Source organism: Lethenteron reissneri, chromosome 44 (assembly GCF_015708825.2).
Source record: "Lethenteron reissneri isolate LAM-NWPU_2019-01 chromosome 44, ASM1570882v1, whole genome shotgun sequence".
Lineage (NCBI taxonomy): Eukaryota > Metazoa > Chordata > Hyperoartia > Petromyzontiformes > Petromyzontidae > Lethenteron > Lethenteron reissneri.
The window spans coordinates 13349208-13465668 of record NC_083822.1 but is presented as its reverse complement, the minus strand read 5'-3'; the positions used below and the strand labels follow the sequence as shown (position 1 = coordinate 13465668).

General features: G+C 53.8%; 4 protein-coding genes across 4 annotated transcripts; all 4 read left to right on the top strand.

Moving 5' to 3' along the window:
- The first annotated feature begins 16693 nt into the window (after positions 1-16693).
- Positions 16694-24314, top strand: RASD1 (ras related dexamethasone induced 1). The gene is made up of 2 exons (XM_061569903.1): positions 16694-17310; positions 20389-24314. The coding sequence occupies exons 1-2, from the start codon at positions 17040-17042 to the stop codon at positions 21078-21080; spliced, it is 963 nt and encodes a 320-aa protein (XP_061425887.1). The 5' UTR covers positions 16694-17039; the 3' UTR covers positions 21081-24314.
- A 4787-nt stretch (positions 24315-29101) lies between these two features.
- MPRIP (myosin phosphatase Rho interacting protein) lies at positions 29102-71233 on the top strand. Its single transcript, XM_061569724.1, has 26 exons — positions 29102-30516; positions 39049-39126; positions 42055-42120; positions 43945-44096; positions 45014-45095; positions 46822-46969; positions 49158-49269; positions 50562-50676; positions 53194-53280; positions 54357-54413; positions 55465-55533; positions 56157-56246; positions 57141-57250; positions 57727-58058; positions 58265-58566; positions 59175-59915; positions 60565-60621; positions 60709-61416; positions 62764-62911; positions 63217-63319; positions 63860-64019; positions 65239-65346; positions 66400-66486; positions 67222-67399; positions 68639-68709; positions 69335-71233. Exons 1-26 carry the CDS (start codon positions 30391-30393, stop codon positions 69386-69388), a joined length of 4341 nt encoding a protein of 1446 aa, XP_061425708.1. The 5' UTR covers positions 29102-30390; the 3' UTR covers positions 69389-71233.
- Positions 71234-73381: 2148 nt separating this feature from the next.
- Positions 73382-102275, top strand: LOC133353481 (ubiquitin carboxyl-terminal hydrolase 22-like). The gene is made up of 13 exons (XM_061569766.1): positions 73382-75215; positions 84833-84965; positions 88871-88984; positions 89550-89651; positions 91481-91650; positions 92005-92152; positions 92361-92466; positions 93123-93293; positions 94303-94429; positions 94876-94967; positions 95779-95841; positions 97268-97417; positions 98230-102275. Exons 1-13 carry the CDS (start codon positions 75087-75089, stop codon positions 98270-98272), a joined length of 1548 nt encoding a protein of 515 aa, XP_061425750.1. The 5' UTR covers positions 73382-75086; the 3' UTR covers positions 98273-102275.
- Positions 102276-105043: 2768 nt separating this feature from the next.
- LOC133353475 (uncharacterized) lies at positions 105044-114413 on the top strand. Its single transcript, XM_061569753.1, has 6 exons — positions 105044-105138; positions 106504-107767; positions 109779-110007; positions 110569-110728; positions 111293-111460; positions 112052-114413. Exons 3-6 carry the CDS (start codon positions 109994-109996, stop codon positions 112739-112741), a joined length of 1032 nt encoding a protein of 343 aa, XP_061425737.1. The 5' UTR covers positions 105044-105138; positions 106504-107767; positions 109779-109993; the 3' UTR covers positions 112742-114413.
- Positions 114414-116461: the final 2048 nt, after the last annotated feature.

Here is a 116461-nt window from a genome sequence, read left to right as displayed (position 1 = left end):
TCATTGCCTGTCTCTTTCATTCATTGCCTGCCTCTTTTATTCATTGCCTGCCTCATTCATTCATTGCCCGTCTCTTTCATTCCTTGCCTGCCTCTTTCATTCATTGCCTGTCTCTTTCATTCATTGACTTCTCTTTCATTCCTTGCCTGCCTCATTCATTCATTGCCTGTCTCTTTCATTCATTGCCTGCCTTTTTATTCATTGCCTGCCTCATTCATTCATTGCCTGCCTCATTCATTCATTGCCTGCCTCTTTCATTCATTGCCTGTCTCTTTCATTCCTTGCCTGCATCATTCATTCCTTGCCTGCATCTTTCATTCATTGCCTGTCTCTTTCATTCTGTCTCATTCACTCGCGCAACTATTCACGCCCGTGTCGTGTTCATTCACCCATTGATTCAGTGCATGTGGCTCACTCGTTCTCTCCAATTATAATTCATTGCCAACGTCATTCGCTGATCCATTAATATCTCATCATTCACTCTTCACCGATTTCATTCACTCATCGCCTGTCTTATTCGCTTCTCATTCAATAATTCATTCTTTGCCTCTCATGCACTCATTCATCGCCATGTCTCATTCTCCCATCCGTCTGTCTCAATCATTCGCTCACGAATGCATTCCGTGCACACCTCGAATGAATGAATAAATGCATTCATTCCGTGCCTGTTCTCATTGACTAATGTGTGCATCATTCATTCGTTCAAATCCTGCCTATTTCATTCACTTGTTCATTGCGTGTCGGTGTCTCATTCACTGCTCATGCCCGCATCCTGTCTGTGTCTGTGCGACCTGTAGCCACTCATTCTTGATTTGAAGCTTGAAGCTGCCGCCACTCATTCGCGTCGTCCTGAGCACCGCTGCTCATTATCTTTCCGCAGGGGCGGTGCGTCATTCATTCTTTAAGGTCGCGCGTTCATTCAGAGTCTTTCCCATTCATAGTTTTAAATGGAACAATAAACTCTCTACTACTTCTTCATCAGCACCAACCCTGCCGATGTTACGACACTGCCGCTCCACCCACACCACCCATCCCGTTCCAAACACGCGTCCTGCCAAAATATTCAATTCCCTTCAGAGGTCAATGCAATGCCTCTGCAAATGCGCGTCTGTGTGTTCTCTTGTTCTCTTGATCCGCGTGTCTCTCTGTTCTGGGTAACGCAAATCGCGCTCAGTGCTTTCATCCTCGCTTCCTGCCCGTTTCAATGCTTCCGATCCATTTCATGGCAGCTAATATGTCACGCAGTGTCAATGTTTTTAGCCTCACAAGGGACATTGCCTTTCATTACAACATTCATCTTTCGTCACGTTGGTGATGCCAGTCCGCCTTCGATAATTGCTTTAAACATAAAGTTGCGTCCGTCTAACAGCTATTGTCTCTGTTATAATTAGCAAACGTGGAGATTACGTCTCTTCCTGTCATGCGTCTTCATCCAGACCCACCCAGCCTCCTTCAAGTTGTAGAAATAATTCAACGTCGTTCATTTCCCCTGCCATCACCACGACTGCCCTCAGCAAATCTGAGTTGGATAATTATTTATTCATTTGTGTCCGTGACCTCATTTCTCACGTCTTTAAGTCGTCTCTGTGAGCAAGTGCGCTGCGATCACTCGGCACTACTCGGTCCGAGTTATGGAGCAGCACGCGCTTACCCGCAGTGGTTTATTATTCACACATTTCTCGGGTCGCTCATCAACAAACCCGGCAGCCTCCACACGTCAGAGCTTCATTCAAGCAAATAATAAAATAATAAAAATAACCCAATAAAATAATTCTCAAGACGTTTCGGCCACAACGCAAGCAGCCGTTCTCAGGTCTGTCGAGAAGACAGAGTCATTCAGACTCTGTCTTCTCGACAGACCTGTTCTTCACCTGAGGACGACTGCTTGCCGAAACGTCGTGAGAATTATTTTATTATGTTTTATTTTTATTATTTTATTATTTCCATTCTACGTGACTTTACCGAAAGAACCAAGGAAAATGAATCCCTGCAGTCACGAAAGCTTTAAATAGAAATTCAAGCAACTCTGCGAAAAGCGCGCGTCCGAGTTGTAGCGGGCAGTGAAGGGCAGCAGCTCCCCTGCACTGCCCTGCACTGCCGTGCACTCGAGGCCAACCCAACATCATCGTTCACTGCGCAAACATTCAGCCAAACGCTGAGACGGCAGATCAACATTCAGCCACATTACACGGAACAGAAGGGGACTCTTTTGAGTCCGGTCTTAGAAGCACGGCTGTGGTACGATGTTGACTAACCTCGCCCGGTATACAGGAGGTCGTGGGTTCGATCCCGACCCTGACGATGCCTGCTGCTGCCGCTGTATATTTGGAGTTTACATGTCCTCCCCGTCCTCCCCGTGGTCGCGTGGACTTTTTCTCGGGTTTCCCCCTCTACATTTAGAATCAACGTCACGCGTTTAGAGTGTTTGTCTGCTAGACATTGCCACTACGATGATGATGATGAGCCGCTTGGTTGAACTGTCATTAGTGACCAGGTCGTGAAGTGAAGGCATACTTCATCACCCAGTTGAGATCGGGACGTGTGCGTGCCTTATCATGCACAGCGGGCATTGACAAAGTGGGATGCTTGGTTCAGTCGAACTCAAATGTTGTTGTGATCACGTTTGTTTACCCAGGGAAGTCTCAACGAGACTCTTTTCAAGAGGGTCCTGCCAAGTTCTAGCAGTAGGGGGCGCGATGTTGCGACGTGTAATCTCAATTGAGAACAGGGGGAGAACATACAAACAAACATACAGAACAGGGGGAGATAAAGACAAAGATCCCCCGTATAGCCTTAACAGACTGTAGGGGCAAGTGTTGTTAGCGAGCACCTATAAAGACTGGCACGGCACACGAGGGGGTGGGTGGCCCCCACGCCCGGCCGCCTTTGTCTTCCCAGTGGAAATGTTTACACATCGCACCAGGTACTCATTTGAGGCTGAGTCGACCTAGGGGAGGCCCAGAACCGGTTCAAATAATCGTCACTTGTGTTTGCCGTGAGCAGGAATCGAACCCGGGTCGCCAGGTTCGTAGCGCAGCGCAGCGCTGACCGCTACACGATCGCTCCCCACTGAGGCCCGAGTGTGGCGAGCACGCCACCATGCACAGCTGCATCTTCAAGACACGCAGCCGCTCCCATGGATTCTGCCTTAAAATTACCTTCGCACAATGTCTATTTTAATAAAGAATAATTCAATTGCCTTGACCTATATATTAGGAGATTTTTGTCTATAAGAACTTGTGTTTATAGAACGTCCCATGCAATGACGTCGAGATGCGCTGGATATTTTACACATTGAAATTGCTTTTTTTCATGTATATATTGAATTGGAATCACAATAAAACTGATTTTTCTCTAACTGGTGTGCAACGGCATAGTTTATACAGCTCGTTGGAATGGGTGGTCACGTGACGATTACAACATCAGCCCTCCTCATCAACGCGGCCACAATTGCTATCCCCATTGTCAGCGAAATGAGTTTCTGTCGCATTAAAGCCGTCAATGCGACTGATTCACGCAGCGCGGACAACCCAAGGTTGTCTGCCACTTGAAGAGCGGGAATCTGGGGCGATGTGTGGAAGTGGGTTAAGTGCGCAGTGCCGTCTCACTCTTGGCCATTGATAAAAAAAAACACATTCGACGAATGATTGTGCGCGGTGCCTTTTGCATGGCCGCAGGCAGGGAGATGAAGAGAGACGGAGAGAGGGGGGGAGAGTTTGCGCGTTTTGAGGAGGTCTGGGAGCTTTGTTCCAAAGGTGGTTCGGAAGAGCGATGGGACTTACCCACGACTTAATCCGCTTCAGAGCCATCTGAACATCCACTCCATACTCGACACACTTCATTCCATCCAAGCATTGATTCGCCCTCCGCTGAGCCAGCAGTCGCGTTACCCGCGGTCTGGGCTCCGTCTCTCCGTGGGGCATTCTCCCCTCTCGGCGGTGACGTCGCCCACAGGCGTGGCGCGTTGGTCCGCTCGTTGCTGAGGTTCAACGTTTCGAATCCAGCAGGCCCCCCCCCCCCCCCCCCATTGGTTAATACTGCGTTGGGTGCAATAACCACACACACACAAGATGAACCAATGTAAAACGTGTATTATCCATTAAGCCATCCAGATATATAAACACATAGACAATTTAAACCAAGAAGATGGGTATAAGCTGAGCAATCATTGGAAGGACGTCATTAACCAAGCAAAGCCGTCACTTGCTGTGGTGCTTCCATTCTTCCCTGCCGTTTGGCTGTTGTCTCCGACTCTCTGAGTTGCATTGCCCTGTTGGTTGCCTCTACATTAACGAGCTGGGGTCTCACTAACATGGCCACCTCTGCTCCCTTAGCCTCGATGTATCGATGGTTCTGGCTGCTGTGTGATGGGCTTTGTGTTTCACTGGCGCGACCACCGTTGCGGTGGTTCCCTTGCGTGGACGCGCTCGCAGTTGGCAGCGCCGCAGCTTGTGTTACACACAGACGTGACATTAACTTGCTAATCCCCCTAATCTCTCTGCCTAATCTCTCCTATCAACATAGTGATAATCTCCCATCAACACAGTGCTAATCTCCCACTAACACTGCTGCTGTGCGCATATGCGGGAACGATACTCATATGCGGCGACGGAAGCTCATTTCATGCTAATCTCTCTCCCTAATCTCTCTCTCTCATCTCCCCATTAACACAACTGACGTGCTTGCGTGCGGGGATGGAATTCCTTTCCAGCTCAGACCCCGCCTGCTTGCACTTCGCCAACATATATAATAACATCTTGTTGTTGTAACAGCTCTCTCGCTGTGTTTCTTCCTCCTGAGGACGACCGTTTGTGTTGCGATCGAAACGTCGTGATATATTATGTTCTATTTTATTTGTCTACCTACGTGACTTTACCGAAATAACCAAAGAGTACGTATTATCTACTGGAGAACAATGTGTATTTATGTAGGTCAGCTTTACAAAACGGGCTAGTTGGATTCTGAAATTAGGGCAAATTTCCATTCAAAGCAGCACGTAGCGCATTTGTATTCAAGGCTGTTAAACCCCATCAGAAAGGAGCTTTATTAATATGTTTTAGTTCTGGCTCCCATATAAAAACATTGAATATGCTGCCAGTGAATCATTGTGTTTCTCGGGGATATCACTTCCATCAGCGTAGCTCACTCGACATCATCAACACCCACGAGTCCCATTTCCCGTACTTATTCAGTAATGCCAGTCTCGCCACGATTAGCGAGGATTAAAATGTTTTCTGTTGATTTTATAACTGAGGCGCATGTCTCCTCCTCTCACGATGGGACCGACCTGCAGGGCCCGCCTGAGGCGGTCGCAACTGTCCATGGTGCTAGTCCTTGGTCAGGCTGCCCTCTCGCCGTGTGAGCGTGGCCGCAGCCACGCTGGTGGTAGACGCCAAGCCGGACCTGAGCCGTGACTGCGACGTTAACAACCTCCCCTGGTGTACTGGAGGCGGTGGGTTCAATAACGACCCTGACGCCTGCTGCTGTATTTGTGGAGTCTGCGTGTCTCTCTCCCCGTGGCCGTGTTGATTTTCCTCTGGGTCCGGCCGTCTTTCCCTCCACATTTAGAAGCAACATCATGCGTATTCGTTGTGTCTTTCGGTAAAGCCACGTAGATAGAAAATTTAATAAAAATAATAGCAATATCACGACGTTTCGATCGCAACACAAGCAATCGTCCCCTTATCCTCCCATACCCCGTGCGTTCTTCGCGGAGTAAATAAGGAACGCGAATGGAGCGGTTTAAGTAAATAAAAACACAATTAGTTTAATTAGCCCCGGCGAAGCCGTCAAGCAATAAATACAAATCACGACACGTGCTCCCGTTCTGTTGAACACGAGGGCAGTAAAGGGCCACGCTTAATCACGAATGACAACCGAATGATTACCGGTCAGTGCTGCCCGGCGTCTTTCGCGGGGGGCGAAAGAGCGGCCTGCGGGTGGCGAGACTCCATCCCGCGCGCGCTGCGTGCAAAGGGGACAATCTCGGAGCGGAAGGATCCAGCTGCCTTGTTTTTATAGCCTTGTAAGTAATGTCCAGCTTTGCAATCGGAGGGGTTTTGAATTTCCGATCGAACAGCAAAGCAACTTGTTCCGTGCAAATAATAGATGCAGGAGGTCGTGGGTTCGACCCCGACCTTCACGCCTGCTGTATGTTTGGAGTTTGCGGTGTCTCTCTCTCTCTCGCCGTGGTCGCGTGGATTTCTCTCCCGGCCCTCGGGGTTTCCCTCCACATGTAGAATGAATATCGCGCGTTTCGAGTGTCTGGCTGCTATACATTTCCACGCGATCAGCCACTTCGTTGAGCGATCATTTGTGATAGCCAAGTCGCTTCTGAAAAAAAAGCTATTCAGCTCAGTGGGCCTTACCTGGTAGCATAAAAATAGATTAGTTTTATTTTAGTTGTAGGGACTGTGTGCTTTTGTCATGGTGTGGTCTGGGACTGTTGTTATTGTACTGCCTTGTCCCAAGCTTGCAATGAGCGTATACATCGGTAGGAAATTCGGTAGGAAATTAAATTAGGCACTTATTCAAATTGTTCTTTATAATACCCTGTCCGTGACTTTGTTGCGTCTTCTATATGTGACACCCTTATTGTTGTTGTTTTATCTGACCACGTGTCCCCACTGAACATCTGTGCATAAAAGAGCTCATACAACTCTTCCTCCTCCAGGCTAAACATGCTCATTTTGCTGTGAACGTAATCTTGAACGCAACATTACATGGCGGCTGCACAAATCCAATCGTTACATCTTTATATTTGTAGCCGTTGGCTTGGACTAAGCAATGCCATGTTTCGTACCAAACCCCATTATTTGGAGAAATATTTTTTTGAAAACCTCCCAATTGAAAGGACAAATGTTGATATTCATCATGGCTCACCGGTGCAAATACGGCTGGTGGGTGAATGGGGGTTAGCGGTTCATCAGCGGAGCAGCCCGCCCGGTCGCCCCACGCGTATGCAGAGGGACGTCGAGCGAAGCGTGCGAGGAGGAAGAGGCGCGTGCGTGTGGCCACTGTTGCACTAGAACTGTTCTTAGTGTTCTACCAGGTAAGAGGTGCGTGTGTGTGTGTTGCCACTGTTACACTAGAACTGTTCTTAGTGTTCTACCAGGTAAGAGGCGCGTGTGTGTGTTGCCACTGTTGCACTAGAACTGTTCTTAGTGTTCTACCAGGTAAGAGGTGTGTGTGTGTGTGTGTTGCCACTGTTACACTAGAACTGTTCTTAGTGTTCTACCAGGTAAGAGGCGCGTGTGTGTGTGGCCACTGTTGCACTAGAACTGTTCTTAGTGTTCTACCAGGTAAGAGGTGTGTGTGTGTGTGGCCACTGTTGCACTAGAACTGTTCTTAGTGTTCTACCAGGTAAGAGGCGCGTGTGTGTGTGTGGCCACTGTTACACTAGAACTGTTCTTAGTGTTCTACCATGTAAGAGGTGCGTGTGTGGCCACTGTTCCACTAGAACTGTTCTTAGTGTTCTACCAGGTCAGGCCCACGGAGATGTAGCAGCTCTTTGTTCAGAAGCGACCTGGCCGCAAATTAGAGCTCAACAAAGTGGCGTATCGTCGTCATCGTCACGTGGACGTTAATAAGCAGCTTAATACTCAAAACGCGCGTTTCTAAATGTGGAGGGGGAGGACCCGGAGAAAAATCCACGAGGAGAGAGACACGCAGACTCCAAATTTACAGCAGCAGGCATCGTCAGGGTCTAGGATCGACCCCGCGACCTCCTGCGTACCAGGCGAGGTAGTTGACATCTCCTAGCCACCGTGATGATGTTGATGAGAGACACGCAGACTCCAAATTTACAACAGCAGACATCGTCAGGGTCTAGGATCGACCCCGCGACCTCCTGCGTACCAGGCGAGGTAGTTGACATTTCCTAGCCACCGTGATGATGATGATGAGAGACACGCAGACTCCAAATTTACAGCAGCAGGCATCGTCAGGGTCTAGGATCGACCCCGCGACCTCCTGCGTACCAGGCGAGGTAGTTGACATCTCCTCGTCACCGTGGGGCCCGCTCGCGATGCGGAGCCACCTTTCCTGTCGCCAAATGCGTGCGGGAGCCGCGCGAGGTTTGGGCGTTCGTAAATTTTCAGACTTTTTGCGCGAATCTGCCTCGGGCGGACCCACGTGGGCGGTGTTGCTGCGGCGACACCCGGGTTCGATTCCAGCTCATGGTCAACAACAACAACATAACGATTATTTGAACCGGGTACTGGGCCTCCCCTAGGTCGACTCAGCCTCAAATGAGTACCCGGTGCGGTGCGTCGTAAACATGGCCAAGTGGGAGACAAAGGCGGCCGGGCGTGGTGTTGGCCACCCCCCCCCCCTCGACGACCACTGGAGTTCCCGTGGTGGTGGTTTACGCTCCTTGACGAACAGCAGCTTCCGCACTCTCCACAGTGATTGCACGCGGCGCATTGTGGTGCAGGGATGTATCCAACCGCTCGTAGCATCCAGCCGGGGCACCGTGCCCCGACGCGCCGGCGGCGCGAGACACGAGGGAGAAGGGAGCCTGGGCACGCGCTTCGTGTCTTACAATGAAACGATGGGGGATTGGTGGCAGTCGGCCCGCCACGTGGGCGAGCGTCCAGCGCTGTCAAAATGAGAGCGATGGAAGAAGCCGCGGGGGGCTCGGAGGTGGGCAGGGGGCCGCGTGGATGAGAGCAGAGAGGCAGCAGCGGAACGAGCGTGGGGGGGGGGGCCTTACCCCCCCCCCCCCGTGGCCAAAGCTACGAGTTGGGGCCCTCCTGGACACCAACAACAACAGGGTCAGAGAACGGCGACTTATTTGAAAGGGGGTTTAATTTTTTCATCAAAATGCTTTCATTTACGTTCCTCGTCTTATTTTAATTGAGGCAGTAACTTGATCTTGCAAAGAGGTCACTACGACGGAGCTGCAGTGGCTGCATTTTGCGAAGACGGAGCGGCCCCTGCAGCGTTAGATGTTCGATACCGTGAGCGACGATGTGGTTCGGGCTAGAGATGGCCGCGATATAGAACAGCCCCTGGGTGCCACCGTGCCAGGCGAATGGAACGTTGGGGCCCCAGCAGACCCCGGGCTGATGAAGTCGCCACGACGCCACTGAGCAGAGGGGTCCTGCGTGGTCCGCGAGTCCCTGGGGGTCAAGGTCGGCGTCTGGTGACGCGGGCTCACTCAGCAGTGTGCTGATTGTGTGTGTGTCCTGTGTGTGTGTCCTGTGTGTGTGTCCTGTGTGTGTGTCATGTGTGTGTGTGAACACTTGCCCCAACAGTCTGTCAAGGCTCTACGGGGGATCTTTGTCTTTGTTGTCCCCTGGGAAGCGGCAGCGTGCTGGTGGTGGTGAGCGCGCTGCGCTACCAACCCGGCGAGCTGATTCCGAATCCCGCTCACGGCCATCAACACCGGTGGCGATTATTTGAACCGGTTATGGGTCTCCCACAGGTCGACTCAGCCTAAAATGAGTACCCCGTGCAGTGAGTAGGAAACATCGCCACGGGGGAGACAAAGGCGGTCGGGCGTGGTGCTGGCCACCCACTCCCTCGTGTACCGTGCCGGCCTTCATGGGTGCGCCTCGCTATCAGCACTTGCCCCAACAGTCTGCTGCGGCTATGGGGTGGATCTTTGTCTTCGTCAAGTGTACATGGAGGAGGCTGCTGGGCAGTTGGAGGCAGTCGTCCTCCAACAACAGCAGCGGAGAGCAGCGGAGCGACGCTCACGACAATGAGGTTGTTTGGGTTAGAAGCCCGCGTGTTGGTGGGTGGCCAGCACCACGCCCGGCCGCCTTTGTCTTTTACACACCGCACCAGGTACTCATTTGAGCCACCAGGTACTCATTCGAGCTAGGGGATGCCCAGAACTAGTTCAGATAATCGTCACTGGTGTTGGTGGCCGTGAGCGTTAACCGAACCCGGGTCTCCCACACTCACACACACAGACACACACACACAGACACACACACAGACACACACACACAGAGACAGACAGACACACACACAGGCACACGCACACACTCACACACACACAGACACACACAGACACACACACACAGACACACACAGACACACACAGACACAGACACACACACACAGACACACACAGACACAGACACACACACAGACACACACAGACACACACAGAGACAGACACACACACACAGACACACACAGACACACACACACACAGACACACACACAGACACACACACACAGAGACAGACACTCACGCACACACAGACACACACACAGACACACACACACAGACACACCCACACAGACACACACACACACACAGACACACACACAGACACACAGACACACACACACAGACACACACAGACACACACACAGACACACACATACACACACACAGACACACACACGCGCGCGTGTGTAAATGTCACGCGGAGAACAATCAGCACGGGACTGGGCAGAGTGGCACTCATCATTGAGAGAACACAAGACACAGACAGCACGTCCTGCTGCACGTCCTGCTGCAACACTTTCTACTGCATTTTCTACTACACATTCTGCTGCACATTCTGCTGCACATCCTGCTGCACGTCCTGCTGAAACACTTTCTACTGCACATTCTGCTGCACATTCTACTGCACAGCCTCGTGACTGGCGGCTGGGGTGGGCGCTTGAGTGAGGGCTGGGCCGCTGTGTGCAATGTTCACCACTGAAATCAAAAAGCCCTCGGTGGAGATCGGCACAGCCGACCGTTCAAGGGCCGCATTCCCCGCCGTGACTGGGCTCTGGCTCCTGCCGCTAACGCGACTCAGCCATGGTTTGGCTCGGGCTCCCAGGGGAGTGCATCTGCCGGTCATCTCAGTCAGTCAACCCACGGCACCTGCAGGCTCTATTTGGTGACCCCCTGCCAGCAGCGGGCCTTCGACACTTCGCGTGGCATCGGAGTGCACCTAGCCTGGCACAAGCGCCCTGGTGACGTCACCGCCACATAGTTGTTGTTGTTGTCGTTGTTGCGAAGCCACCTCGACCACGCCACTGAAGTCTCCGGCAATGTTGTCGCTTCCACAGTTGCGTCGTTCAGAGCAGGCGGAAAACGAGCGCGGCTATCGCGCGCAGTTGGTCGCACGCGAATTGCCAAGCGTGCAGTGTGGACTTGGACGCACGACATCAAAACCAACACATTCGGTCCGCCCCTTCGACTCGTACACGCGCTCTGCCGGGCATCGAGACGCAGTGCAGGGATTCGCCGATTTGCGTAATTACCATCGAGCACAATAATGATGTAGAAGTCATAACGCGCGCGGTTTTCGTTCACTCTGCGACAGAGAGCGAGAGAATGATTCACGAATACTCGTTCAGAGGAGCCGGGGAGTTCAGCCCCCACTGGTGCGCCAACAATTTCCCAAGCTCTCTGACCCTATATTTGGAATGTTTGTCCCATCTCCATCAACGAGTGTGGTGTATCCACACAAACATCAATGTCTAGCACCTCGTGTGTGTGGTGCATTCGCCGTACATGTTTTTGTTGAACAGCTGATGCGGGATTCTCATCGACTGCATTGTTGATGGAAAAAAAAGCAAAAGCTAATTAACTCTTTGCGGCAATCAGGGGGTGTTCAGACGTTCAAACAGCAAGCAGACGCCGATGGCAGGGCGCCAAGTCTGCATTCACCACACATCACCCTTGTGGTAAAACATGCAAATACGCGTGCTTTGATAATAATAGTAGTGTGAGCATTGTCTCTGAACCCGATTGGCTTACACCAGAGACAGCCTCCTTTGTGGAGTTGTCTCGCCGCCGGTGTTCGGCCAGAGAACAACGCCAGCAAGCGAACAGCCCAAAGGGCAACACGAATACCAAAGCCTCCGTAGCTCGAGGCGAGCAGTTCTTATAGCTATGGCACCCTTTTTGCCGGTATCAAGACGATGGCAATAACAGCCTTGACCCTCTGCGGCAATAACACTGCAGGAAGATGTGACGGTGTTGAAACACCAAATAGACACCGATTGTAAGGCATCGTGAAGTCTGCGTTAACCACACATCATGCGTGGAACCCAGGCCGTGGCGAGCACAGCTATTGTTTGTGATGTTGTTGTTGTGATGATGATGGCTTTAGCGGAATAACGTCTCCCTCTGTCTCTGCAGTGAGTGGCTGCTCTGGAGTGTGTGTATGGAGAGGGAGAGGAGAGGAGAGAGAAAGGCGTGTGTCACGCAGACCTCCTGGCCTTACCTCGACAACTTTATTTCGCACAATCCCCCACTTTAATTATGTTATAGTTGGTTTCATAATGACTCTTTTCTTTGTTTTCATTTAGATTTTGAGTTCCTTTGTTCCTCGAAATATTTTTCAGTTTTGTGTGGTTCCACGTGAACACACACGTGTTAGCATTGTACCACACACGTGTTAGCACTGTACCACACGAGTCGGTGTGAGTGCAGTGAATCACCTTTAGACCCCCCCCCCCCTTGTTTTGTCCTGTGAGCCTGTTCACGTTATTATCGTTTTGTTGGTGTGTTTTTTTTACATTTTCTGTTTTCTTCTCTTTTTGTAAAATACCGAGAACTTAAATAATTTTACCCTCTCTCCAGGGGAGCTTTGAGTGAACAGCAGTAATAGTATTAAGAGATGGTGGTCATAACACAGGATTGACCATCTTTATATAATAATTTTTATTTATTTTTGTTAAATATTTTCCTGGCTTTAGAAAATAGAGAGGTTTGCTTTAGTAGTTGTGTGTCACATCTCACACACGTGAAGATGTCCACCCGACCCGCAACAACGTACGCGAAAGCTACCGCGCCTACACAAGGCCGTCTCTGGGGCTTGCAAGGCGCCCGCAGCAGCAGCCGGCGCCTCCACGCGAGGCTGGGATCCGCTGGCCGACTTCTACCGATGTCCCGCTCGAAGTCTACGTGGAAGCGCTGGGCGCCATCGTGACTGGAGGCTCAATAAAGTACGCCTCCAAGTTGAGCGGAAGGGTGGTTTTGATCGCATCCACCTCGTGGCACCGCTTCTTTTCCCTCACCCCACCCGCATACCTCATAGCAAAACTTCACATAGGAAGCACCGTGTGGCTGCTGGCATCTTGGCCTTGCCACTGCGGGAGGGCGGGCAAGGTCTTGTGTGTGTACGGAGCCAGCTCTCTACGTTTCGTCTACAAGCCGTACAGAGGTTTCTCTACACGGCCCCATCACCCACGTGGTGTTCCACGGCATCTTTTTCCCTAAATAACCTCGGGGGCCTTCAGTGCAGCAAGCAGCTCCTCTTTATGGACATTACGGGCATTCCACTCGCACAGATTCCCCACTTCTATAGGAGTATCCTACATACCTGGAGTTTCCTTGTCACCGCCCGACTGAATACACCTCGGTCAGCATCGGAATTCGCTCACGAGCCGCTGTTACGGAACCCCAACATGGCACTACTCTCTCTTGTGGGCCCTGCCGTGGAGGAACGCATGGTGGATGCACGTCTCACGAGGGTGGGCGATTTGGTGAGACCAGGCACGGAGGGGCAGTGGCTTCTCCCTACCGAGATAGCTGCAATGGCCGGAATGCACTCGGTGAGACTCGCCGCAAAACTTGTGAATTAAGTGTGAAGGTCTTTCTCCGCAGCAGTGGGGAGCAGCGCGCCTGCCGTGAGTGTTGGTGACGAGTCAGCCGGCGGTGGCCCAGTGCCACCAACACTGAATGTCGTCCCAGCAAGGAAACACACTCAACTCTCTTCTTCACAGCAGCACTGGGGGCACACCTCGGGGAATGACCAGGAGGGGTGCTTCTCAGATGTAGACCGGAAAAACCTGTACGCCCAAATGGTCAATTTCCACCATCAACAAATAATAACGTCACGCAAAGGCTACGCTTGGAGGGAGACGATGCCCTGCAGTGATCACGTGAGGCCTCATTGGGAGCTGTTTTACTCAAATCCATCGTACAAGCGCCACGGTGATGTGAGCTGGAGCATTGCCCATGGGACTGTGACCAGGAACACATTTCTGGCACTTTTCACAGACACAAATCCGGAATGTGTATTTTCTGTGGTGAGCTCGAAACAGTGGCGCGTCAATACGTTCACTGCAAAAGCCTAGACTCACTCTATAAGCTGTTACGAAATATTCTACTGAAATTCAATCTTCATTTCTCCCCCACAATTCTTATTTTTGGATATAGAGGGAACGAGGGTACCAAAGATAGAGGGGTTGACGAACTTCATCATGAACGACGCCAAACTGGCCTGTATCTACAGGGCCAGGAAATGCGCAATTGAAGGAAGCGGCTTACCCAGCCACTGTCGCATCTTCAAGACCCTGCCTGCTTTCTGACAGAATTTGGCTGGAATTTCGGTACGCTCAGTTGACGGGGAGTGTCGCATCTTTCTTGACGCTCTTGATTTGAAGCTTTTGTGACTGCAGGAGTCCATACTCTTTGGTTCTTTCGGTAAAGTCACGTAGGTAGAATTATGTATTGACACCTTGGACGACCGAGGGTGCTTTGTGTAATGTGACGAAAGCAGGGGATCAGGTGATGGGTTTTTGAGGGAGAATGTTCTTGTGGTGTCTATGGGATTTATATTACACGCGAAAACCGTTATATCTTTGATTTAAAAAGGGGGGCACAAAAGCAAAAAAATAACTCAACAAAAAACCGACGATGATGAACGAAGAAAAGTGCCGAAAAACCGAACATCTTCCTGTTCTGATCGTGAAAAAAATTAGGGAAGGAGGGGGAGGGACGTGGTTCGTGTGGCCGGGCCCGGGAGCTCTCCCAGTCACGACTCGCAGGATGGAGAAGGCGTTTGTGGAATTTCAATGCGATTACCATCACAGCAACAACAATACAACCAATATTAACCCGTGCACAGTTATCAGAATATATTTTTTTCTGTGAATGTTCACGAATGTCATAGCGCAGAGCGACGTGATGATTACACGTGAACAACTGCACACGCATTCATAATTATAACAAGACTGTCGCCATGATCACAAGAGGTTAAACGGAGGAATCTGACAATTCGTGGGACGTGGCGCGGAGCTGTGCACGCGACTCCGCATAAGCAGAGTCGTCGCTTATCGCCAGCAGAGCGAGACACGACGCGGACACATCGTGACTCGTGCACACCTCCGTGGGCTGGGAGCCTGAGAAGCGTTCGTGCGACGTGAACCAAACACGTGAAGCTGATGCCGCCACGGGTTCGCTGCTGACTTCAAAGGTTACTTTTCACGGCGAGGGGGGGAGGGGCATCTTCAACAAGACTCCCACCTCCTCCGGTAAACACCGCACGAGAACCCGCTCCCGACACCGCTGACGATGATCTGAAACGGTCCTGGGCCTCCCCTAGGTCGACTTCGCCTCAAATGAGTACCTGGTTGTGATGTGTAAACATCGCCACTGGGGAGACAAAGGCGGCCAGGCGTGGTGCTGGCCCACACACCACCACCTCGTCTGCCGTGCCGCCATTCACAGGTGCTACTACTCGCTGACAGCACTTGCCCCAATAATCTGTTCGAGGCTATACGGGGGATATTTGTCTGTGTATACGCACGTGCACTGCGGATGTAATGGGGCAGGCACGGGGGTACACCACATCTGTAGAGTAAACGGTGGACTCTGTGTGTGTGTGTTGTGTGTTTTATTTGATCAGGTAAGGTCAACTGAGCTGCGATGTCGCTCTTTTTCAGAAGCGACCTGGAAGTGGCTTATCATCATCATCACGTGGAAGTTTTCAGCAGCAGCAGCAGCAGCCAAATACTCTAGAGGCATGATATTGATTGTAAATGTGTAGGGGAAAACCGGAGGACCCGGAGAGAAAAATGCACGCAACCACGAGGAGAAAGACATGCATGCAAACTCCAAATACACAGCAGCAGCAGGCGTCAGGGTCGGGATCGAACCCACGACCTCCTGTGTACCTGGCGAGGGAGTTAACATCTCCTAGCCACCGTGATGATGATGAGAGACACGCAAACTCCAAATACACAGCAGCAGCAGGCGTCAGGGTCGGGATCGAACCCACGACCTCCTGTGTACCTGGCGAGGGAGTTAACATCTCCTAGCCACCGCAGCGCCCCTGAATCAACGCTCGCCTCGTTCGTTCCACATCACTTCTCAATGTGCTCGCGAACACGCGAATCACCACGTGATGTCAAACAACCGCGCACACGACTGACAGAATTGACGGATTGTCACGGGCATTGTTGCACGAGCCGTATTACTCCAACTTGCGTAGTATACACACCGTGTGTGTGTGTGAAGGCGAGAAGGTAAGGATGTGTCTGTGCCAACAGCATCGACTGGAGAGTTCTATCCAGCATCGCGTTCATCCGCAAGCGCCGGGATCGTCGCTCCATCCTCCCTGGGATGAGCGCTGCGCTCTGAGAGAGACGCAGCTGCGCCATCTCTCCCTCTCTCTCTCCATCTTCCTCTCTCCACCTCTATCCATCTTCCTCACTCTCCCTCCCTCCCTCCTCGCCCGCCACGCGCGTCACTCGACGACAAAAAAAACGACGACGACGAAAAGAGTCGTGCAGCCTCCCAGCAGCGCCCCCTCCCCCTCCCCCCGAAGGGGCGGTCGCTGTCTGAGCGCCACGCTCCACTCAGCCCGCCGCGGTACATCACCCGCCCCACCACCCAACAACAACCACCACCACCCCCTTCTCCACCCACCCACCCCGCCTCTCGCGACCGCCTCCTCCGGCTATAAAAGGGAGGCGAGTGGCCGCTGGGCACGCAGCGAGATTTCATCGAGACCTCAAGTCACTCTCACAGAGAGACAGAGAGAGAGCCAGTAGCGGTGTGTGCACGCACGCCGACGGGAGGTCCACGCACGAGAGATCGCGCACACGCATTACTCCACTCGCCCCACTCACCAAACCAGCCTCTCTCTCTCCGTGTCTCACTGCGCCACCCCCCACTCACTCGCCCCACTCGCCAACCCACCTCTCTCTCTCTGCGTGTCTCACTGCGCCGCCGCCCCCCACTCCTACGTCCCAGAGTCACCCTGGGGGGGCTTCCCGAGTCGCCAGCGCCGCTCGCAGACGGCAACTCGCGCGTCGTCCCACGCGACTCCCACGCCACGTTGCCCGCGATGGCTCCCAGAGAGCAACAGCAGCAGCAGCAGTACGTCGTCCCGACCAAGAACTGCCACCGCATGGTGGTGCTGGGCTCCTCCAAGGTGGGCAAGACGGCCCTGGTGTCCCGCTTCCTCACGGGTCGCTACGAGGACGCCTACACGCCGACCATCGAGGACTTCCACCGCAAGTTGTACCGCATCCGGGGAGACCTCTACCAGCTGGACGTCCTCGACACGTCGGGGAATCACCCCTTCCCGGCCATGCGGCGCCTCTCCATCCTGACCGGTGAGCGGCCGAGCGCACGGCGGTGTCCTCGTGGGAGCCGCGACACTTTGACATCGTCAGCATTCACAGACTCCTTCCTCCACGACTTCAGTTCGTTGCACCCCCCCCCCCCGCACATCGGATTAGTACGGCGCGAAAGAAGTGCAACATGCATGCAGTGCATAGAGGTGTGAGGAACCTCGCCTGGTACGCAGGAGGTCGTGGGTTCGATCCCGGACCATGGCGATGCCTGCTGTATATTTGGAGTCTGCGTGTTCTCTCTCTCACCGTGGTCCCGTGGACATTTCTCTCCAGGTCCTCTGGGGGTTTTTCTCCACAGTGTTGAGAGTGTTTGGCTGCTGTGAATGTTCACGTGGTAAGCTATCGTTCGTGGCCAGGTCGCTTCTGACTCAAAAGAGCTAGACAGCTCAGTGGGCTTTACCTGGTGAAACTAAAACAGTCTATAGTTTAAACCCGTGGAGTCTGCGCAACGGATGAGTTCACCAATCCGTGAAGCTCTCTCGTCGTAGCGAGCAGACCTCGCTCGACATTGCCAATTATCTCCTGAGCCATCGTGATGCTGCTGTAGCTGCTGTAGCTGCTGTAGCTGCAGCAGCTGTAGCTGCTGTAGCTACAGCAGCTACAGCTACAGCAGCAGCTGTAGCTGCTGCTATCACGCGCAATAGAAGAGCATGATTGGAGGATGCGCGAGATTGCGAATGCTGCAACGTTGCAATCTGCTCCACGTATTCTCGTGTCTGCGGCGCGAAGCAGATTCTATTCACTCGCGAATGTCACTTCTCTGCTCGGAGATGCTGGCAGGCGAGATGCCGCTGCCTCTCGCGTCCGCTCAGAGGCAGCGGCATCTAACGTGGTATTCCGCTTGTGCCGCTGACATGCCTGGTAATGCCACGTGCTGGGTAGCGTGCATATACAGTCGTTTCAAACAACGCTTCACAAATACCGAATCGATGGGCGTCAAGGTCCGACAGGACATCCCGATGGGTCTAGCGCAGTGACAACCACGCGGCACGACCGCTGCAGCCCGCGGCTCGTGGGTCCGCTTCACTCGCACAGCGGCAGCAGTAGCGGCGGCGGTGGCGGTGGTAGCGGTGGTGGCGGTGGTGGTGGCGGTGGCGGTGGTGGTGGTGGCGGTGGTAGCGGTGGCGGCGGTGGCGGCGGTGGTGGTGGTGGCGGTGGTAGCGGTGGTGGCGGTGGTGGTGGCGGTGGCGGCGGTGGTGGTAGCGGCGGTGGTGGTAGCGGTGGTGGCGGTGGTGGCGGCGGTGGTGGTGGTGGCGGTGGTAGCGGTGGTGGCGGTGGTAGTGGCGGTGGTGGTAGCGGTGGTGGTGGCTGCTGCTGCTGCTGCGAGTGAAGCCGCCGCTTGGCTGAGCGCTCCCCGCTACCCCACGACGAATTCCTAAGCGCTGAGCAACGACTCCGTGGGACGTCACTCCCTGCATTGTCGCGGCGTTAACGCAAAGACGATCTGTGTGCACTCTGTGTGCACTGTGTGTACTCTGTGTGTACTCTGTGCGCTCTGTGTGTATTCTGTGTGCACTCTGTGTGTATTCTGTGTGCGCCCTGTGTGTATTCTGTGTGCGCCCTGTGTGTACTCTGTGTGTATTCTGTGTGTACTCTGTGTCTACTCTGTGTGTATTCTGTGTGTACTCTGTGTGTACTCTGTGTGTATTCTGTGTGTACTCTGTGTGTACTCTGTGTGCGCCCTGTGTGTATTCTGTGTGTATTCTGTGTGCGCTCTGTGTGTATTCTGTGTGTACTCTGTGTGTATTCTGTGTGTACTCTGTGTGTATTCTGTGTGTACTCTGTGTGTATTCTGTGTGCGCTCTGTGTGTATTCGGCTGTTTGCACAGAGAGGGGGGGGAGGCGGCTCTGTTTGTATCCAGCGGGCCAGGCTGTGTCTGCGTAGCCACGAGAGACGAAGCAACGCGGGCACCTCGCGCCTCGCGTCTCGCACCTCGCGACGCGAACTGCCCCCCCCCCCGCTCCTCATTGTCCCAGCGGCGTGGCCACGCGGGGTGCTCACACGAGTGGGGGAAGTGCAGCTCAATGGAAGCGTCGTCGTCTTTTCAGTCGTCGGGTTTGCTCTAATAATAATGAGAACCATGACGACGAGAATCATTTGCGAGCTCCTATTAAGTCACCGGTTACTCACCCCGCAGCGACTGACGACCCACACGGGACCCGCGTCCTGTCACGAGTTCCACAAACACGAAGTGTGCGAAGCGTGTTGATGGGGAAACACGCGAAGAGGGTTGACGTCCTTGCTGGCACTACAACGCCAACATAGAAATGTACCTTTTACAAGGCAACACGACTGCATTCACCACACACGCTACTTGTGGGGGAAACGCAAACACCTCCTGTTTTATTGCCACGAAGGTTAAAACCCAATCTTATTTAGTTTTTATAAAACGCGCTCAGCGTGACGACAATACAACTCTTCCAGCAATGCTTGTACTGCATGTGGAACTTCTTTGCCACCGTACGTAGCCAACCGCGCTCTCGCCGGAGGGATGGGGAAAGGACAGCGACACGAAACACAACATGAACACGTTTTTGTTGACGACATATTTGCTATTATTCAGTTTGATTGAATCTGTCATTGTGGAGCGCTTTGATGCTGTCTAGCCGGCTGAGTCGCCCTCGCAAACAAAACACAAAGAGCCACTTCGCTCAGTGGGGGGGGGGGGATAATCCTGGCGACTTCGAACTCCTCACGGCATCTCCACAAACCGCGATTGCTGCGCGACGCCACGTGACCCGCTGCGCGATCAGCCGTACACCCACCACCCAGCCACCACTCAGCCACCACTCAGCCACCCACCCACCACCCACCCACCACCACTCAGCCACCCACCCACCACCCACCACCCAGCCACCACTCAGCCACCCACCACCCACCACCACTCAGCCACCACTCAGCCACCCACCCACCACCCACCACCCACCACCACTCACCCACCCACCCACCACCCACCCACCACCCACCACCACTCAGCCACCACTCAGCCACCCACACCCGATCTCCCCCGTAGGCTGACGCGTGTCTCTCTCTCTGTGTCCGTGTGTGTGCCACAGGCGACATCTTCGTGCTGGTATTCAGCCTGGACAGCCGCGAGTCCCTGCTCGAGGCGTGCCGCCTGCGCGAGCAGATCCTGCAGACCAAGGCGTGCCTGCGCAACCGCCCGACGCACTCGCTGCACGACGTGCCCATCGTCATCTGCGCCAACAAGGCGGAGCCGGCGTCGCAGCAGCAGCAGCAGCAGCTGCCCCCCGGGGCGGCCGCCGCCGCGGTGGGGGGGGGCGGCCCCGAGGGCGCCGATCCCTCGCAGGCCCCGGCGGCGGCGCTGTCCCGGGACGAGGTGGTGGCCGCGCTGGGGGCCGGCGCGCCCTACTTCGAGGTGAGCGCCAAGCGCAACCACGGCGTGGACGAGATGTTCCGCGCGCTCTTCACGCTGGCGGGGCTGCCCCGAGAGATGAGCCCTGCCCTGCACCGACGCGTCTCGGCGCTGTCCTGCCCGGGAAGGGGCGGAGGAGGAGCGGGGGGGGAAGGGGACGGCGACTGCGACGGGCGGCCTGGCGGGCACGGCAGGGGCGGCCTGTGGGGGGGGGGCTCGGGCGCTTCGAAGGCGATGGACGACGCGTGCGGGCTGGTGGCCACGTGCGCGCGCAGGCCCAGCGTGCACAGCGACTTGCTGTACGTGCGCCAGAAGGCGCTGCTGTGTCGCTCGCAGAGCAAAGAGCGCTCGGACAAGTGCTGCATCATGTGATCAAGTGCTGCATCATGTGATCAAGTGCTGCATCATGTGATCAAGTGCTGCATCATGTGATCAAGTGCTGCATCTTGTGGTCAAGTGCTGCATCTTGTGGTCAAGTGCTGCATCGTGATGTGAAGGAGAGCTGCATCACCTGAATTCGTGCTGCATCGTGAGGTGAAAAAGTGCAGAAGAAGAAGAAGGGGAGGGAGGCAAGGAGGTGCTGCAAGGATCGTCGCTGACTTTGAGCATCGGACACTTTGTTCTTTAGATTTGTGATCGACCTGAGATAGGGGACCTTGACTGCGCGTGAACGCACGGCGTGAAGGACGTCATCACCACAGTGCCTGTGTTGGGCTTGCGGTGGTTTACACACCCGCACGCACACACACACATTCACACACACACATTCACATACACACATTCACACACACGCACACACACGCACAAAAGACAAAGATTTCCCCGTATAGCCTTTAACAGGCTGTATGGGCAAATGCTGTTAGCGAGCAGCACCTATGAAGGCCGGCACAGCACACGAGGGGGTGGGTGGCCAGCATCACGCCCGGCCGCCTTTGTCTCCCGAGTGGCGATGTTTACACCCCGTACTAGGTACTCCTTTTTTAAGCTGAGTCGACCTAGGGGAGGCCCAGGATCGGTTCGGATAATCGTCACTGGTGTCGGTGGCCGTAAGCGGGAATCAAACTCGGGTGGCCGGGTTCGGAGAGCAGCGTAGCGCTCACCGCTGCGCCACCGCTCCCCATACACGTGCAGACATGGAGATGCTGAATTGTTCACTACGTATGAACAGTCTAAAATTCAATATAAGATATTAAAACATATCGCTAAATAAAACTAAAGTTACAATGTCTACATTTCAAGTGAAAGGGAACTTTTAACATATACACTGTACAGAAGATATTTAATATTTTGAAGTTGTATAACTCTTTAGACATATCGAGCGTACACACATCGTCAACTTCATTACGGTGCCACGGTTTACATTGATGTGAGCATTTGTATTTAACGAATGTGAAAAGTCAACACTTACCTTGACACATTGAAGCTTTGTGGAGCCGAACAGTTTTCGCTGCGCTTTCTGCACTCACGTGGCTCGTTTGTGTTTAACGACACGGGCCTTGGGCCTGCAGCCAGACGCACGCGCACGCACGAGGGAGAGACACAGAGCAAGGGAACGGGATGTAACTTCCAGCTGAACACCTCCGAGTGCCCGGCAGGAGAGTGATTGAGGCGGGGCACAGACACGCGGCGTTGCATTGCGCCGTTTGGCCCCACTGGGGACCCGACAGGGATTTTAAGCAAAGATCGAGGGAGCTGTGTGCGTGTGCAGTTCGGCCAATAAGCTGTTGGTGCAATTTCTAAATGGCTGCTTGCCTCTTGTTATCCTGTTGTGTTGAGAATCAATTCCAGGCGGCGTTCAGTCGCATTAGTTCTGTGTCGTGATGAGGGTCGCCGTCGTCTTACGGACTTTGATTGAGGACGCCGATAACGCGACACGCCCACCTCTTGTTTCGCGTGCCGACTGCGAGACGTCACCTTGTGAATTGTGCACGCGCGAAAGCCCCGTTACGTTTCGCAGCGGCACTAAGCGCTGCACGGTGCACGTGGCGACATTCTAGCGGTGGAGACCACGAGATTCGCGTCGACGGAATAATCCGAAGGCAGTCTCGGGTATGAGGCGTCGTCTTGTGACGAGCTCGGCGTGGGTGACAATGCGCGTGGGTGAGCTTGGAGCGCGCGCTCGTGACACGCGCGGCAGGGAGAGTTGCGGAGTGGCGCCACGTGGCACGTGTCACGTGGCACGGCCCCTGCCAAGTTGAGAGTCGTCTCCTCGTCGCCTCTTGCACGATCTCTTAAGCGGTTGCTAAACACCACGCGGCAAATGTCTTTCTTTGTAAGTCCGCAACGAGACGTCGACGGCGGTGGGGGAGGGGGGGCGGTTTACGCGGTGCCCCCCTTTCGACTCCACTGCTTTAACCGAGATAGTTTTACGTGGCGCCGTGACGCAGACAGCCGTGGGCGATTCTCGCGATGTCGAGGCCAGGGGCTGTGTCGGCTTGCTGCCGTGTCTGCCTCCCATCTCCAATCCGGGCACCGCGGTGGCCAGGAGATGTGAACTCCCTCGCCCGGTATACAGGAGCGCGTGGGTTCCATCCCGAACCCGAGGCCTGCTGCTGTATATTTGGAGTTTGCGCGTCTCTCTCTCCCCGTCTACCCGTGGATTTTTCTCCGGGTCCCCCGGGTTTTCCATCCACGTTTAACATTAACACGCGTTTACAGCATTTGGCTCCTGCTTTACACATTTCCACGCGATGACGATACGCCGCTCTGTTCAGCTCTCATTTGTGACGGCCAGGTCGCTTATGAAATAAAACAGAGCTCAAAGTGTATTCGTCTAATCGCAGCCCCGCGTGTGCCAACACACTGAGTCAGAATATTTATTTATAATTGGAGGAAGAATCCGATGAGCTTTCAAGCTTTTTTCAACAGGTCATTGCTCGGCAATGTTCTCCTGCACTAAGGAGGCCTGCCAAGTGGAGCAGTTGGCGCGGAGACGCGGGTGATCCATTCACGCGATGGATGTAATTTATTTGCAAGGTGTGTGTGTGTGTAGGGGTGCAGCGGTTGTTACTAGCGTCTGACGCACGCACGTGCGGTTTCTCGAAATGCGCTCTGCCCAGAACCAACGGTGGATTTTAGACGTAAAGCCTCCGCATCACTCCAAATTACTTCACCAAAAACTTCGGTCGATTGGCTTGCCGCGTGTCCTCGAGTAACGAACGCAACGGGGCTGCGTTCACGTGGCCGCAACATCGAGTGGCGTGTTTCTTGTCGCTACCCCCCCCCCCGCACCCCTTCCCCTCTCGAGGTGCCGCTGCACCCTCGGCCAGAAGTGTTCTTATCGATCGCTGGGGAGACTCAAAAGCTCGCGCAGATGTTTGTGTTTTGCACAAACAAATAACAACAGACGCTCGCTCGCTCTTGTACAGCAGTGGCTTTTTTTACTTGAATATTTGATGAACTTGTGACAATTGCACTTGCCTTTCGGTGTGCACGGGTCGTAGGCGACGTTTAGCTGCAAACTAATTTTCGTTGGGAGCTGTGAACCATCGTCGGTCGGACTTGAACCGTTGGTCGGAAGGATTTTGTACAATGTGTAGAGGTGTGCATTCAGTTTTCTACGGTCGACTGCGTCCACGATACAAAATAAACATGAAGTACTCTTTACACACGCCTGCTTGACTTCCTTCTGTGGCATGCACTCACGGGTTATGTATAATTAGACCTTGCTCAATCCGCTGCTGGAGGAATGGCCTCGTCTCGAGAACGCTCTTCCTACAGAGCCCTTCTGAGAGGATTTTAATAATGAATCATGATGTAATGTTGTATTGCGTCATTCATGCTAATTGCATCCCACCACGCTGTACATGAATTAAAATTGAGGGCCAAATCCTATATACAGCTACTGCCAAGCAAAATAATCATTCAAGAAATGTCACCAAAAGAAGCACAAACAACAAACAATGACAGATGAAGTTGTCGTTCGTGACAACAACCCAGAGCCCAGGCCTACTGATGGTATCATAGGCCTTGACCAGGTCAATAAAGCAGAGATGTAGGTCTTGTGGGAATTCCCTACACCTCTGCTGTAGCAGACGGACAGAAAATATGGCATCTGTGCAGGACCGCCCTTTCCTGAAACCGCATTGGGGCTCCGCAAGCCTCTCTTCAGCGTGCCTAGCAAGGCGATGTTGAATAATCCTTGCCAGGACCTGGCACACTGAGGAGTGAGATGCCCCTGTAGTTGTTACAGTCTGTGCGGTCCTCCTTCTTAAAGAGGGGAACCATCAGGGCATCCTTCCAATCCTGCGGAACCCATCCAGTGGTCCAGACTGTTGTTATGATGTCATATAGGGCAGTCTGTGCACAAATGCCACCCTCCCTCAGCATTTCGCTTGGGAGATCATCTCTGCCCGGTGCCTTTCCTGGTCTCAGACTCCGGATCTCCTTCAGTACTTCCTCAACAGATGGCACCTCAGCCAGCCACTCACAGGGGGTGACCTCTTCCAATATTTGAGGCACCGCAGCCTCAGCAGGGTTATCCCCACTTTGTGCCATGATGTTTTCCTGGCTGAGGGATTTCCCCTCCCCCAGGACCTCACAAAAATGCTCAGCAAATCTGCAAACCTGTTCCTGGGGGTCGGAGATTGGATCACCGTTTTTTCCCCTAATGATGGTAATAGGTGTGGCGCTGCAGGTTACTTTTTGATGGAGTTAAATAGTGATTTGTGATCGCGGGCCACTGAGGCAGACTCCATCTCCTCAGCAACCCGCGACCACCACCCATCCTTGCAGCGCCTTACGGCTCTCCGAACCTCCGAGTGAAGGCTGCGGTAAACCTCCTCATTCTCTGACGTGGGATGCTGTAGCCGATGAGAGTGGGCCTGTCGCTTTTTCTCAACTAACCTGAGCACCTCCTCTGTCAACCAGGGTTTCTGGGGAGGTCTGGACTGCGTACCCAAAGCAGCCATTGCAGCTACATGAGTCACAGTCCTAAACCCTCGACATCAGGAGGAGTGGGGGACGATGCCAACCCGAGCTGCAAGCGATGATGAAATTCTCGCTTGCAACTTTCATCAGCTAACTGAGACCAGGCCACTTTTGGTTGGAATGGGGTCCTGGGTGTACACCCACCACCGGAGTGGAAGAATGGCAGGCGCATCTTACAGATGACTAGTCGGTGATCAGAGGGCAGATCAGCTCCACGGTAGGTCCTGGTGTCAAGGACATGGGTTCGCATCCGCTGGTCCGTCACTATGTAGTCCAGCAGATGTTCTTGCTTGGACCCGGCATGCATCCATGATGTTGTGTGGATGCGCCGATGCCGGAAGAGCGTGTTGGTAATTACAAGCCCATGGGCTGCACAAAAATCTAGCAGCCTCCTACCGTTGTTATTGAGCTGATCTGGCCCATGCCTTCCAATCACTCCAGACCAGGTGCCAGCATCATGACCAACTCGGGCATTGAAGTCACCCAATAAGACGACTCTGTCCCGAGTGGCCACTTTAGCCAGCACCTGTGACAGGAGGTCATAGAAGGTATCTGACTCATCGGCTTTGCCTGCATCCCTCCACGGATGTTCGTCTTCGGTGGGGGCATAAGTAACCACGACCACCACTCCTCGCCTCACACCTACATAGACACACCTACACAGACACACCTACAGAGACATTCCTACAGAGACATTCCTACAGAGACACACCCACAGAGACATGCCTACAGAGACACACCTACAGAGACACACCCACACAGACACACCTACACACACACACCTACACAGACACCCACACAGACACACCTACACAGACACACCTACAGAGACATTCCTACAGAGACACACCCACAGAGACATGCCTACAGAGACACACCTACAGAGACACACCCACACAGACACACCTACACAGACACACCTACACAGACACACCCACACAGACACACCTACAGAGATGCCTACACACGTACGGTGCGAAAGAAGTGCAACATACACACATAGCACGGCTGGCTACGTACGGTGCGAAAGAAGTGCAACATACAGTGCATAGAATCCACATCAGGGCCGCGCTGATGAGGCCATAAACCCATCACCGTGGTCCAGCAAGTGTCAACATGTTTCGCTTTTCATTCTCAACAGCGACGCGAATGACACCGCTACGGGATGCTACTGGCATGAATGACGCGATATAAAATGAAAGTGTCATCATTATTATTGATGAGGACTTTGTGTTGTGAATTATAGAATGTTGCCTCGAACCAGAACCCATACTATCAAACAGAAAGTGGACTTGTCTGCACAGTGCACACATCCGGCAGTCCACCAGCATTGATTCAAGCAAGCGTGCCAAGCGTGCTGATGAGGCACTGAATGTTGAAACCGGCCCACAGTTCGCCTGTGGTGAACCAAATGCTTTGTGCACTCGCAGGAGAAGGCCGATGTGGACCAAAACATTCGCTTTGTACAGGTGGAAGAACAGCTGTGGAAAGGTGCATTGCCTCCGGAATTACCTCGCGATTTTTCGTACGATATGAGGGTTATCGTGATATAATATCCAGGTAGACTGTGTTTAAATGAAATTAATTATTAATACCGGTTTTTTTGGGGGGTTAAATCGCGTAAATATTTAAATGTGCACGCTATCTAACCCCAAAAGACGCCTGTATTACGGATGATATTGGTCGCGAAAGCCTACGTGTTAAGCCTAATTAAATTACGTTAACGTCATTGTAACTGTAGTAACCAATTGGCACGTTCTGTTTACGTGACAAACCTTACTTAATTGGCTGTGTTGGGTGGTGGCGGGTTTAACGACACATTTATATGCACGCGATCAAACCCAAAGAAACACACCTTTATTATGGAGAAAACATTGGACGCGAAAGCCTACTGCGTGTTCAACTGTTTTATGCAATATCATAAAAATAATACTATCTTGTGTATTTTAAGGCCACGGGGGTGACTCGACAGGCCGCGAGATCGCGGCGATGCACTGCCACTCAGTGGCCGTAGAACGCAGCGCAGAGGCCGCATGCCGGCCTACGTGGTGACGCTGGTGGCGATGGTGGTGATGATGGTGGTGGTGCCATCTCTCTCTCTCTCTGTGCCTCTCTCGGCCCATGTGATGATGGTGATGATGGTGATGGTGGTGGTGGTGCCATCTCTCTCTCTCTCTGTGCCTCTCTCGGCCCATGTGATGATGGTGATGGTGGTGATGATGGTGCCTCTCTCGGCCCATGTGATGATGGTGATGCCCTCTCTCTCTGTGCCTCTCTCAGCCCATGTGATGGTGGTGATGGTGGTGATGGTGGTGATGGTGGTGATGGTGGTGATGGTGGTGATGGTGGTGATGCCCTCTCTCTCTCTCGGCCTCTCTCGGCCCATGTGATGATGGTGATAATTGTGATGGTGGTGATGCCATCTCTTTGTGCCTCTCTCGGCCCATGTGATGATGGTGGTGATGGTGATGGTGGTGGTAGTGATGCCATCTCTCTGTGCCTCTCTCGGCCCATGTGATGATGGTGGTGATGGTGATGGTGGTGATGGTGATGCCATCTCTCTGTGCCTCTCTCGGCCCATGTGATGATGGTGGTGATGGTGGTGATGCCATCTCTCTGTGCCTCACTCGGCCCATGTGATGATGGTGGTGATGGTGGTGATGCTGCCGCTGCTGCTGTTGCTGCTGCTGCAGCAAGGAGCAGCAGCAGCAGGAGTAACAGCAGTAGGAGCAGCAACAACAAGCGGCAGCAGCAGCCCCAGCAGCAGCAGTAGCAGCAGCAACAGCTGCAGAGCAGCAGCAGCGGCTGTTACTCCTGCTGCTGCTGCAGCTCGCCAGGTCCACAGAGGGCGCTCGGGATCCACGGGACCCCGATGCCGGCCACACACCAAAGACAAAGACCCCCCGTATAGTCTCAACAGACTGTTAGGGCAAGTGCTGTTCGCGAGCAGGACCTTTTGCACGCACGGCGCACGAGGGGGTGGGGTTTCCAGCACCACGCCCGGCCGCCTTTGTATCCCGAGTGGCGATGTTTACACAAAGCAACCAGGTACCAGTTTTGAGGCTGAGTCGACCTAGGGGTGGGCCCAGGACCGGTTCATAAAATCGTCACTGGTGTCGGTGGCCGTGAGCGGGAATCGAACTCGGGTGGCCGGGTTCGTAGCGCGGCGCGCTAACCGCTGCGCCACCGCTCCATCACCGCTGCCCCAGGGGCTCGAGACGGAGTGAGCCCGGGGGGCGGCAGAGACGTCGCCGGCGGCGTCTGGACACCGCCACGCGGCGGGAGAGGGACGCAGTGCCGAGTGCTGAGTGTTGCTGCCCGCCTGCTGTCTGTGTCTGTCTGGTGTGTGTGTGTGTCTGTGTGTGTGTGTGTCTGTGTGTCTGTGTCTGTCTGTGTGCCTGTCTGTGTGTGTGTCTGTCTGTGTGTGTGTCTGTGTGTGTGTGTGTCTGTGTGTGTGTCTGTGTGTGTGTGTGTCTGTGTGTGTGTCTGTGTGTGTGTGTGTCTGTGTGTCTGTGTCTGTCTGTGTGCCTGTCTGTGTGTGTGTCTGTCTGTGTGTGTGTCTGTGTGTGTGTCTGTCTGTGTCTGTCTGGTGGTGTGGCATGTTGCTGCCCACCCCCCCTCCTCGTGTGCCGTGCCGGCCTTCCATCGCTGCTGGCTAACAGCACTTGCCCCTACAGTCTGTTAAAGGCTACACGGGGCATCTTTGTCTCTACGCGTGTGTGTGTGTGTCCGTGTGTGCACTGCAGTGACGCGGCGAGCAGCGGCCACCGGCCTGCCGGCGAGCGCGCCGCGGATCCTCTTACCGCACTCCGCCGGTCCTATTCGGGGCTCTTACGCACTCACTCACTCACACACTCTCTCTCACACACACTCGCTCTCTCGCACACTCACTCACTCACACACTCTCTCTCACACACACTCGCTCGCACACTCTCTCTCTCTCACACTCGCTCGCTCGCACCCAAGTGTCGTCCTCGCCTTTAAGACGCAGCCACAGCGGGAGGCAGACGGGGAGAGAGAGGAGAGAGAGGGGAGAGAGCTGGAGAGCTGTGATGTGATGTGATCTGCTGCTGCTGCTGCCGCAGTGCACGTGGCGTGACGCGCGCCTGTCAAGCCGCTGTCCCCGCTGCGTGACTGCTGCTGCTGCTGCTGTCCCCGTGACTGCTGCTGCTGCTTCTGCTGCACCGTGACTGCTGCTGCTCTGTGACTGCTGCTGCTGCTCCTCGCTGCGGCGATGCCAGGATGAGGGGCTGGAGGCGGGGGTCGTGACTACGGCGGGAGCGTGTGAGCGGCCAGTGACAAACAGCACTATGTCCAAGTTGTGACAATTGAGAGACGGGCAGACGGGTGATGGGGAGTGCAGAGGCACCGTAGCGCGCGTCTGGAACTCGTGCGTGCCACCATCATCATCATCACCACCACCATCACCAAAACCACCACCATCACCATCACCACCACCATCACCACCATCACCACCACCATCACCACCACCACCGCGCCGCTGACGACACAGGCGGGCAGCGTGCTGTGTTCCACACTAGCAGCCGCACCACCACCACCATCTCACTACCACCAGCTCCTCACCACCACCTCACCACCAGCTCCTCACTACCACCGATTCCTCACCATCACCACCTCTTCACTCACCACCACCATCTACTCACCATCTCCTCACCACCACCTCTTCACTCCCTCACCACCACCTCACCCACCATCTCCCGCTGAAGCACTTCTCTCGCGGCTTGCTGCCGCCATGCTCGCGGGCAAGGAGGTCGCCTCGTGCCTCAAGTTCCGAGCGAACATCTTCAACAAGAGCAAGTGCCAGGACTGCTTCCGGGCCCGCGACTCGCACCCGGCCCTGGACGAGGAGCTGACTCAGGTGCGTGGTGGTGGTGGTGATGGTTGTGGTGATGGTGGTGGTGGTCACCTGGGGGAGCTGGTTCAGGTGGTGGTGGTGGTGGTCACATGGGGGAGCTGGTTGAGGTGCGTGGTGGTGGTGGTCACCTGGGGGAGCTGACTCAGGTGCGTGGTGGTGGTGGTGATGGTTGTGGTGATGGTGGTGGTGGTCACCTGGGGGAGCTGGTTCAGGTGCGTGGTGGTGGTCACCTGGGGGAGCTGACTCAGGTGCGTGGTGGTGATGATGGTGGTGGTGGTGGTCACCTGGGGGAGCTGACTCAGGTGCGTGGTGGTGGTGATGGTGGTGGTGGTCACCTGGGGGAGCTGACTCAGGTGCGTGGTGGTGGTGGCGGTGGTGGTGGTGGTGGTCACCTGGGGGAGCTGACTCAGGTGCGTGGTGGTGATGATGGTGGTGGTGGTCACCTGGAGGAGCTGACTCAGGTGCGTGGTGGTGGTGATGGTGGTGGTGGTGGTCACCTGGGGGGAGCTGGTTCAGGTGCGTGGTGGTGGTGATGATGGTGGTGGTGGTCACCTGGGGGAGCTGGTTCAGGTGCGTGGTGGTGGTGGTGACCTGGGGGAGCTGGTTCAGGTGCGTGGTGGTGGTGGTGGTCACCTGGGGGAGCTGGTTCAGGTGCGTGGTGGTGGTGGTGGTGGTCACCTGGGGGAGCTGACTCAGGTGCGTGGTGGTGGTGGTCACCTGGGGGAGCTGGTTCAGGTGCGTGGTGGTGGTGATGGTGGTGGTCACCTGGGGGAAGCTGGTTCAGGTGCGTGGTGGTGGTGGTGGTGGTCACCTGGGGGAGCTGGTTCAGGTGCGTGGTGGTGGTGGTGGTGGTCACCTGGGGGAGCTGGTTCAGGTGCGTGGTGGTGGTGATGGTGGTGGTCACCTGGGGGAAGCTGGTTCAGGTGCGTGGTGGTGGTGGTCACCTGGGGGAGCTGGTTCAGGTGCGTGGTGGTGGTGGTGGTGGTCACCTGGGGGAGCTGGTTCAGGTGCGTGGTGGTGGTGATGGTGGTGGTGGTGGTCACCTGGGGGAAGCTGGTTCAGGTGCGTGGTGGTGGTGGTGGTCACCTGGGGGAGCTGGTTCAGGTGCGTGGTGGTGGTGATGGTGGTGGTGGTCACCTGGGGGAGCTGGTTCAGGTGCGTGGTGGTGGTGGTGGTGGTCACCTGGGGGAGCTGGTTCAGGTGCGTGGTGGTGGTGGTGGTCACCTGGGGGAGCTGACTCAGGTGCGTGGTGGTGGTGGTGGTCACCTGGGGGAGCTGGTTCAGGTGCGTGGTGGTGGTGGTGGTGGTCACCTGGGGGAGCTGGTTCAAGTGCGTGGTGGTGGTGGTGGTCACCTGGGGGAGCTGGTTCAGGTGCGTGGTGGTGGTGGTGGTCACCTGGGGGAGCTGGTTCAGGTGCGTGGTGGTGGTGGTGGTGGTCACCTGGGGGAGCTGGTTCAGGTGTGTGGTGGTGGTGGTGGTGGTCACCTGGGGGAGCTGGTTCAGGTGCGTGGTGGTGGTGGTCACCTGGGGGAGCTGGTTCAGGTGCGTGGTGGTGGTGGTGGTCACCTGGGGGAGCTGGTTCAGGTGCGTGGGTGGTGGTGGTCACCTGGGGGAGCTGGTTCAGGTGCGTGGTGGTGGTGGTCACCTGGGGGAGCTGACTCAGGTGCGTGGTGGTGGTGGTCACCTGGGGGAGCTGGTTCAGGTGCGTGGTGGTCACCTGGGGGAGCTGGTTCAGGTGCGTGGTGGTGGTGGTGGTGATCACCTGGGGGAGCTGGTTCAGGTGCGTGGTGGTAGTGGTGGTGGTGGTGGTCACCTGGGGGAGCTGGTTCAGGTGCGTGGTGGTAGTGGTGGTGGTGGTGGTCACCTGGGGGAGAGACAGCGCAGCAGCGGCAGCGGGGCGTCGACTCTCGTGCCAGCTCGATGAGCTGCTCTCTACAACAGCTCTTGTTGTTGTTGTGTTTATTCTTCTTGTTGTTGTGTTTATTGTTGTGTTTCTTCTTCTTGTTGTGTTTATTGTTGTTGTTGTGTTTATTCTTGTTGTTGTGTTTCTTCTTCTTGTTGTGTTTATTCTTGTTGTTGTGTTTATTCTTGTTGTTGTGTTTCTTGTTGTTGTGTTTATTCTTCTTGTTGTTGTTGTGTTTATTCTTGTTGTTGTTGTGTTTATTCTTCTTCTTGTTGTGTTTCTTCTTCTTCTTCTTCCAAGAAGCGACCTGGCTATCACGAATGGCTGACATCATCACGATCATCCTCGTCGTTTGGGCATTTATAGCAGCGGCCAAATACAATACTCTAAACGCGTGATGCTGATTCTAAATGTGGAGGGGATAACCGGAGGACCCGGAGAGAGACACGCAGACTCCAAATACACAGCAGCAGGCATCGTCAAGAGTCAGGATCGAACCCACGACCTCCTGTACACCAGGCGAGGTAGTCACTGTGATGGTGAGAGAGAGAGGCTTGTAAACCCACGACCTCCTGTACACCAGGCGAGGAAGTCGATTTTTCTGACAGATATTGCGATTTGATTTGCGATAAAAATTAAAGTCCAGCTTCAGTTCAATATTCACTGTGTAATAGATTTAAAACATGTGATGGAGCATTACCACGTGATACCATCAAAATATGAACAGCTCTATATATTCTAATGCAAGGATGAGAACTTAAAAGATATGAATTGCTTCCAACATGTATTTATTAAAATGCTTTAATTGAAATAGAACAATCAAACATAGAACAATTGTTAAGTTAAATAATTAAAGTTATAATAATAATAAAATAAAACAATTCCATTAAGAAAGTAATCGGACTTTTCAAATCGCAAAAATCGCAGCCTTTGCGATTTGCTAAACGCATTGTTTCAAATTGCGATTTCGATTTGAAATCGATTAATCGTTCAGCCCTACGGCAGGGTCGGGATCGAACCCGCGCCCTCCTGTACACCAGGCGAGGTAGTCACTGTGATGATGAGAGAGAGAGGCTTGTAAACCCACGACCTCCTGTACACCAGGCGAGCTAGTGAACATCTCCTCGCCACCGCTCCCCGTGCGTTGAGAACGAACGGCGCCACTTGGCTGGTAATGAAGAGCGCCCACGAGTGGGGGGCTCGGGGCTTGCTTTGTGGACTGAGCAAACACGGGGGGGGGCAGGGGGGGCAGGGGGGGCAACACCGCTAGTCGCTCGCTCGCTCACTCCCTCACTAACTCGCTCGCTTACTAACTCGCTCGCTCACTTACTCACTCACTTACTCACTCGCTTACTTACTCACTTACTCGCTCGCCCACTCACTCGCTCACTTACTCGCTCACTTACTCGCTCACTTGCTCACTCACTTAATCACTCACTCGCTCACTCACTCGCTCACTCACTCACTTACTCGCTCACTTAATCACTCACTCACTTGCTCACTCACTTACTCGCTCGCTCGCCCACTCACTCACTCACTCGCTTACTCGCTCACTTAATCACTTACTCACTCGCTCGCTCACTCGCTCACGTACTCACTCACTCGCTCACTCACTCGCTCGCTTTCTTTTGAGCCTAGTCTCAAATCGGTGTTTGACCAGACGAGGCTCAAAAGAAAGCTGTCTCTGGTGTGGACCAATCCGTTTCAAAGACAATGCATATATTATCAGAGTATGTGTTTTGTTTGCATTCTGACCACAAGTATTGTGGTTAATTCAGACATGATTCCTTGTAAAAGGTTACAGTTTGGTGTTTTAACATCTCAGCACCTGTTTTGTTGCCAGAAAAAAGGGCAAAACCAACTCTCACAACTCCTATTGTATTGCCAGAAAGGATAAAACCTCTTCTTATTATTTCAAACTTTGACTCTGGAAAAAACGGTCTCATGTTGTAGGTGGGGGGGGTTCGAACTCGTTTGTGTGCGTCGTGGTGTGCAAAGGGGGGCGCGATACACACAATATCCGTCGTACACAAAAAGTCTTCACCTCTGTGCGGCCTGATGCCGCTGGCGTGAGCGGCGTGGGTGGTGCGTGCACGGGGGGGGGGGGGGGGGAGCCCGGGTGGTAGCGTCACGAGTAGCGGAGTGGCGAAGTCGTGAGTCTTCAGCGAAAGTTGGATGCACAAGTGAAAGGCGACTGTATTAGCAGTTCTGAGTACTGTGCTGCCAGTTGGAAGCTACTGCTTCACAGCTCTATGCATATCTGAATGAAAGCGATGATACACCCCATGATTATTGTCTGTTGTGCCAACTTCACCGGCCACTCGTGAATCGTCGCTGAGACGACGCTGATGATGAAGCCCCCTTCTCCTCCGTGGTGCCTGTGACCCCGACGCCGAGTCTGTTCCACGTTCCACGGATGGTGGAAGTTCAAGGCGTGTTGAACTTCTTTCGCACCGTACGTAGCCAACCGTGCTACTCGGAGGTGCGGGGGGAAGGACAACAAACTAAAACACAAAGAAGTTCTAAATAAATTAGTTTTCAATCGAGATGATGCAAAGGTGCATATCTCACAGCGACTTCCTCATATCAGACGGAAGAGCGTTCCAGACGGCCGCAGAAGCGCGCGATACAGTGGCCGTCTTTTTTCGATGGCCAGCAGCCAAAAGCCGCCGCTGCTGCTGCTGCTGCTCTGAGGATGACTGGAGTTTGCGTGATGGTGGTTGAGGCTTCTTGACGAGATCGGCAGCAAGGTATTGTGCTTCGTTCTGTGTACAACGCCCAATACCAGCAAACGCCATTCGCCACTAAGTGACGTCGACGTCACCACGGCGCCTGTGGCAGGCCACGTGCACTTTGAGGCCACGTGCACTTTGAGGCCACGTGAAGTGTCGAAGGCTCGTTGACAGGAGGTCGCGGGACAGACCCACGTGTCGTTATTATGCCGACGGACCCACATGGGTTGACTGACAGACGACTGGCAGATACACCAGATGTGCCCCCCTACCGTGCCAACTTGCTCTCATTTTATCCGCCCGGCGCTTCGCTCGTTGTTGTGAGCGTCGCTCCTCTGGCGTCCGTTGTTGTTGTTGTTGTTGGAGGGCGACTGCCTCCAACTGCCCAGGAGCAGCGTCCTTCATGAGTCTCCATCACACACACACACACATGCCGATGGACATAGTGTTGTTGTCCACCGTGAGCTCGTGGTGACTCCCATCTCCGTCTGGAGGGCCGCTGTCGCCTCGTGTGTTCATGACCAGAGAGGGGAGATCCGGTAACGACATTGACAATATAAGAGCCACTTAGATTTGATTCTGTTGTTGGTCAAATTAGGTAGACAAACGAAGGGAAAAAACCCCCACAAATCAATATTTCAAGAGGCCGTGGACGGTGCGATGTGGTGAGTGCGAGCAAGACGGTGGTGCTCGTCAACAAACTCACCAAGTGGTGAGTGCGAGCAAGACGGTGGTGCTCGTCAACAAACTCACCAAGTGGTGAGTGCGAGCAAGACGGTGGTAGTCGTCAACAAACTCACCAAGTGGTGAGTGCGAGCAAGACGGTGGTAGTCGTCAACAAACTCACCAAGTGGTGAGTGCGAGCAAGACGGTGGTGCTCGTCAACAAACTCACCATGTGGTGAGTGCGAGCAAGACGGTGGTAGTCGTCAACAAACTCACCAAGTGGTGAGTGCAAGCAAGACGGTGGTAGTCGTCAACAAACTCACCAAGTGGTGAGTGCGAGCAAGACGGTGGTAGTCGTCAACAAACTCACCAAGTGGTGAGTGCAAGCAAGACGGTGGTAGTCGTCAACAAACTCACCAAGTGGTGAGTGCAAGCAAGACGGTGGTAGTCGTCAACACACTCACCAAGTGGTAAGTGCGAGCAAGACGGTGGTAGTCGTCAACAAACTCACCAAGTGGTGAGTGCGAGCAAGACGGTGGTAGTCGTCAACAAACTCACCAAGTGGTGAGTGCGAGCAAGACGGTGGTAGTCGTCAACAAACTCACCAAGTGGTGAGTGCAAGCAAGACGGTGGTAGTCGTCAACAAACTCACCAAGTGGTGAGTGCAAGCAAGACGGTGGTAGTCGTCAACACACTCACCAAGTGGTAAGTGCGAGCAAGACGGTGGTAGTCGTCAACAAACTCACCAAGTGGTGAGTGCAAGCAAGACGGTGGTAGTCGTCAACAAACTCACCAAGTGGTGAGTGCGAGCAAGACGGTGGTAGTCGTCAACAAACTCACCAAGTGGTGAGTGCGAGCAAGACGGTGGTGCTCGTCAACAAACTCACCATGTGGTGAGTGCAAGCAAGACGGTGGTAGTCGTCAACAAACTCACCATGTGGTGAGTGCGAGCAAGACGGTGGTAGTCGTCAACAAACTCACCAAGTGGTGAGTGCGAGCAAGACGGTGGTAGTCGTCAACAAACTCACCAAGTGGTGAGTGCGAGCAAGACGGTGGTAGTCGTCAACAAACTCACCAACTCCCGCACGTGGCCGTGCCCTGCTCTCGAAGTCGAAGGCCACGTGATGCCCGTCACCACGACCCCTTCTCAATCTCGCTTCGTTTGCTCTGTTCTTCCACGTGTTAATTGTACTTTCGACTTAATTACCCTCGTTCAATGTTCGTCTCAACCTTAATTTAATCTCGTGTTCGAGTCTGTTGTACTTTGTAATGTTTGTATTATTGTCATATTACATTTTGAGTACTTTTAATAGTGTCTCTAATGTGTTATGTTCGTGTGTGAACCTGTTTGACCCAGGTCTCCGTTGAGTAGGAGGAGACTTTGTCTCAATAGGCTCCCTGGTGCCAGTTCACTCTGTAGGGGGGTTGACCATGACTACTGTGTTATCGTTAGAATGCCACTTAGTTACCCAGTGACAGCCTCACTAAGTGTCTCACAACTCTTTTTCAAGAGAGTCCTGCCGAGTTGTAGCAGGAGACGATGCTGCTGCTGCTGTGTGATCCCAATTGAGAAATGTGTGGATAATATCACTCACTCCGTAGTACAGGGGGATATCATACAAACTCCACTCACTCACTCCGTAGAACAGGGGGAGATCATACAAACTCCACTCACTCACTCCGTAGTACAGGGGGAGATCATACAAACTCCACTCACTCACTCCGTAGTACAGGGGGAGATCATACAAACTACACTCACTCACTCCGTAGAACAGGGGGAGATCATACAAACTCCACTCACTCACTCTGTAGGACAGGGGGAGATCATACAAACTCCACTCACTCACTCTGTAGGACAGGGGGAGATCATACAAACTCCACTCACTCACTCTGTAGGACAGGGGGAGATCATACAAACTACACTCACTCACTCACTCCGTAGAACAGGGGGAGATCATACAAACTCCACTCACTCACTCTGTAGGACAGGGGGAGATCATACAAACTCCACTCACTCACTCTGTAGGACAGGGGGAGATCATACAAACTCCACTCACTCACTCACTCTGTAGGACAGGGGGAGATCATACAAACTCCACTCACTCACTCACTCTGTAGGACAGGGGGAGATCATACAAACTCCACTCACTCTTTAGGACAGGGGGAGATCATACAAACTCCACTCACTCTTTAGGACAGGGGGAGATCATACAAACTCCACTCACTCACTCACTCCGTAGGACAGGGGGAGATCATACAAACTCCACTCACTCACTCACTCTGTAGGACAGGGGGAGATCATACAAACTCCACTCACTCACTCTTTGGGACAGGAGGAGATCATACAAACTCCACTCACTCTGTAGGACAGGGGGAGATCATACAAACTCCACTCATTCTTTAGTACAGGGGGAGATCATACAAACTCCACTCACTCTTTAGGACAGGGGGAGATCATACAAACTCCACTCACTCACTCTGTAGGACAGGGGGAGATCATACAAACTCCACTCACTCTTTGGGACAGGGGGAGATCATACAAACTCCACTCACTCATCTGTAGGACAGGGGGAGATCATACAAACTCCACTCGCTCTTTAGGACAGGGGGAAATCATACAAACTCCACTCACTCACTCTGTAGGACAGGGGGAGATCATACAAACTCCACTCACTCTTTAGGACAGGGGGAGATCATACAAACTCCACTCACTCTTTAGGACAGGGGGAGATCATACAAACTCCACTCACTCTTTAGGACAGGGGGAGATCATACAAACTCCACTCACTCACTCTGTAGGACAGGGGGAGATCATACAAACTCCACTCACTCTTTAGGACAGGGGGAGATCATACAAACTCCACTCACTCTTTAGGACAGGGGGAGATCATACAAACTCCACTCACTCACTCTGTAGGACAGGGGGAGATCATGCAAACTCCACTCACTCTTTGGGACAGGGGGAGATCATACAAACTCCACTCACTCACTCTGTAGGACAGGGGGAGATCATGCAAACTCCACTCACTCTTTGGGACAGGGGGAGATCATACAAACTCCACTCTCTCTGAAGAAGAGGAGGGAAGGGGGATTGAGAGAACGCACAAACCCCACACACACACAGAGATGGGCGCCCGAGTCTGGTGTCGAGCTCACGCGGCTCTGCTCGCGAGCGTCACCGCTCTGCCCTGTGACCCCCGCATGACCCCGCGCTCTCGTCCCCTGCCGTGTGCAGGCCAAGCCGCTCTACGGCGGGTGGCTGTGCCTCGCCCCAGAGGGGACCGACTTCGGGAACTCTCTGCAGAGGTCGAGGGTAAGTTCAGCGACAGGTCTCCTGCCCTTTAACATTCATTCGTCGCATCTTATTTATTATTGATATATATAGAGAGAGAAAGTGAGCGCCTTAGCTCAAGGCGCGCTCTCTCTCTCTAACGTTTTAAAAGCGGTAACAAAAATAGTGGTTTAGATGGCAGTGTTGAGTCTATGGGTAGCAATGCTGAGTCTATGGGTAGCAGTGCTGAGTCTATGAGTAGCAGTGCTGAGTCTATGGGTAGCAGTGCTGAGTCTATGGGTAGCAGTGCTGAGTCTATGGGTAGCAGTGCTGAGTCTATGGGTCAGAGGTGGGACAAAGTCATTGTTATGCAAGTCCAAGTCGAGTCTGAAGTCATCAAATTCATGACTCGAGTCTGACTCGAGTCCAAGTCACATGACTCGAGTCCACACCTCTGCTATGGGTAGCAGTGCTGAGTCTATGGGTAGCAGTGCTGAGTCTATGGTGCAGTGCTGAGTCTATGGTTAGCAGTGCTGAGTCTATGGGTAGCAGTGTTGAGTCTATGGGTAGCAGTGTTGAGTCTATGGTGCAGTGTTGAGTCTATGGGCAGTGCTGAGTCTATGGGTAGCAGTGCTGAGTCTATGGGCAGTGTTGAGTCTATGGGCAGTGCTGAGTCTATGGGCAGTGTTGAGTCTATGGGTAGCAGTGTTGAGTCTATGGTGCAGTGTTGAGTCTATGGGCAGTGCTGAGTCTATGGGTAGCAGTGCTGAGTCTATGGGCAGTGCTGAGTCTATGGGTAGCAGTGCTGAGTCTATGGGCAGTGTTGAGTCTATGGGCAGTGCTGAGTCTATGGGTAGCAGTGCTGAGTCTATGGGCAGTGCTGAGTCTATGGGCAGTGCTGAGTCTATGGGCAGTGTTGAGTCTATGGGTAGCAGTGCTGAGTCTATGGGTATTAGTGTTGAGTCTATGGTGCAGTGCTGAGTCTATGGGTAGCAGTGCTGAGTCTATGGGCAGTGCTGAGTCTATGGGTAACAGTGCTGAGTCTATGGGCAGTGCTGAGTCTATGGGTGACAGTGCTGAGTCTATGGTGCAGTGCTGAGTCTATGGGTAGCAGTGCTGAGTCTATGGGTAGCAGTGCTGAGTCTATGGTGCAGTGCTGAGTCTATGGGTAGCAGTGCTGAGTCTATGGGTAGCAGTGTTGAGTCTATGGGTAGCAGTGTTGAGTCTATGGTGCAGTGTTGAGTCTATGGGCAGTGCTGAGTCTATGGGTAGCAGTGCTGAGTCTATGGGCAGTGCTGAGTCTATGGGTAGCAGTGCTGAGTCTATGGGCAGTGTTGAGTCTATGGGCAGTGCTGAGTCTATGGGTAGCAGTGCTGAGTCTATGGGCAGTGCTGAGTCTATGGGTAGCAGTGCTGAGTCTATGGGTAGCAGTGCTGAGTCTATGGTGCAGTGCTGAGTCTATGGGTAGCAGTGCTGAGTCTATGGGTAGCAGTGTTGAGTCTATGGGTAGCAGTGTTGAGTCTATGGTGCAGTGTTGAGTCTATGGGCAGTGCTGAGTCTATGGGTAGCAGTGCTGAGTCTATGGGCAGTGTTGAGTCTATGGGCAGTGCTGAGTCTTTGGGCAGTGTTGAGTCTATGGGTAGCAGTGTTGAGTCTATGGTGCAGTGTTGAGTCTATGGGCAGTGCTGAGTCTATGGGTAGCAGTGCTGAGTCTATGGGCAGTGCTGAGTCTATGGGTAGCAGTGCTGAGTCTATGGGCAGTGTTGAGTCTATGGGCAGTGCTGAGTCTATGGGCAGTGCTGAGTCTATGGGCAGTGCTTAGTCTATGGGCAGTGCTGAGTCTATGGGCAGTGTTGAGTCTATGGGTAGCAGTGCTGAGTCTATGGGTATTAGTGTTGAGTCTATGGTGCAGTGCTGAGTCTATGGGTAGCAGTGCTGAGTCTATGGGCAGTGCTGAGTCTATGGGTAACAGTGCTGAGTCTATGGGCAGTGCTGAGTCTATGGGTGACAGTGCTGAGTCTATGGTGCAGTGCTGAGTCTATGGGTAGCAGTGCTGATTCTATGGGTAGCAGTGCTGAGTCTATGGGTAGCAGTGCTGAGTCTATGGTGCAGTGCTGAGTCTATGGGTAGCAGTGCTGAGTCTATGGGTAGCAGTGCTGAGTCTATGGGTAGCAGTGCTGAGTCTATGGTGCAGTGCTGAGTCTATGGGTAGCAGTGCTGAGTCTATGGGTAGCAGTGCTGAGTCTATGGGTAGCAGTGCTGAGTCTATGGTGCAGTGCTGAGTCTATGGGTAGCAGTGCTGAGTCTATGGGTAGCAGTGCTGAGTCTATGGGTAGCAGTGCTGAGTCTATGGTGCAGTGCTGAGTCTATGGGTAGCAGTGCTGAGTCTATGGGTAGCAGTGCTGAGTCTATGGGTAGCAGTGCTGAGTCTATGGTGCAGTGCTGAGTCTATGGGTAGCAGTGCTGAGTCTATGGGTAGCAGTGCTGAGTCTATGGGTAGCAGTGCTGAGTCTATGGTGCAGTGCTGAGTCTATGGTGCAGTGCTGAGTCTATGGGTAGCAGTGCTGAGTCTATGGGTAGCAGTGCTGAGTCTATGGGTAGCAGTGCTGAGTCTATGGTGCAGTGCTGAGTCTATGGGTAGCAGTGCTGAGTCTATGGGTAGCAGTGCTGAGTCTATGGGTAGCAGTGCTGAGTCTATGGTGCAGTGCTGAGTCTATGGTGCAGTGCTGAGTCTATGGGTAGCAGTGCTGCTCAATGTGCAGGGGAAGTTGATTCCAGTGGAGGGCTGCAAGGAGGGAGAAGGACCGAACAGGGAGGAGGAGGAGGGACGGAGAGAAGATTGGATACGAAGAGGACGAGACACGGAGGAGACACGGAGGGAGATGAGAGAGGCGAGATGAGGTGGGGAGTGGCTGCAGGAGGAGGAGATGTAACTCGTCTGTCCCGTGACTTGCTCTCTCGTCGTCACAGAAATGGCAGAGGCGCTTTTTCCTGCTCTACGAGCACGGGGAGCTGCGCTACGCCCTGGACGCCGTGGTAAGGCCGTGGTGGTGGTAAGGCCGCCGTGGTGGTAAGGCCGCGATGGTAAGGCCGCCGTGGTGGTAAGGCCGCGGTGGTAAGGCCGCCGTGGTGGTAAGGCCGTGGTGGTAAGGCCATAGTGATAAGGCCGCCGTGGTAAGGCCGCCGTGGTAAGGCCGCCGTGGTAAGGCCGCCGTGGTAAGGCCCTCTGTGGCAGCCTCCGTCGTGTGACCCGGCTGCTCCGCAGCGCTACCGCCCTGGGGTTGTGTGCCACGTCGATGTTGCAGAAGACTTGTGGTGGTGGTGGTGATGTTGGTAGTGGTGATGGTGGTGGTGATGGTGGTGGACCTCAGGGCCGTATTGTCCAATAGGCCACAGGAGGCACTGTGCCTACGAAAACTAAAAAGGGCCTAACCAAAAAAATGTTGACCATTTTTGTTGTTGTTTGTATGATACAAAACAATTTAACCAAGATATCTTGCATAGATATATTTACATAGCAAGGATAGTCACAGTGTACATACAAAGAGGCAGAGTCATTCAGTGTCAATGTTTTTTTATGAGGTGAGAGAGAAACTAACACCGGAGGTGAACGTTTTTAAAAAAAATTAATTGCAAACCTCGCAATAACATCTTCAAATGGTGCTTTTCGTACAATCTCATTATCAATAGAGAGCAGCGCAAGGGAAGGACGAGGCGTTATCACTGAAGGCCTATAAACAGAAGTGCCTTGGGTCTACAAGAACCTGAATCCGGCCCTGGTGGTGGTGATGATGACGATAATTAACTTTTGTAAAGTGACGCCTTTTATTCCGTGAATCGCCACCAATGCACCACCACTGCGTATGGAAAGCCGGGGGATAGACAGCACGTGCAGGGTACACGGCCAGAACTACAGGCAGGGGCTGACTGCCAGCTCGCAGGGGAGAGGTGTCGAGACAGACTTGAATATATCTGAAGGATTATCTCATTGTCTTGCTGGCATAGAGCAACAAAAGGTTGATCCAAAGCCTGGGAGTTGCACAGTGGCACAAGCCCGAGACGTGAAGGGACAGGGCCTTGACTTGATGATGTTATTGTTGATGATGTTGATATTGATGTAGACTCCAGCTTGTTCAGAATGCAGCTACTAGGGTGCTTACACCACGTACACACATTACACATCACACCAGTCCTCATGTCCCTTCATTGGCTACCGGTAAAATCCGAGTGGATTTTAAGATGCTGCTCTGTGCTCACCCCACATTACTTACAGGAACTAACACATTTATATATTCCATCAAGGTCCTTAAGATCTTGTGATCTCCAACTGCTCAGCACTCCCAGGTCTACAGGCTGTGCTCTTTTGGCGATCGGGCTTTTGTTAGCGTGGCACCCAAGCTATGGAACGCCTCGCCACTTGAAATCAGGCAATCAGAGTCAGAGATATATTGAAGTCTGCTTTGAAACCCATCTCTTTAAAGTGGCCTCCCTCTTCAGTTTGGTCGGTTGGCCGTGCTGGTTCCCTTTTTGTTTCCTGCTTTCCATGCATTGCGCCGTGGAATCCTAGGGTGGAATGCGCATTAAACATTTTCATTATTATTAATGTAGATGCTATTGATGTTAATGTTATTGTTGATGTAGATGTTGTTGATGTTGTTGATGTCGTTGTTAATGTTGTTGGTGATGTTGTTGATGTCGTTGTCGATGTTGAAGTTGTTGATGATATTATTGATGTCGATGTTCTTGTTGATGTTGTTGATATTGTTGTTGATGATGTTGACGTTGTGGATGTTGTCGATGTTGACGTTGTGGATGTTGTCGAGAAGTTCTTGTCGATGATGTCGTTGTCGTCGAGTGCAGCCGAGCACGTTGCCGCAGGGCGTCGTGAGCATGTCGGAGGTGGTGGAGGTGGTGGAGGCTGAGAGCCGCACAGGCCAGAGGAACTCGCTGTGCATCTCCACGCCACAGCGACACTTCTTCGTCCGCGGAGAAACCCGGGAGGACATTGGCGGGTCGGTCTCCAGCAGCAGCAGCAGAAACCATTTCACTGCCTCCTGTTGTTGTTGTTATTATGATAATGAATACAATAAGGATAGGATTTACCCTTCCTGGCAAGGATACAGGAGGTGTTAAGATGTTCAAACACCAAATAGACACCTTTTACAGGAAAGGTTTTAGCCTGTTAATTTTAATCAGTTTGATATCGGCAAAATGGCTCCCATTGATAACACTGCTCGGCCCGAGGCGCTGACACTTTGATATTTGCACTGCCTCTGTGCTGTTTGCCTGCTGGCGTTGTTCTCTGGCCTCACTGGTGGTGAGACGAGGCCAGACACGAGGCTCCTCTGGTGTAGGCCAATAGGTTTCAGAGACAGAGGCATCATCAAGTCACAATTAACCACCGTATACGCGGCAAAAAATGCCAACACACGTGCCCTGGTAACAATGTACCCATTGTATTTGAGACTGACAGCAGCCTTCGTTATGGCCTTGTCTCAACCACCAGTGTTAGGCCAGAGAACAGTGCCACAAGTCGAACAGTACAAAGGCAACGCAAGTATTGAAGTATTCACAGCTCGGGTTGAGCAGTTAGAGCTATGGGACCTTTTTGGCAGCATCAAAACGATGAAACAATTCTAAATATTACGATGATCTCTGTTGTTAATATCGCCCGAGCCAAACCACCCATCGTCTATCTGGGTCAAGCCTCGGTAGGGAGGTGGCAACACGGGTGTCCACTCGGGTGCAGAATCAGACTGGAGGAGGAATCCGAAGAGCTACAAAGCTCTTTTTCACAGCTGTCCAGTCGGGGCGGGCAGTGCCTGCGAGGTGAGAGGCGTCCCCCTGCACCACCTCGCTCCGTTTGCCGCTCCGGCGTGAAACTCAAAGCGCTGACACGGCCCCCCCCCCGACCCCCCATCCCACACAGCTGGCAGGAGGTGCTGGGCCCCTACGTGCTCGTCAACAAACAGACGCTGAAGAAGCGGAACGCTGGGAAGTCTCTCCAGCAGGTACACGGAGCTCGCCCCAGCCAGACAGCCAGACCCACTCGCCGCCATAGCTGCACTCACGACGCACGCACACAGCCATGACGTCGCTGCAAACAGAGCACGTGGCACACAAAACAATACTTGTAATATAGTAAAACATATTTGAGCCCCCCACCAAAAGTAATGTTCCCGCACTGTCTGCGCTGGTAACACAATCTCTGTCTGACGGCGTCACGGTCGGCCCGCCGTTCATCATCCCACTGCATTGCTTCGACTCCGTGCTGTGTCGGTGGCCAGCCGTGTCGCTGGCCAGCTGTCTCCCGATTTGGGTCGAGGCTTTTCCGACAGCTCATCGCTGTTTTTAACCCTCTCGGTCCGACGCGGCCACAGCCTCACGGCACCAAGCACCCTGGGTTCGATTCCCGACTCGGGGGGCGCCCTCGCTCTGCGGAGTTTGTACATTCTGTGCGTTACGTACATAGGTGTGCCTGTTGAACTTTGTTTCTCACCGTACGTAGCCAAGCGAGTCTCCCCCGGGTTTCTCTGGTTTCCTCTCATCTCTAAAAAAAAAGTCTCACGCAGTGTGACTGGTATCGGCCAAACATCCCGATGTTGAAACCTCATTACTTGCGTTCTAGATTTGAAGCTTTCGTGACTGCAAGGATTCATACTCGTAGGATTTTTTGGTAAAGTCACGTAGGAAAAAATAATAATAAAATAAAATAATAATAAACTGATTAATTTTCATTTATAATTCTTTTATTTTATTATAATTTTTTACCTACGTGACTTTACCGAAAAAAACTAAGAGTATCATTACTTGAAAATAACTCCATTGGGGCTGACACAGCAGCAGCAGCAGCAGGGGTAGAGTCGCAGCTTCCTGTGAACAATTGGCACAACCCTCTTTGAAAATACTCTTGCGACTCTGCGAGGCTTTCGAAGATTGACTGATGGAATTGAAGGAGCGGAAATTCGATCGGCGGTTGGCGTCGAGAAGCCGGTGTATTTCGATTGTTATTTGAACAGGTAAGGCCCACTGAGCTGTATGGCTCTGACATGCCAATCTTCTCACGCCAATCACAATGTGAGACGGCTCCCGCTACATTGACATGCTGATCTCTCATCTCTAGCAATACAATGGCCGCCTCTTCAGGACCATAGTCGTGAAGTTTCTCAGACTCTCCAATCTTACATGTACATGCAAATTACACCTCTAGCCCCCCCCCCCCCACTTACCCTTGGCTTGCACCCATCTCAAACCTCAATAACCTCTTGCTGCTGCAGCAGCTCTCCCGATATCTTTCTCCTGCCTCTGCAGTCCGCCTGCTGTATTTTTTCACCTGAAGACGATTGCTTGTGTTGTGATCTAAACGTCGTGATTTTGTATTATTTGTCTATCTACGTGACTTTACCGAAAGACCCAAAGAGTGTATAAAGCTCTTACCTCAGAAGCGACCTGGCCACAAATGATAGCTCAACAAAGTGGCTTATCACGTGCAAATGTATCGCAGCCAAACAAAGTAATCTAAACGCACGTTGATTCTAATCGTGGAGGGTAAACCCGGAGGACGTGGAAAAATATCCAAGCGACAACGGGGAGAGAGAGAGACACACGCAAACTCCAAATATACAACGGGCATCACCAGCGTCAGGATCGAACCGACGACCTCTTGCATACCAGGCGAGGGAGATGACATCTCCTAGCCACTGAGCGGACAATTTATTGGAGTGATTTTTTTGGCAGGAGCCGAGCCCACCCAAGGCGACCTCGGGTCACGATGCCACGGACGAGCCCGGAGCCACGGACGCCGCCTTCCCGCAGTGTCGGCCTGGAGACCACTCCAGCTGCCCGACGTTCATGCAGCAGATGCACCATCGCTCACGGACACGCGGTACCCCCAAAGACAAAGACACCCCCATATAGCCGTAACAGAGTGTGGGGGCAAGTGCTGTTAGAGTATTTGGCCGCTATAAGTGTCCACATTAGGATGAGCCACTTCGTTGGGCAATCACTTGTGGCCAGGTCACTTCTGAAAAAGAGCCACATGGCTCAGCGGGCCTTACCTGGTAAAATAAAAACTGCTTCGTTTTTACTTTTATGCTCCGACGGCGGAGCGAGCGGCTCGCGTTCAGAAAGGTCGCGAGTTCAAATCCACGGCGGGCGAGTTGACTCGACCCACCGTCCCTGAGCCGCACTTCACGCCCAACTCGACAGTCCAACCCAAGCCCTCTGCGAGGGTTGTGAGGTGCGGGTGGCACCGCTACGCCACCCTCGCCTCACGCTCCTCATCCCAATCTCTGTCCACGCTCCCTGACCGGTTAAAGCCGTGGGGGGGGGGGGGGGGTGATGCGTCGGATGCCGACGCTACCACCCCCTCCCCGCCGCCTTCATCTCCCCAGAGATGACCATTCACACACTTTGCCATTTATTTATTTTCAGCCGAGTTAATTTAGGGCATGTCCGCACTACGTTCCGATTCCAAAATAAGTGGTGCACTTAATGAGGACGCCGCTTGGATTTCTATCACAGCCGTGATCGCAGAGCGCTCGCTAATGACCGCAACCCAACAAAGACAAAGATCCCCCGTGTAGCCTTTAAAAGACTGTAGGGGCAAGTGCTGTTAGCGAGCAGCACCGATGAAGGCCGGCACTGTGGCACACGATGAGGTGGGTGGCCAGCACCTCGCCCGGCCACCTTTGTCTCCCAGTGGCGATGTTTACACCACCGCGCCAGGTACTAGTTTGAGGCCGAGTCGACCTAGGGGAGGCCCAGGACCGGTTCAAATAATTCTCACCGCTGTTGGGGGAATCGAACTCGGTTCGACCGGGTTTGTTGCACAGCGCGCTAACCGCTGCGCCACCGCTCCCTAACACACACACAGAAAAAACCTGCTCTGTAAACAAACATTCTCCAAATAAATAATGAAAGACGACAAATTATTAAACGGTTATATTAATGACGCATATTCCACATTCATGTTTATTTACAACTTGTCATAGTTAGAATGCGTAATAATAGAGCCTGTTGCCACTGCTAGGATCATAACAGGAAGGAAACAGAATTCGATGCCCATATAACTTGATCAACACGCCCGAGAGCCTTGGCCCACATGCGTGGACGTCCACTCACGTAATAAAGAGAGACGTTGCAGTCCTAGTCATTCTGCTGAGACACAAGGAGAGTATCCGGCCGGCCGGTAGAGGGAGTGGCTCACAATCGGAAAGGTTGTGAGTTCACATCCTGGTTGGAGGGGAGGGGGTTGACTCGGCCCATCATCATCATCATGGATCCGGGGGTTGATAAAATCAGTATCACTTTTTGTGGAAGTCACCAGAAATTGTCTGACGTCCACCTCCTGCTCTGGGCTGCGAACGGGAGATAAGCACCAACAGAATCAGGAGCTTTACTTCGACTGGAGGAGGGATCCGATGAGCTATGAAGTTCGCACGGAATCAGACAGTTACAACAACGACGAACAATACAGACACTGATATGAGTGTAAAGTATCGGATAGCTCTAAGCAAGGCACTAAATATTAATTAAAATAAATAAAGGCTATGAGTCCAAATTGCATAAGTACATCAATACCTGCCAATTTATCAACACCAAATGCAATCTTGGGCAAGGCAGCAAAAAACAACAACAACAACAATAGTCTCAGACCACCCCTAGACAACTACAGTCTCAGACCACACCAAGACAACAACAACAACATCATCATCATCACCATCAACGTCACGATCCGTGGGCAGGTAGCCCCGTAGGTGTCCCCTGCAACGTCTCGCCGCGTGTTGCCACTTTCCTCTTCCGTCTTGTGCCAATAAACTCAAGTAGTGCCACCTCCGTCTGGCACCGATCTCTACCCGATGTCGTCGAGTGTCGGCATGAGAGATCGGTGCCAAGACGACACGCAGGCCCCTCAATGTAATTGCCGATGCATTTCAGTCGCAGTGTTTCAGTCGCAGTGTTTCAGTTGCAGTGTTTCAGTCGCAGTGTTTCAGCCGCAGTGTTTCAGCCGCAGACTCTGAGTGTGCACAGTAACCCGCGGCTGGACGGTGATTGGCGGTGACGGCCCGCAGGTGGACTCCCCAGATCTGCCTCGGCCTGCTCGCTAAGCCGGGACGATGTCTGTGAAGGCCGCACGTTGGAGGGGGCGGCCCGCGCAGGCCCCCCCGGAGGCCCGGCCTGCAGGTGAGGAGACGTACACCACAACACTGCCCATTGTCAGACGTGAGAGGTAAACTCTTGTCAAGATAAACCTTTTCACTGTAACAAACAATTCACTTGTTTTTCAGATGTGAGAAGGAGGCAGATTGTCTGCTGGTCTATTCCGTTACTTAGTTTCTCCACAGCGACACTCGCGATTATTTTGTGTTGTGTATTATAGAGTTTTGCGTTGGCTAAAACTATTAACTTGTTAAACTAAATATTCTTGATTCTTTCGGTAAAGTCATGTAGATAGAAAACAAAAAACCCACGACGTTTCGATCGCAACACAAGCGGTCTTCTTCAGGCGGAGAGATGATGAAGACCGCTCGTGTTGCGATCGCAACACGAGCTTTTAAGTCTAAATTGTTAAACTAAACTTGTAGTATTTTACCAGGTAAGTCACCACTGAGCTATGTAGCTCTTTTTGAGAAGTCACCTGGCCACAAATGATTGCTAGACGAAGTGGCTTATCACGTGGAAATCTAAGCAGCCAAATACTCTAAACACGTGAATGTTGCTTCTAAATATGGAGGGAAAAACCGAAGGACCCGAAGAAAAATCCATGCGACCACGGGGAGAGAGACACGCACACTCCAAATATCCAGCAGGCGTCATTGTCGTGATCGTACCCACCACCTCTTTCATACCAGGAGAGGGAGTTAACATTTTGTTACCGTGGCAGTCGCCACCGTGACTTAGGGACCCACATATATATAAAGAGATGGGTCCTACCCAAGAGACATCTGGCAAGTTCACCAGAATTTGGTTGAAAGCAAATCTGACTTTGCTGATGGCTTGCTGAAAGTCTTCTCTCCCAGGAGGTGGTGTTGCCGATGAGCCGCGTAAATAAATGGTTTTAAGTTTTCATGTGGAGCGACACAGCTCTTCCTACTTGTCTGCTGATTCATTTTCCAGAGCCGTCCCAAGGCTATATGGTAAATCGGGGCGACTGCCCCAGGCCCCGTGGAATGTAGCCGGTTAACGTGTTGCGCTACGAACCCGGCGACCCGAGTTCGATTCCTGCTCACGATCACCAACACCGGTGACGATTATCTGAACCGGTCCTGGGCCTCCCCTAGGTCGACTCGGCTACAAATGGGTACCCGGTGCGGTGTGTAAACACCGCCACTGGGGAGACAAAGGCGACCGGGCGCGGTGCTGTCCACCCCACCCTCTCGTGTGCCGTTCCAGCTGACAGCACATGCCCCAACAGTCTGTTAAGGCTATACCGGAGCGGCGGGGGTGGGGGATCTTTGTCTTTGTGTGGCGCGCAGGCTGAGTGTTGGCGATGGGGCGCAGGCGGTGGCCACTGGGAATGGCGACGTGAAAGGGCCCGGCCAGACACAGCAGCGATGTCCACCACAGGGGGAAGCAGCGCCGGTGACGAAGGTGCGGTGGCATCTACCGGGCGGCGCGCCCAAGTCACCTCGGCCTGGCAAATGCCCCGTGCGGCAAAACACGGCAGCCCAGCCAGGCCATGAAAGTCATTTAGATCTTCTTCTCCGTTGGTGCGGCTGCTGCTGATGTCAGTGCAGAGCGACGGCTGCAATGCCACGTGCAGCTGGTCAAGCCCAGGCAGCCGCGTCAGGAGCAGCAGCAGAGTCGTGAATCGTCGCTGTGGTGTCCCCTTCGGATTTGCGGATCGGGGCGTTGCGTCGTTACACGTTGCACGGTCTCTGTTCTGGATGACCACGGTCGCACGCTTCTACTGCTGGAGGGTTTTAATTTCCCATTTGTGCATCATCAGGCAACCCGCATCTACTGCCATGGTTTGTGCAGTGGATGCGGTTTAGGGGTTGACCACGAGCTTCGTGGAAGATCAAACGCAGGAATCTTCTGCGTTGGGTCTTTCACAACAAGGTGGTGTTTGTTTGTGACTTCTTTTGAACTCACCACAGCCCGCCATGACTTCTCTCCTGTGCCAGGTCCTGTCGGCACTCACCTGCTCAGTCTTTCACTATCTGGCTTCAGGCCTTTACTGCCCCTGCCACAGAAAATAAACTAAAAATACTATAAACTATTTTTATTTTGCCAGTTAATGCCCACTGAGATATCCGGCTCTTCTTCAGAGCTCTAGAGCTCAGTATAGTTCGCATGTCTCTCTTTCTCTCTCTCCGTGGTGGCCACTGCGTGAATTTTCCTCCGGGGTCCTCCGGTTTTTCCCTCCACATTTAGAATCGGCGTCACGCGTTTTTGGCTGCCGTTATAAATACCCACGTGACGATGGCAAGCCCACGTCGTCTTTCAGCTTTCTTGTGATAGCCAGGCCACGTCTGTAAAATAGCTCCGTAGCAGCTGAGTGGGGCTTTAAAAATAAACATCTTTATCTTGTCTGTGGACGCTCGAGCGTCCCGCACACATTCGGCTGCTGCTCGAATGCAGGAATTCAGGACGTCGTCCGTGCCAGTAAACAAGTCGTCACTGCCGCACGTCATTTGATCCCCCCGGAAGCTCAGGAACGCTGGGCCGGGTGTTTGGACCCCCTCATTACCTCCCACGGACGCGTCCATTCGTCACCCTCTCTCACACAGCGGAGCGCTTCTTTCAGAGTTAACGTGACTCCGATGCTGATGAAGTAATCCTTTACGACATGGATATACACGTGCATTACGACACGGCCCAGTTTATGACCGCGTGAAGCAACGGCGCTTGTTTTCCAAATATGCCAGTTGCCCACTGCTGCAGCCACACTCACACACGGCCAGCACCATGCCCTCTCATCTCGCCTCTCTCAGCTCCTGCCATGCCCTCTCATCTCGCCTCTCTCAGCTCCTGCCATGCCCTCTCATCTCGCCTCTCTCAGCTCCTGCCATGCCCCCCCATCTCGCCTCTCTCATCTCCTGCCATGCCCCCTCCACTCCTCCTCTTCGTTCCCAATCTTGTCCCCCTGTGCTAACTTCCCTTGTCTCACCTTGTCCCTTTCATTCTAGATTTGAGGATTTCGTGACTGCAAGGATTCATACTCTTAGGTTCTTTCGGTAAAGTCACGTAGGTAAAAAAAATAATAAATGAAAATAACTAAATTAAATCACGACGTTTCGTGTCTTGAATAGCTTTCTTCACACGCTACAGTAATTTTACTGGAGCAGTTACACCTGATGATGGAGGCTTGTGTTGCTTCCGAAACGTCGTGATTTAATTAAGTTATTTTATTATTATTTTACCTACATGACTTTACCGAGAGAACCTAAGGGTATGTCACCTTGTCCCTCTTTGCACCGCTCCGCTGGAGCGTTCTTCCGTCCGATATCACGAAGCCACTGGGAGCTGTGCACTTTTACATCGACATTGAAGACGCATTTCTGTAGAGCGGCTTCTTGTGTTTAGTTTGTTGTTGTCCTTCCCCCACATTTCCGATGAGCTACGTACGGTGCGAAAGAAGTTCAACATAAAAACAAAGATTCCTCCCCAGTATAGCCTTAACAAACTGTTGGGGCAAGTGCTGTTAGTGAGCACCTATGAAGGCCGGCATGACACACGAGGGGGTGGGTGGCCAGCATCACGCCCGGCCGCCTTTGCCTACCCAGTGGCGATATTTACACACCGCACCAGGTACTCATTTGAGGCTGAGTCGACCTAGGGGAAGCCCAGGACCGGTTTAGATAATCGTCACCGGTGTTGGTGGCCGTGAAAGGCAATCGAACTCGGGTTACCGGGTTCGTAGCGCAGCATAATGCTAGCCGCTACACTACCGCCCCCCACAACGCACACACACACATTTACACACACACACACATACACACACACACACAAATACATACACACATACACAGATACATACACACATACGTACACAGATACATACACACATACATACACACACATACACATACATACACACATACATACATACACACACAATGTAATGGACCGGTATGTCGCGGTGTCCCCCAACTCTCTCGCCAGGAGTTGAGCGCCAGGTTCGGCAGCGTCCTTCCCCCTGAGCGGCGAGCCAAGTCGCTCGACCGGCGGACGAGCGAAGCCACAATGACGGTGAGAGGGGTCAGGGGGCACGGGGCAGGGGTCACTCGAGGTGCGATCTGGAAGAGTCGATTGCGCTGGGTGAGTCGCGAGCGCTGGATCGCGGGGGGCCGGTCGCCAAGAAGCGCATTGGCGGCCAACCAAGAAAAAAACCCATAAATCAAATTGGTGGAACATTGGGGGAGCTTTGGTGTTGTGTGACAGCAGCGGTGGTCACACGGTGCGACGTGGCACTGGCTGGAGTGAAGTGTGTGGCGTGCACGGCTTCAGTCGCTACGACCTCATGACCTCAGAATCTATGTCATCGAGATGTTCTGGTACCAGTGATGGTCGCTAGGAGATGTCATCTCCCTCGTCCGGTATGCAAGAGGTCGTGGGTTCGATCCCGACCCTGATGACGCCTTGTTGTATATTTGGAGTTTGCGTCTCTCTCTCTCTCCGTGGTCGCGTGGATTTTTCTCCGGGTCCTCCGGTTTCTTCCCTCCACGTTTAGAATCAACATCACGTGTTTAGAGTAGTTGGCTGCTGCTATAAATTCCCACATGATGATAAGCCACTTCATTGAGCTATCAATTTGTGGCCAGGTCAATTCTGAATAAGAACTATTTTATAATTTTCGATTTAAAGCTTTCGTGACTGCAGGGATTCATCTTCTTGGTTCTTTCGGTAAAGTCACGTAGAATAGAAATAATAAAATGATAAAAATAAAACATAATAAAATAATTCTCACGACGTTTCGGCCACAACTCAAGCAGCCTTCCTCAGGTGAAGAACAGGTCTGTCGATAAGACAGAGTTTGAATGACACGTCCTAGGCTTGGAGCGTCTATTTAGGCACTCTTCCTCCTCCCTCCCAGCTTAAATAGACGCTCCAAGCCTAGGACGTGTCATTCAGACTCTGTCTTATCGACAGACTTGTTCTTCACCTGAGGACGGCTGCTTGCATTGTGGCCGAAACGTCGTGAGAATTATTTTATTATGTTTTATTTTTATCATTTTATTATAACTATTTTATAGTTCAGGGGGCCTTACCTGGTAAAATGAAACTCGTTTACTTCATTTCATTCGACCTGCATATGTGTGTTCTAGCCCGACCTATTGAACTTCAAGCAGGGTTGGCTCATGAGACTGGATGAAGATGATAAGGTACCCATCAATGTCCACCCTCTTACTCCATCGGTGACAAGTTTCGTGGCCACTACATACTGGCGGGCAGAGTGGCGGCATAGTGGTTAACGCTCGTGCTGCCTCAGAGCAAGAAGGCCCTGGGTTTGATTCCCGACCGTCCAGGTTCTATGGCTTCCTTCTGTCGATAAAAAAAGACACGTACAATGGAACTGATTTTGAGCGAATATCTTGATGCTGAAAATTAACTTAAAATTAATTGATTGAAATCACATACACACACACATGGACTTATGCACACCCGCACTTACGAATACCCGCACTTACACACACACCCGCACTGATAAAGACCCGACTTACGAACACCTGTACTTACTAACACCCGCACTTATGCACACCCGCACTGATAAAACCCTACTTACAAACACCTGCACTGAAGAACACCCGACTTACGAACACCCTCACTTCCGAACCAGCTTTCATGATTTTTTTTTTTACATTGACTAAACGCGCAGACTCTCACTTCAAAATCGAACCATGGCACTGTTTTGTTCAGCTGAGCGATCTCCACGAGATATAATGAGTCGGCCTTGTGCTGGGAGTGAGTGTTTGTCTGTGTGTGTGGGAAATTAAAGACAGTTGATTACCGAGTTCTGACTTGCGAACCGTTCGACTTACGAACGGCTCTCGGGAACGAGTTGCGTTCGTAAATCGAGGACTGCCCGAAATACAACAAGGGGAGAACGGAAACCCCACGCAGAACAAGGGGAGAACATACAAACCAACCAACGCAGAAAGGCGCCACGGGTTGGGAATCAAACCCGGGCCCTTGTTTTTGCCGCGAGATAGCACGAGCGTTACCACCGCACCATCATCCACTTGCACGCTTCTTTACCCTTCCCCCACACACGACATCTGCCTGTTTTCCCCGACCGGGATATTTTTCCCGCATTCTCCTCTCCCAGAGAGGCTCACCAGCTCAGAGGACGATTGTGAATTCGCGTCGGGCGTAATGATGAGCGGCGCATCCTGGAGCCTCCCGTTGTGTGATTGCGACGTTGTCTCTCGCCAGTGGCGGAAGCACTGGTTCGTGTTGACTGACGGCAGTCTCAAGTTTTACAAAGACTCCATGGCCGAAGAGGTGAGGTTTCTGAGAGTCGTTTATCTTTTCTGCTTAACGCACTCTCAACTGGGGCGCCGGGGTGGCGAGATGTTAACTACCTCGCCTGGTACACAGGAGGTCGTGGGTACAATCCTCACCCTAACGATGCCTGCTGCTGTATATTTGGAGTCTGCGTGTCTCTATCTCTCTCCCCGTGGTCACTTGGATTTTTCTCCGGGTCCTCCGGGTTTTCCCTCCACGTTTAGAATCAACATCACGTTTAGAGTATTTGGCTCATGCTATAAATATCCACACGATAATAAGCCACGTTGTTGTTGAGCTGTCATTTGTGGCCAGGTCGCTTCTGAAAAATAGCTATATAGTTCAGTGGGCCTTATCTGGTAAAATAAAAATAAAATTGTGAAGTAGATTAGTACTCATCCCCGGCACCCTACTCCCAAGACTATTCCGTGAGACTTCTTGGTGTGGGTCTGGGTCACTCACAAGGCCACTCCCTGAGACCTCTCTCGGTGTGGTCTGGGTCACTCACAAGGGCACTCCCTGAGTCCTCTTGGTGTGGTCTGCGTCACTCACAAGGGCACTCCCTGAGTCCTCTTGGTGTGGTCTGCGTCACTCACAGGCAGCGCTTCCTCTGCCCCCAGGCACTGGACGAGGACGGGGAGATCGATCTGACGACCTGCCACAACGTCGCGCCCCTCGACACGCAGAGGAACTACGGCTTCCAGATCCACGTGAGGGCCGCGACGCTCGTGCCGCGCAGCAAGAAGGGCCCGGGTTCGAACCCCGACCCGGGCACCTCGCTCTGCGTCGAATCGTATTCCTTCTATTTACGGGACTCTTTTGCCGGTATCAAAATGATGAAAAGAGAATAGGCTTCACCCTTTCTGGCAATAACACAGGAGGTGTTCAAACACCAAATAGACGCCTGTTGCTGTAAAGGGTAAAGTCTATTATTTTTTCATCACTTTGATACCGGCACAGATTGGTCCTGTAGATATAACTGCTCGAGCCGAGGCATTAATACTTTTATATTTGTATTGCCCTTTTGCCGTTCGCCTTTTGGTGTTCGCTGGTCTAACACCGGTGGTGAGACAAGGCCATACAGGAGGCTGTCTCTGATGTAGACCAATCAGTTTCAAATACAATGCATACATTTTAATGCAGACTTGACTATGCCTTGTGTCTGTTTGGTGTTCGAACATCTTGACACCTCCTGTATTATTCCCAGAAGTGAAGCCTATTACTTTTCCCATCATGTATGGGATCTGTATGGGTTGCCTCTGGGTTCTCCAGTTTACTCTCATAGCTAATATGAAAACATACAACACAATTGGTATCTATGTATGTTGAACTTCTTACCGCAACGTACATAGCCAACGGTGCTAATCGGAGGTGCGGGGGAAGGACAACAAACCAAACACACAAAGGAAACATCCCAACGCTGGAAAATGACCTCAAATGGAATTCCACAGCAGCAGCAGCAACATCGCGAGTCTGACTGCCGAAGAGACAGTTAAACGTCGAAACCAGCCCAGGGTTTTCCCACGAATCCGTTTCTCGTCGAGAGAAGCGCCACCCCCCCCCCCCCCCCCCCCACCGCAGCAGCTGCCGTTGCTCTTCCACAGACCTCGGACGGAGTGTTCACTCTGTCGGCCATGACGGCCGGCATCCGCAGAAACTGGGTGCAGAGTCTGAGCAGCAGCGTCCGCCCTGCCACGTCGCGCCGTCTCGCCAGGTGAGCGTCCTCGCTGTGCCCCCCCCCCTACCCCCGCGTCACTGTCCGAGGAAGATCGTGTCCACGCGCAAACGTGTGCCGTGCACATGAGATGGGACGCATTCAATCCATTCTGCCCGCTTGTCTGTATGTATGTACGTTGAACTTCTTTCGCACTGTACGTAGCCAACCGTGCTCATCATCTTGTTACTTGTCTTCTCCACAGCGACGCTCATGATTGTTTAGCGTGATGAATCATGACGTAGTTTTGCGTTAAACTAGGGCCAAGAGCGAACAGGGAAGTCCTTGTCTATCAGCATTGCTTCAAGCTAGGCCTGAGCTCTGCTGATGAGACGCTGAACGTCTAAAACCTGTCCAGAGTTTGCTCGTGTCTTGAGCCAGTCCTGCTGAGGTGAAGGCACTCCCACAAGGCCGTGCATTACCGATGGCGGAGGAGGCCTGTCGTCCACTGATGTGCTTTGTGACGCACGGCACAGCATCGTGGCGGAGTGCGGCACAGCCGTGCCAGACACCGCGGCGACGCAGCGCGGAGGGGAACTGCCGCCCCCCGGTCCCTCGTGGCCTCCGATTTCCACCGCCGCCGCCGCCGCCGCCACCGCCACTGCCGCCATTCCCCTCTTCGACCCGACGGGAGGCTGCCGAGGTCACGCTCGGCAGAGACGGAGGGATGGGCGCTCGCGCACGATCGACCTGGCCGACCTGCGGTCCCTACGCGAGGCGCTGCGCATGCAGAGCCGCCGGCAGTGCCGGCCCAGGGCCAAGACGGCGCTCATCCTGCCTCCCGGCATGGCAGCCCTGGCAGGGCCGGGTGAGCGAAGCGGCCTTCCCACCGTATGATCGTAATTGTTGTTTGCGAATGTTATTTTTGTTAAGTTTAAACCTGACCCGTGTATCGTTGGTAGTTCAATTGCAACATGAAATGTGTTTGAGGGACTGCGTGGTGTTGTTGTGGTCTTGGTGCGGTCTGGTTCTTCTTTTATTCTTCGACATCTGCGTCGTATTTACGCGTGGCAGGCGAAAGCGGCCCGCCGGCGGCACCGCCCCCGGGGGTCCGAGCGGCGCCCAACGGGGACCCCGGGAGGGATCCGCTCCCTCGGACCCCGGCGGAGACGCCCGGTGGGAGCGGCCCCCCCCTCCCCCCCGCCAGGCGCGGCGTCGACGACGACGAGGAAGAGGGGTCCGGCGTCGGGGGTCCCCCGGACTACGGAGGGGGGGCCCGGGGGGAGAGGAGGAGGAGCGGTGCGGGGTGGGACGGGGGGCCCTCCGCGCCCGGGCCCGGGCACGGCCACGATGAGATCGAACGGCGCTGGGTGCAGGTGACCGGCACCAGCACCAGCACCAGCACCGTGCTCGTGCACGTGGAGGCATCGGCGTGGCCGGGCCGGGCGGCTTTCGTTTCACAACCGGAGACAGGCGCAGGTCCCCCCCCGCAAAGGCCCAGAAACGTCAACCGACCGGCAACAAACGGCAGCGTTGTGGAAGACGCAATGCACGGAGGCAGCCGAACTCGAGGCTGTCACCTCGCTGAATGAAGTGGCGCCAGTTGTTGGCACTGGCAGACAGTCGAGAAATTGAGAGCAGTGTGTGTGTGTGTGACTGTGTGTGGGGCTGTGTGTGCCTGTATGTGTGGGGCTGTGTGTGTGGGGCTGTGCGGTAGTGTAGTGGTTCGCATGCCGCGCTCCGAACTAGGCGAACCGAATTCAATTCCCATACCAGTGACGATTATCTAAACCAGCCCTGGGCCTACCCGAGGTCGACTGAGCTTCAATTGAATACCTGGTGTGGTGTGTAAACATCGTCACTCGGGAGACGAAGGCGGTCGAGCGTGGTTTGAGCCACCTACCCCCTCGTGTGCTGTGCACTTGTCCCAACAGTCTGTTAAGGCTCCACCTTTGTCTTTGGGGATGTGTCACCGTGCTTGCAGGTGGAGACAACGCCTCTGCGAGACGACAAGCAGGTGCCCATCGCCACGCTGGCTGGCGGGCAAGGACCCATCGCCACGCTGGCTGGCGGGCACGGGCCCATCACGCTAGCTGGTGGGCAAGGGTCCATCGCCACACTGGGTGAAGGGCAAGGGTCCATCGCCACGCTGGGTGAAGGGCAGGGGCCCATCGCCACGCTGGGTGAAGGGCAAGGGCCCATCGCCACGCTGGGTGAAGGGCAGGGGCCCATCGCCACGCTGGGTGAAGGGCAGGGGCCCATCGCCACGCTGGGTGAAGGGCAAGGGCCCATCGCCACGCTGGGTGAAGGGCAGGGGCCCATCGCCACGCTGGGTGAAGGGCAGGGGCCCATCGCCACGCTGGGTGAAGGGCAGGGGCCCATCGCCACGCTGGTTAAAGGGCAGGGGCCCATCGCCACGCTGGGTGAAGGGCAAGGGCCCATCGCCACGCTGGGTGAAGGGCAAGGGCCCATCGCCACGCTGGGTGAAGGGCAGGGGCCCATCGCCACGCTGGGTGAAGGGCAGGGGCCCATCGCCACGCTGGGTGAAGGGCAGGGGCCCATCGCCACGCTGGGTGGTGGGCAAGGGCCCATCGCCACGCTGGCTGGCGGGCAAGGGCCCATCGCCACGCTGGGTGAGGTGGTGCCCGTGGACTCCCCTGGGCTCCCTGCGTCTCCTCCTTCTGGTGCCCCCACAGAAGACTTTGTGCAGCTCCTACAGAACGAGGTGCCGCCCCCCTAGTTGATACTCTCACTCACACGCTCACAGTCTCACACACTCACAGTCTCACACACAGTCTCACAGACTCGCTCACTCACACGCTCACACACAGTCTCACACACTCAGTCTCACACACTCGCTCACTCACACGCTCACACACAGTCTCACATACTCACAATCTCACACACTCAGTCTCACACGCTCAGTCTCACACACTCGCTCACTCACACGCTCACACACAGTCTCACACACTCGCTCACACTCACACGCTCACACACAGTCTCACACACTCGCTCACTCACACACTCACAGTCTCACACACTCAGTCTCACACACTCGCTCACTCACACGCTCACACACTCAGTCTCACACACTCACAGTCTCACACACTCGCTCGCACTCATTCCTACTCTCTCTCACAGTCACTCACTCACACACTCACGCTCGCTCACACGCTCGCTCGCTCACACACTCGCTCACACTCACTCACACACTCACGCTTGCTCACACACTCACTCACACACTCGCTCACACACGCACTCACTCACACTCACTCACACACTCACTCACACACTCTCTCACTCACACTCACTGACACACTCACACTCACTCACACGCTCGCTCACACACTCGTGTCTTCCCCCCTTCCATCCAGGTGGAGAAGCTGAGGGTGAAGCTGGAGCAGGCGGAACGGGAGCTGCGGAACCTGCGGGTGAGGGGGACAGCACCACTGGCGACGGAGGTAGCGCCGTGGGCGGTTGAGCGTGACAGTAACGCTCGGTCTGGTGCGGTGCTGCAGGCCGGCCATGGGGAGGCGGAGGCAGAGGAGGAGGTGGAGGCAGAGGAGGCGGTGGCGTGGAGCGAGCCTCTCTCGACACGACCGTGCGGTGCGAACAGCGGGTCCGAGATCCGTCGCCGAGAGGGCGTCCGCTCGCCGGGGCGGGCGACGCGGCGCCACCGTCGCCCCGCCGAGCGGCGCGGCCCGGAGGACGAAGCGGCGCTCGCAGCGGAACGGCTCCGCTCGGCCACGGCCGAATGGCACGAGCGAGCGGCGCCGCGAGGAGAGAGCGGGGAGGAGAGCGGGGAGGAGGGGAGGTCGGCAGGGAGCGCCGCGCCGACGGGCGCAGAGACGGAAGCCTCCGGGCCGCCCGCGTGTCCCAGCGCGGAGGCACGGCGGGCGCCCAGCGCGGGCGCGGAGGAGGGGGCGGGGGAGGCCGTCGCGGCGGAGTCCAGGCCGCGGCCCGGCGGCGGAGAGGTCCGACGCCGCACCGAGGTGCCGGGCGACGCTCCGAGGGGGCGCGGGGTGCAGAGCGGGGACGCCGAGGGGCGGCCGGGGGACCCCGGGGGCCGAGAGGCCGAGGACGCGGCGGGAGCGGAGCTCGCCCGGCTTGTCCAGGAGCTGCGGCGGCGTCTCGGGGAGGCCCGGACCGAGCTGCGGGGCCGCCCCTCTCCCCACGAGGTGGAGGCGGAGCGCCTCCAGCACCGTGCCGACATCGAGACGCTCAAGGTGACGCGGACTGCGCACGCGCCGCACACGCGTGGCACACACGTGTGCCACGCGCCACGCATGCTTGGCCCCATGCGGGGTGGGGGGGGAGGGGAGGTCCGTCAGGGGAAACTTGCAAGTAAATTAATCTAAAAACGATTAATAAAAATATTTTACCAGGTCAGGCCCACTGAGCTGACCTGGTTATCACAAATGATAGCTCAACGAAGTGGCTTATCAGCACGTGGACATTTACTACAGCCAAATACTGGACATTTGCGTCGATTCTAAATGTGGAGGGAAAAACTGGAGGACCAAGGGCACAGAGAGAGACATGCAAACTCCAGATATACAGGCATCAGGTTCGGGATCGAATACACGACCTCCTGCCTACCAGGCAAGCTGATAACATCTCGGCACCGCGAAAGGCTTTTGAAATATCTAGAAGGCCTACCTATCAGGGGACCTTTTGCCAGTATAACAATATGAACAATAAGAATATGTCTTACCCTTTCTGGTGTAACCGGCCCACCCTGTCCCTCTCTTCCCGTGATCGTTAGGAGGGGACAGACCGGTTAGGAGGTAAAAACATCAACGATAATAGTCGATGAGTTCGGAGGCGATGAGTGGATACTCTGCGTTGTGTTCTGCCCTCCTTCTGATAATCGGATAACTCCACCGCCAAGGGACACCAGAGGGTTGTGTAACTGCAACTCTTTATTTCAGTGTTCTTCTGAGGAGCATTCATGCGTCTGTAATTATGACCAGTTGCACACCAATCAACCTCAATTCACACCACCTCACTGCTCAACCCCTGCCCTGTACAGTGTCCCACCCGAATCTATATCGGTGCCCTGTACCCTGAATTGATTACTCTACTGGTGGGCGTGGCCTACTGTGCACTCACGTGACTATGGGTCCCAACCATGGTCATTATTACTCTCATTCACTGGCTACACTGGCAATACAACAGGTGTTCAAACGCCAAATAGATACCTTTTGCAAGGTATCAAGTCTGCATTAACCACATGTACTTGTGGTGAAGATGCATGTAGCGGTTATCGTGCTACGCTACAAATCTGGCCACCCAAGTTCAATTCCAACTCACGTCCACCAAGACCAGTGACGATCATATGAACCATTCCTGGGCCTCCCCTAGGTCGACTCAGCCTCAAATTAGTACACATGGTGGGGTGTGTAGTAAACATCGCCACCGGGTGTGGCGCTGCCCACCCCACCCGCCTGGTGTGCCGTGCCGGCCTTCACGGGCGCTGCCGCTCGCTAACGGCACTTGCCGCTACAGCCCGCTGAGGCTACACGGGGGACCTTTGCCCTCGTGCGTGCGTGCCCACCCACCCACGCGTGCAGGCCGAGTGCGAGCGGGGCCTGCTGCTCATGGAGGAGTGCCACCGTGGAGCGCTGCGCGAGCTGCAAGAGGCCCAGCGGCGGACGGTGGCGGCGCTGGGCGAGGAGAAGGAGCGGCTGCTGGCGGAGGAGACCGCCGCCACTGTTGCCGGTAGCGACGACGGTGGCGGCGCGGTTGGCACGGCGGGATGTGGGTGGGGGATTAGACACGAGGAGGTTGGCACGAGGCTAAGGGATTGGCAGGAGGTGAGCGGTCGAGATGGGCGTTTGAGGTTATTCAGCGGCGGGACAGATGTTAACGGTGGCTGGGAGATGTTAACTACCTCGCCTGGCATGCAAGTGGTCGCGGGTGAGATCCCGACCCTGACGCCTGTACACCTTGACTATCGATGCGGTGGCGGAGGAGGAGGCGGCGTTGAGAGCGTCGCTTCGCCTTGCCGCCTCTCTTTGCTGCAGCGATCGAGGCGATGAAGACGGCCTACCGAGAGGAGCTGGAGAAGCTCCGCAAGAGCCGCGGAGGTGTCTCCCGGAGCGTCACAGAGGAGCGTGCGCAGTACGAGTGAGTCCTCCCCTACCGGTACCCGTTACATCTCCAGCTGGGATCCAACAGCCCGAGATGATGTCCAACAGCTCAGCCGGTACCCGTTACATCTCCAGCTGGGATCCAACAGCCCGAGATGATGTCCAACAGCTCAGCCGGTACCCGTTACATCTCCAGCTGGGATCCAAAAGCTGCAATTGTAATAGGTGCTCGCTAACAGCACTTGCCCCAACTGGGTCTCATGTGACACAGTTGTTGGTAGTGATAGGGGTTGTAGTAGTGATCGTGATAGTGGTAAGGGTAGTGATAGGGGTTGGAGTAGTGATAGGGGTTGGAGTAGTGATAGGGGTTGGAGTAGTGATAGTGGTAAGGGGAGTGATAGGGGTTGTGCTAGGGGTTTGGGTAGTGATAGGAGTTGGAGTAGTGATAGTGGCAAGGGTAGTGATAGGGATAGTGATAGGGATAGTGACAGGGATAGTGACAGGGGTAGTGGTCGTAATCGCGGTAGGTCCGGCCGTAGCTGGGCTACATGGAGGGGATCTTTGCGTCTGCGTGCAGGCAGGATCTGGCCTCGCTGCAGCGGGAGATCGAGGCCTTGTCTGAGCAGTACTCCCACAAGAGCCTGCAGGCCGCGCACCTCCTGCAGGCGCTGGAGGCCGAGAGGGCCGCGCTGCAGCAGAGCCGGCGCAACAACCGCGAGCTCAACGCGCGCAACCAGGTGACGCGGGGGACGGGGGACGGGAGGTGCAGTGGGGAGGAGACGAGGGGACAGCGGTCTGCCAAGCCGCGTCACGACGATCCATGCGGGAGGCATCTCCGCCGCTGGGCAAATGTCCTCGGAATTTTCGCTGCGGGGCCATTTTCATTGACGAGACGATTTGTCCGTAGATCTGCGCTGTATTTGTCTGACCTGTTGTTGTTACGGTTGGACAATCGTAAAAAATTTGCTACGCCCGTCCGATCGTCTGTTAACAGTCCCCCAGATTTTTCACGCAATTTGGATGGAAAACATGAAAAGTAGCTGCTGCCCCAAAGTGTTTGTAACCACCACACTCTTCTCATCTCTTGTCATCTCCATCCCGCCATCTCTGTCCTCATTTACACTGACGGTTAAAATCGGTAAAGTTTGTGTCAATGTAATTTCACAACATAATTGCTATTAATATTATCATTATTAAAAAAAAGTACCTGTAATAGTGGAATGATTTGATGTTGACTTTTGACTGAGTCGCCCATGATGAAAGAGCTTCTTAGCTCTACGGCTTTACTTGGTGGGAAATAATCTCCTGATTCTGGTAAAATTATCATCCTGAGCGCTCGAATCAAGTGCAGCGGGGACTTGGGAAGCACGATTTCTGTGCAGTATGGATGCTGACACCACTATTAGTCACCATTATTATTATTCAGAATCAGAATATTTCACTGGAGGAGGAATCCAATGAGCTACATTTGTCCAGTAGGGGCACGGGGTCAGAACGTTACAACAGACAATACAAAAACACGATAGGAGTGCAAAGTGTAGGAAAGGTAAACAAACCACTGAAAACATTTACAAATAAAACTACTAAACAATTTTTTTATCTTACCAGGTAAAGCCCACTGAGCTATTAGCTTCTTTTTCAGAGGCGACCTCTCCACACGTGACGATAGCTCAACGAATTCCCTACCCGACAAACCCAACAACAAAAACAACCTTGAGCTGAAGCACTTCAGGAGAGACCTCGCAATTCATTCAACGAACACGGCGTGACCAGACAGCGGCGCGCATTAGAGATGCTGCGAGCAACATTTTGCGTCGATTGAAAGGCGGTTTAATGTGGACGTACGTCGTCGTTATTTGACCGAATGAGGCGCGAGTCGTCCTGGCGAATCAACTCGTTTTTGTTCCAAGGGACACCAACACGAGAATCGCTCAAACGCGAGTGTCCCGTTGGCAGAAGCTCGGCGCTCAGGTGGCGCAGGTGGCACGGGGGGCGCAGGAGGAGCGGGCGCCGGGCGAGGCGGCGGAGGGACGCGGCGCCACGCGCACTAACTTCGAGCTGCAGGTGAGGCCCTCCGTCCTCCTCCCGCACCGGCATCTCTGATTAGCAAGCTTGGCTACGTACGGCGCGAAAGAAGTTCTACGTACGTACGTACGTCTGCTGTGCTCGGCGATCCCTTGACGTCAAATGGCGTCGGTAGGCCATTGTGTGCCGGCGTCATCGTCCAAATGTTAAAACTGCACCGGTGATTGACTAAGTTGGGATTACACTGCATCAAACTATTTTATTGAGCTGTGTAGCGCTTTTCCAGAAGCGACCTGGCCACAAATGATAGCTCAACAAAAGCGGCTTATCATCGTGTGGAAATCTATAGCAGCCAATTGCTCTAAACGCGCGTTGATTCTAAGTGTGGAGGGAAAATCCGGAGGATCAGAAGGAAAAATCCACGCGACCACGGGGAGAGTGTGCAAAATATACAAACAGGCGTCGTCAGGGTCGTGATCGAACCCACGGCCTCCTGCATGCCAGGCGATGGAACTGACACCAGTCGCCACCACGGCGCCCTTACACGTAGCAACGTCGCCCCCTTCTGGCCAGACCACGTCTGTGAAACGCATCGCCTTCTCTACAGCGAGCCTCTTGCACTGACACAATGGCGCAATGTCATAGGCACGACATTTGTAATGCTTGCTAGAATTACAACTTAAAACAAAAGGACAGCGTGAGTAGTCCTATTAGCTGTGCCATTATATTGGATGCCAGCTTCTGCTGGATTTAGGGCCGTCCAGAGGGGGTGGGGGTGCGGGGCCCCCGGGGCAAATCCCACCGTGTGGGTACCCCCCAAACGCAAATGAGTGAATCTGTCGCCGTGACGTCAAGGCACGGGGGGCCCCCAAAGCCCAGGGCAGCCGCCCCGATTCGCCGCAGCCCAGGGAGCGGTTCTCGCGATGTGACCATCGGATCCAGGAATACACCGTTAGCTGTCGCCCTAATCCCTTCGGAACGCATTTAACCCGTCGCATTTAACCCGTCACATTTACCCGTCACATTTAACCCGTCACATTTAACCCGTCACATTCCCTGGTGAAGCGACGTCGCTGCCGTTGCCGCACGCAGGTCGCTCTGCGCGTGAAGGAGTCCGAGATCGAGTTCCTCAAGCAGGAGCTGCGCTCGCTCAGAGAGGAGCTCCACACGGCTCAGAGGGTACGCGACGCTCGCGCCGTGTCACCCACTTCAGCACTCGGTGTTTTACTTCGCGCGCGCAGGGGCCAATATGCATGCGGCGAGTACTCGCTGAAACGCGCGCTCCTTCCATCGCACGCGCGCCGTTGTGACGCAGTCCGTGAGCGGTCGACGACGGACTACTTTCTTGAGCTGCGGCAGCTCAGCGGCACAGTGATACGCTACGGGGGAACGCGAGAGTCACGCGGCAGTGCCGGTGGACCCTGTGGAGGAGAACACCGTGTCTCGCCAAACTTTATCGTCGTTCCATCACTCGTGGGGAAATTGTCTTCGCTTAACGCAGCACTTTCGAGGCCCGCACCTGCCTGTACGTACGTTGAACTTCTTTCGCACCGTCCGTAGCCAACCGTGCTCATCCGAGGTGCGGGACAGGACAACAAACTAATACAAAAAGCAGCTCTTAAGAATTTAGAAGAGCGTTCCAGACGGCTGGAGAAGCGCATCTGAAATCGCCGCGCGATGCGGTGACCGTCTTTGTTTCGATGGCAGATCCACAATCCACTGCGTCTACTACCAGCGTGTTCAAACGCGCGGACTGCGGCAGATCGATGAGCACGGTCGGCTATGTACGCTGCCAAAGAAGTTCAGCGTACAGGGAGGAGAAGTTGCTTTGCCTAACTCCTGGCGACGGTAACGGGCGTCCGGTGGTAGCGACCGGCGCGGCCGCGTAACGGGCCGGGCCGCGTGCCCCCGCAGGACAAGAAGCTGGCCGCCCACCGCTACAAGGACATGTACCGTGAGATGAGCCTGGCGCGCGCGCACGCCCAGCGCGACTCGCGCCTGCTGCAGGAGAAGCTGCGTCGACTCACGCAGCAGCAGCAGCAGCTGGCATCGCCGGGCGTCGACCGCCGTGGACACGCACAGCCGCCCCACGGTGAGGGCCGACGCGACGCTGGCGCCTCGCGGGGCCAGCGAACTGGCACGGCGAGACGTTAGCTGCCTGTAGAAGGGCGGCACGGGGGCGGTGGCGCAGCGGTTAACGCTCGCGGCAAGAAGCACTCCCTGGTTCGATTCCCGGCTCGGGAGTGTTTCTGCGGGGAGTGTGTACGTTCGCTCTCTCCCCTGTCCTGCGTGGCTTCTTTGGTTTCCTTCTGCCATAGCTCTACATGATGTAACCGCTGTTTGGGCAAACATCGCAATGTTGAAAAAGATTGACCAATTATTTTTTATGTTACCCGGTAAGGCCCCCACTGAGCTATGTAGCTCTCTTTCAGAAGAGACCTGGCCACAAATGACAGCCCAACGAAGTGGCTTATCATGTGGAGATTCATAGCGGCCCAATATTCAAAATGCGTGATGTTGATTCTAAATGTGGAGGGAAAAATCAAAGGACCTGGAGAAAAGTCCACGCGACTACGGGGAGGGAGACACGCAAACTCCAAATCTACAGCAGGCGTCAGTGTCGGGATTGAACCCATGGCCTCCTACACACCAGGCTAGGGAGTTAACATCTCGCCACCGTAGTGCCCATTTGGTACACACAGCAGCAACATCACCACCCCTACCGCGAAAACTTCACCGGACCCTCCTGAAAAAGAGTCTTGAGACTCGGTGAGGTTTTCCTCGGTAAACTGGCAATAATACTAAGAAAAAATAATGAAAACAGCTCTTCGTGTTGCTTCTTCAGAATCGTAATCAGAATGTTTATTTCGACTGGAGGAGGAATCCGATGAGCTCTGAAGCTCTTTTTCACAGATGTCCTCCAGGACTTGAACTGAACTTTTCCGCACCAAACGTAGCCAATCGTGCTAACGAGTCGGAGTCGGAGAGTTACAGCGACAAGCGTGGAAGGGGTATTAGTGGGTTTCAAGTTCTGTTGATGACGTCGTAGCCTCTATTGACAGCTGTCGATCCACTGCTGGATGAAGGCCTCCTCCCGCCTCATCAGTCCAGGGGGGGTTGCCTGTCCGCGCTCCACGCCACTTGTTGAAAGGGCGCCCGCAGGACCGATTCGGATCTCGTCCGCTAGCGGCGTTAGCCGTGGCTGCACCTCGCCAGGTTCACGGCACGGTTGCGCTAACCGCTGCGCCGCCGCTCCGTGACGGTGGCCGTGACGCGGGGACGCTGCCGCGCGGATGTGGAAAACTCTGTCTCTTGTCGACCGTCGTTCCAGATGTCCTGAAGTCACGGAGTAACCCGGAGGGTTTGCGCGCTGGACTTGCATCCGTTGGTCAGCGTCTCAAGGTGCTTGCATTCGTTCTGTGTGTGCGTGTGTCTGTCTGTCTGTGCTTGTGCATGAAACTATTTTTTTTTACCAGGTAAGGCCCACTGAGCTATGCAGCTCTTTTTCAGAAGCAACCTGGCTATCACAGATGATAGCTCAACGAAGTGGCTTATCACGTGAAAATTCGTAGCAGCCAAATACTCTGAACACAGCCAAATCCACGTGACCACAGGGAGAAGGTCGGGATGAACCCCACAACCTCCTACTTACTTACCAGGCGAGCTAGTTAGTGTTTCGCCACTGCGGCGCTCGTGGGGAGCGGTAGTGTAGCGGTTAGCGCGCCGCACTACGAGCCTGCCGACCTCGGTTCGATTCCCGCTCACAGCCAACATTGGTGAGGAGTTTCCGAACCGGTCCTGGGTCGACTGGGCCTTAAGTAAGTACTTGCTCCGGTGTGTCAACATCAGCATTGGGGAGATAAAAGGCGGCCGAGCATATCGCTGGCCGCCCACCTCCGTGTGCCGTGCCGGCTTGAGGGGGTCCTGCTCGGTCACGGTGCTTGCTCCGACAGTCTGTGAAGGCTACGCGGGGATCTTTGTCCTTGTTTGTGTTTTGTGTGCGCGCGTGCCTCTGGGTAATGTGCAGGCTGAGTCGGAGGGCTTCCCGCTGGGCGATAAAGCCCAGAAGACGCCCGTGTGACTGCACCGCCAACGTGTGACAAGACCCGGCTGATTTGCGCACTCAAGTTTTCATTTGCACGTCATCATTAAAAAATATTTGCATTTATTTGACCTTTAAATTGACCTGGCAAAACATCTCGCACGGTGTCGCCATCTCACAAATTTGAAGGCACCCCCAGCGGCAGCTGTCCCTGTGCAGCCAGTCGGTGCCTGAGGTCGCTGCTGCTCCACCTGAGTGTCATTTGCGATCTGATTTTTCAAAATGTGGCAAATTATGACCACGACGCCAGCATTCGCACACAAGGGACGCCACGGCATCTTGAGCGCACCGCCGTGAATCGGACGTCGCGCAGCGTTTGTGTGCCTGATGCACCAGAAAGTATTCACCACAGGGCGTCTTGCCGGATTCAAGCCATGGAAACGACGCAATGACGAGCAGCGAACGCGCCACCACTTACTGCCGCTTCGGCCGAACAGTTAAAACTAAAAACTAAACAGATTTAGTATTTTGCCAGGTAAGGCCCCCTGAGCTAAATAGTTGTTTTTCAGAAGTGACCTGGCCACAGAAGGATAGCTCAACAAAGTGGCTTATCGCGTGGAAATTTATAGCAGCAGCCAAATACTCTAAACGCATGATATTGAATCTAAATGTGGAGGGAAAAACCAGAGGAGCCGGAAAAAAATCCGCGAGACCACGGGGGGGAGAGAGACACGCAAACACCGAATATACAACAGGCATCGTCAACACCGGGATTGAACCCACGACCTCCTGCATACCAAGCAAGGGAGTTAACATCTCCTAACCACCGCAGTTAAACTTCCTCCGCGCACGAGTGAGCGCCATGTCGGCGCTCCAGGCCACCGTGCACATCTCTGGAGCCCCTCTATGGGGTCGAGCCCAGGCGGCTCTCCCTCTCTCTCGTCCTCACCGACTACGCAGGGGACACCACCTCCTCCTCTCCGCTGCCGCGTGCGCCTCCTCCTCCTCCGTCGCGTCCCCGACGGACCCCTCCGGCTTGGCGAGCGTATTGAACGTCGCGCTTTCTGAACAAGCGGCAATTTTGTTCTTGTTGTTGTTGCCGCTGTTCATTCGCACCCCTGAGATTTACGATAACGGAACGTGGGAGCTGGCGATGCGAGCGAAGCGGCGAACGTCGGATCTGCACTTTATGCGACGCGCCGCGATGACTGCGAACGTGTCCCAGGAACGCGCCTGTTACCGCGCGTTGGCTCTGCTCTTTAAAGTCCGGCGTGGCCCGTGGCATGTCCGCGTTTGCTGCGCACGTGTCACGCGACACCCTGGATGCCCTTGTCGTCCTTCCCCCCCTCCGCACCTCCCTTTAGCGCGGTTGGCTACGTACGGTGCGAATGAAGTTCAACGCACGTACGTACAAACGAGATACTCCGTCTAGACGGATTTTTCAAGTGGAATGTTTTAATTCGTAAAACGAATGGCAGCGTGACACTGGGCGCCCACTTGTTAATTCTGGGGAGTGTGTGGCTCTTGTCCGGGGGGGAGGGAGGGATTGTTCCAGGCTGAGCGTTGCGATGACGCACGACGGAACGAGGCCGCGTCTTCGTATCCAGGTAGCTTGAAACTCCCGAGGACTGAAGTTTCCGAGATAGTTATTCAGGTCAAACTAATTTATATTTTAGCAAAGCCAACAAGGGGGGAATGTCTTATTTATCTAATGCTGTAATACCTTCCCGTCCTGAAAGGCTGGTGAATAAAGCATGGTATCGGCAGTGCAATATATAAATATGAAGATGAGTCAAGACGAGAGGAGGCATGTTTATTCGTGTGTTTTACATTTCATTGAACATATTTACAGAGAATACATAATAAATATAATCTTACAATGTTGTAAGCGGCTGGAAATCTCTTTTATTTGCAGGGATACGTAGATGTACGTTGAACTTCTTTCGCACCGTACGTAGCCAACCGTGCTAATTGGAGGTGCGGAGGAAGGACAACAAACTAAACACAAAAGCTGTTCTAAACAAATTAGTCTATGAGTCTGTGGGCAGTGTTGAGTCTGTGGGCAGTGTTGAGTCTGTGGGCAGTGTCGAGTCTGTGGGCAGTGTTGAGTCTATGGGCAGCAGTGCTGAGTCTATGGGTAGCAGTGCTGAGTCTATGGGTAGCAGTGCTGAGTCTATGGGTAGCAGTGCTGAGTCTATGGGTAACAGTGCTGAGTCTATGGGTAGCAGTGTTGAGTCTATGGGTAGTGTTGAGTCTATGGGTAGCAGTGCTGAGTCTGGGTAACAGTGCTGAGTCTATGGGTAGCAGTGTTGAGTCTATGGGTAGCAGTGCTGAGTCTATGGGTAACAGTGCTGAGTCTATGGGTAACAGTGTTGAGTCTATGGGTAGCAGTGCTGAGTCTATGGGTAGTGTTGAGTCTATGGGTAGCAGTGCTGAGTATATGGGTAACAACGCTGAGTCTATGGGTAGCAGTGCTGAGTCTATGGGTAACAGTGCTGAGTCTATGGGTGGCAGTGCTGAGTCTATGGGTGGCAGTGCTGAGTCTATGGGTAACAGTGCTGAGTCTATGGGTAGCAGTGCTGAGTCTATGGGTAGCAGTGCTGAGTCTATGGGTAGCAGTGCTGAGTCTATGGGTAGCAGTGCTGAGTCTATGGGTGGCAGTGCTGAGTCTATGGGTAGCAGTGCTGAGTCTATGGGTAGCAGTGCTGAGTCTATGGGTGGCAGTGCTGAGTCTATGGGTATTGTTGAGTCTATGGGTAGCAGTGCTGAGTCTATGGGTAATAGTGCTGAGTCTATGGGTAGCAGTGCTGAGTCTATGGGTAGCAGTGCTGAGTCTATGAGTAGCAGTGCTGAGTCTATGAGTAGCAGTGCTGAGTCTATGGGTAGCAGTGCTGAGTCTATGGGCAGTGCTGAGTCTATGAGTAGCAGTGCTGAGTCTATGGGTAGCAGTGCTGAGTCTATGGGTAGCAGTGCTGAGTCTATGAGTAGCAGTGCTGAGTCTATGGGTAGCAGTGCTGAGTCTATGGGTAGCAGTGCTGAGTCTATGGGTAGCAGTGCTGAGTCTATGAGTAGCAGTGCTGAGTCTATGGGTAGCAGTGCTGAGTCTATGGGTAGCAGTGCTGAGTCTATGGGTAGCAGTGCTGAGTCTATGGGTAGCAGTGCTGAGTCTATGGGTAGCAGTGCTGAGTCTATGGGTAGCAGTGCTGCTCAATGTGCAGGGGAAGTTGATTCCAGTGGAGGGCTGCAAGGAGGGAGAAGGACCGAACAGGGAGGAGGAGGAGGGACGGAGAGAAGATTGGGAACGAAGAGGACGAGACACGGAGGGAGATGAGAGAGGCGAGATGAGGTGGGGGGGGCATGAAGGGGATGTGAAGACTGGCGTCTGGGATGTGAAAAGGCCGCGTTGTACTCAACGTGTATCCAGGGGGAATCGGAGGAGGTCACCACCACCACCACCACCGCTATTGTTGTTGTGCTGCTGCTGTTCGAACTTTGTTGGGGGATACCGCTGGCTGGGAACCACAACAACCCCCCCAGATGTCAGGCGGATCGAGCACTGCGCTTGGGCACCACTCACCTCGTTACCACCTCGTTACCCACCTCGTTACACACATCGTTACCATCTCGTTACTACCTCGTTACTACCTCGTTACACACTTCGTTACCACCTCGTTACCACCTTGTTACTACCTCGTTACCACCTCGTTACACCCCTCGTTGCCACCTTGTTACTACCTCGTTACCACCTCGTTACCACCTCGTTACCACCTCGTTACACACCTCGTTACCACCTCGTGCTGCTGCTGCTGCTCTGCGTGGGGTTCCTCCCTCCGTGTTGATGTTGCTCTGGGGGGGGCGGGAGGGTCGTTGCTCGAAACGTCGCCCGTCCTCTCCTCTTCACCCCCCGCGCCGCGATTGACAGCGCCGACGGCGTCACGTGGGTGCTGCCCCGCTCGAGCCGGCACCCACGTGGGCGGCGCGGGCTCCCGGCATGCCCCGCGGCTCGGGGTCAGATCCTCCCACAATGCAGCGCGGTGCCCGGCATCGCCGCCGTCGCCTCTGAGAGAATCGCGGAGAGAGACGACGACGAAGACGACGAGAGACGCAGAGAGACGCAGGGAAGACGAGGAGAGAGGCGAAGAGAGAGGCGCTCGCTCGCTCCATCTCCCACCGGGGGGTGCCGAGGGGTCGCGCTCATCCCCACGGGGCGCTCCTCTTCCTCCTGCTGCTGCTGCTCCGCGTGATGCCGCCGCTGCCGCTGCTGCCCCCCCATCGTGTCGCGTGTGTCCGGCAGCTCGGGGCTGTGTAGCTCTTCACCCCCCACTCTCTCTCAGTCTCTCTAAAGACATTCTCTCTCCCTGTCTCTCTCTCCCTGTCTCTCTCCCTGTCTCTCTCTCTCCCTGTCTCTCTTGTGTGTGTGTCTCTCTCCCTGTGTCTCTCTCCCTGTGTCTCGTGTGTGTGTCTCTCTCCCTGTCTCCTTATCTCTCTCCCTGTCTCTCTCCCTGTGTCCCTGTCTCTGTCTCCCTGTCTCTGTCTCTACCTGTCTCTCTCTCTCCCTGTGTCTCTGTCTCCCTGTGTCTCTGTCTCCCTGTCTCTCTCCCTGTGTCTCTATCTCTCTCCCTGTCTCTCTCTCCCTGTCTCTGTCTCCCTGTCTCTGTCTCCCTGTCTCTGTCTCCCTGTCTCCCTGTCTCTGTCTCCCTGTCTCTGTCTCCCTGTGTGTGTGATCGCTTCTCCTCGCGAGCGAAGCGACGAGCCGCGCTGCCATCGCGAACCCGGCAGAGGCCACCCGAGTTCGATCCCCCCGGCCACTGACAGCGGTGAACCTCCCCTAGGTCGACTCGGCCTCAAATAAGAACCTGGCGCGGTGTGTAAAAGAATAAAACAAAAATCCCATCGCCGCTGGGGAGACAAAGGCGGTCGGGCGTGGGGCCGGCCACACCGCCCCCCACGTTGTGCTGGAGGCTACCGGGGGGACCTTTGCCTTTGTCCCGTCGTCGTCTCCATCCCCTTCGCGGCGCTCTCCGCCGCCCCGAGCCCCGCGTCTCATCCACGCGAACCCCCCTCCAGCTGCGGCGTCTCGTTCATCCGTCTCCCTCCCTCCCTCCATCTCGCTGCGTCTCCACTCCGTTTCACGGGGCGCCGACAGCCGCAATCGGACGCGGCTACAGGCGGACAGCTACAGAGCCACAGTCGCATCTCGTGGGCAGTGCGGTCATATAGCCGCAGTCGGACGCCTGTCCAGCAGACACAGAAGCTACAGTCGCACAGCTACAGTGGGACAGAGTGGGAGCTAGAGTCACATTCAGGCTACAGCCGGACGCATGTCCAGCAGACACAGAAGCTACAGTCGCACAGCTACAGTCGGACAGAGTTGGAGCTAGAGTCACATATTCAGGCGACAGTCGGACGCATGTCCAGCAGACACAGAAGTAGCTACCTTCTTACCGGGCTACGGGCAGACGCAGCGCCTACAGGCGGACGGCTATAGCCGTACAGTCAGACGCAGCGAGTCGAGTCGGCTACAAACACAAAGGTCCCCCGTGTAGCCTTAACGGATCGTCGGGGCAAGTGCTACTCGAGTGACTCCCACACCCACGCGCTGTATATGCCGCTGCCGGTGCTGAGGCCGAGGTGGAGCTGGGCCGAAGAGGAGGTGGAGAGGAAGAGAAGGTGGTGACGAGGAAGAGGTGGAGAGGAGGTGGAGAGGAAGAGGTGACGAGGAGGAGGAGGAGGGGTGATGAGCGGCCAGGGTGGATGCGCGCACGTGTGCGTCCTCAAGGCGGAGCAGGCGCAATGGAGGCAGCAGCTGCGAGTGATCTACCAGTGGTTCGTGTGGAGCGCCACGGGGGAAGCGCGGCGCAGGAAGGTGAGGAGGTGGTGGTGGTGGTGGTGGAGGTGGTGGTGGTGGTGATGGTGGTGGAGGAGGAGGTGGTGGTGGAGGAGGAGGGTGGTGGTGGTGATGGTGGTGGAGGAGGAGGTGGTGGTGGAGGTGGTGGTGGAGGAGGTGGTGGTGGTGGAGGAGGTGGTGGTGGTGGAGGAGGTGGTGGTGGAGGAGGAGGGTGGTGGTGGTGATGGTGGTGGAGGAGGAGGTGGTGGTGGTGGAGGAGGTGGAGGTGGTGGAGGAGGGTGGTGGTGGTGGTGGTGGAGGAGGAGGAGGATGGTGATGGTGGTGGAGGAGGTGGTGGTGGTGGTAGAAGTGGTGGTGGTAGAGGAAATGGTGGTGGAGGTAGTGGTGGTAGTGATCTTGATTTGAAGCTTTCGTGACTGCAGGAATCCATACTCTTTGGTTCTTTCGGTAAAGTCACGTAGGTAGAAAATAAAATAAATCACGACGTTTCGGGTGCAACACAAGCATCCGTCATCAGGTGGGAAAGCATGGTCTGCTGCTGAGGCAGACTGTTTTAAAAAGGTTTGAAATGGGTGTAGCCCATGAAGAAGTGGCCGGGGCTAGTGATGTTAATGTGAGAAATTAGCATGTAACTGTAAGAACAAAGAGTGGTGCAATCCAGAGACATGAGAGATGACATGTGAGCATGAGAGTGCAATCCAAGAGTCGGAAATAACAGCTGACATAGGCAGGTAGGATGGAAACATCACAGTCAGTTAAGACTTTACCTGGTTAATAACGTCCTTCCAATGATAGCTCAGTTTGTACCCATCCTCTCGGTTGAAGTTGTGTCGGTATTTATATACCTGGATGGCTTCATGAACAAATCTCTGAAGATAGCCAGTAGGTTTGCAGAGCACCTCCGTCTTGGAAAAAACAATTTCGTGTGAGCCTACAGCGTTAAAACAATGATCTGTGAGTGTCTGAATGTAGGTGTGTTTGTCTGTCTGTGAGTTTCTGAATGTAGGTGTGTTTGTCTGTCTGTGGGTGTCTGAATGTGGGTGTGTTTGTCTGTCTGTGGGTGTCTGAATGTGGGTGTGTTTGTCTGTCTGTGGGTGTCTGAATGTGGGTGTGTTTGTCTGTCTGTGAGTGTCTGAATGTAGGTGTGTTTGTCTGTCTGTGAGTGTTTGAATGTGGGTGTGTTTGTCTGTCTGTGGGTGTCTGAATGTGGGTGTGTTTGTCTGTCTGTGGGTGTCTGAATGTAGGTGTGTTTGTCTGTCTGTGGGTGTCTGAATGTGGGTGTGTTTGTCTGTCTGTGGGTGTCTGAATGTGGGTGTGTTTGTCTGTCTGTGGGTGTCTCAATGTGGGTGTGTTTGTCTGTCTGTGGGTGTCTGAATGTGGGTGTGTTTGTCTGTGTGTGAGTGTCTGAATGTAGGTGTGTTTGTCTGTCTGTGAGTGTCTGAATGTAGGTGTGTTTGTCTGTGTCTGAATGTAGGTGTGTTTGTCTGTCTGTGAGTGTCTGAATGTGGGTGTGTTTGTCTGTCTGTGAGTGTCTGAATGTAGGTGTGTTTGTCTGTCTGTGAGTGTCTGAATGTAGGTGTGTTTGTCTGTCTGTGGGTGTCTGAATGTAGATGTGTTTGTCTGTCTGTGAATGTCTGAATGTAGGTGTGTTTGTCTGTCTGTGAGTGTCTGAATGTAGGTGTGTTTGTCTGTCTGTGGGTGTCTGAATGTAGGTGTGTTTGTTTGTCTGTCTGTGAGTGTCTGAATGTAGGTGTGTTTGTCTGTCTGTGAGTGTCTGAATGTAGGTGTGTTTGTCTGTCTGTGAGTGTCTGAATGTAGGTGTGTTTGTCTGTCTGTGGGTGTCTGAATGTAGGTGTGTTTGTCTCTCTGTGAGTGTCTGAATGTAGGTGTGTTTGTCTGTGAGTGTCTGAATGTAGATGTGTTTGTCTGTGAGTGTCTGATTGTAGGTGTGTTTGTCTGTCTGTGGGTGTCTGTATGTAGGTGTGTTTGTCTCTCTGAGTGTCTGAATGTAGGTGTGTTTGTCTGTCTGTGAGTGTCTGAATGTAGGTGTGTTTGTCTGTCTGTGAGTGTCTGAATGTAGGTGTGTTTGTCTGTGTCTGAATGTAGGTGTGTTTGTCTGTCTGTGAGTGTCTGAATGTAGGTGTGTTTGTCTGTGTCTGAATGTAGGTGTGTTTGTCTGTCTGTGAGTGTCTGAATGTAGGTGTGTTTGTCTGTCTGTGAGTGTCTGAATGTAGGTGTGTTTGTCTGTCTGTGAGTGTCTGAATGTAGGTGTGTTTGTCTCTCTGTGAGTGTCTGAATGTAGGTGTGTTTGTCTGTCTGTGAGTGTCTGAATGTAGGTGTGTTTGTCTGTCTGTGGGTGTCTGAATGTAGGTGTGATTGTCTGTCTGTAAGTGTCTGAATGTAGGTGTGGTTGTCTGTCTGTGGGTGTCTGAATGTAGATGTGTTTGTCTGTCTGTGAGTGTCTGAATGTAGGTGTGTTTGTCTGTCTGTGGGTGTCTGAATGTAGGTGTGTTTGTCTGTCTGTGGGTGTCTGAATGTAGGTGTGTTTGTTTGTCTGTGTGTGAGTGTCTGAATGTAGGTGTGTTTGTCTGTCTGTGAGTGTCTGAATGTAGGTGTGTTTGTCTGTGTCTGAATGTAGGTGTGTTTGTCTGTCTGTGAGTGTCTGAATGTGGGTGTGTTTGTCTGTCTGTGAGTGTCTGAATGTAGGTGTGTTTGTCTGTCTGTGATTGTCTGAATGTAGGTGTGTTTGTCTGTCTGTGGGTGTCTGAATGTAGATGTGTTTGTCTGTCTGTGAATGTCTGAATGTAGGTGTGTTTGTCTGTCTGTGAGTGTCTGAATGTAGGTGTGTTTGTCTGTCTGTGGGTGTCTGAATGTAGGTGTGTTTGTTTGTCTGTCTGTGAGTGTCTGAATGTAGGTGTGTTTGTCTGTCTGTGAGTGTCTGAATGTAGGTGTGTTTGTCTGTCTGTGAGTGTCTGAATGTAGGTGTGTTTGTCTGTCTGTGGGTGTCTGAATGTAGGTGTGTTTGTCTCTCTGTGAGTGTCTGAATGTAGGTGTGTTTGTCTGTCTGTGAGTGTCTGAATGTAGATGTGTTTGTCTGTCTGTGAGTGTCTGATTGTAGGTGTGTTTGTCTGTCTGTGGGTGTCTGTATGTAGGTGTGTTTGTCTCTCTGAGTGTCTGAATGTAGGTGTGTTTGTCTGTCTGTGAGTGTCTGAATGTAGATGTGTTTGTCTGTCTGTGAGTGTCTGAATGTAGGTGTGTTTGTCTGTCTGTGAGTGTCTGAATGTAGGTGTGTTTGTCTGTGTCTGAATGTAGGTGTGTTTGTCTGTCTGTGAGTGTCTGAATGTAGGTGTGTTTGTCTGTGTCTGAATGTAGGTGTGTTTGTCTGTCTGTGGGTGTCTGAATGTAAGTGTGTTTGTCTGTCTGTAAGTGTCTGAATGTAGGTGTGGTTGTCTGTCTGTGGGTGTCTGAATGTAGATGTGTTTGTCTGTCTGTGAATGTCTGAATGTAGGTGTGTTTGTCTGTCTGTGAGTGTCTGAATGTAGGTGTGTTTGTCTGTCTGTGTGTGTCTGAATGTAGGTGTGTTTGTCTCTCTGTGAGTGTCTGAATGTAGGTGTGTTTGTCTGTCTGTGAGTGTCTGAATGTAGATGTGTTTGTCTGTCTGTGAGTGTCTGAATGTAGGTGTGTTTGTCTGTCTGTGGGTGTCTGTATGTAGGTGTATTTGTCTGTGAGTGTCTGAATGTAGGTGTGTTTGTCTGTCTGTGAGTGTCTGAATGTAGGTGTGTTTGTCTGTCTGTGAGTGTATCAATGTAGGTGTGTTTGTCTGTCTGTGAGTGTCTGAATGTAGGTGTGTTTGTCTGTCTGTGGGTGTCTGAATGTAGGTGTGTTTGTCTGAGTGTCTGAATGTAGTTGTGTCAGCCTGTAGTGTACGTGCGTTTTGTCTTCCTGTAGCTGGATCAACGTGTCCGCCTGTAATTATATCTGGAGATTCGTCTGCCTGAAGCTCTCTGTAGATGCGTCTGCTTGTAGCTGCAGGTGGGTCTGCCTGTCGCTGTTTGATCATTCGGTGTAGCTGCCAGTAGATGTCTCCCCAGCTGTGTCTGAATGTTGATCTGACTGTAGCTGTGACTGTAGCTGTGTCTGCCTGTTGACTAGATGTGTTTGCCTGCTTGTATCTGACTAGACACGTCTGACTAGCTGGCTGTAGATGTAACGAGCTGTTTGAGTGTCAGTAACTCCAGCTTGGTCTGTGACTATAGCATGAGATGTGTCCCTTGACTGTAGTTGTGTTCTACGTCATTGTGGCTGTGTGAGGGTGTAGTGGCTGTGGCTGTGTGGGGCTGTAGTTGTTGCTATGGATATGCCTATGGCTCTGGCTCTGTGTGTGCCTAGCGGTGTCTGTTGTCGCTGTGTTTGGCGAGCTGTGTGCTCGGCTGCGATTTGTGCTGTACAGCCCGTCTTCTCGCTGTCAATCCGCCATGCGGGGCCCACAACTCATTGCATTGAGCGGGCAAATCACAGGTTTTGACCTCGGTCACAGATCACGGATCTTCCATTTTGCCTATAAACTAAACTATTTTATCTTTATTTTACCACGGAAGTCCTCACTGGTCACAAATGATAGCCCAATGAAGAAGTGGCTCATCATCATCATCACGTGGACATGTATAGCAGCCACAACTCTAAAAGCACGTTGATTGTAAATGTGGAGGGAGAAGCCGGAGGACCCGGAGACAAAATCCACGCGACCAGAGAGAGAGAGAGAAGCAAACTCCAATTCTACAGGCGTCGGGGTCTGACCCACGGTCGACCTCCTGTATTACAGGCGATGTAGTCAACATCTCGGTCATAGATCATTAATCGGCCATAACATGGGCCGCCATCTGCTGCCTCCAGTGTTGCCCCATTCACCCATCTCCCCCACCCCCCATCTCCCCCCCCATCTCCCCCACCCCCTCCATCTCCCCCACCCCCCCCATCTCCCCCACCCCCCCATCTCCCCCACCCCCCATCTCTCCCACCCCCCCATCTCCCCCACCCCCCCCCCCATCTCCCCCTTCTCCCCCACACCCCCCCATCTCCCCCACCCCCCCACATCTCGCCCCCCCCCCATCTCCCCCACCCCCCATCTCCCCCACCCCCCCATCTCCCCCATCTCCCCCATCCCCCCCTTCTCCCCCACACCCCCCCATCTCCCCCACCCCCCCACATCTCGCCCACCCCCCCCCCCCATCTCCCCCACCCCCCATCTCCCCCACCCCCCCATCTCCCCCACCCCCCCCATCTCCCCCTTCTCCCCCACACCCCCCCATTTCCCCCACCCCCCCACATCTCGCCCACCCCCCCCCCATCTCCCCCACCCCCCATCTCCCCCACCCCCCCATCTCCCCCATCTCCCCCTTCTCCCCCACACCCCCCATCTCCCCCTTCTCCCCCACACCCCCCCATTTCCCCCACCCCCCCACATCTCCCCCACCCCCCCCATCTCCCCCACCCCCCCATCTCCCCCACCCCCAGCACCATCCACCACGTGGTCACCTTTTTAGATTTGCTTGATTTCTTCAAAGGTCGCATGTCACGTGGCTGATTTTCTATCGCAGGGAGGGGGGCCCTGAGGGCGCCCCCCCCCCCCCGGGTTGATTCTGTTCCGAATGAGGCTCATGATGCAGTTCAGGGTGCACGTCCAAGTCGGTGCCCCACTGATTTCCGTAGTCACTCAATCACGGTGTCTGTCGAGGCTGTTTGGCTCAATGAGAATGTTAATTTCCCTTTAGTTTAATTGGGGCTCTATAATTCACTTGTTTTGCTGATGTTTTGAATCGTTGCACTTTAACGTCGCACTGGCAAATCTCCTCGCTCGCTTAGCGTGTGCGCGTTCGTTCGTTTGAACTTCTTTCGCACCGCACGTGGCTAACCGTGCTAATCGGAGGTGCGGGAAATCGTACAGATAACGGTGAATGGATACTCTTTGGAGCAAGGTACATAGTAACGTAAAGATGAACCACAGGTCATGATAATTACACTTTAAACTGATTGTTGTTGCGTGGCGTCGCCCCGCGTCAGTCCTCCCCTACTCAGGGTGCCAGCGCAGCGGTTACTGACGCTTGCACCTCACAGCAAAGAGCCCCTAGGTTCGAGTCCCGACTCGGGTGCGTGTCTGTGTGGAGTTTGTACTTCTCTCTCTCCCTGTCGCTCTCTCCCGCTGTGCTCCGTTGGCTTCTCCGGGTTCCTCCATGCGCTCTAGAAGTCGCCTACAACGTGTAGCCGCTTTCAGCTGGGATCACGTAAACAGCTGCAGCAGCAGCTGCAGCAGCAGCTACAGCAGCAGCAGCATCACCCCCTGCCGCACTCAGCCGGGCAGGAGCCTCCTGAGATAAACACTGGGACTCATTGAGGCATTCCTGGATAAACTCGTATAGTACATGCTGTTGTTGTTGTGCCGTTGTTGTTGTGCTGTTGTTGTTGTGCGAGCTACCAGCCTGTTATATACGAGTTGACGATCTGTATGTTGCTGTGTGTGTGTGGTGGTGTGTGGTGGTGTGTGTGGTGTGTGTGTGTGGTGTGTGTGTGTGGTGTGTGCGTGTGGTGTGTGTGTGGTGCGCGTGTGGTGTGCATGTGGTGTGTGTGGTGTGGTGTGTGCGTGTGGTGTGTGTGTGGTGTGTGCGTGTGGTGTGTGTGGTGTGTGTGGTGTGCGCGTGTGGTGTGCGCGTGTGGGTGTGTGTGTTGTGTGTGTGTTTGTGTGTGGTGTGTGTGGTGTGGTGTGCGTGTGGGTGTGTGCGTGGTGTGTGTGGTGTGGTGTGTGTGGTGTGGTGTGTGCGTGTGGTGTGTGTGTGGTGTGTGTGGTGTGTGTGTGGTGTGTGTGGTGTGGTGTGTGTGGTGTGGTGTGTGCGTGTGGTGTGGTGTGTGTGGTGTGTGTGGTGTGTGTGCGTGTGGTGTGGTGTGTGTGTGGTGTGTGTGGTTGTGTGTGGTGCGTGTGGTGTGTGTGTGGTGTGTGTGTGGTGTGTGTGTGGTGTGTGTGTGGTGTGTGGTGTGGTGTGTGTGTGCGTGTGTGTGGTGTGTGGTGGGTGTGTGGTGTGTGTGTGTGGTGTGTGTGTGGTGTGTGTGTGGTGTGTGTGTGGTGTGTGGTGTGTGTGTGGTGTGTGTGGTGTGTGTGTGTGGTGTGTGTGTGGTGTGTGTGGTGTGTGTGTGGGTGTGTGGTGTGGTGTGGTGTGTGCGTGTGGTGTGTGTGGTCTGTGTGTGGTGTGTGTGGTGTGTGTGGTGTGTGTGTGGTGTGTGTGGTGCGTGTGTGGTGTGTGGTGTGGTGTGTGCGTGTGGTGTGTGTGGTCTGTGTGTGGTGTGTGTGTGGTGTGTGTGTGGTGTGTGTGTGGTGTGTGTGGTGTGTGTGGGGTGTGTGTGGTGTGTGTGTGGTGTGTGGTGTGTGTGTGGTGTGTGTGGTGTGTGTGGTGTGTGGTGTGTGTGTGGTGTGTGTGTGGTGTGTGTGTGGTGTGTGGTGTGTGTGTGGTGTGTGTGTGGTGTGTGTGTGGTGTGTGTGGTGTGGTGTGTGTGTGGTGTGTGTGTGGTGTGTGTGTGGTGCGTGTGTGGTGCGTGTGTGGTGTGGTGTGTGCGTGTGGTGTGTGCGTGTGGTGTGTGCGTGGTGGTGTGCGTGTGGTGTGTGTGGTGTGCGCGTGTGGTGTGCGCGTGTGGTGTGCGCGTGTGGTGTGTGTGTTGTGTGTGGTGTGTGTGGTGTGGTGTGTGCGTGGTGTGTGTGTGGTGTGTGTGGTGTGGTGTGTGCGTGTGGTGTGTGTGTGGTGTGTGTGTGGTGTGTGTGGTGTGTGTGTGGTGTGTGTGGTGTGGTGTGTGGTGTGTGTGGTGTGTGTGGTGTGGTGTGTGCGTGTGGTGTGTGTGTGGTGTGTGTGGTGTGTGTGTGGTGTGTGTGGTGTGTGTGTGGTGTGTGTGGTGTGTGTGTGGTGTGGTGTGGTGTGTGTGGTGTGTGTGGTGTGTGTGGTGTGTGTGGTGTGTGTGTGGTGTGTGGTGTGTGTGTGGTGTGTGTGGTGTGTGTGTGGTGTGTGTGTGGTGTGTGTGGTGTGTGTGGTGTGGTGTGTGTGGTTGTGTGTGTGGTGCGTGTGGTTGTGTGTGTGGTGCGTGTGGTTGCGTGTGTGGTGCGTGTGTGTGTGGTGGGTGTGGTGTGTGCGTGTGGTGTGTGTGTGGTGTGTGCGTGTGGTGTGTGTGTGGTGTGTGCGTGTGGTGGTGTGGTGTGTGTGGTGTGCGCGTGTGGTGTGCGCGTGTGGTGTGTGTGTGTGGTGTGTGTGGTTGTGGTGTTGTGTGGTGTGGTGTGTGCGTTGGTGTGTGCGTGGTGGTGTGTTGGTGTGTGTGGTGTGGTGTGTGCGTGTGGTGTGTGTGTGGTGTGTGTGGTGGTGTGTGTGGTGTGGTGTGTGGTGGTGTGTGTGTGGTGTGTGGTGTGTGTGGTGTGTGTGGTGTGGTGTGTGCGTGTGTGTGGTGTGTGTGGTGTGGTGTGTGGTGTGGTGTGTGTGTGTGTGGTGTGTGTGGTGTGTGTGGTGGTGGTGGTGTGGGTGGTGTGTGTGTGTGTGTGTGGTGTGGTGGTGTGCGTGTGGTGGTGTGGTGTGTGTGGTGTGGTGTGTGTGGTGTGTGGTGTGTGTGGTGTGTGTGTGGTGTGTGTGTGGTGTGTGTGTGGTGTGTGTGGTGTGTGTGGTGTGTGTGTGGTGTGTGGTGTGTGTGTGTGGTGTGTGTGTGGTGTGTGTGTGGTGTGTGTGGTGTGTGGTGTGTGCGTGTGGTGTGTGTGGTCTGTGTGTGGTGTGTGTGGTGTGTGTGGTGCGTGTGTGGTGTGTGGTGTGGTGTGTGCGTGTGGTGTGGTGTGTGCGTGTGGTGTGTGTGGTCTGTGTGTGGTGTGTGTGGTGTGTGTGGTGTGTGTGTGGTGTGTGTGTGGTGTGTGGTGTGTGTGTGGTGTGTGTGTGGTGTGTGTGGTGTGTGTGGTGTGTGTGGTGTGTGTGTGGTGTGTGGAGTGTGTGTGGTGTGTGTGTGGTGTGTGTGTGGTGTGTGTGGTGTGTGTGGTGTGGTGTGTGTGTGGTGTGTGTGGTGTGGTGTGTGTGTGGGTGTGGTGCTGTGTGGTGCGTGTGGTGCGTGTGTGGTGCGTGTGGTGCGTTGTGTGCGTGTGTGGTGTGTGTGTGGTGTGTGTGTGGTGTGTGTGTGGTGTGTGGTGTGTGTGTGGTGTGTGTGTGGTGTGTGTGGTGTGTGTGTGGTGTGTGTGTGGTGTGTGTGTGGTGTGTGTGTGGTGTGTGTGTGGTGTGTGTGGTGTGTGTGGTGCGTGTGGTGCGTGTGGTGCGTGTGGTGCGTGTGTGGTGCGTGTGGTGTGTGCGTGTGGTGTGTGGTGTGTGTGTGGTGTGTGTGGTGTGTGTGGTGTGGTGTGTGCGTGTGGTGTGTGGTGTGTGTGTGGTGTGTGTGGTGTGTGTGGTGTGGTGTGTGCGTGTGGTGTGTGGTGTGTGTTTGGTGTGTGGTGTGCGTTTGGTGTGTGTGGTGTGTGTGTGTGGTGTGTGTTTGGTGTGTGTGGTGTGTGCGTGTGGTGTGTGTGGTGTGTGTGGTGTGGTGTGTGTGGTGTGTGTGGTGTGTGTGGTGTGGTGTGTGCGTGTGGTGTGCGTGGCCAGGCCCTGTCGTGCGTGTGCCAGCTGTGCGGTGCCCACTTCAGCCGCCTGCACTCGTGCCTCTACTGCGTCTTCTTCGGCTGCTTCGCTCGGCGCCACATCCACGAGCACGCCAAGGCCAAGCGCCACCCGCTCGGTACGCTCGCTCGAAACCCCGCTCACCCCGCTCCAACCCCGCTCACCGCGCTCACCCACTCACCTCACTCAACACCGGAAGGCCCTAGATGCCACCACGCTCTTCCACCACTACGCTCCACCACCACGCTCTTCCACCACTACGCTCCACCACCACGCTCTTCCACCACTACGCTCCACCACCACCCGCTCTGTGGGTGTCCGCGGGGCACACACGCACGGGGGCAGGGAGGAGTGGCTTCCCAGGGCAGGTGCAGTGCGGGCACTGCACTCTATACACTATGAACTGAACTGTTTCTTGTCTTACCAGGTAAGGCCCAATGAGCAATGAACGACCTGGCTATCACAAATGATAGCTCAACGAAGTGACTTCTTGTTATCACGTGGACATTTATAGCGCCAGCTACATACTCTAAACGTGTGATGTGTTTTATAAATGTGGAGGGAAAAACCCGGTGAGCCGGAGAAAAATCCACGCGACCACGGGGAGAGAGACGCAGGCATCGGGGTCGAACCCACGACCTCCCGCATACCAGGCGAGGGAGATAATATCTCGCCTAGCTCGAGTCTAAATGTGGATGCGCTGTTTAGCATGCGGAGCCCACACTCCACTGTCGTGCATAAATATTAACAGAACACGCAGTGCAGGGCATGACAGAGACAGACCGTGCTGCACAACGTAACCACATGGCTCGCAACACCTTATTAGCAACACGGTACTCTATCAACACGTAACTAGCAACACGTTACTATCAACACGGTACTAGCAACACGTTACTATCAACACGTTACTATCAACACGGTACTATCAACACGGTACTATCAACACCTTACTGGGTCCTAGTCTGGGTCCTAGTCTGGGTTCTAGTCTGGGTTCTATTTAAATCTCGCCCTGCAAACTCACGTCTTTAGAATCGCCCTTTCCTCCATAGTTTTGATCGTTTACGCCGCTGGTTCCGTCTTATTTCCCCGCTTTCCATACACGGTTGGCGCATTGGGATCCTTGGATGAGAAGGCGCTTTACAAATGTAAATGATCATTGTGAAACCCTGATCTTTCTGCCGTTTCTGCCGTCCATGGGGAAACGGGGTTCCGGTTTTACGACGACGACGTTTCCAGCAACGCGTCGTGACGTCGTCAAAAAGCGGGGGGGAGGAGGAGGGGGGGCTGGCCGCCCGCCCACATTCATTTACTTTTCATTCATTCATTTTGGATATCGGCGAATGCCACTTTGGCCACAAGGGGGATGTTGTTCAACTGAGGGTGATGTTGGTTGGCAGGATTGGATACGAGAATGGCTGTTGGTGCCAGACATTCTCTAACAGCACTTGCCCCCCCAAAATAATCTGTTGAGGCTATATGGGGGATCTTTGTCTTTGGTGGAGGAAAGAGGGCGAGGAGTGGTGGGGGGGATGGGTGGGGGGTTCAATCCACAAAGTCTCTTGAGTGAAGTTGAGTGAAGTTGATTCTGTGCGGCCAGGTTATAGAACTCAGGAGAGACCGGGATAAGTCTCATTTGCACGAGTGACCAGGATGACCAAAAACGACGAGAGCAAAGCAAGTAGAGTAGAGCGCGGCTATCGAGCGAAGATGAGTTGACGCAGAAGAAACAACAACTGCGTTGTGACGTGAGAAAAATCGAGAACGCTGCAGCGACCAACATAAATCCGCGTCCAATAATAAATTCCCCCGCAGCATACGTCATCTGGGGCAGGTTATTTTTAGACCGGTCGTAGGGCGGTTGCAATTAAGTTGGAGAAATGTGAAACTAAAACTACAACTTAAACTATTTTTTATTCTACCAGGTAAGGCCCACTGAGCTACCTAGCATTTTTTAAAGAAGCAACCTGGTCACAAATTATAGCTCAACGAAGTGGCTTATCACGTGCAAATTTCTAGCAGCCAAACACTCTAAACACGTGATGTTGATTCTAAATGTGGAAGTAAAAAACCGGAGCACCCGGGAAAATCCACGGGGAGAGAGGCACGCAAACACAGCAAGAGTCGTCAGAGTCGGGATCGAACCCACGACCTCCTTCATCCCAGGCGAGGTTGTTAACATCTCCTAGTCACCGTGGCACCAGATGCTGCTGCTTTTGCCGCGGCGGCGAGATGTTAACTAGCTTGCCTGGTATGCGGGAGGTTGTGGGTTGGATTCCGACCCTGATGCCTGCTGCTTTATATTTGGAGTTTGCGTGTCTCTCTCCCCGTGGTCACGTGAATTTCCACATGACAAGCCACTTAATTGGGTTATCATTTGTGACCAGGTTGCTTCTTAAAAAAATGATGTCAGGCTCGGTGGGCCTTACCTGTCAAGACAAAAACATTGTTGAATAGGTTTACATAGAATGCCACATTGAAATTGTTTGCAATGTACAACCAGTACAGGTGAGGTTTTCCTGGGTTAACAAGCAGAGTAGTACTACAGTACAAATACAATGGTCTGTACTATGACCTCCAGTCAGCAAATTTGGTGTGGGTGCCATGGTGATGTGGTCATACCACTGTGAGTGGCACCATGGCGGTCGGTGCGTCACGTGGGTGGTGAACTGATGTTTGTGCACCGGGATGAATGCAGCCAGCGCTTTGTTTGAGCCTCGAAAGCTCAACCGTCCGGAGAATAATTCGGCAAAACAAATCACAGCAGTCCCTGGTTCGTCGTCATCAGTAATCGGAGACACAACGGGCGCTCGCAAACAGCGTTTTCGTCCAACTGTGTCCATAGCGCGTGACAAAAGGCATGCGGCGTAATGTATTATTGTCACATTGGGGTGACAAGATGTTAACTACCTCGCCTGGTATACAGGAGGTCGTGAGTTCGATCCTGACCCCGATGCCTGCTGCTGTATATTTGGAGTTTGCGTGTCTCTCTCTCCCCGTGGTCGTGCAGATTTCTCCGTGTCCTCCGGTTGTTCCCTCCACATGAATAAATATGCGTTTACTTGACTCCTGTACATTTCCACATGATGGTTGAGCCCCACTTCGTTGAGCTATCAGTTTGTGGCCAGGCCGCTTCTGAATAAGAGCTACACAGCTCGGTGGGCCTTACCCAGTAAAATAAAAATAGTTTATGGTTTTTACTTTATTATATTTTATGGCACCACGTTAACCTGCAGGTGGCACTTGCTGCTACTTGTTGCATCACCTGTAGGCGTAGGTTGATGACGTCACACCGCATACCGGAAGGCCCAGGATCACAGGACATTTTCACAATTCTGTCAATCGCCTGATGAGACCAAGTAGATGGATGCCTTCCTGGAGCTTCGTACCTTGAACAACTTATAACTTGAGTACAACGGGGATGCGTACCCAGCCTTCGTCATTTACCGTCTCGGACTGTAAACACTTCATGACTTACCATGCATCTTGTACATGATAAGCCACTTTGTTGAGGTGTAATTTGTGATAGCTGGGTTACTTCTGAGAACGAAGGTAACGGCTCAGTGGGCCAAACTTGTATATTGGTTTGAAGTGATTTGTCTACCTTGGCATTAATGTTCACTCCTGTCATGTGTTGCTATTCTTTGTTCTAACGCTCTGATCCGCCCCGACTAGACGCCTGTGAATAAGAGGTTTATAGCTCATTGGATTCCTCCAGCATAAATAAATATTCTGATCAAAATAAAAAAACAGACATGAAACAAAGATCGCGATGCGCAATCGTCAATAATCTATAACGTATTATAATTTTTATATAGTACCGTAAATTACTCAAAGGAATGGAAATATATTTTCTTTAAAGTATAAATCCAAAGTTCGTTTTAACGAATCTCCCTTTATGGAATATTCGCATATCGAGGTACCTACTGTACCAGCGAATCGTCGCGGCTAATTGTTCGATGTCAAACAAATTGTGATTCTGATTGTCGGCCGGCGGGTCGGCGTGTCCCCCCGATGTCTGTGCAGCGATCGACCTGTACCACGGCACCATCTACTGCTTCCAGTGCGGAGACTACGTGTACGATCGCGATGCCGAGCAGATCGCCAGGGAGGAGCAGCGCAAGGCCTGGAAACTGCAGGGTGCGTGCACGCGACGCACACGCTCCACAAAGACAAAGATGTCCTGTATAGTATTTGGCTGCTACTATAAATTTCCACGTGATGATAAGCCACTTCGTTTAGCATTCACTTGTGATAGCCAGGTCGCTTAGGAAAAAGAGCAATAGAGTTCAGTGGAGCCTTACCTGGTAAGTAAAAATGGCTTCGTTGTTAGATTTGGGCTCGGACGGCAGAGCGAGCGGCTCTCGTTCGGGAAAGGTCGAGAGTTCAAATCCACGACCAACGGAGTCGACTCCGCTGGCCGATACAATGAGCAGCACTTCACGACGAATTCGACAGCGCTTCTCATACGCATTGACCCTCGGCCATGGCAATGTGGTATCTCCACCGCTGACTCTAGACGGTAAGCAGGAGAGGGAGCACCAGTGCCTCAGCCGGCACGGAGATCACCGGCTGCTGCTCCCGCCTTTGTGTTGCGGTTTTGAGCGCCGCTCCGCCAATGCGGTGCTCTGACATCGCCCGCGCCCCCCCTCGCCCCCCCCCCCCCCCCCCCCCACTTCTCGTTGTGTGTTGTCCGCGTGGTCAGGACTGGGCGACCGCTACACCAGCTGGGAGCCAACGCGGCGGGAGCTCGAGCTGCTGCGGCAGAACCCCAAGCGACGCAAGATTGCGCCCAACTGCACCATCGGTGAGCGTTTCCGGCGCAGGTGCTGCCAACGGCCACAGCGCCGGCCGTCTTGCGACGGGCCGAGCCGCTGAATCTGGCTTGGAGGGGTGGAGGAGGAGAAGGAGGCCATCGGGGAAGCCTCATGTTTCTTTCCCTTAACAAAGCCTCTTTGACGCCCAACAACGACCACGATACCTCCCGGTGTAAGGGCGGCGAATTCAGCCCTGGTGGCAGTCCTGCCGCCGTCGTGTTGGGGAGGTGGAGCAGCAAGTCCGTTCCGTGCCGTGCTCGGGAGAATTCTAGTTGAAAGTGGGGGTTGGGACTGATTCACAATCTTTGTGTCGACTGCAGCAGCAGCAGGAGGAATCTGATGAGCTATGAAGCTCTTTTTCACCGATGTCCAGTGGACTTGTTACCCGGTGGCCCAAGTTCAAATCCCGCTCACGGCAAACAACAACCGTGACAAATATCTTGTCAACCGGTCCTGGCCCTCTGCTAGATCGACTCGGCCTCAAATGAGTACCCGGTGCGATGTGTAAAATATCGGCACTGGGGAGACAAAGGCGGCCGGGCATGATGCTGGCCACCCACCCCCTCGTGTGACGTGCCGGCCTTCACAGGTGCTACTCGCTAATAATAATAGTAATAATTTAGTTTTATTCAGAGTCATTCATGCCAGCTAGCTTCTTTGCCCGTCCTAGGATGGAAGCTGTAATATTTACGAAAAAAATTGTATCTTGTGTAAATTTAATGGCAGTGAATCTTGCACAAAACGAAGTCATAAAACACCTCACTGCAGTTCACTGTAGCACTGTATATAACTGACCTTCAATTTGTTCAAATTCACTGCTCTGATACTTTATTCTCTTCTGCTTTCGGTCACTGGGGTTGAAATAAATCGGAATTCGATACAATATCTGGAAAATCACCGAGAAATGTCTATTTTACCATCATGTAGAAGCATAAATTAGACTTACCTTTTGTCTCAAGAGCTGAAGAAATAAATAAAGACGCAAATCAATTTTGTTGCTGCATAGATTTATTTATTAGATTCACTTTCAATAAAGAAACGTCAAACTGAAAGCGCCCTTCTCCTGCGCGAGTGTAAAAATCCACCCGCTCACAGAACAGACGCAGCAGGCGCCATTGGGTTGGCTGACTGAGATGAGCGGTCGATGCCTACCTGGCACAGTAGAGGGTACAGCTGGTGCATCGAACGGTCATCTCAGTCAGCCAACCCATGGCACCCGCCGGGCCTGTCCCGTGACCTCCTCCTGCACCTAGCCTGGCACAGTAGAGGGTACAGCTGATGCATCGACCGCTCATCTCAGTCAGCCAATCCATGGCACCCGCCGGGCCTGTCCCGTGACCTCCTCCTGCACCTAGCCTGGCACAGTAAGGGATACAGCTGGTGCATTGAACGGTCATCTCAGTCAGCCAACCCATGGCACCCGCCGGGCCTGTCCCATGACCTCCTGCACCTAGCCTGGCACAGTAAGGGGTACAGCTGGTGCATTGAACGGTCATCTCAGTCAGCCAACCCATGGCACCCGCCGGGCCTGTCCCGTGACCTCCTGCACCTAGCCTGGCACAGTAAGGGGTACAGCTGGTGCATCGAACGGTCATCTCAGTCAGCCAATCCATGGCACCTGCTGCGTCTGTCCCGTGACCTCCTGTCGGCGGCGAGAGTCTTCGACGCTTCACGCGATAGCCTCAACGTGCACCTAGCCCGGCACGGGCGCCGTGATGACGTCACCGTCACTTACCGGCAAATGGCGTTTGTTGGTATCGGTCGCGCTTGGCCCCAACAGCCCTTGAAGGCGACACGGGGGATGTTTCCGTGTGTGCAGGCCTGCGCGGCCTGGTGAACCTGGGCAACACGTGCTTCATGAACTGCATCGTGCAGGCCCTGACGCACACGCCGCTGCTGCGCGACTTCTTCTTGTCGGACCGCCACCGCTGTGAGATGGAGAGCCCCGAGTCCTGCCTGGTGTGCGAGATGAGCCGCCTCTTCCAGGAGGTCGGTGTCCCCCCCCCCCACGTGACTCCCCCCCCCCCCCCCCCACGTGCCCCCCCCCACGTGTGTCCCCCCCCACGTCTCTCCCCCCAAGCGTCCCCCCCCCCCACGTGTGTCCCCCCCCCCCCACGTGTCCCCCCCCTCCCCCCACGTGCCCCCCCCACGTGTGTCCCCCCCCCACGTCTCTCCCCCCCAAGCGTCCCCCCCCCCCACGTGTGTCCCCCCCCCCCACGTGTCCCCCCCCTCCCCCCACGTGCCCCCCCCACGTGTGTGTCCCCCCCCCCCAAGTGCCCCCTCCCCGCATGTCCCCCAGCGTGCCCCTTCCATCCCATATCGCGGTCTCCCCCCCCCCCACAGTTCTACTCGGGGTTCCGCTCGCCGCACATCCCCTACCGCCTGCTGCACCTGGTGTGGACGCACGCTCGCCACCTGGCCGGCTACGAGCAGCAGGACGCCCACGAGTTCCTCATCGCGGCGCTCGACGTGCTGCACCGACACTGCAAAGGTGGCCACACGCGTTGACGTGTTGATGTGTTGACGTGATGACGTGATGGCGTGATGACGTGTGGAGCCTCTCCCGTTCCAATCGGTCGCGGTGACCGTGCCGTGACCGTGCCATGCCATGACCGTGCCGTGACCGTGCCGTGACCGTGCCATACCGTGACCGTGCCGTGACCGTGCCGTGACCGTGCGGCGCGCTCACCTCTCTGCAGGGGACGACAACGGCAAGAAAGCCAACAACCCCAACCACTGCAACTGCATCATCGATCAGATCTTCACGGGCGGCCTGCAGTCGGACGTCACCTGCCAAGTCTGCCAGTGAGTGCACACGCGGACACACGTCTATGTGCGTAGGAGGTGCTCGCTGACAGCACTTGCCCCAACAGTCTGTTCAGGCTACACGGGGGGTCTTTGTGCGTGTTTGTGTGGGGAGCAGTAGTGCGGTGGTTGACACTTTGCACATACGCAAACATCACCACTGGGGAGACGAAGGCAGCCGGGCGGGCGGCTGGCCGCCCACCCCCTCGTGTGTCGGCCTTCATAAGTGCTGCTCGCGAAGGGTACTTGCCCCAAACGCCTACCGAGGCTACGCGGGGGGGGATCTTTGTCTTGTGTGTGCGAGTGTAACGGAACCCTGATAGCAACGGATGGGAAAACAGAACGAAGAGCGAACAGCATGGGTAGAATGGAAGAGTGTGAAGGGGACAGGGTACAGAGGAAAAGAAAATCCCAGTGAACGGAGGAGAATGTGGGGGGAGGAGTTTGAATTGAGAACAAAAAGACGGAAGAAGATGGGGAAATGAGGAAATCAAAGTGTGTGTTCATTAACTCGGTGGACCGAGTTGGGTTCCCGCTCACGGCCACCATCCCCGACAAACGTCGCACTCGCGCACGTCGAACTTCTTTGGCACCGTACGTGGGCCGACCGTGCTGAGCGGAGGTGGTGCGGTGGGACGTGTGCGCGTGTCTCCCAGGGGCGTGTCCACCACCATCGACCCCTTCTGGGACATCTCGCTGGACCTGCCGGGCTCCTCGACGCCGTTCTGGCCGCTCAGCCCCGGCTCGGAGGGCAGTCTGCTGCTCGCCAACGGAGGGGAGGCCCACGCGGCGGCGGGCCCCACCTCGCTCACCGACTGCCTGCGCAGGTACCGGCCCGCCGGCTGGTGCACGGTGTGCTGCCCCCCCCCCCCCCGATCGCGACGGCGACAACGTTGGTGGCCGCCGCCCTCCTCCGCTCTCGTTTCGAAGGGTGCACCCCCCCAGTGGCAGCTGCCCCTGTGTGTGTGAGAAGCGCCACAGTGGCTAGGAGATGTTAACTACCTCGCCCGGTACGCAGGAGGTCGTGGGTTCGATCCCGACCCTGACGCCTGCTGCTGTACATTAGGAGTCTGCGTCTCTCTCCCCGTGGTCGAGTGGATTTTTCTCAGGGGTCCTCCGGTTTTTCCCTCCACATTTAGAATCGACATCACCACGCGTTTAGAGTCTTAGGCTACTGCTATACATTTTCACGTGATAAGTAATAGTACATCGTAGCTCTCCAAAAGAGCTACATAGCTCAGTGGAGCTTAGATATGGGTAGAAACCGGAGAACCCAGAGGAGACTCGGGGGAGAGAGAGTGAGAGAGGACGTACAAACTCCACCCGGGAGTCAGGGGATCTGTTTGTTAGTTTAACTTGCGGTCGGCTTTCGCGACCAATATTATGACTATGACGTCACCGCGTGGCTCACGAGCGCCGTCCACGGCTCCTGGGTGTTGATTGGCGCTCGTGGGTTCTGACCGTGGCTCGTGGGTTCTGACCGTGGCTCGTGGGTTCTGACCGTGACTCGTGGGTTCTGACCGTGGCTCGTGGGTTCTGACCGTGGCTCGTGGGTTCTGACCGTGGCTCGTGGGTTCTGACCGTGGCTCGTGGGTTCTGACCGTGGCTCGTGGGTTCTGACCGTGGCTCGTGGGTTCTGACCGTGGCTCGTGGGTTCTGACCGTGGCTCGTGGGTTCTGACCGTGGCTCGTGGGTCCTGACCGTGGCTCGTGGGTCCTGACCGTGGCTCGTGGGTCCTGACCGTGGCTCGTGGGTCCTGACCGTGGCTCGTGGGTCCTGACCGTGGCTCGTGGGTTCTGACCGTGGCTCGTGGGTTCCCGCGGCCGGAGAGCGCAGGTTCACGCGGCCCGAGTACCTGGGCAGCAGCGCGAAGATCAAGTGCAGCGGCTGCCGCAGTTACCAGGAGTCGACCAAGCAGCTGACGATGAAGAAGCTGCCCATCGTGGCCTGCTTCCACCTCAAGGTTCCGCTGCCTCCGCCGCCGCGGCGTGGCTCTCCTTGCAACCCCACTCACCCACGACAGCGCCAGCAGTAGGGGCAGCAGTAGGGGCAGCGCCAGCAGTAGGGGCAGCAGCAGCACGGCACCCACTCGCTGGGTAGCGCTTGTTTAGCGATCGCGGCTTCAAAGCGATCGCCGTGCACTGGCATCAGAACGCACAAGCATTAGACACGTGTCCTTGCCGTGTCTGTCCCGCCACGGAGCAAACAAGCACGTAAATGAATAGATAAATGGTATATCCCGTCAGCCACACGGCCTTCTGCGAGCGCATCATTTTAAATCAAGCAAGCCTGACTGCTGATGAGATACTGAATGTTGAAACTGGTCCAGAGTTGGCTTGATGTTGAACCGACGTGTTAAACTGCTGTGATCCTGAGTCACTCTGTGTGTGTCCGTGTGTTGGTTTGCAGCGATTTGAGCACTCGGCAAAGCTGCGCAAAAAAATCACCACCTACGTCTCCTTTCCTCTGGAGCTCGACATGACGCCGTTCATGGCATCAAGGTGTCTACACGCACGCACACGCACGCAACTGCGTTGCACACACCCAAACCCACCGCACACGTGCAAACATCGCCACTGGGGAGACAAAGACGGCTGGGCGTGGTGTCGGTCACCCACCCCCGCATGTACTATACCGGCCTTCATCGGTGCTACTCGCTCACAGCACTTGCCTCCTCCTCCAGTTGAAGGCTACATGGGGGATGTTTGTGCGGCGAGCCGTTGGCACAGTGGTTCACGCACTGCGCTGCGAACTTGGCGACCCGAGTCCGATACCCGCACAGGGCCGACATCGGTCACGAATATCTGCTAACTCCCTCGCCTGGCATGCAGGAGGTCATGGCTTTCATCGCGACCCTGATGCCTGCTGTACATTTGGAGTTTGCATGTCTCTCTGTGTATGGTCAAGTGGATTTTTCTCCGGGTTTAGAATCAACAGGCGTTTCGAGTATTTTGCTGAAATAAATGTCCACACGATAAGCCACTTTGTTGAGCTATCATTTGTGGCCAGGTCGCTTCTGAAAACTAAATATATTGCTCAGTGGGCCTTACCTGGTAAAATAAAAAATTGTTTAGTTTCAGTTTTTTTTAAAGGAGTAGGTTCCCATTTCGAACTCTCCGTTCGGTGTGTAAACGCGAACCGCCGGGCATAAGCCCGACCGCACCATTCGCGGGCGGCGCTCGCTAGCGGCAGGGCGCGGCTGCCCCAGCGTGCCTGTGCGGGCCACACCGTGGTGGTGGGGGGGGGATCTTTGTGCCGTGTGACCTCGTGACCTTGTGACCTCGCCCCCTGTGCGCGCGTGCGTGGGCACAGCAAGGAGAGCCGCGTGAACGGGCAGCACCAAGCGGGAGGAGACTCCCTGAGCAGCGAGAACAAGTAGGTGGCGGCGTCCTCCCGCTCGCGCTCGCCACGACCTCCGCTCTGCGCGGCCGTAACTTAAGCACGCGGTGGTGTGACGCTGGTTGTCCCCGCAGCGAGAAGGGCCTGGGTTCGATTCCCCGACTCGAGAGGGAGAGGCCTGTCTTTGAGTGTGCATGGCTTGGTTCTCTCTCCCCCTGTGTGCGGCATGAGTTTCATCCTGGGCTCTCTGATTGGTCCAAAACATTAACAATTACCAGTTTGGGATCCGACACACAGCAGCAGCAACATCGCCTCCCCTCCGCCCTGTGAATCTTGGCAGGACCCTCCTGAGAGAGTCTTGAGACTCGGTGAGGCTTGTCCAGGTTGAACAAATGGAATCATAATAATCAGATGATTTAAAGGCTCCAACTTAAACTCTTAAACTATTTTTAATGTTACCAGGTAAGTCACCACTGAGCTGTGTAGCTCTACTTCAGAAGCAACCTGGCCACAAATGATAGGTCAACGAAGTGGCTTATCATTACGTGGAAATGTATAGCAGCCAAACACTCTAAATGCGTTACATTGATTCTAAATGCGGAGGGAAAACACGGAGGACCTGGAGAAAAATCCACGCGACCACGGGGAGAGAGCACGCCAACTCCAATTATACAGGTAATGTGAGGGTCGGGATCGAACCCATGACCTCTTGCATACCAGGCGAGGGAGATAACATCTCCTAGCCACTGCGGTCATTTAAGTACTTTCGATTTACGCTCTGATTTTCAAGAACGCATCCCGGGCGTAAACCGGGTTATGCCTGTACCTGCAAGTCACTCGGTTGTGGTTACTCGTGTATTAACTTGAGACTCAATGAAGCTTTCCTGGTTAGATTATAATATAATTAAGAAAACTGTGGCAATCCGAGTGATGCAGAGAACAAACCCATTCCGCGGCTGTTTTTGTAAACTGAGAGTAACGTATATCAATTACGTTCTGTTCATTTATCAACTTAAACGTGTCCCACTGTAAGTTGGATGCAATGCACGTGTGCGTGTGTCTGCTGATGAAACGGTAGTGTCGCAGTTAGCGCGTTGCGCTACTACAGCCAATACCAGTGACGATTATCTGAACCGGTCCTGGGCCTCCCCTAGGTGGACTCAGCTTCAAATAAGTACTTGGTGCAGTGTGTAAACATCGCCACTGGGGAGAGAGGCGGCCGGGTATGATGCTGTCTACCCACAACTAGTGTGCCGTGCTGGCTTTCATAGGTGCTACTCGCTAACAGCACTTGCCCTAACAGTATGTTTAGGCTATATACGGAATAATTATCTTTGGTTGTCTGCCTGCGTGTGTGTCTGTGCATGCGTGTGTGTCTGTGTGTGTATGCATGCGTGCGCCTGTGTGTCTGCGTGTGTGTGTGTGCGCGCGTGTGTGTGCGCGTGTGTCCGTGCGTGCCCAGGTACTCGCTATTTGCAGTGGTGAACCACCAGGGCACGCTGGAGAGCGGCCACTACACCAGCTTCATCCGGCAGCACAAAGACCAGTGGTTCAAGTGCGATGACGCGATCATCACGCACGCCGGCGCGCGGGACGTCCTCGACAGTGAAGGGTGCGTGGACACCACGCTCCTCTCCTGCCTCCTACTTCCTTCCACCTACCTCCTCCCTCCTAACACGGAACGTGCACCGTTATAACACGGAACGTGCACCGTTATATTGCTGTTTCTGAGCGGTAGACGCTGAACTACTTTTTGGAGCTGTGCGGCTGAGCGGTAGTGATACAATACGCGGATCGATACAGTAACGCGGATCGATACAGTAACGTGGCAGCGTGCACTCAGTTATTTGTCCCGCCATCTGTGTGGTGTGCTTAGTAGTAGTAGTAGTACATCGTAGCTCACCAAAATTATCGTTGCATTATTTATGGGGAAATAGTTTTCGCTTGCCGTGTTTTTCGCTTCACGCAACACTTTTCAGTAACACATATTTCACGTTAAGCTATTCAAACTATGTTTATTTTACCAGGTAAGTCCCACTGAGCTCTGTAGTTCTTTATCAGAAGCGACCTGGCTATCACAAATGATAGCTCAACAAAGTGGCTTATCACGTGGAAATGTATAGCAGCCAAATACTCTAAATGCATGATGTTGATTTTAAATGTGAGAGAAAAACTGGAGGATTCGGAGAAAAAACCACGGGGAGAATGAACATGCAAACTTCAAATATACAACAGACATCGTCAGGGTCGGGATTGAACCCACGACCTCCTGCATACCAGGCGAGGGAATTCACATTTCGCCACCACGGGGCCCTTGAACGAGAACTTGCTGCAACAATAAAGTAACTCGTGAAGGAGACTGTTGGGGTTTGAGACGATTCTAACCCCATTTCTGCCACCTCTTTCCTCACCGTTGTGCCACAGGTATCTGCTGTTCTACCACAAGCAGTTCCTGGAATACGAGTGAATGGTCTTGGAACGTACAAAAAAATCCCATCCGCGGCTCGACCTGACTGCGTGATACGAGGAAACGGAATACAAAGTGGAGTGGAAAAAACAAAACAAACTAATAACTGCATCTACCTGAAGTAACCGCGAACTATGAGAGAGTACTGGAGATACTTGAGAAAAACCCTGACCCTGGACGGCTGGACGGGGGGACGGGAGCTGACGGCTGCTACCATTGTATTACATTGAAATGGTCGGGCTGCATTCCCTCAAACGAACGAATGTTTGCGATGCACTGATGCTCTCTCGCCCGCCGCCGCCGCCGCCACTGCTGCGGCTGTGGCTCCAGGCCAGCGAGCAGAGCTTGCCCCTAGGCGGCCACCCAGACCTTTGCTTGGGCTCCTCCGTATTAAAAGAGAGAGAAAAACTTTAAAAAATACAAAAAAAAAACTCGTGACTCACTACACATCCAGTAATTGATTATTGTGCCAGTTTACAAAGCTACCAAAATGAGGTGCAAATGAATCCTTTGTGCAAAAGATATGCTCTAGTTTTCTTTGGGTTCCTTGCGTTGTTGGAAATATTTGCATAAAGGTTTATTTTGTTATGTCATGGAGAGTGGCTGCGCCGACAAAGTGACGGTGTTTGTGACGGTGTTTGCTGTGTTTCATTTGTGAGTGAAGGTGTTTGGCGACCAGACGCCGAGAGACACCGGCCCTGTCCGCCACAAGTGATCCTGGTGGTGGTGGTGGTGGTTTTAAAAGGCCCTACTAGGTCCTACTATGTCCTACTAGGCCCTACTAGGCCTTGTTAGGCCCTACTAGGCCCTGCTAGGACCTACTATGTCCTACTAGGCCCTACTAGGCCCTACTAGGACCTACTATGTCCTACTAGGCCCTACTAGGCCTTGTTAGGCCCTGCTAGGACCTACTATGTCCTACTATGTCCTACTAGGCCTTGTTAGGCCCTACTAAGCCCTGCTAGGACCTACTAGGCCCTACTAGGCCTTGTTAGGCCCTACTAAGCCCTGCTAGGACCTACTAAGCCCTACTAGGCCCTACTAGGCCCTACTAGGACCTACTAGGCCCTACTAGGCCCTACTAGGCCCTGCTTGGTCCTGCTAGGCCATACTAGGCCCTACTAGGCCCTGCTTGGTCCTGCTAGGCCCTACTAGGCCCTACTAGGACCTACTAGGCCCTACTAGGCCCTACTAGGCCCTGCTTGGTCCTGCTAGGCCATACTAGGCCCTACATGGCCCTGCTTGGTCCTGCTAGGCCCGGGCGCCACCTCGGGTGGCAAGGCCGGCGTTTAAATCGCCATCACGGCAGAGATTTAACAACAACCACCACGCCGGGAGCGTGCCCACGGATTTGTTTCTGTTCCTAGTCCATCACGAGACAGAAGTTTAGAAAAAAACAAACCATGTTGTTGGTGCTGAAAGCACGCGTCTTACCACTAATTCGTAACAATGCAATCGTGTAAATTTAGTTTTGTGAAATCGATGCACAATTTTTATTTTGCCATAGACGAGTAAGATAACTGATTTGGCAGCTTTAAAGATGTTAACAAAAAAAACTTGATTTTGGGTGTTGCCTGGTGAATGTGTGTGGTGGGGGTTTTTTCTTTCTCTGTGGACTAAATATTTTTGAGGTGACAAATTGCGTTGCATGTCCTCAACTGGTTTTACAAGTACGGCCGTGATACTGTTCAGACGGCTTCTCAGTGGCAATGAAACGTGATGTGATGCAACCTTTGTGTTAAGTAGCGACTAAAATACACCGCGGTCAACACGATAATGTCACGTTGTAGCAGTCATACTCTGAGCAAGGCATACTTTGAACTCAACGTTTTGCAGTATTGGGTTCTCCAGTGCATCGCTTTATGTACAATTTTTTTTTTAACCTGTAGGTGAATGTTACAGGCATGTGATGAGTCCTCAATTTAACTAAATCCTTATGCTCACGACGTACGTATCAACTCTTGCATGTAAGCATAAGTTATTTTTGTTTATTTGTACAAATGTAGAAGTTGTTTATTTACATTGATGCAAGCGGTGTGGCGGAACACGGGTAAAAGTAACACCGTAGAGATGGGGGATGGTAAATGATAATGGTGGTCATTAGATTAGGCTGTAGACACGAGGCAGTACAAATTACTTCTACAACGAGACAGTACAATTGAGTTGGACTACAGATGAGACGGTTCAGATAAAACCGGTCCAGAGAAATCAATTCGCGATCACGATTCGCGAGGTCGCAGGACAAGCCAGCTGCTCCGGCTGAGACGATGCAAACAAAGCAGATGAGACAATGACGACGGCGCAGACAAGACGGGACACACGAGATGGGGGGGGACAGACAGTATAAACAAGACGGACACTACAAGTGGGACGGTAAAGGCAAGATGGATGAGATTTGTTTTTTAGTTCGTGACGTCTGTTCGTGTGTTCACGTAGCCAACCACGCGAATCAGGTGCGGGGGAAGGACAACAAACTAAACACAGACGGCAGTACTAAAGAAATTAGTTTTAAATTTTGATTTAGAAGTACTTCGCTCCCTGTGGCTTTCAAATATCAGAAGGAAGAGCGTTCCAGACGGCCGCGTCTGGATTCGTGACAATTGGTGGCACTGGAGGGTGCCCATCCACCGTTGTCTCCAGGGGGGCTACACGAGGTTGGCACCGATCACCGCAAGCCCACCCAGACAGTAATCGTGTCTTGTACTTTCACATTTAAAATCCCCGATTATGTCATTGACAAAATGTTGCCTATTGGATGAAATCATCATCGCCGGCCACAATCCCCCGAATATTTTTTTGTTCAACACAATCACTGTAAAAAAAAAATCACGCATTGACTAAAAATAACCCAAGTAGGGTTTTTCTTCTTACGAAAGGACGCTGGGTGTGTGTGTGTGTTTGATTGGTGTGTGTGTGAGCTGGACGCTGGGTGTGTGAGCCAGCGTACTCGCAGGGCCCAGATTCCTTATGTGACTCATCCCTCCAGCTCCTGAATGATCGCTCCACCAGTGAATTCCACCACGGTGAAGGACAACGCTTAGAAGTTTCTCGACTAAGTTGATCACGGCCGATAAACCCTTCGACTTAGGGGGGGGGCGGGGTGGAGAGGGGTCGCGCGCAAATAAAACCGTGGTTGGCTGTGACCCTGCGTCTCGTGTTGGTGGCATTCGATCCATTTTTGGGACCTCTCCCACATTTTGTTTCAGCCGGTATCAAGATGAAGTTGGCTTTCTTGTGCTCCTCTGCACCGTAGCGTTGCAGTCGTTTTTCTACGTTTAAAAGGCCAAAAACAATGATTGACACCTGCCAATATTGCACTGTATGGAACGCCGTGTTGGTGCAGTGTGTAAGCAGGGGCGGATCGCGTGGCTCTAGTGCCATGCCGTACGGGGCAGCGCGGTCTGCACGTGGCGGTTGTGGGTGGATGCCACGCGGGGATTTCTGCCCCCCGTGTCCCCCAAAAGACACATTTTGTCACCTCATAAATGTGATTTTCTTTCTGTCTTCTGTTGATCGTTAAAACTCGGCAAAGCGGCACCACGTTGTGCAACGGTGGAAGGGAAATGGGCCACAAACATATCCTTTGCACATTTTTTTGCTGTATTTTTAAGAAATGTTATTTTTGTATTAGTTATTTTTTTAGTTTTTGTTCTAACGTGCCAAGGTATTACCATCTCGTGTGCACAGCTGCTCTCGATGGGTTACATTTCTTAATTGATGGTTGTTATTTTTTTATCTCTACGTTTGTTGTACGTGGCGTGCGTTGTGTTTTTGGTGTTCCGTGAGAAACTCTCCCCGCTCCGTCGGGGCTGCGTTTTGCGGTAATTGCGTTGCATGTCAGGCACACTGGCTGTGTCACTGGCCATGTCACTGGCCGTGTCAGGAACACTGGCTGTGTCACTGGCCATGTCAGGAACACTGGCTGTGTCACTGGCCATGTCAGGAACACTGGCTGTGTCACTGGCCATGTCAGGAACACTGGCTGTGTCACTGGCCATGTCACTGGCCGTGTCAGGAACACTGGCTGTGTCACTGGCCATGTCAGGAACACTGGCTGTGTCACTGGCCATGTCAGGAACACTGGCTGTGTCACTGGCCATGTCAGGAACACTGGCTGTGTCACTGGCCATGTCACTGGCCGTGTCAGGAACACTGGCTGTGTCACTGGCCATGTCAGGAACACTGGCTGTGTCACTGGCCATGTCAGGAACACTGGCTGTGTCACTGGCCATGTCAGGAACACTGGCTGTGTCACTGGCCATGTCACTGGCCGTGTCAGGAACACTGGCTGTGTCACTGGCCATGTCAGGAACACTGGCTGTGTCACTGGCCATGTCAGGAACACTGGCTGTGTCACTGGCCATGTCAGGAACACTGGCTGTGTCACTGGCCATGTCAGGAACACTGGCTGTGTCACTGGCCATGTCAGGAACACTGGCTGTGTCACTGACCATGTCAGGAACACTGGCTGTGTCACTGGCCATGTCAGGAACACTGGCTGTGTCACTGGGTGTGTCACTGGCCGTGTCACTGGTCGTGTCACTGGGTGTGTCCACTGGTCGTGTCACTGCCCGTGTCACTGGCCGTGTCCACTGCCCGTGTCACTGGCCGTGTCACTGAGTGTGTCACTGGGTGTGTCCACTGGCCGTGTCACTGGTCGTGTCAAGGTCCATCTTGCACTGAGGACTGCGCGCAGCTGCTTGGGCTGTGCCCATCCAACAGTCTGTAATCTAAACAACAACAAATACACGGAACTAAATAAATTCCATCTGACCAAATTCCTGTTTCTTTCGTCGCCATGTGTGTTGTTGTCGTCGTTGTTGTTGCAAACGCTGCTGACGTCGAGGAGTCGTGGTAAGGGTGGCACAGCGGACACACTGGAGCGTCACGGCAAGCAACATTCCCTGGGTTCGACTCGCGACCTGGACGCTGTGCGGTGTGGAGATTGGCCCTCTCTCCCTCTTCCCCTCGTGCTCTGCCTGGCTGCGTTCAGATTTCTTCCCAGAGCTAAACTATTAAGCAAGCCCGTGTCATTTGGTATTGGATAAAACAATCTTTTGCAAAAAGTGCCTAAAAATTACTCAATTGGGATTACAACAAACGCCATTCGCCACTAAGTGGTGGTGACGTCACCACGGCGCTTGTGCCAGGCTAGGTGCACGTTGAGGCCACGTGAAGTGTCGAACGCCCGCTGGCAGGAGGTCAACGTGGCAGACCCAGCAGGTGCCACTGACTGAGACGAGTGGCCCATGCACCACCACCACCACCTGTGCCCCCCACTGCGCCACCTGAGACGAGTGGCCCATGCACCACCACCACCTGTGCCCCCCACTGCGCCACCTGAGACGAGTGGCCCATGCACCACCACCACCTGTGCCCCCCACTGCGCCAACTGAGACGAGTGGCCCATGCACCACCACCACGTGTGACCCCCACTGCGCCAACTGAGACGAGTGGCCCATGCACCACCACCACCTGTGCCCCCCACTGCGCCACCTGAGACGAGTGGCCCATGCACCACCACCACCTGTGCCCCCCACTGCGCCAACTGAGACGAGTGGCCCATGCACCACCACCACGTGTGACCCCCACTGCGCCAACTGAGACGAGTGGCCCATGCACCACCACCACCTGTGCCCCCCACTGCGCCACCTGAGACGAGTGGCCCATGCACCACCACCACCTGTGCCCCCCACTGCGCCACTGAGACGAGTGGCCCATGCACCACCACCACGTGTGACCCCCACTGCGCCAACTGAGACGAGTGGCCCATGCACCACCACCACCTGTGCCCCCCACTGCGCCAACTGAGACGAGTGGCCCATGCACCACCACCACCTGTGCCCCCCACTGCGCCACCTGAGACGAGTGGCCCATGCACCACCACCACGTGTGACCCCCACTGCGCCAACTGAGACGAGTGGCCCATGCACCACCACCACCTGTGCCCCCCACTGTGCCAACTGAGACGAGTGGCCCATGCACCACCACCACCTGTGCCCCCCACTGCGCCAACTGAGACGAGTGGCCCATGCACCACCACCACCTGTGCCCCCCACTGCGCCACCTGAGACGAGTGGCCCATGCACCACCACCACCTGTGCCCCCCACTGCGCCACCTGAGACGAGTGGCCCATGCACCACCATCACGTGTGACCCCCACTGCGCCAACTGAGATGAGTGGCCCATGCACCACCACCACCTGTGCCCCCCACTGCGCCACCTGAGACGAGTGGCCCATGCACCACCACCACGAGTGCCCCCCACTGCGCCACCTGAGACGAGTGGCCCATGCACCACCACCACGTGTGACCCCCACTGCGCCACCTGAGACGAGTGGCCCATGCACCACCACCACGTGTGACCCCCACTGCGCCACCTGAGACGAGTGGCCCATGCACCACCACCACGTGTGACCCCCACTGCGCCACCTGAGACGAGTGGCCCATGCACCACCACCACCTGTGCCCCCCACTGCGCCACCTGAGACGAGTGGCCCATGCACCACCACCACGTGTGCCCCCCACTGCGCCAACTGAGACGAGTGGCCCATGCATCACCACCAGGTGTGGCCCCCCACTGCGCCAACTCCCCACCGCCTCCACCTGCACGGGCCTGGGCCGTGCCCCACCCCCCTCAGCAGTGACGCGTCACTGCTGAGCAACGCAGCAGCGTCACTGCTCGGAATCGTGGGTGAGGGGGGGTGAGGGGGGGTGAGGGCGTGACGCGGGGGGGTGATGGGGGGGTGACGCGGGGGGGGGGGGCCCAGGGGGGGACAAGGCGCGACCCCCACCACCACCACCTTGTGTCGTTGCTGCGTTCGGCGTCTCCACCTGGATCCTCCCTTGCGCTCTCCCCGCCGCTGGGTAAGAGACAGAAAGAGATACAAAGAGGGACAGACAGAGAGGGAGACAGAGAGACATACAGACAAACAGAGACAGAGGGACACAGAGACAGAGAGAGACATACATAGATGGAGACAGACAGAAAGAGATACAAAGAGGGACAGAGAGAGCTGCCTCTGTGGCACCGGTGCTTGGTGGTTGTGGTGGTGCTGGTCGTTGTGGTAGTGCTGGTGGTTGTGGTGGTGCTGGTCGTTGTGGTAGTGCTGGTCGTTGTGGTAGTGCTGGTGGTTGTGGTGGTGCTGGTCGTTGTGGTTGTGGTGGTGCTGGTCGTTGTGGTAGTGCTGGTGGTTGTGGTAGTGCTGGTGGTTGTGGTGGTGCTGGTAGTTGTGGTGGTGGTGTTTGTTGTGGTGCTGGTGGTTGTAGTGGTGGTGTTTTTTGTGGTGCTGGTGGTTGTGGTAGTGGTGATGGTGGTTGTGGTAGTGGTGGTAGTGGTAGTGCTGGTGGTTGTGGTGGTGGTTGTGGTGGTGCTGGTGGTGGTGTTTGTTGGGGTGCTGGTGGGTGGGGAGCAGTGGCGCAGTGGTTAGCGCGCTGTGCTTCGAACCCTGCCCACCCGAGTTAGATTCCCGCTCACGGCCATCAACAACGGTGACGATTATCTGAACCGAACGATTATCTGAACCGGTTCCTGGGCCTCCCCTAGGTCAACTCAGCCTCAAATGAGTACCTGGTGATGTGCATTAAAAACATCACCTCTGGTGAGACAAAGGCGGCCGGGCGTGGTGCTGGCCACCAACCCCCTCGTGTGCCGTGCGGGGCATCAATAGGTGCTGCTCGCTAACAGCACTTGCCCCAACAGCCTGTTAAGGCCACATGGGGGATGTTTGTCTTTTGATGGGGAGCGATGATTGGTGGCGCTGCGATTGGCACGCTGCACTCCGGGCCCAGAAACCCAAATTCAGCTCAGGGCCAGCGACGATTCGGTCTTCAACGAATGCCCGATGCGCTTTGTAAACATCAGCGTTGGAGTGACAAAGGCGGCCGGGCGTGGTGGTGGTGGTGGTGCGCGCTAATAGCACCCGTTCCAACAGACTGCTGCTCTCTGCACCGACAGTGTTCTATTTGAGCAGGCCAGGCCCACTGAGATGTGTGGCTCTGCTTGCCAGACGGCGCTCACAGATGAGAATAAGCAGCCGAGCGAAGCGGCTCATTGTGTCGGCCCGACACGTGGAGGGGGAAACCCCGGGGATCATTCGACGCGACCGCGGCGGACGGAACCCCCACGACCTCCTGCGGACCCGGCGAGGGCGATAACACCTCGCCGCCTCCACGCAGAGGCCCTCTGGCGTTCCCCACGATGACCTCATGTGACCCCCCCTCTGCCCCCAGGTCTCCTGCTCCTCCTGCTGCTCACACGCGAGAGGAGCCGATATCGGCGCTTGCACCCGTTGGGTGAGTTCATCCCAGTTGGTAGCGGTGTACACCACGCGGCGCTAGGGCCAGAGCCGAAACGTCGTAGGTCGGGGTGGGTGACTGAGGTGGTCCCTGCCACCGTAGTCACCCACGCTAATGTATTGAAGGTGGAGGGGTTACCAGCCCCTCGCACCCGTCCAGAGCCCCCGTTTAGCCACTGTGGTGGTCACAGACGCTGTCCACGACAGCGTTGCCGGTCCGGCACCGCGAGGAGGTAGGGGGTTGTTTTTGCCGCTGGCTAAAGCACAGCAGGGGGCACAGTAGGGGGCACAGGTGGTGCATCAGCCACTCATCTCGGTCATCTGAGTAAGTCGACCCGTGGCACCTGCTGGGTCTGCCCCGTGACCTCCTGCCAGCGGGCGCTCGACACTTCACGTGGCCTCAAGGTGCACATGGCCTGGCACAAGCGTCGTGGTGACGTCACCGCCACTTAGTGGCGAATGGCGATTGTTGTTGTTGTCGTGTGTGTGTAAGTATGTGTGTGTACGTGTGTGTAAGTTGAATCTATTTCGCACCGTACGTTGACAACCGTGCTAATCGGAGGTGCGGGGGAAGGACAGCAAACTAGACACAAACCACAACTATTACACCCCCATGTAGCTTTACTAGACTTGGGGCAAGTGCTCCAAGTCTAAGCAACCGTACAGCTACAAAGACAAAGATACCCCTATAGCCTCAACAAGACTGTAGGGGCAAGTGCTGTCAGCACACACGCCGAGCTGGACAAGAGCCCAGGAGCGCGCCGCTGCTCGTGATGAACTTGCCCTTGATGCTACTGCTGATGATGATGATGCTGCTGCTGATGATGCTGATGACGATTCTGCTGCTGCTGATACTGCTGCTGATGCTGCTGCTGATGACGATACTGTTTCTGCTGATACTGCTGCTGATGCTGCTGATGACGATACTGCTGCTGATGATGATGATGCTGCTGATGACGATACTGCTGCTGCTGATACTGCTGCTGATGATGCTGCTGATGATGATGACGCTGCGGGTGGTCTCCCTCCAATGGGGCGGTGGCGCTGAGTCACGTGGCTCGCAGCGCGCGCGCCCAGACTGGGGAATCCCCTCGCGCGGTGACGTCACTTCTCGGTCGCCCGCGGTGACGTCACTCAGCTCCGCCCCCTCCTCGTCGTCCATCGTTCCTCTTCAGTCGTCTCGAGCCTCCGCGCGCAAGGTGCAGCAGCTCTCTGACTCTGTCTCTCTGTGTGTCTGTCTGTGTCTATGTCTGTCTGTGTGTGTCTCTCTGTGTGTCTGTGTGTGTCTGTGTGTGTGTCTCTGTGTGTCTGTGTGTGTCTGTGTGTGTCTCTGTGTGTCTCTGTGTCTGTCTGTGTGTATGTCTGTCTCTCTGTGTCTCTGTGTGTCTGTCTGTGTCTCTGTCTGTGTGTGTGTATCTGTGTGTGTCTTTGTGTGTGTGTGTGTGCTCTGTGTCTGTACTTGCCCCTACAGTCTATTCAGGCTATACGGGGGATCTTTATCTTTGTGTGTCTGTGTCTCTGTCTGTGTGTCTGTCTCTGTGTCTTCCTCTCTGTGTGTCTCTCTCTCTCTCTGTGTGTCTCTCTCTGTCTGTCTCTGTCTCTCTCTGTCTCTCTGTCCACGTGTGTCCGTGTGTTTGCGCGTCTTTGTTTTGTTGTTTGTGTGTCGCGGTGGCTCGGAGATGTTCGATGCCTCGCCTGGTACGCGGGAGGTCGTGGGGTCGATCCCGACACTGACGACGCCTGCTGCTGCTGCTGTAGTCGGAGTTTGCGTCTCTCTCTCTGTCTCTGTCTCTCTGTCTCTGCGTCTCTCTGTCTCTCTGTATCTGTCTCTCTCTGTCTGTCTCTCTCTGTCTCTGCGTCTCTCTGTCTCTCTCTCCCCGTGGGTCCTCCCGGGTTTCCCCTCCACATTTGTAAACTGCGTTTCGATTATGTTGCTGCTATAAATGTCGACCCTGACAAGCCACTTCGTTGGGCTGTCGTCTGTGTCCAGATCGCTTCAGAAACATTGCTCATAGTTCAGTGGGCTTTGCCTGGTTAACAGAATAGTTTAGTTTTGTGTTCGTGTCTATGTGTGTGTCTTTGTGTGTGTGTGTCTATGTGTGTATCTGTCGATGTGTGTGTCTATGTGTGTCTATGTGTGTCTATGTGTGTGTGTGTCTATGTGTGTGTGTCTGTGTGTGTCTCAGTCTTTGTGTGTGTCTCAGTCTTTGTGTGTCTCAGTCTTTGTGTGTGTCTGTGTGTGTGTCTGTGTCTTTGTGTGTGTCTTTGTGTGTGTGTGTCTATGTGTGTGTCTGTGTGTGTGTCTATGTGTGTGTGTCTATGTGTGTGTGTCTATGTGTGTGTGTCTCTGTCTTTGTGTGTGTCTATGTGTGTGTGTGTGTCTATGTGTGTGTGTGTGTCTATGTGTGTGTGTCTGTGTGTGTCTCAGTCTTTGTGTGTGTCTATGTGTGTGTCTGTGTGTGTGTCTTTGTGTGTGTCTGTGTGTCTCTGTGTGTGTGTCTTTGTGTGTGTGTCTCTGTGTGTGTGTCTCTGTGTGTGTGTCTGTGTGTGTGTGTGTCTGTGTGTGTGTGTCTCTGTGTGTGTGTGTCTGTGTGTGTGTCTTTGTGTGTGTCTGTGTGTCTCTGTGTGTGTGTCTTTGTGTGTGTCTCTGTGTGTGTGTCTGTGTGTGTGTGTCTTTGTGTGTGTGTCTCTGTGTGTGTGTCTCTGTGTGTGTGTCTGTGTGTGTGTGTGTCTGTGTGTGTGTGTCTCTGTGTGTGTGTGTCTGTGTGTGTGTCTGTGTGTGTCCCTACAGCCTGCTAGAGGCTACACGGGGGACCTTCGTCTTTGTCGTGTGGGGAGCGGTGAGCGCTGCGGCACGAACCCGGAAAGCCGGTCCTGTACTTCCCCTAGGTCGATTCAGCCTTAAATGAGTACCTCGTGTGATGTGTGAACATCGCCACTGGGGAGACAAAGGCGGCCGGGCGTGGTGTTGTAGCCGAGAGGTTGAGATACTTGGAACCGCAAAGAATTCGGGGGTTGTTTGTCACATTTTTTGTTTACAATAAAAAAAAATTCTGTAACTAACACTCACTATGGGATACATGAGTAGCGCAGCTTAAACTATTTAAACTTTAAACAAACAAAACATTTAGATGATAGGCTTAACCAGACCTGGGAATTGCAGCCGATACCTTCACAATAAACCCCGTCCCTTCTCCCCCTCCACTCCAGCGTCTCCTGCACATTGAGCCTTGTGCTGTACAGCCTCTGGACAGCCTCTGTGGACGACAGCTCTGTGGACGACAGCTCTGTGGACAGCTTTCACACCGGGCAGGACGCGTATCCCGCAGCTCACCGTGGGACCGCGACGCGAGCCACTCAACGCTTGGAACGGAGCCCCGGCCCCGCGTATTGCCGATTGCAGTTTGCCCGAGGACTTCGACGAAATGGATTTTCAAAGGTAGAGGTCACACACCCGGCACTGACGCGGCGTGAGCGCGAGGAGCGAGTCTGTGTGTACGTATGCATGTGTAGGTAGCCACACCGTGGTCATCGGAGGTGGGGGTGGACAACAAACTAAACACAACGAGTATAACCTTGCCGCGTGATGCCACTAGCAGCAGTACGTTCAGCGGGGGCGCCGCGGTGGCTAGGAGACGTTAACTTCCTCGCCTGGTATGCAGGAGGCCATGGGTTCAATCCCGACCCTGTGTGGATTCTTCTCTGGGCCCTCTAGTTTTTCCCTCGACATATAGAATCAACGTCACGCGTTTAGAGTATTTGGCTGATGCTATACATTTCCACATGACGATAAGCCACTTTGTTGAGCTATCATTTGTCGCCAGGTCACTTCTACAAAAAGGTCTATATGGCTCAGTGGGTCTTGCCTTGGTAAAGTACAAAACAATGACAAGATCTGGCTTCCGGTTGCGGACAATTCCCTCTTGCCGGTGAAATTACTTGAACATTCGTGCTGCTCTGTGGCCCTCTCAGATGGAAGGTCCCTTCGTTGTCTTTGCAGGAGTCTGAAACAACAGAGGGCGCTGGAGGTGACGAACGACTACAGACGGCGCTTTGTCAGGTCTGCGAGCAAGTTCATCATGGTGGTCTACACCTATGGCCGGCAAGAAATTCAGAAGGGGAGGCTGAACAAACTAGACTTCCGCTCGTATCTCAATGAGGTGGGTAACAGAGAGGAATATGGGCGGCGCGGTAGAGAGATGTTATCTCCCTTGCCTGGTATGCAGGAGGTCGTGGGTTCGATCTTAATGATGCCTTTTGTATATTTGGAGTTTGCGTGTCTCTCTCCCCCTGGTCGCGTGGATTTCTCTCTGAGCTATTCGTTTTTTTCCCTCCATACTGAGAATCAACCTGCGTTTAAAGATGATTTGGCTGATATAATTTATCACGCGATGATAAGCCACTTCCTTAAGCTATCAATCGTGGTCAGGTCGCTTCTGAAAAATAACGAACAGCTCGGTGGACTTTACCTGGTAAAATAAAAATAGTAAATTTAAAAACGTCGTGTGTTTTAAGAGGTTATTAACCTTTGTCCAATAAGAAACCAGCAGTGATATCACAGCATAGGGCAGTGCATTGGCTATGTCCCTCCTGCCGGGGACTCAGTTCTCCCATTGCCTACGTGCAGTTCCATTGCCTACGTGAGGGGTTTACTGCGTCAAAGCAATTCTAGATCGTAGAGTGTGAAGTTTCATAACAATGTGTGCCGTGCGTGTGTGTATCAGATTGTTCACTGCATCTTCTTCCTGGGACAACTGCAGCAGCCGAGCGTGGACCCAGAGTGCATGTTCCCCAGCAAGCGGGCTCTGTCCGCGATGCGCTCACTCACGGCCTTCACCTCGTTCCGCTCGCACACTCCGAAGAGGATGCCGGGCTCCGTGCTCCTCCAGATGGTGAGAAACGGACCCCTCCGGGAAAAGGAGTTGTCGCTATTACGGCAAGAGACACACCTAGTGTCCCCTACAGTTGGTGGTGGCGAGATGTTATCTCCCTCACCTGGTTTGCAGGAGGTCGTGGATTCGATCCCGACCCTGACGCCTGCTGCTATATATTTGGAATTTGCATGTTCTCTCTCCCCGTGATCGTGTGGATTTTTCTCCAGGCGGGTTTCCCTCCACATTTAGAAACAACCTAAGCCACTTCATTCAGCTATAATTTCATTTGTGGCCAGGTCGCTTCTGAAAAAGAGCTAAATATCTCAGTGGGCTTTGCCTGGTAAAATAAACGATTGGCACGTAAAGCCACAAGGCATGATGTTAAGTTGATTGTATTAAGAACCCTTCACAGCATTCATTAGATGATCTTTGAAGGATATCTGGCTGATATGACTCCAAACAGTTTTGATATCAGCCAAAGTCACCTCATCCTAGGGGTCACCTGTGATTATTTCACCCAAAAATTTTATTTTGTGTTGCGGAGCTGAAGCTGCCCTATCTGGGCCTAGCGACGCCGAGTAACGCAGCGTGGCTCCTGTGCCCTGCCAGGTGGAGCAAATCGAGGGTTCTGACAGCCAGCAGGAGATCCTCAAGACACTGGCCTTGCTAGGCACCGACATGCTGGTGAACGATGGGGGCGGAGGTGGCGGTGAAGATGACGGTGGCGGTGACGGCAGCGGCGGCGTCGCTGTCCTCAACGACTTCTCGCCTGTCGGGGTGAAGTCTTTGGTCTACGGCGAGGGCTCAAGCGGCCGCTACGCGTGGGGCGCCTCTATAGGGAACCTTCGGCCCAACGCCGCTCGCGCCGCGCGGGCGCTGGGCCGCCTCTTCTACCTGAACCCCCTCGTGGTCGGCGCCATGTGCGGCACCCGGGGGGAGTCGTGTTTCCTGGTGTTCCACCGGGGCATCCGCTGCACGAGCTACACCTGTCACGTGGAAGGCGGCTGCGTGCGCTTCCGCCCAGATGCTACGATGGCTGCCGCACGTTATTGGACGGGGTTCACGCGCGGCGCGTTGTCGTGCGGGCGGTCGGTGGCGGGCGTGACAGGAGAGGATTGGGCGGTGTGCGAGGCGCTAAGAAACCTGCTGGCGCTGCCCGACGGCCAAGTCGGCGTGACGTGTCTGGGGAAGCCGTCGTCCAGGCAGGGAGAGACGGAGCTATCTCTCAACGCTCACGTGGGCAATGGTGCCGGTGACAATGGATCTCTTGTGCCCTTCGACCCATCCGCTCCGCTCTAGCCAGCGGTGTCACTCGCAAACGGAATCCGAATCTTTATCCTGGAGAAATCCGATGAGCTTCGCTGTCCATCGAATTTCTGAAGGAACAACTCGTTGGATTTCTCCGGGAAAAATTAAGATTCTACTTTCACCTAACATTGTTGTTTTAAGCTTTGTGTTATATGTCACGTATATAGTTAATATACTGTACCTAATATGATGTGATACTAAAACAATGTTGTTTTATATATAGCGTGATGATGCAGATGATCTTTATAAAGATTTTTCCGCATCTATTCATGCAATCGCAGACGGGCCATGAGGCAGCCAGCCATAAGTCTGCACTGTCTACTGCCCAAGCGGTTCTTACTAAACATATTCAGATGTTTTTAGCGACTTGATGTTTTATATTATGTATAAACACAAGGCCTGAATGCACACGTTGGATATGTAAGGTGCTGGTGTGTCAATGCATTTTAAATGTTTTAATGCATTTTGACCGTCAGTGCTCATCCTGTTGCAAATAATGTATCATATTTTGGTACTGGCAAAGGAGGTATAATTATAGATTCTTACCCCGAACCCTCATTACTTTGATAGTGCATTGTCTTTGAGCTGTACGCCTTTTGGCGTCCTCTGGTCGAGCCACAGATATTATCATAGTATGTGTTTTGTTTGCATTTTGACTGTAAGTATTGTGGTTAATGCAGACATGAATCCTTATAAAAAGGTTTCAGTTTTGTTGCCAGAATAAAGGGGGAAACCCCCATTTTTATAACGTAGAACTTCTGTGTTATAGTGCAACAGTCCGCACATCCGCATTTTCTATGCATTGTGTTGATGTTAATGCCTGCAACTATTGACCAGGAGTAACCCAACGGTAGGACGACGTGTGTTTGGTGGCGGGAGACGAGGGAGACACGGTCCGAGGTGTGACGATGTGCGATTGGCGGCCGGGAATGACGTGACAGGGATGAGGGGGGAGCTGTGTGTGACGGGAGGTGGAACGGAGTCGAACCCCTGACCTGTCTCGGCATGTTAGTGCGCTACACGAGTGTTGTTGCGGTAAAGCCTCTCTATCTGCGGGGGTATGTTCTTGAATACGCTCATGGACGCGGAATTGGCGCGTAGCGAGGGTTAGCCGTACCTGTGCGTGCATTATTGTATGGGGCGGCACCGGTGAAGGTTGTGGAGCGGTGTTCGTGTCGATTCCCCTTGCGTGTCTCGTAGTTGAATTGATACAAATTTAAATCCATAATGGAGGTTTTTTTTGGGTTAGATAATGTAAATATAAATGTCGCTAAACCTGTCACCACCCGGCACAGCCAGTTCGTAAGGTTTGTCAATTGACCACTTCAGTACACCGGTGTGTTGGAGAGTAAATCCACATTTACAATTTTACCATTTTTTTGTTATGGATAATATTGGTCGCGAAAAGCGACGTGTCAAATATTAAAATACTGCTTGCTGGGTGGTTCGTGCTTAAGTTTCAAATGCCGTGTTTATATCATTTTTATTTGTAAGGTTGTAGCTATTAAGGGTTTCCCCCCCCCCCTTGTCTCCCCCCAGTATGTGAGTTACCGCTCCCCGTCGCCATTTATCCCTTCCCATATAACCCCCCTCCCCCACCCCCCCATCGGCGACCCATCGTTCACCGGCCTCGCGTTGCAATAAAAATATGGGAACAAATGTTCGTGCGATGCATCCTGCGATTGAGTTTGTCAACTCTCAACTCTCGGGAAGTGTTCACGCCGCTTCTCTCGCCGCGTTCACGCGCGGTGTGCCCACGTGGTGTGCCCACGTGACCACTCGACTCGCGTTATAGCGAGTGAGCACGACTCGCTATAACGCGAGTATAGGAGCGCTACTGCAGTAGACTATAGGAGTGCTACTGGAGCGCTATTATCTACGCGTTATAGCGAGTATCGGTAATGCTGGGTGGGAGCTGCTTTGTCGAAGTGGTGGTTCTGAGCTTCGGAGGTCTTTTTCAGAAACCGGCCTGGCCACAAATGACAGCTCAACGAAATGGCTCCACCATCATGTGGAAATGTACTGCAGCCAAATACTTATAAAACGAATGTTTATAAATTCGGAGGGTAAACCCGGACGACCAAGAGAAAAATCCGCGTGACAACGGGGAAAGAGGCACGCAAACTTCAAATATACAGCGGCAGGCGTCGTCAGCGTCGGGATCGAACTCGAGGCCGACCGAAACTTAATTGCTGGTTTCGGCCGATAACGAAACCAGACCGAAAGTTAAAAATGTAACTTTTTTAACTTTCGGCCGAAACCGAAACTATTCCGAAAGAGGCAATTTGCCAACATTCTAAACCGAATTCCGGTGGGCCCAGGTGCGCCTGCAGAGCGGGCGAGGTCGTCATATACATATTCACTTTAAGATGTTTTTTGTTCATGTTTTTGTTTGTTGCGGTTGCACCCGATTCAAGAGCTAAATGGCTCACAGGGCTACACCTAATACATGAACTTGAACTTCTCGCTCGGGCACTGCCACCGAGGCGCCGCCCCGAGCGAGACGCGCCACCGCCGTCGTGGGCAGATGGCGCACACGCAGGGCGGACGGAGCGATGCGGAGTCGTTATCGTTGGCAGGGGAGCGAGGGGCGAGAGACTTTGACGATCGCTTGCTGATGATGATGCTGCTGCTGATGATGCTGCTGATGATGATGATCGCGCGCGCCGACGTCAGCTTTGACGCGCCTAGTCCAAATTGCATCCCACAATTCCGCGCGGCGTGGAAGTGAAACATCAATCGCGTGTTCGTTTTAAACCGCAGTTTTCGCGACCGGCGGTCCCATAGCGTAGAGCGACATCGGCGGCGACTATAAGGGAATAAAGTTGCGTCTATACGTACCTGGGCGGGGGAGGTGATCGTGTTTTAGTGATGCGTGTGTCAAGTAAGTTAACAACGCTGTTCACGAGCACTGATGAAAGGTAACTGTGGAACACGAGAAAGGGGGTGGCCTAACACCACGCCCGGCCGCCTTTGTTTCCCCCATTGGCTGACACACACGGGCACCACGAGCTAAGTTTAGGCTGAGCCAACTTTGAGGAGGCCCAGGACTGGTTAGGATAATCGCCACCACTTTGGTGTCGGTGGCCGTGAGCGCAGGGCGCCAACCGCTGGGCCACCATTCCCCTCCAGGCACACAAACACATTTATATTTGACTCATCTACAACAAGTCACGCCTGCGATCTTCGCAACATTACAATGACATCAATGAGCTGTAATAATCCCTCTCCAAACGTGGTCAGACATCTGTCCAGCTGCTCAACATTATTTCATTCACGAAACTGTCACGAATCGTGGCATTCGTTTTGTGTTTAATTTATTTTCTTGTTGCTGCTTTTAAATATAAACACACCTCAATTATGTAGAACAGCATTATCGTTATTTGTTATTTTACACCTGAAAATAACAACGGAGTAAAGATTAATAAATTCATTAAATGTTCATCTTTCGCGCGTCTAAATTATGTAATTGACGCACGGCATCATGGGAGTCGCCTTTAGCTCCACCCTCCAATGACGTCATCGATCGAGCACTCGCAGCGGAGAGTGAAATTAATAAAATTGATAAATGTTGGGCAATTAATTACGAAAAAGTGAAGTTTATAAAGCATAGAGTTCGACGTTCTACAGAGTATATAATAACCCAATACAACCAAATCAATGACCTCATCGTTCAGATACTTTAGTGGGAAAACCCGCGTGACGTCACTA

Coding starts and splice junctions, on each gene's coding strand:
- RASD1 (XM_061569903.1), top strand. CDS start 17,040: ATGGCTCCCAGAGAGCAACAGCAGCAGCAGCAGTACGTCGTCCCGACC. Junction 17,311..20,388: donor GCGCCTCTCCATCCTGACCG/GTGAGCGGCCGA, acceptor TGTGTGCCACAG/GCGACATCTTCGTGCTGGTA.
- MPRIP (XM_061569724.1), top strand. CDS start 30,391: ATGCTCGCGGGCAAGGAGGTCGCCTCGTGCCTCAAGTTCCGAGCGAAC. Junction 61,417..62,763: donor CCGACATCGAGACGCTCAAG/GTGACGCGGACT, acceptor CCACGCGTGCAG/GCCGAGTGCGAGCGGGGCCT. Junction 65,347..66,399: donor GCACTAACTTCGAGCTGCAG/GTGAGGCCCTCC, acceptor TGCCGCACGCAG/GTCGCTCTGCGCGTGAAGGA.
- LOC133353481 (XM_061569766.1), top strand. CDS start 75,087: ATGAGCGGCCAGGGTGGATGCGCGCACGTGTGCGTCCTCAAGGCGGAG. Junction 84,966..88,870: donor GGCCAAGCGCCACCCGCTCG/GTACGCTCGCTC, acceptor ATGTCTGTGCAG/CGATCGACCTGTACCACGGC. Junction 97,418..98,229: donor GACGTCCTCGACAGTGAAGG/GTGCGTGGACAC, acceptor GTTGTGCCACAG/GTATCTGCTGTTCTACCACA.
- LOC133353475 (XM_061569753.1), top strand. Junction 110,729..111,292: donor TCCGCTCGTATCTCAATGAG/GTGGGTAACAGA, acceptor TGTGTGTATCAG/ATTGTTCACTGCATCTTCTT. Junction 111,461..112,051: donor GCTCCGTGCTCCTCCAGATG/GTGAGAAACGGA, acceptor GTGCCCTGCCAG/GTGGAGCAAATCGAGGGTTC.